The sequence below is a fragment of the Elaeis guineensis genome, chromosome 1 (genome assembly GCF_000442705.2).
Source record: "Elaeis guineensis isolate ETL-2024a chromosome 1, EG11, whole genome shotgun sequence".
Classification (NCBI taxonomy): Eukaryota; Viridiplantae; Streptophyta; class Magnoliopsida; order Arecales; family Arecaceae; genus Elaeis; species Elaeis guineensis.
In genome coordinates, this window is record NC_025993.2 from 38,360,297 (window position 1) to 38,504,475 (window position 144,179).

Sequence of the window (144,179 nt, forward strand, 5' to 3'; positions counted from 1 at the left end):
GTCTCTCAATGGACTCCACCTGGAATGCCATAACTCAACGAGATTTCAGGATGGAGGAATTGAACCCTATTAGATATGGTCCATTCCATGATGAGCTTCATGGACCTTCCTGAGTTTCTTTGGAGACATTGTCTCATGACAGCAATATATGTATTGAATAAGATTTTCTCTAAAATCGTTCCTACCACACCGTATGAGATATGGCATGGTCTAAGTCATCTCAGAATTTGGGGTTGTCCGGCTCATGTCAAGAGACAGCAGGCGAACAAGTTAGAGTTCAGGTCTTTTAGAGCTCGGTTCATAGGATATCCTAAAGAGTCATTAGGATACTATTTCTATATTCTGAAAGATCACAATGTGATTGTGAATCGACATGCTATTTTTCTTGAAAAATAGTTTATTCAAGATGGTGGCATCGGAGAAATAATTAAGCTTAAGGAGAATGTCTCCCAAGAGCAACGAGCTAAAGAACCTTAGGAACCCAATCAATTAGAACCAGTCTTAACACAACCTCTTCCACCTCGTAGATCGACTAGGATTTTCCATCTTCCTGAAAGATACTTAGGTACTATATAGGAGGAAGTAGAGGAAATGTTCCTCACCGGAAATGGGGCTCATGGTGATGACCCCAAGACCTATGATGAAGCGATATCAGATATCAACTTTGAGAAATGGTTAGAGGCAATGAGATCAGAAATTGACTCAATGCGCTCAAACCAAGTCTGGACCTTGGTAGATCTACCTGAAGGTATTATACCTATTAGGTGTAAATGGATCTTCAAGAGAAAGATAGGTGCAGATGGAAATGTGGAGACATTCAAGGCTAGGCTTGTAGTGAAAGGTTATAGTCAGCGCGAAGGCATTGACTATCAAGATACCTTTTCATCCGTAGCCATGCTAAAATTCATCCGCACATTGCTTGCTGTTGCAGCCTATTTCGATTATGAAATATGGCAGATGGATGTGAAAATGATGTTCTTAAATGGATATCTTGAGGAAGATATCTATATGGAACAGCCACTTGGTTTCACATCTAGTGATGATGATCACAAGGTTTGCAAGCTACAAAAGTCTATTTATGGACTTAAGCAAGCATCTCGGAGCTGGAATACTCGTTTCAATGATGTGATCAAAATGTTTGGTTTCATCAAGAATGAGGAAGAACCATGTGTATTCAAGAAGGTCAGTGGGAGCGCAGTTGTCTTCCTCATACTGTACGTAGATGATATCCTCCTGATTGGAAATGATATTTTCATGTTGACCTCAGTCAAAATATGGTTGTCTAAGGAGTTCTCTATGAAAGATCCAGGAGAGGCATCCTTTATACTGGGTATTAAGGTCTATAGAGATAGACCAAATAGGATGCTGGGACTTTCACAGAAGATGTACATAGAGGAGGTGCTAAAAAGATTTAGCATGAAAAATTTCAAAAGAAGTTTAGTACCTTTTAGACATGGCATTCATCTCTCCAAGAAAATGTGCCCTAGCACACCTGAGGAGATTGAATGCATAAGCAAAATCCCTTATGCTTCCACAATAGAGAGCCTCATGTATGCCATGCTATGTACACGACCTGATATAGCCCATGCTGTGAGTGTCACTAGCAGATATCAGTTGAATCCAGGCGAAGAGCACTGGACTTCTGTGAAATGTATCCTTAAGTACTTGAGAAGGACTAAGGATATGTTTCTAGTCTTTGGGAATGGAGAACTCCAGATTTAGGGATTTATAGACTCAGACTTTATATCTAATATAGATGATCGAAAGTCGATATCTGAAAGTCTGTTCATTTGCAATGGTGGTGCAGTTAGCTGGAAGAGTTTCAAGCAGATGGTGATTGCTGATTTCACCATGGAGGCAGAGTATATTGCTGCATCAGAAGCTGCAAAGGAGGTATTCTGGTATAAAAAATTTATCGCATAGCTTGGAGTGATGTCATCGGATGCCATCCCTCTTTACTGCGACAATAATGGCATTATAGCCCTAGCTAAGGAGCCAAGGTCTCACCAGAAGTCCAAGCATATCGAGCGACGATTCCATCTGATTCATGATTACCTTGAAAAAGGTTATATCGAGGTTAAGAGAGTCGACTTCATAGATAATGTGATAAATTTGCTGACAAAACTATTAGGCCAGCAAAAGATCGAAGCCCACCTTGAGAAGATGGGACTTAGATATGTAGCCAATTGGCATTAGGTCAAGTGGGAGTTTGTTAGATGTGTGCCCTAGATGCCAGATTGGCTGACACATTCCTATACAAATGTAAAGGCAAATTTATAATTTTGACTATAAATGAATAAAAAGGTTATTCTACTATCACATTGTGTACATTATGTCCGTGATACATCTTTTGAGTTAGTAGAAATGTTAATTCATATTTTCAAGAGTTGAAAATTTAAGGCATGAATTTACATAACTAACTCTTAAACAGCTTCTGACCATAGGATTATTACGAGGATGGTGATCGATCTGAAAGGTTGGTGTATGATCGCTTCCTTAGAGTAGATGCGTCTTGCATCTACGGTGTGGAGACATCGGAGCGAGAGTATAGGTATTCGTTGAAAATGAGAGTACTGAGCATGACCATCTCGAGCAGTCATAAGGAAGTCTACTTTCTCGTCGATGACTAGCTCGATGCTGCAGCTGTGTGTCTAGTTTTTTGACCTGAGATGCATCAACAGTTCATCTTGAGTATGTTATAGTTTGACTACACCATAACTCGATCTTCTAGCCATTCAAAATCCTGAGGTGTATGTTGGCTGTAGCATATTCATTATAGGAACCAGATTGTACTAAGATGGGATCTATCAACCTCGGTAGATAAGAGGAGTAGTCCTATGATGATCGAAAGATCGAGTCCTTAAGCCCTGACCATGGCAGAGTGAAATAATAAAAAAAAGCTTTTCATTAAGGTTTCACATCGGACTTGGATCGATCGATTGATTCATATGACTGATGTTGGGTTTGACGAGTTCACCTTAACCCTAATTCAGTCGGGACTCATGATAGAAGAACTCAATCACACAGGTAGCTGCATCGAGAGGTTCATCTTTATTTCTGATGGGTTGTCACTATATACTGCTAGGTGTCACTGGTGGATTTTGGAAGCAATTAGAATGATATTGATGATCGATCATTCTAAATTGTCTGAATCAGAAGAGTTCTAGTCCATCGAAAGAAAATTCGATGATGTCGATGATGAGATCACGACATGTCTCATTACCATACAAAAATGAACCTAACTGGATCACACAAATAAGAGATAGAGTCTGGATGTCATCAATCAAGTTAGCCCAGTTCGATTGATTTGGATTAGATCCAATTAGGTTCAAGAAAATCGTGCTAGCACACGATTGAGCCTAACTTTCTCCACGTGTAATCTTTTCTTTCTCGACTGAGCCAAATGTGATTTGACTCACCCAGAGAATCTTGAGAAGATTTCTCTCAGTCTGACTGGAGCCAGTCCAGCTTAGAAAAATCTTGTCTTAATTCATGAGATGAATTTAAGACAACACCTGCTAATTCCTGTCACCTGCCATTTTCGTTTTAGGACATCAGTCAAACGTTGACCCATGGACCTTGGACTGAAGACCACTTGGCAAGAGGTCATTGGAGAGTTTTTATGGAGTGTCCACCTACTAATTTTACCTCAAAGTAGGTGCCATAATCAGATATGGCGTGCGCCCCAACTGGATAAGGATAGAGTCTCATGAGATGAGGACTCTATGCCTTGATCGACTCAAACTGTTCGACGCCAATCTCACTGTGTTTATCAAGTGTTGGCACCAACTGTAGGAGGGTTTGGTGGGGTTCTAATTTGATATGATCAGATGACATCACTCCACCAATCAGAATTTTTTCAGAATTAATTAAAATTTTTTGATTGGTCGAATGATGTGGCACTACATGGTGCAGCAGGATCTATTTAAACCCTGTCTGTGCCTAGAGTTTAGAGACTCTGCTCAATACCCAGCAAAAATATGAAACCCCTCCACTTCTTTATGCTTCCTCTGGTCCTCTCCCTCCTCTCTTCATGTCCAAGAAGTTGGGCATCCATCTGGTGCTTGTCCAAGGCGTGGTAGCTCCCTGATCAGAAGGCTGCAGGGAGTTATCGAGAAGCTGCTGCTCCAGCTTTAGAAGATCTTTTGAAGATCTTCCAGATCAGATCCAGATCTGATTTTTGGAGTAGAGATTCACAAGGAGAAGATGATCCAGATCTTACTCGAGTAGATACCGATAGAGGCCAGATGACTGTGTGGCTATTTTAGAACCTCGGGCGGCGATCATCTACAGGGTAATCTAGTTACCCTAGAGGTATTTCTCTAATCCTCAAGTTTTAGATTTAATTTTAGATTAAATATCAGATAATAAGAATTAGATCTAATAGACCTTAGATCTGAAATAAAGAAGGATAATTTTTTTTTTAAATATTTCATCTCAGATCTCATTAGATCTGAAAGATCCTACAAGAAAAAAGTCGATTTTTCTCTTCAGGAGGTACCTGATCAACCATCGAAGAAAGATCAGCACAGTACTAGTATACTGTGCTGATTTCCTGGAGCAGGACTTCTGATTGAGATTTTTGGGCTCGTGTGGATGACTCCTAGAGATCGAATGCATGTGCGGTTTGCAATATCATCCTCAAGCCCGGATCAGTATGGTTAGAACATCTAACTTGCAAGGTAATAGATCTGATCTATTGTTTAATACATACATTAGATGTAGTATAGAAATATGTTGATATGATCAACATGTAGCTCATGCTCTATATATTTTAATTTTTGATTTAATGCTATATAATAATCATGTAATAAGATCTTAGATCTAAAGATTTTTTGATTTTAAAAAAAAAATTTTAATTTATTTTAGTCTTTCGCTGTCTGATCTTGAAAAAGTTTCAAGATCTAACCATGAAATCCTAGATCTGATTCCTTCAATTGGTATCAGAGCCAGGTTGTTTATTACATGATTATTTATATATACTTAAATTATTTCTTAGATTAGATCTAATTTATAATCTGATTATTAAATTTAAAATTAAAATTTTAAATCAATCATGAACTACAAGGTTGTCCGGATGTAAGGTTTACCCCTTACAGTGCAAAGGTTGTCCTAGTTTGTGTAGATCTATCTTTAATCATAAATTTGTTAGATATGATCTAGATTAAATTTATGATTTATTAAATTTAAAAAATATTTAAATCTAAAATAAAATCTCTTTGTTAATATTTTTTGTGCAAAAAAATTATTTAAAGCTAAAATTATTTCAATTACATGAATCTGTTTAGATTAGATCTAAAGTAGTTTCATGTTTATTTTATTTGCATCTTGATTATGAATCAAACATGCAATATGGTTGCTAGAACCATATTATAAAATTATTTTACAAACATGAAAATTATTTTTGAAAAGCTGAACCCAACCCTCAGCCCAAAACTTAATTGATAATTAAGAAGTTGTTTGATTAGGTTCTAGGATTGTGAAATGAAGAACCTAAGACACAAACCATAACACATTGGGTTAATGGGTTAGTGGGAATTAGGTCCATTAATTGGGTTAGACCTATGGTAAGATTAAAGATGGATTTAATTAGAGAATTGACTAAATCTAATCAATTGTTGTCTTAGATTAGGTCAAGAATTCTCTAGATCAATTACAATAGTTGTAGTTGGTCAAGTCCATGTCTTTAACGAGAACCAAATGGACTTGATTCTTGGCTAAGCGGTCTAGCACGAACTGTTAGGTTGATCTAATCAAAACTAATTAAATCAATTGGTGTCTAAGGTAAACCAGACTGGTGGTTTTTAATTGGGAGCCCGCTTACCTGACCATTTTTGATGGTGTCTAAAGCAAGCTTTGGCCGACCCTCCCACTGATCAAACTTACCTGGCCTCTTGGTGAAATTATATTTTGATCATATCACTTGACTATTCGAGCTGACCCATGTCAGCTAGGTAAATCAGTGTGACTGATTTAGGTGCTCCTAGACCAGCCCTTTTAATGGTCTCCTTTAAGCTGACTTGGTGAAGCCAGTGGGAGGATCATGATAAGCTGGTTCATCTGATCTCATCCTCTAAATCATTTAAATCTTCTAAAATTATTAGATCCTTAAAATGATAAAGTTATGGAGATAACTGAGTCATAGCCTCCCATTAAGGTGTTTGATAATGAGTCCATTAACTCAATAATCATTGCAGACCCAAAGGCCTGGTGCTTGTTGACTAATGGAATTATCACTCATCATATGATGACTTGAAAGTATCTCTCTAATGGTGGTTAGGTGAGCCAACCAAAGTTGGACTTAATCATTCGTTGGTTAGATGCACCAAGTATGGTAATGTTAACGGTTGGACCTAACCTGATCCTTACAGTGGAGGCCAAAGCCTACTGATTAGGTTTCTGGGGCAAAATTAAAATTACTAGAAATTATTTAGAGAAATAATTGGTTATGAACCTACCCTTAGATGTACATGGGTTGGCCAGCCAAAGTTGGGCTTGTATGCAGTCTAAGTCGATTCTAGTACCCACTAAGAAATTAGGGTAATTTCTCAAATTGGAGGTAGAGGCTATCAATTTGAATAAAATAGTGAGAGAAATCTTTTGATTAAAGTTCAAATCTTTAGGTTTAATGAATCAATTACTAATTAGGTTATGATTTTTCTTTTGTGTAGATATGGCCACTTCCCTATCACTCCGATCATTGTTGGACAATGATAAGTTGGTGGGACCCAACTTCGATAGCTGGTACCAAAAGTTGAAGATAGTCCTGGAGCATGAACGGATCCTATATGTGATAATGTGAGGAGCCAGCTACCAATGCACGTGAAACAGTCAGAGACACTTATCACAAGTGGCTCAGTGATCGGACCACAGTGCGCTGTATTATGCTGGCTGCCATGAGCAACGAGTTCAGTCATAGATTCGAGATGGCTCAGCCAAAGGACATACTTCAAGTATTGAAGGATGCCTTTGGCACACCCGATGACGTGGAGAGGCACAAGACTAGTTGTGCCATCTTCAATGTCAAAATGCGAGATGGTGCCTTTGTCACTGCTCATGTATTGTACATGATCGAGCTGATGGAACGATTGAGCAAGCTCGACTTTCCCTTGCATGAGCAGCTTGGGAAGGATGCAATACTAAACTCACTGCCCAAGTCTTATCTCCCATTCCTCACTCATTATAGAATGACAAAGCCTGAAGTGAACTACCATGGGTTACTGGGGTTGCTTCAGAACTTTGAGAAGGATCACCAACTCCACAAGGAGTCGGTAAACTTAGTGGGAGGTTCGTCTTCTGGTTCTCGATCCTTTAAGAAAGGGAAGAAAAACAAGAAGAAGAAAGTAAAAAAGGTGCAAGTTCAAGCTGGAACATCAGTGCAGGACTAGACCAAAAAGATCAAGCCCGATAGGAGTCAAGTTGATTGCTTCTTTTGCAAGAAGCGAGGGCACTGGAAGAGGAACTGTCCCCAGTACATTGCCTCACTGGACCCGAACAGGCAGAGAAAATAGTAAGTTGTTGCTGGGCAAGGTATTTATATGATAACTCCTTGTAATTTCTCTATTTGTGATATAACTGACTGGGTATTGGATACCGGTAGCCCTTACCATATTTGTAATTTGTTGCAGGGGTTGCAGGTCAGTAGGAGATTCAAGCAAGGCGAGAGGTTCCTGAACGTTGGAGATGGAAGACCAATTCCAATTCTAGCATTAAAAATCTTGAAACTTGTATTTGAATCCCATATCATTGTTCTTAATGATTGTCATTTCTGTTTCAGTTTTTTCTTAAATGTCATTTCTGTAGGCCTTCTGGCCAAAAATGATTATGAAATTTCAATAAAGAAATAAATTTATAATATTATTATGAATGGTGTTATTATTTTTTATGAATATTTGAACAATGATGTGTATATGTTATCACAACCTGTTAATATCGTCTATTCAATTGGTAAGCACCTTAGATTAGATAGTGTGTCAGATATCTACTTATGGCACTATAGGCTAGGTCATATAAACAAGAACAGAATAAACAGGTTGACTCAAGAGAGAATCTTCGAAGTCAGTGATTGTGAATCACTTCCAACCTGTGAGTCCTGTCTTCTTGGTAAAATGACCAAGTCATCTTTTACTAAAAAAGGTGAGAGAGCTACTGAGCTCTTGGGCCTAGTACATACTGATGTATGCGGGCCCATGAGCACAAGTGCTAGAGGTGGATATTTCTACTTCATAACTTTCACGGATAATCTATCCAGATATGGATATGTCTATCTGATGAAACATAAGTCGGATTCATTTGAAATATTTAAATGATTCCGAAGTAAAATAGAAAAATAAACTGGGAAGAGCATTAAAACTCTTCGATCTGACCGAGGAGGAGAATATCTTTCTAATGAGTTTCTCACATATCTAGGAGAGAATGGGATTCTTTATCAATGGACTCCTCTAGAAATACCATAGCATAATGGTGTGTCTGAAAGGAGAAATCGGACTCTGTTAGACATGATCCAATCCATGATGGATTTTGCCAGCTTGTCGATATCCTTCTGGGGATATGCACTCAAATCGACCTATTATCTATTAAATAGGATTCCAAGTAAGTCTGTAATTAAGACTCCATATGAGATATTGACAGGACGTAAGCCAGCACTTTCACACCTTAGGATCTGGGGGTGCCCGATCTATGTCAAACGATAAGTCACAGACAAACTTGGACCTAGGTTTGACAAATGCACATTCATAGGGTACCCCAAAGAGACCAAAGGATATTTTTTCTACCATGCTGATGAACAAAAGGTGTTCGTCAGCCTTAAGGTAATCTTTTTAGAAAAAGAGTTCCTTGGTGAAGGAACCGTTGCCTCTAAGGTTGAACTTGATGAAGTTCAATAGGTAGAAGGACCGACACCAATACCTGAACCTGAGTCGAATTTGATTAGATCAGATTCAGAGCCCAATGTACCTACACCATTAATGCGATCCGATAAAGTACTGTATCAGCCGGACAGATACTATAGTTTCTTGGTCTGGGACGGTGATCCTATCGAACTCGATGAGAACGATGAGGATTCGATCACCTATATGGATGCAATGCAGAGATCTGATTCTGAGAAATGGCTTAAAACTATGAAATCCGAAATGGAGTCTATGAAGGTCAATGATGTATGGACATTGGTTGACCCACCTGAAGGGGTTAAACCCATTGGGTGTAAATGGGTGTTCAAAAGGAAAAGGGGCGCAGACAGAAAGGTGGAGACCTATAAAGTCTGTCTGGTTGCCAAGAGGTATCGTCAACGTTATGGTATTGACTATGATGAAATATTTTTCTCTGTGGCAATGCTCAAATCCATTCGGATAATGCTTGCAATAGCTGTCCATCTGGATTATGAGATCTGGCAAATAGATGTAAAGACAGCTTTCTTGAATGGAGAGCTGACTGAAGAGGTGTATATAATACAACCTGAGGAGTTTACATCCACAGATGAGTCCAAGGTGTGCAAGCTTCAGAGATCCATTTATGAATTGAAGCAAGCTTCTTGGAGTTGGAACATGCATTTTGATAAGGTGATCAAAACGTATGGCTTCGTTAAGAATGGAGAAGATCCCTGTATCTATAAATGGATAAATGGTCCAATTGTGGTATTCCTTATTTTGTACGTGGATGACATTCTCTTAATCGAGAATGACATCCCCATACTACATGGAATAAAAGTTTGGTTGTCATCGCAGTTCTCCATGAAGGACTTGGGTGAAGCATCCTACATCCTAGGGATGAAGATCTATAGGAAAGATCTAAAAAGATGCTTGGGTTATCCCAGTCCACGTACATAGATACTGTGCTGAAGAGGTTCAGCATGGAGAATTCCAAGAAGGGCAATCTACCGATAGGCCATAGAATTTCTCTCTCTAAGAAGGATTGTCCGACAACTTCTGAAGAGAGAGAGCATATGAGTAGAGTCCCATATGCTTCGACCGTGAGATCTATCATGTACACCATGACATGTACAAGATCAGATGTGGCATACTCACTAGGAGTAGTGAGTAGATACCAATCTGATCCTGGAGAAAACCACTGGAAAGTGGTTAAAGCCATCCTTAAGTCTTTGAAAAATACTAAGGACCAATGGTTGGTTTATGACGAGTCAGATCTGAAACTTATGGGGTTTACAGACTCCAGCTTTCAATCTGACCATGATAACGGTAGAAGCGTGTCGGGTTATATCTTTACTCTGAATGGTGGAGCTATCTACTGGAAGAGTTCCAAGCAGCATACTGTGGCAGACTCTATTTGTGAAGTGGAGTACATCGCAGCATCAGATGCCGCGAAAGAAGCTGTGTGACTGAGAAAATTCATCATCGAGCTTGGAGTAGCACCCTTCCTCGATGGTTCAGTCTTGCTCTACTATGACAGCACTGGTGCTATAGCTCAGGCGAAGGAACCCAAAGCACACCAGCGAACGAAGCATATTTTGTGCCACTTCTATCTGGTCTGGGAGATCATGGATCGAGATGACGTCGACCTTCAGAAGATCGATGGAAAGGAGAATCTAGCTGACCCCTTCATTAAAGTCCTGGCGATAAAGGAGTTCGACAACCATAAGTCGAAGATGGGTATTAGATACTATGCCGAGTGACTTTAGGATAAGTGGGAGTTGTTAAAAAATGTATCCCAAAAACCAATCGTCAGCCTGTTGACGGTTGAGCAATCTTGTATGGTAATTGATTTGTTAATAAATAAAATATATTTGACATTTTCATCATAAGCTTTCATCTTCTAATGAACTCTATTGTTATGATGAAGTCCTTAGGACTATTTAGATTTGATAAAGAGAGGATTTATTGATTAGTCCTTAAAATTGTTCACGACCAAATGATAAGCTGTTAATAAGGACGACAGCTTTTATCGAGCATAGATCGCTGTAGGCCATATGGGTTGGTTGTCCTCTTAATCAAGGAGTGTGGAAACACTGGTATGACATACATGTGAGATGTAAGGGTACATCATCATTGAACGTGATCAACTTCAGAGCATTCTGCTGTCGAGAATGTCTCTGATGGGATATAGGTATAAGTGTCCCTTAGACCTGAGATCGCCTCAGTGACTTGCAAGCAACTCACTGTACTTTAGTACTGGACTAATTGAATTTCTAATTCAGTGATGGAAGGCTTCTGGGCATAGTCAAGTACTTGCGAAGTCAGAGTGTGATCGAGATGGGATTGACCACTCCAAGAGTTGGAGAAGAATGAGTCACTGTATTTCAATTTAGCAAAATCTTGACCAGGGTAATCCATCAGATGGATTGATATTTTGAAATACAATGTGGACAACCTGATCAGAGTTGATAGTTGAACTCTGAGGTATCCTATAATCATTTTGGTCAAGGAGATGAATTATATGGAAACTATATCCGCATGGATTCTAAGGATGTTGTTCTACACATTTGACCTATCCGATCGTTGGGTACCATTGCTAGATGGTCACTTTGATTGGTACAAAAATTTATTTCTATACTATCGGCTTAGATTCAAATCTATGAGGTCACACACATTAGAGTTCATGATCTGATTGGATGGTTGATCAACGATTAAGAATCATTCTAGGGTTAAATGATCAATACGATTGACATTTAACCTAGTGTAAGTGTTGGAGGAGGATCGATTAGCAATTTGATTACTAATTGACTTAATTTGATTAAGTCAATGGGTTGAGATTAAGTCTAATTGAATATAATTTAATTAGATTTAGTTTGAACTTGATTGGATCAAGTCTAATTGATTTATTGGATAAGCCAAGTGCAAGAAAAAAACTAGTCCTAGTTCAATTAGGACTTGGGTCAACCTAAATTCTAATTTGATTAAAAAATTAAATCAGATTTAAATTTAATTTAATCTGATTAAATTAGATTTTTAATTAGATTAAGACCTATTTTAATTAGATTGATCTAATTTTGATTTGATTTAGTTTGAGAAACTAAATTAAAATAAGTCATAAGATAGAATCCTAGTAAGACTAGGATTCTACCTTGCGCCACATAAGCCCCCCCCCACGCCCTCTCTCTTATTCCACACCAATCTCCTCTTATTTTGTGTGACAAAAGTCCTCTCTCAGGTCTTTTCTATGTTCAAAAAGTTTTCTCTCTTTTTTTATACATGGAAAGTGGTTGTGGATCAAATCAAAGTAAGAATAAGTTTGGATTTCAAATTCTATGAGATAGAGTTTTAGAAATCCAAAACTCTTTCCTTTCTTCATCGAATTTATCCAGATTTTTTTTGAAATTTTTATGACTTTTAAAGCATATATTGTGCACCCTTTACTGGTAGTCCATGCATGAAAATAAGGAGGAGGCACCCAAGAGTTGGGCACCCCTTATCTTGCCATGTTTGGATAAGCCTTGACTAGGTATTTGACCTAGACAAGGACTATATCATATCTCTCTCTATGAAATGGGTTTCTTCATAAATTTTTTATAAAACATAGAGATTTGAGAGACCTTTGGGGCATCCAAAAATCAAAGAAAAAGACCTTTGGGTCATAGAGATATAATAGACACAAGATAGGGTGTCTAGGAGAGAGTAAAGAGAAGAAGAAGAGGGTCTTCTTCTAGGGTTGTTAGTTTCATCTCTTTCCTTCCTCCATCTTGAGTTTTTCTGAGAGCATCTCAGATCTAAAACTACTCCTACTTCTCATCTTTAGAAGAGCTCAAATCAAGAAGAAGGAGGCATCTAATCAACCATCAAAGAAGGATCAGCGCAGTACTAGCATACTGTGCTGATTTTCTGAAGCAGGACTTCTGATCGAGATTCGTGGGCTCGTGTGGATGACTCCTAGAGATCGGATGTGTGTGCAGTTTGCAACATCATCCTCAAGCCCGAATCAGTAAGGTTAGAATATTTAACTTGCAAGGTAACAGATCTGATCTATTGTTTAATACATACATTAAATGTAGTATAGAAACATGTTGATATGATCAACATGTAGCTCATGCTCTATATATTTTAATTTTTGATTTAATGCTATGTAATAATCATGTAATAGAATCTTAGATCTAGAATTTTTCTAGTTTTAAAAAATAAATTTTGATTTATTTTAGTCTTTCGCTGCCTGATCTTGAAAAAGTTTCAAGATCTAATCCTGAAACCCTAGATCTGGTTCCTTCATATTAAACCGCTAAGTGATTCGAGTTGACCCATGCTATTAAGGCTGATCAGTGTGACTGATCTAGGTACCATTTCAACTAGTATGACCCTGATCCAATTCAATGACTTAGTGAAGTCAGTGAAAGGATTATAGTTTACTGGTTGATCTCTTCTCATCTCTTCTCTAAACTGATTCTTAAATTCTCTAAATTATTAGGTCCATAAAATGAGCTAGTAATGGAGATAACTAGATCATAATCTCATATTAAGGTGAATGATAATGGGTCCATTATTTCTGATTGACATTGCAGGCGCCATCCATCTGGTATTCTCTCTGAATGATGAAATTATCATTCATCATATGATGACTCTGTTGTACTATCTAATGATGGTTGGGTTGATCGAGCCATCTTTGAGCCTAATTATTTATTAGTTAGAAATACTGAGTAAGTTCATGTTAATAGTTTGACCTAACCAAAACTTTCAGTGGAGGCCCATCACCTACTGAAATAAAATTTGGGATAAAATTAATTACTAAAAATTATTTGAAGAAATAATTGGTTGAGAACCTACCCATAGATGCATATAGGTTGACTGAGCCATCCTCAGACTTGTATGCAGTCTGGTGGATTCTAGTACCTGCTAAGAAATTAAGATAATTTCTTGAATTGAAGGTTGAGGCTATCAATTCAACTAAAATAGTGGGAGAACCTTTAGACTAAAGTCTAAGTCTTTAGCCTCAATCAATTTATAAATATAGAGGTCTTGTATTTTTCTTTCAGTTATGATTAAATGTACGTTGCTCTATTCACTGTTTGACAGTGACTAATTTATAGGACCGAACTTTGATAATTGATATCAAAAGTTGTGAATAGTTCTAGAGCACGAATGGATTCTACATATGATTATGGATCCAGCACCTAAAGTTCTCACATCCAACACATATGATGCGATCAAAGATACTTATCAGAAGTGGCCAAATGATCATATCACCATGTGGTGTTATTAAGAGCAGCAAAGAATATAAATTTAGTTATAAATTCGATGATGCTCAGTGGGAGAAAATTTTTCAAATGTTGGAGTTCTTTTGCACCTCTACAGATGTGTCTTCAGTGTGGTAATATTTTTTGAGAAAAAAAAGAAAAAGAAGGTGCAAAGAGTCATGCTTGGGCTAATGAGTCCGAACTGACAAAAGAGTCTAAGATTAACCTAGTCTGATAGAGTCCCTTGATCCGAACGAACTAAGGAAGAGAAATCAGCAAAGGATTGCTGGACAAGGTACTTATATGATAACACCTTATGATTTTTCTATTCGTGATACTACTACCTCAATATTGGATATTGAAAGTTCGTACAAATTGTTGCAATGACTTCAAAATAGTAGAAAGATTGGAAACAGCAAGAGCTTCCTGAACATTGGAGTTGGAAGTTATGTTCCAATCCTAGTTTTAGGAATCGTCGAATTTATTTTCAATTTCAATAATATCATTTTAGTGATCGTCACTACTGTCTAATACTTTTATAATTTTATTATAAATGATGTCAAAATCATATGGACAACTAAAAATTAACATTTATAAATAGTCACAGCCTGTTAGTATAATGTACACAATAAACAAACTCTAAAATAGATAATGTCACAAATATCTATCTTTGGCAATTTAGGCTCGATCATTAAACAAGAATAAGATCAACAGGAGATAATTCTTGAAGTCAATGATTGTGAATCATTGTCAACCTATTAATCCTATCTATTTAGTAAGATGACCAAGTCACCTTTTGTTGAAAAAGATAAACGAGCTAATGATGTTTTGAATCTAATATATACTGATATATTAGATTTATGAATATGTTTGTCATAAATTTAGATTATTTAAAATATTTAAATAATTTCATAATAAGGTAGAGAAATAAACTGAGAAGAGCATTGAAACTCTTCAGTCAGACCAAAGAGGAGAATGCCCTTTCGATAAGTTTTGACATATCTAGAAGAGAATAGGATTCTCTCCTATTAAAATCGATTTTGTTAGACATAGTTCGATCCATGATAGAGTTTAAAAGTCTGTCAGTCTCCTTTTAAGGTTATACTCTTGAGACTACTTATTATATTCTGAACTAGATTTTGAATTAATCAGTCGCAAAGACTCCATATGAGATATGGACTAGGTATAAGCCAATACTTTCTTACCTTGAGGTTTGAGAGTGTTTGTTTTATGTCGAGCATTTACAGACTGATTAGCTTGGATCTTGATCCTATATATATTATTTTATAGGATAATCAAAGAATCTAGAGGATATAACTTCTACCATGCTAAAGAACAAGAGTTGTTCGGCATTCTTTTCAGAAAAAGAGTACTTTGATGAAGGTACTGATGCTTTTAATATGAAACTTATGAAGTTCGATAGATAGAAGAACCGACACAATCTAATGAACCCATAGAATCAGATTTTATCAGATCAAACTCAAAATCCATTGTAGAGGCACCATTAAGGAGATCTGATAGAGTACCACATCCATCGGATAGATACTTTGGTATCTAGTTTTGAGATGTGATCCTGTTGAACTCGATGAGAATAAAAAGAATTTGATCACCTACATGGATGCCATGTAGAGATTCGACTCTGAATAATGACTTGGAGTCATAGGTCCGAAATGAAGTCCATGAAGGTTAACGGTGTATGGACACTCATTGATCCACTCAAAGTGGTAATGCCCATAGAGTATAAGTGGATCTCTAATAAGATTAGAGTAGCGCAGATGAGAAGATGGAGATCTACAAAGCTCGTCTGGTTGCCTAAAGATATTGTCAATATCATGGTATTGACCATAATAAGATAAATTTCTCCTATAGCAATGATAAATATTTCAAAGTTGGAATGTGAATTTTAATAAATGATCAAAACGTATGGCTTCATTGAGAACGAAGAAGAACCCTGCAAATATAAATGAGTTAATAGTTCTATGAGTATATTTCTTATTTTGTATATGAATAAAATTCTCTTAATCAAAAATGACATTCCTTACATTATAGGGAATAAAGGTTTCACTATTATTATTATTCTCCATAAAGGACTTTGAGAAAAGCATCTCTCATCCTAGTATTGAAGATCTATAGAGATAGATCTAAAAGGCTGTTTAGGTTTTTCTAGTCCAACATACATAGGGTGTTTATGAGTAGAATTTGTTCTACCATTACACCATGTATGAGATCGGATATGGTATACTTAATAGGATAGTGAGTGGATACTTGCAAGATCTGGGTGAGAATCACTGAAAGGTTATCCTTAAGTATTTGAGAAATACTAAAGATCGATGACTCGGTTATGGAGAATCTGACGTAAAATTTATGGAGTATGACTCCAATTTTTAGTTGTATATAATAATAGCAAAAACATATAGGAATACATTTTTACCCTAAATAATGGAGCAATTTGCTAGAAAGGTTCCAAGCAGAGCAATATAGCCAAATTCAAATTGTGAGATAGAATGCATTACAGCATTCAATGCTTGCAAGAAAGCTATGTGATTGTACAGGTTTACTAGCAAGCTAGGAGTGGCACCCTCCGATGATGGTCCTGCTGTATTGTACAGCACCAAAGCCATAGCTCATGCTAAAGAGTCGAAGTCCCATTAGCTTACTAGGCATTTTGCATCACTATCACCTTATTCAAAAAATCTGTTAAGGTGACGTCAATCTTTAGAAGATCAATGGAAAGGAGAACTTAACCAACCCATTTACTAAAGCTTCAGTATCTAGGAGTTTTGAGATGATAAATCGAAGATGGATATATGATACTATACTGATTGGCTTTAGTCCAAGTGGGAGTTGTTGGAAATTGTATCCTAAAGCCAATCATTTGATGATTGTGCTAATTATAAATATATATGAATTCATAAATAATAAAAGTTATTTGATATTTTTTATTATAAGGTTATATTTTCTAACGAACTCCTATATTATGATGAAGTTTATAGAATTATTTTGATCGATAAATGAGGATTTATTGCATAGTCCTTAAATTGATTCGCGACCAAACAATATGCTATTACTAAAATGATAGCGATATCAAGTATAGGTCATTATGTGCCATATGCATTGGTTGTTTTTGTAACCAAATGGTATGAAGATACTGATATGGCATGCAGATGAGATATAGGGTATATCGTCATCGAACATGATCAACTATGGAGTGCTCTGCTGTCAAAGGTAGCATGCGAAGGGTATGGGTATAAGTATCCCTTCAACCTGAGATCACTATGGTGACTTACAAGCAACTCACTATACTTTGATGCCAAACTAACTGAGATTTTAATTCAATGATGGAAGGTTTTTGGGTACAGTCAAGTACTTGTTAAGTCAGTGCATGAGTCAAGATGGAATTGATTCCTCCGAATTAGTAAGAGATATGCATCAGTATATTTCAATTTAGCAAAATCTGAGCCCGAAAACTCCATGTGATGGATTTAAAAAAGATTGAAATTCAATGTGGATGACTTATCTAAGATTGACAGTTATATCCTAGGTCATCTTCGAGCATTAGGATCAAAGGGATGAATTATACAGTAACCATATATCAATAGGTTCTTGAATATTATTTCTGTTGGGAATAGTGTCCCAAAGCCAATCGTCAGCCTATTGACGGTTGTGCTCATTTTTGTATTTGTACATGAATTATGAATTAATAAAAATTATTTTGATATTTTTTTATCACAAAATATTTCATCTTCTAATGAACTCCTATGTTGTGGTGAACTCCTTAGGACTATTTAGACTCAACAAAGGAAGATTTGTCATTTAGTCATTAAATCTGTTCGCGATCAAATGATACGTTGTTACCAAGGATGACAATGTTTATCAAGCATAGGTCATTGTGTGCCATATAGGTTGGTTGTCCTCTTAACCAATGAGTGTGGAGACACTGGTATGGCATACAGGTGAGATGTAAGGGTACATCTGCACTGAACGTGACCGACTCTGGAGCTATTTCTGCTGTCAAAATTTGCTCCGATGGAATATGGGTATAAATATCCCTCTGATCTGAGACCGCCACAGTGACTTGCAAGCAACTCACTGCACTTAGGCACTGGACTACCTGAATTTTTAATTCAGTGACAGAAGGCTGCTGGGTGTAGTCAAGTACTTAACTTGTCGGTGCATGTATCAAGATGGGATTGACCACTCCAGTTTAGGAGCTGTGTACAGTCATGTTTCAATTTAGCAAAACCTTGGCCAGGGTAGTCTTTGTGAGAAGTCACAGGACTGTTTGAGTTGAGCACGATTCGAATGATCTGATCAGGGTTGATAGTTTAACCCTGAGTCATCCTAAACACAGGGGTCTAAAGGATGAATTATACAGTAACCATATTCATATAGGTTCTGAGTGTTGCGATTGAAACTCTTCGACCTATCCGGATATTGGGTACCATTGCTAGATGGTCACTTTGATTAGTACAGAAATTGGTTCCTGTGCTACCGGCTTAGGTTCGAACCTATGGGGTCACACACATTAGAGGTTTCTATCTGATCTGATGGCTGGTATAGAATCCTACATGTTTGAGACTCAGTGATCGAGAATCAAGATTCTCTGATTATGAGTTTCACACATTATGGGTATCGGGGTCAAGAGTCCCACTGGTTGGGACTTTTCGATCAGGATTACATATCGCTGAATTCTAATGCCTGATTGCCCATCAGATTTGGACTCAATATTTATGAGAGGTTTAATTAGTAATTTGATTGCTAATTAACTCAATTTGATTGAGTAATTATTTTTGGATCAAGTCCAATTGAATTGGATTCAGTTGGGTTTGACCCGATTAGGTTAAGAGTTGACCTAATCGTCGAGATGGTTTGGTCCCTGATTTGATTAGGGGTTGGGCTTAGTCAATTCCTGATTTTATTAGAATTTTGTTGAGCCTAATCAAGCCTAATTAAGTTAGATTTAAATTAGTCTAATTGGACCTAACTTATTTGGTTCAATTAGGTTGGTTTAAATAATGAAACCACCTTGACCCAATCTCCATGCACCACCTCACTTCCATTGCACCCATTTGAATTCATGAGAAGAAACTTCTCATGAATTATTTTCTCATGCCAAGTCTTCTCCATGCCCCACTTTAATGTGCCAAATTCAAATTCAAAATGGATAAGGATGATTGGTTGGCCATTCAAATTCAAAATAAAGTTTGAATTTGAATGGGCAATCAATCTTTGCACCTTATCCCTTTTTTTATGCCCCATTTATTACATGAGAAAAGGTTTCTCATGAAATCACTCCATGCACAATTTAAGCCATGCCTCATGCCTTTAGTGGATGAGTTGGTGTCCATTTGAATTTAAAATTTGATTTGAATTCAAATGTGCAATTACTCATCTTTATCCTTTCTTTTGGATAAGACTTTTGACGTTGTTATAAAAGGAGGAGAAGAGTGGGGCATGCAAGAAGAAGATTTTTGAAAAAAAAAAATTTGAGGTGTGAGAAGTCTTGTGCATGAGAAGGAAGTCCATATCCTTCCAAGAAAAAAAAAAAAAAGAAAGAAAAGTGGTTGCAAGGTTTCTAGTGAGTTCCCTAGAGTTTTAGTCTGAGGTTCGAAAAGTGAGAAAGTGAGCTACGAGTATCGTGAGCCCACAAAATCTCAGAGAGATCTTCAACATCTTCTCAAGCACGTCTGTTGATGATCCAAAGTATTCGAAGAATCAATAGACATCGATCGAAGGAGTTCGATCAGCATCGGCCGTCAAAAGGGCTCTACAACGAGCTAGCACTCGTGAGGAGTCGATCAGACTGGAAGCTTCGTGTGGATGATTCGTAGAGGCCAGACATGCTGTGTGGCTGCATCGCGATGATCAGACTCTCCCGATGGTGATCAGATTGCGGTGATCTACTATCCGCACAAAGGTATTATGTTCTGAACACATTACAATAAAATATTTATTGTTCAAATTCGAATTTCAAATTTAAATGCATGCATGCTATATATCATATTTAGATTCTAGTGTAGGGTAAATTCATGTTAATTAATTAGATTAATTAATATTTTTTCACTATAAAATCATGATTTTGAAAAAAATTTAAAATTACCATTTTACCCTTGCATTGAATTTCTCCAAAAATGATATCAGAGCTGGTTCTTAGATATGATATATATATTTGCATGCGTAGATTAAGTTGTAATCTAAAAGTTTATATTTGAAATTTAAAATTTAAAATTCAAAATTTGAATTTTGAATTTTGAAAGTTGTTCGAAATTCAAAATTTAAAATTTTGAAATTTAAATTTTAAATTTTGAATTTTGAAATTTGAAATTCAAAATTCAAAAATTTGAAATTCAAAATTTGAAATTTGAAATTTGGTTGAAATTTCAAATTTGAAATTCAAAATTTAAAATTTGAAATTCAAATTTGAAATTTGAAATTTGTTTGAAATTTAAAATTCAAAATTTAAAATTTAAAATTTGAAATTTAAATTTTGAAATTGGTATATTTGGATATACTTGATCCAAGTAGCAAGTAATCGAATTGGGTTGGTTGCCATGGTCGTTCGGTCATAGGAGAAAAGCAGGGTTTAAAGGCCCTCTCCTCCCATTCGATGGGGTCTCTTATGGCGGTAGGGGTGCCACTGTAATTATATCCCATACAGATGAAGCAGTGAAAGGAATTAATTGTAAAGATTCAATTGTAAAATTTATCATGAATGTGTTAGATTAGATCTAAAGGAATATTCATGATTTATTTTGATTGGATTATTTTCTGTTATGTAATTAGCAATAGAATTGCTATTTATGAAATGTGCTGATCTATTTGTGTAATGAGTCAACATATTTGGTGAACAGAAAATAAAACCTTTCAAATTTAAAAATTATTTTCGAAATACCAAATCCTGACCCATCAGTCCAAATACTTAATTAAAAGAATTAAGTGTTGTCTAGTAGGTCTAGAATTGTGAATTAAGACCTAAGACAATTGCATAAACTTGTGGGTCAATGGGTTAGATGGATTAGATCCATAATTGTGTTAGACCTAAGGTTAGCTTAAAGAAATGGACTAAATTAGAGTAATTGGTCAAATCTAATCAAAAGTTGAATTAGATTAGGTCAAGGATACTCTAGACTCAACTCCAATAGTTGTAGTTGAATGGGTCCATGTCTTTAACTAGACCAAGATGGACTTAATTCATGGCTACGTGGTGGAACCCTATTTAATAAGTTGATCAAATTAAAACTAATGAACCGGTTGGTGTCTAAGGTAAGTTTGGCATTTTGACCAGTGGTTTTTAAGCGGGAGCTACTCGCAGTGATTCGATCTCTGACGAGTTAATGGCTTATCCCCACCACTGATCTCACTTACCTGGCCAACCTGGTGAATTAGATTTTGATTAGATCACTTGATGATTAGGGCTCACCTATGTCATTAGGTAAATCAGTTTGACTGATTTAGGTGCTCCTAATGCCAGCTTTAATTAAATCCTCTTTTAATCTGACTTGGTGAAGTCAGTGGGAGGATTGAAATTGGCTGGATATTTTCTTCTCATCTATCCTTTAATAAAATCCTCAAAAATTATTAGGTCCCTAAAATGATTAAGTTATATTGATAACTAAGTCATAGCCTCCCATTAAGTGAGTGATAATGAGTCCATTAGTTTAATAATCATTGGAGGCCCAAAGGCTTGGTGCTTATTGACTAATGGAATTATCATTCATAATATGATAATTTGGTTTGAGTCTTTCTGATGGTGGTCAGGTTGGCCGGCCAAAGTCGGGCCTGATCATTTATTGGTCTGATTCACCAAATCAAATCATGTTAATGGTTGGACCTAACCAGATCTTTTCAGTGGAGGCCAAAGCCTACTGATTAGGTTCTGGGGCAAAATCAATTACTAGAAGTTGTTTAGAGAAACAACTGGTTATGAACCTACCCATAGATGCACATGGGTTGACCAACCAAAGTTGGGCTCATGTGTAGTCTGTGTGGATTCTAGTACCCACTAAGGAATTAAAGTAATTCTTCGAATTGGAAGTTGAGGCTACCAGTTCGTAAAAATACTGGAAGAAACTTTAGACTAAAGTCCAAGTCTTTAGTATTTATAATTTATGTACTAATAGAGGTCTGGTTTTCCTTTATGCAGCTATGGCCACTACCCTGTCCCTCCGATCATTATTAGATAATGACAAGCTCATGGGACCTAATTTTGATAGCTGGTATCGAAAATTAAAAATCATCCTTGAGCATGAGCGGATCCTTTATGTAGTAACGGATCCGGCACCTGAAGAGCCAGCCCCGAACGTTAGAGGGACGGTTCGAGATACTTATCAGAAGTGGCTCAATGACCGCACCACTGTTCGGTGCATTATGCTGGCGGTAATGAATGATGAGTTTAGCCGTAGATTCGAGAACGCCCAGCCACAGGAGATGCTTCAAATATTGAATGACTCCTTTGGCACGCCAGGCGATGTTGAAAGGCACAAAACTAGTTGTGCCATTTTCAATGCTCGGATGAGGGATGGAACCTCAGTCACTGATCATGTACTGTACATGATCGAAATGATTGAGCGCCTAAGTAAACTCGGCTTTTCCTTGCACGAGCAGCTCGGTAAGGATGCAATCCTTAATTTATTGCCCAAGTCCTTCCTCCCCTTCCTTACTCATTTTCGGATGACAAAGCCTGCAGTGAACTACCACGGCTTGTTGGGGTTGCTGCAGAACTTTAAGAAGGATCACCAGCTCCATAAGGAGTCGGTGAATATTGTGGGAGGGTCTTCTTCTTGTCATCGACCCTTTAAGAAAGGAAAGAAGAAGAACAAGAAGAAGAAGAATAAGAAGGTGCAGCTGCATGCTGGGACATCTGCACAGGGTCAGACCAAGAAATGCAAGCCCGACTAGAACCAGGCGGAATGCTTCTTTTGTAAGAAGCAGGGGCACTGGAAGAGGAACTGTCCTCTATACATTGCCTCCCTGGACCCGAACAGACCGAAGAAGAAGCAAGGTACTTATATGATAACACCTTGCAACTTTTTTATTTGTGATACTACTGCCTGGATATTGGATATCGGAAGCCCTTATCATATTTGCAATTCGATGCAGGGTCTGCAGGTCAGTAGGAGATTTGATGAAGGTGAGAGGTTCCTGAACATTGGAGATGGAAGCAAAGTTCCAGTTCTAGCATTAGGAATCATGAATCTTGTAATCAATTCTTGAAACGTAATTCTGAGTGAATGTCACTATTGTCCAAACTTTTGGACATGAACGGTTATCAATTTTTAATAAAAGAAAATGTTTGCAATATCATTTTGAATGGTGTTACAATGTTTGTTGGACAACTTAATAATGGAATTTACTTTCTATCATAACCTGTTAATGTGGTTCAAACCTCCGGTAAATGCCCTAGAATAGATAATGTGTCAGAAGTCTACCTTTGGCATTGTAAGCTAGGTCATATCAATAAGAACAGGATAAACAGATTGGCTCAAGAAGGAATTCTTGAAGTAGGTGATTGTGAATCACTTCCAACCTGTGAGTCCTATCTTCTTGGTAAAATGATCAAGTCACCTTTTACTGGAAAAGGTGAGCGAGCCAGTGAACTCTTGGCTCTGGTACATTCTGATGTATGTGGATCCATGAGCTCAAGTGCAAGAGGTGGATATTTCTACTTCATAACCTTCACAGACGACCTATCGAGGTATGGATATGTCTATTTAATGAAGCATAAGTCAGAGTCGTTTGAAATGTTCAAACTATTCCGAAATGAGGTAGAAAAACAAACTGAAAAGTGTATTAAACTTCTTTGATCTGATCGAGGAGGTGAATACCTTTCCAATGATTTTCTGACATATCTTGGGGAGAATGAGATTCTCTTTCAGTGGACACCTCTTGGAACACCACAGCATAATGGTGTGTCTGAAAGGAGGAATCAGACCTTGTTGGACATGGTTCGATCCATGATGGGGTTTGCTGGTCTGCCGATCTTCCTCTGGGGATATGCGCTCGAATCGGCTTGTTACCTTCTAAATAGAGTTCCGAGTAAGTCTGTAACCAAAATGCCATATGAGATATGGATAAGATGTAAGCCAGTACTCTCGCACCTTAGGGTTTGGGGGTGTCCAGCTTATGTTAAACGTTTAATTACGGACAAGCTTGGACCTAGGTCTGACAAGTGTAATTTTATAAGGTACCCAAAAGAGACCAAAGGATATTACTTCTACCTAGCTGATGAGCAAAAAGTGTTTGTCAGCCTTAAGGTAATCTTTTTGGAAAAGGAGTTCCTTGGTGAAGGGACTGTTGCCTCTAAGGTCGAACTTGACGAAGTTCAATAGGTGGAAAAACTGACACATGTTGCTGAACCTGAACTGGATTTGATTAGATCAGATTTGGAGCCCATTGTTCAAGCACCCTTAAGGCGATCTGGTAGAGTACCACGTCAACCAGACAGATACTATGGTTTCTTGGTTTGGGACGATGATCCTATCGAACTTGATGAAAACGATGAGGATCTGATCACCTACATGGATGCAATGCAGAGACCTAACTCTGAGAAATGGTTGGAGGCCATGAAATTCGAAATAGAGTCCATGAAGGTCAACGATGTATGGACATTGGTTGACCCACCCAAAGGAGTAAAACCCATAGGGTGTAAGTGGGTCTTCAAGAGGACGAGGGGCGTAGATGGAAAGGTGGAAACCTATAAAGCCCGTCTGGTTGCCAAGGGATATCGTCAACATTATGGTATAGACTATGACGAGATATTTTCTCCTGTGACAATGCTCAAATCCATTCGGATTATGCTTGCGATAGCTGCCCATCTGGACTATGAAATCTGGCTGATGGATGTGAAGATAGCTTTTCTAAATGGAGAGCTGGATGAAGAGGTGTATATGATATTGTTGGGTGGATGTCTGGTCAGGACACCACCTCCCAAGATCTTTTCAGTACCATGCGATGTAGCAAAAAGAAAGAAGAAACAAAATAAAAGGAAAATAATTAAAATACATGGATCAGCCACAAAAGGGCTCACCTCCACAGGGCATGCAAACTTCACTATGAAAAAAAATTTTTACAAGAGGAGACCTCACCCTCAACCCTTGTACACCCAATTCTCTCTTACCTGAAGTTCCCCTCACAAAAGCTCTCTCTCTCTTGGAAGACCCCCTGAACCCCTGAAGTGCCTGGTGACCACTGTCCAGGAGCCTCCTGCTCCTTCTCTCTCAGTGCTTCCACCTCTCTCTTCTCTTGGGTTCCATACGGGCTTTGTACGGTGCAAATCCGAACAACTCCTTCTGTTCTTTGTGTACAGGGCTTTTTATAGACCTTAATCACGACTTAGATCATGATTAGGACTTCTTAATCAACCCAAATCACGTCCCAGACCATCGGATCAAGATCGGGAGCCACCTGGGCCCTCCGATCGGGCTTCAGTCCATGGAATAGTGTCGTGGACCGCGAGAAACATGTGGGAAATGTCCACGCGGTCCACAGGCCCAGCCGTGGACCGCCCAGTCCATGGTGGATCGGTGCAAAGGGCCAGCAAGCCGCGCCTGGGCCGGCCCGCTCCCATGCGTGGGCCTGCGCACGCCTGGGCCGCACGCTCGGCTGGGCCGCGCGCCCGGTTGGGCCGCCAGCCCGCGTGGGTCGCACGTCCCACGTGCCGCCACCTGCGGCCGCACCGCTGTCGCCCGCCGTCGGTCGTCGGTGGTCCTCCACCACCTCGAATCTCATACCGACTTCAAAAGCTCGTATCTCCTCCATCTGAGCTCTGTTTCATGTGATCTTGATCTCGTTGGACTCCATTTTTCGCCGCGAACCTCATTATGGGCTTAATGTGGGCTAAATCTTGAGGCATCAAATCTTAACAATCTCCACCTCGACTCGATATTCATCCTCCTCCAAACTATGAGAGCTTCTGGATCTTCTCGCCCCCATGCCCTGGGGCAATCGTCTGCTGATCATGGATGGGCAAACATGGGAGTCGAGCCAGGCTGCTCGATCCCATCTCCATCGTATGCTGTGCTCCTCCTGACTTGAGACCTGCTCGGGGCATCGTCCTACGGCAATAAGAATCTCACCTTGCGATGTCGCCTCTCATCCTTTTGAGTCTCCTGTCTCGTGCTCGATCCACCTCCTGAAGCTCCACCTCGCTCTGGGCTCCACCTGGCTCCTGAAGCTCCACCTCGCACTGGGCTTTCTGCCAGGTAATAATGTCCTCTGCTCTCTTTCTTCCCCTCCAGCACAATCCTATCACCGCATAACACCCTCAGGATTCCTCCACCAGCTACCATCCTATAGCCTCTCGAATCCAGTCTGCTAAGTGAGATAAGATTCCGCCTGAAATCGGGTATGTATCGGACCTCTCCCAATCTCCTCACTGCACCGTCATGTGTCCTCCAGCTGACCATCCCAATGCCTCTGATCGCACTGCTTGATCCATCCGGCAGATATACAGTACCCTCATTATTCTCCAAGGAGTCAAATTACTCCTCTCTGCAACACACATGATAGGGGCATGCAGAATCTAATATCCACTACTGGGAAGAAGTAGATACCTTGTCAGATATCTCCAGGATATCTCCATCTAAATCACTGCTGGCCGTTGCTACAGCAGCCACTGTCCGATTTTTAAGTTGAGGGCAATCTCTGGCTAGATGCCCCAACTCCTCACACCGGTAACACCTAATTTTGCTCAAGTCCCTCCTGGACTTAGACCACCCTCGTTGCGATCTCCTGTCGCTCCATCTAACACCTCCTGCTCTTCCAGAAGCCACCAAAGCTGAGCTACCACCACCTGAGCTCGAAGCTGGGTTCTCCCTCCTAAGAACCTCATTTTGGAGTATCACCGCGGTGACCTCATCCATCTTGATAGTACTTTTCCCCACTAGAAGAGCAATCATCGAGGACTCGTATGAAGGGGGAAGCGACGCCAGCAAAACCAGTGCCTTGGTCTTCTCCTCAACGTTCTTGCCAATGCTAAGGAGGTCGGTGAGGATCTTCTGGAAGTGGCTGAGATGCTCCTGCACGCTGTCCCTCAGTCATCCGCAGTTGGTAGAACTGCCTCCAGAGAAAAAGTATGTTGGTGAGAGACTTCTCCATGTACAACTCCTCGAGCTTCGACCACAGCACTGTCGGGGAAGTCTCACTCAGCACATGGATCACCACCTCATCCATCAGGTACATGCGGATGGTACTCACTGCCTGTATCTGTAGCCGTTTCCAATCCTGCACTTCCATGGTGGTCGGCTTCTCATCACACAAGAGAGCATCGATCAACCCTTGTTGGATGAGCACGTCCTTCACCCTTGCCTGCCATAAGGAGAAATTGCTCTTACCATCGAACTTGTTGATCTCCATCTTGATTGTTCCTATCTTCTCCATCTTCGGTCTTACTCACCACCACTGCAATCTGCATCCTTGTACCACCTTGATCTGATACCACTTGTTGGGTGGATGTCTGGCCAGGACACCATCTCTCAAGATCTTTTCAGTACCACGTGATGCAGCAGGAAGAAAGAAGAAACAAAACAAAAGGAAAACAATCAAAATATGTGGATCAGCCACAAAAGGGCTCGCCTCCACGAGGCATGCAAACTTCACTATGAAAAAAAAATATTACAAGAGGAGACCTCACCCTCAACTCTTGTATACCCAATTCTCTCTCACCTGAAGTTTCCCTCATAAAAGCTCTCTCTCTCTTGGAAGACCCCCTGAACCCCTGAAGTGCCTGGCGACCGCTATTCAGGAGCCTTCTGCTCCTTCTCTCTCAGCACTTCCGCCTCTCTCTTCTCTTGGGTTCTGTACGGGCTTCGTACGATGCAAATCCGAACCACTCCCTCTATTCTCTGTGTACAGGGCTTTTTATAGACCTTAATCATGACTTAGATCATGATTAGGACTTCTTAATCAACCCAAATCACGTCCCAGACCATCGGATCAAGACCAGGAGCCACCTGGGCCCTCCGATTGCGCTCCGGTCCATGGAATAGTACTGTGGACCGTGAGAAACATGTGGAAAATGCCCACGCAGTCCACAGGCCCAGCCGTGGACCGCCCGGTCCACGGTTGATCGGTGCAAAGGGCCAGCAGGCCGCGCCTGGGCCGGCCCGCTCTCGCGCGCGGGCCTGCGCGCCTGGGCCGCGCACCCACCTGGGCTGCCCGCCCGCGTGGGTCGCACATCCCGCACGGGCCTGGGTCGCACGTCCCGCGCGCCGCAGCCGCCCGCCGTCGGTCGCCGGTGGTCCTCCACCGCCTCGAATCTCGTGCCGACTTCAAAAGCTCATATCTCCTCCATCCGAGCTCCATTTCAGGTGATCTTGGTCTCGTTGGACTCCATTTTTCACCGCGAACCTCACTATGGGCTCAATGTGGGCTGAATCTCGAGGTGTCAAATCCTAACAGATACAATCTGAAGGATTCACGTCCATAGATGAGTCTAAGGTGTGCAGGCTACAGAGGTCCATTTATGGACTTAAGCAGGCATCACGAAGTTGGAACATACATTTTGATATGACGATCAAGGCGTATGGCTTCATTAAGAATGAAGAAGAGCCCTGCATTTATAAGTGGGCTAATGGTCCAGTAGTAGTATTTCTTGTATTGTATGTGGATGACATTCTCTTAATCATGAATGATGTCCCTGCATTACAGGGAATAAAGATTTGGCTGTCGTCACAGTTTTCCATGAAGGATCTGGGAGAAGCTTCCTATATCCTAGGGATGAGGATCTATAGGGATAGATCTAAAAGGTTGCTTAGTTTATCACGTCCACGTACATTGATACTATGCTGAAGAGATTCAGCATGGAGAATTTTAAGAAAGGCTATCTACCGATAGGCCATGGAATTTTTCTCTCGAAGAGGGTGTTGGGAAATGTGTCCCAAAAAGCCAATCGTCAAGCTGTTGACGGTTGAGCAACCAAGTATTGTAATTGATTTGTTAATAAATAAAATATATTTGGCATTTTCATCATAAGCTTTCATCTTCTAATGAACTCCGTTGTTATGATGAAGTCCTTAGGACTATTTAAGTTCGATAAAGAGAGGATTTATCGATTAGTCCTTAAAACTGTTCACGACCAAATGATAGGCTGTTAATAAGGACGACAGCTTCTATCGAGCATAGGTCGCTGTAGGCCATATGGGTTGGTTGTCCTCTTAACCAAGGAGTGTGGAGACACTGGTATGGCATACAGGTGAGATGTAAGGGTACATCATCATTGAACGTGACCAACTCCAGAGTATTCTGCTGTCGAGAATGTCTCTGATGGGATATAGGTATAAGTGTCCCTTAGACTTGAGATCACCTCAGTGACTTGCAAGCAACTCACTGTGCTTTGGTACTGGACTAACTGAATTTCTAATTCAGGGATGGAAGGCTTCTGGGCACAGTCAAGTACTTGCGAAGTCAGAGTGTGATCGAGATGGGATTGACCACTCCAAGAGTTGGAGAAGAATGAGTCGCTGTATTTCAATTTAGCAAAACCTTGGCCAGGGTAATCCATCAGATGGATTTGATATTTTGAAATACAATGTGGACAACCTGATCAGAGTTGACAGTTGAGCTCTGGGGTGTCCTATGATCATTTTGGTCAAGGGGATGAATTATATGAAAACTATATCCGCATGGGTTCTAAGGATGTTGTTCTACACATTCGACCTATCCGGACGTCGGGTACCATTGCTAGATGGTCACTTCGATTGGTATAAGAATTTGTTTCTATGCTACCGGCTTAGGTTCGGACCTATGAGGTCACACACATTAGAGTTCATGATCCGATCGGATGGTTGATCAACGATTAAGAATCGTTCTAGGGTTAGATGATCAATACGATTGATATTTAACCCAGTGCAAGTGTTGCAGGAGGATCGATTAGCAATTCGATTGCTAATTAGCTTAATTTGATTAAGCCAATGAGCTGAGATTAAGTCTAATTAAATATAATTTAATTAGATTTGGTTTGGGCTTGATTGGATCAAGTCCAATTGGTTTATTGGATAAGCCAAGTGCAAGGAAAGACTAGTCCTAGTTCAACTAGGACTTGGGTCAATCTAATTTCTAATTTGATTAGAAAATTAAATCAGATTTAAATCTAATTTAATCTGATTAAATTAGGTTCTTAATTAGGTTAAGACCTATTTTAATTGGGTTGATCTAATTTTGATTTGATTTGGTTTGGGAAACCAAATTAAAACAAGTTATGAGACAGAATCCTAGTAGGACTAGGATTCCACCTTGCGCCACATAAACCTTCTCCACGCCCTCTCTCTTATTCAACGCCAATCTCCACTTATTTTGTGTGACAAAAGCCCTCTCCCAGATCTCTCCCACGTTCACAAAAGGTCTCCTCTCTTCTTTCTTACATGGAAGGTGATTTGGATCAAATCTAAAAGGAATAAGTTTGGATTTCGAATTCTATGAGATAGAGTTTTAGAAATCCAAAACTCTTTCAATTTTGCACCGAATTTATTCAAATTTTTTTTGGAATTTTCGTGGCTTTTAGGGTTTACATTGTACACCTTTTCTTGTAATCCATGCACGAAAATATGGAGGAGGTGCTCAAGAGTTGGGCGTCCCTTTACTTGCCATGTTTGGATAAGCCTTGACTAGGTGTTTGACCTAGACAAGGACTCTATCATATCTCTCTATATAAGATGAGTTTCTTCGTGAAATTTTAAGAGGAGATAGTTTTTTGAGAGGCCTTTCTGCCATCCAAAAATCAGAGAGAAATACCTTTGGGTCGTGGAGATATAAAAGATGCAAGTTTGGGTGTCTAGAGAGAAAAACGTGAAGAAGAAGAGGGTCTTCTTCTAGGGTTTTTATTTTCATATCTTTCCTCCTTCCATCTTGAGTTTCCTGAGAGCGTCTCAGATCTGAAACTTATCTTTCTACTTTCCATCTTTGGAAGAGTCCAAATCAAGAAGAAGGAGGCACCTGATCAACCATCAAAGAAGGATCAGCGCAGTACTAGCATACTGTGCTGATTTCCTGAAGCAGGACTTCTGATCGAGATTCGTGGGCTCGTGTGGACGACTCCTAGAGGCCGGACACGTGTGCGGCTTGCAACATCATCCTTAAGCCCAGATCAGCGAGGTTAGAGCGTCTAACTTGCAAGGTAATAGATCTGATCTATTATTTAATACATACATTAGATGTAGCTAGCATAGAAACATGTTGATATGATCAACATGTAGTTCATACTATATTTATATATATTTTAATTTTTGATTTAATGCATGTAATAATCATGTAATAGAATATTAGATCTAGGGATTTTTTGATCTTAAAAAATAAATTTTGATTTATTTTAGTCTTCCGCTGTATGATCTTGAAAAAGTTTCAAGATCTAACCCTGAAACCCTAGATCTGGTTCCTTCAATTGGTATCAGAGCCTAGGTTCTTTATTATATGATTATTTATACATGCTTAGATTATTTTTTAGATTAGATCTAATTTATAATCTGATTATTAAATCTAAAATTAAAATTTTAGATCAATCACAAACTGCAAGGTTGTCCTGCTGTAAGGTTTACCCCTTACAGTGCAAAGGTTGTCCTAGTTTGTGTAGATCTATCTTTAATCATAAATTTGTTAGATATGATCTAGATTAAATTTATGATTTATTAGATTTAAAAGATTTTAAATCTGAAATAAAATCTCTTTGTTAATAATTTTTATGCAAAGAAATTATTTAAAGTTGAAATTGTTTCAATTACATGAACCTATTTAGATTAGATCTAAAGTAGTTTCATGTTTATTTCACTTGCATCTTGATTATGAATCAAACATGCAATATGATTGATAGAATCATATTGTAAAATTATTTTACAAATATGAAAATGATTTTTTGAAAAGCCGAACCCAACCCTCAGCCCAAAACTTAATTAAGAATTAAGAAGTTGTTTGATTAGGTTCTAGGATTTGAATTGAAGAACCTAAGACACAAATCATAACACATTGGGTTAATGGGTTAGTGGTAATTAGGTCCATTAATTGGGTTAGACCTATGGTTAGATTAAAGATGGACTTAATTAGAGAATTGACTAAATCTAATCAATTGTTGTCTTAGATTAGGTCAAGGATTCTCTAGATCAATTACAATAGTTGTAGTTGGTCAAGTCCATGTCTTTAACGAGAACCAAATGGACTTGATTCTTGGCTAAGCAGTCTAGCACGAACTGTTAGGTTGATCTAATCGAAACTAATTAAACCAGTTGGTGTCTAAGGTAAATCAGACCGGTGGTTTTTAATTGGGAGCCCGCTTACCTGGCCATTCATGATGGTGTCTAAGGCAAGTTTTGGCAGACCCTCCCACTGATCGAACTTACCTGGCCTCTTGGTGAAATTATGTTTTGATCGGATCACTTGACTATTCGAGCTGACCCATGTCAGCTAGGTAAATCAGTGTGACTGATTTAGGTGCTCCTAGACCACCCTTTTAATGGTCTCCCTTAAGCTGACTTGGTGAAGTCAGTGGGAGAATCATGATAAGCTGGTTCATCTGACCTCATCCTCTATATTATTTAAATCCTCTAAAATTATTAGGTCCTTAAAATGACAAAGTTATGGAGATAACTGAGTCATAGCCTCCCATTAAGGTGTTTGATAATGAGTCCATGAACTCAACAATCATTGCAGACCCAAAGGCCTGGTGCTTGTTGACTAATGGAATTATCACTCATCATATGACGACTTGGAAGTATCTCTCTAATGGTGGTTAGGTGAGCCAACCAAAGTTGGGCTTAATCATTCGTTGGTTAGATACACCAAGTATGATCATGTTAATGGTTGGACCTAACTGGATCCTTACAGTGGAGGCCAAAGCCTACTGATTAGGTTTCTGGGGCAAAATTAAAATTACTAGAAATTGTTTAGAGAAACAATTGGTTATGAACCTACCCTTAGATGTACATGGGTTGGCCAACCAAAGTTGGGCTTGTGTGCAGTCTAAGTGGATTCTAGTACCTGCTAAGGAATTAGGTTAATTCCTCGAATTGGAGGTAGAGGCTACCAATTCGAATAAAATAGTGGGAGAAACCTTTTGATTAAAGTCCAAATCTTTAGGTTTAATGAATCAATTACTAATTAGGTTATGGTTCTCCTTTGTGCAAATATGGCCACTTCCCTATCACTCCGATCATTGTTGGACAATGATAAGTTGGTGGGATCCAACTTCGATAGCTGGTATCGAAAGTTGAAGATAGTCCTGGAGCATGAACGGATCCTATATGTGATATTAGATCCTGCACCTGAGGAGCCAGCTGTCAATGCATGTGGAACAGTCAGAGACACTTACCAGAAGTGGCTCAGTGACCGGACCACGATGTGCTGTATCATGCTAGCTGCTATCATGAGCGACGAGTTCAGTCGCAGATTCGAGACGGCTCAGCCAAAGGACATGCTTCAAGTGTTGGAGGATACCTTTGGCACACCCGATGACGTAGAGAGGCACAAGACTAGTTGTGCCATCTTCAACGCCAAAATACGAGATGGAGTCTCTGTCACTGATCATGTATTGTACATGATCGAGCTGATGGAACGATTGAGCAAGCTCGGCTTTCCCTTGCATGAGCAGCTTGGGAAAGATGCAATACTGAACTCGCTGCCCAAGTCTTGTCTCCCATTCCTCACTCATTATAGAATGACAAAGCCTGAAGTAAACTACCATGGGTTAATGGGGTTGCTTCAGAACTTTGAGAAGGATCACCAACTCCTCAAGGAGTCGGTGAACTCAGTGAACTCAGTGGGAGGTTCATCTTCTGGTTCTCGACCCTTTGAGAAAGGAAAGAAGAACAAGAAGAAGAAAGTCAAGAAGGTGCAAGTTCAGACTGGGACATCTGTGCAGAGCCAGACCAAAAAGATCAAGCCTGATAAGAGTCTATTCTACTGGCAAGCACCCTAGATTAGATAGTGTGTTAAATATCTACTTATGGCATTGGAGGCTAGGTCATATAAATAAGAACAAATAAATAGGTTGACTCAAGAGGGAATCCTCAAAGTCAGTGATTGTGAATCACTTCCAACCTGTGAGTTCTGTCTTCTTGATAAAATGACCAAGTCACCTTTTACTGGAAAAGGTGAGAGAGCTACTGAGCTCTTGGGCCTAGTACATACTGATGTATGTGGGCCCATGAGCACCAGTGCTAGAGGTGGATATTTCTACTTCATAGCTTTCACGGATGACCTATACCTATATGGATATGTCTATCTGATGAAACATAAGTCGGATTCATTTGAAATGTTCAAACGATTCTGAAGTGAAGTAGAAAAATAAACTGGGAAGAGTATTAAAACTCTTCGATCTGATCGAGGAGGAGAATACCTTTCTAGTGAGTTTCTCACATATCTAGGAGAGAATGGGATTCTCTCTCAATGGACTCCTCCAGGAACACCACAGCATAATGGTGTGTTTGAAAGGAGGAATCGGATTTTGTTAGACATGGTCCGATCCATGATGGGTTTTTGCTAGCTTGCTGATATCCTTCTGGGGATATGCACTCGAATCGGCCTGTTATCTGTTAAATAGGATTTCAAGTAAGTCTGTAATTAAGACTCCATATGAGATATGGATAGGGCGTAAGCCAGTACTTTCACACCTTAGGGTCTGGGGGTGCCCGGCCTATGTCAAACGATTAGTCACAGATAAACTTGGACCTAGGTCTGACAAATGCTCATTCATAGGGTACCCCAAAGAGAAAAAGGATATTTTTTCTACCATGCTGATGTTCAAAAGGTGTTCGTCAGCCTTAAGGCAATCTTTTTAGAAAAGAGTTCCTTGGTGAAGGAACCGTTGCCTCTAAGGTTGAACTTGATGAAGTTCAACAGGTAGAAGGACCGACACCAATAGCTGAACCTGAGTCGGATATGATTAGATCAAATCCGGAGCCCAATATACCTGCACCATTAAGGTGATCCGGTAGAGTACCGCGTCAGCCGGACAGATACTACGGTTTCTTGATCCGGGATGGTGATCCCATTGAACTTGATGAGAATAATGAGGATCCGATCACCTATATGGATGCTATGCAGAGACCTGATTCCGAGAAATGGCTTGAAGCCATGAAATCCGAAATAGAGTCCATGAAGGTCAACGATGTATGGACATTGGTTGACCCACCTGAAGGGGTTAAACCCATTGGGTGTAAATGGGTCTTCAAAAGGAAGAGGGGCGCAGACAGAAAGGTGGAGACCTATAAAGCCCGTCTGGTTGCCAAGGGGTATCGTCAACGTTATGGTATTGACTATGACGAGATGTTTTTCCCTGTGGCAATGCTCAAATCCATTCGGATAATACTTGCAATAGCTGCCCATCTGGATTATGAGATCTGGCAAATGGATGTAAAGACAGCCTTCCTGAATGGAGAGCTGACCGAAGAGGTGTATATGATACAACCTGAGGGGTTTACATCCACAGATGAGTCTAAGGTGTGCAAGCTTCAGAGATCCATTTATGGATTGAAGCAAGCTTCTCGGAGTTGGAACATGCATTTTGATAAGGTGATCAAAATGTATGGCTTCATTAAGAATGGAGAAGAGCCCTGCATCTATAAATGGGCAAATGGTCCAGTTGTGGTATTCCTTGTCTTGTACGTAGATGACATTCTCTTAATCGGAAATGACATCCCCGCACTACAGGGAATAAAAGTTTGGTTGTCATCACAGTTCTCCATGAAGGACTTGGGTGAAGCATCCTACATCCTAGGGATGAAGATCTATAGGGATAGATCTAAAAGGATGCTTGGGTTATCCCAGTCCATGTACATAGATACTGTGCTGAAGAGGTTCAGCATGGAAATTCCAAGAAGGGTTATCTACCGATAGGCCATGAAATTTCTCTCTCTAAGAAGGATTGTCCGACAACTCCTGAAGAGAGAGAGCGTATGAGTAGAGTCCCATATGCTTCAGCCGTGGGATCTATCATGTATGCCATGACATGTACAAGACCAGATGTGGCATACTCACTAGGAGTAGTGAGTAGATACCAATCTGATCCTGGAGAAAACCACTGGAAAGTGGTTAAAGCCATCCTTAAGTATTTGAGAAATACTAAGGACCAATGGTTGGTTTATGGCGAGTCAGATCTGAAACTTGTGGGGTTCACAGACTCCAGCTTTCAATCTGACCATGATGATAGCAGGAGTGTGTCGGGTTATATCTTTACTCTGAATGGTGGAGCCATCTGCTGGAAGAGTTCCAAGCAGCATACTGTGGCAGACTCTGTTTGTGAAGCAGAGTATATCGCAGCATCAGATGCCGCGAAGGAAGCTGTGTGGCTGAGGAAATTCATCAATGAACTTGGAGTAGCATCCTCCTTCGATGGTCCAGTCCTGCTCTACTGCGACAGCACTAGTACCATAGCTCAGGTGAAGGAACCCAAAGCACATCAGCGGATGAAGCACATCTTGCACCGCTTCCACCTGGTCCGAGAGATCGTGGATCGAGGTGACGTCGACCTTCAGAAGATCGACTGAAAGGAGAACCTAGCCGACCCCTTCACTAGAGCCCTGGCAATAAAGGAGTTCGACAACCACAAGTCGAAGATGGGTATTAGATACTGTGCCGAGTGGCTTTAGGACAAGTGGGAGTTGTTGGGAAATGTGTCCCAAAAAGCCAATCGTCAAGCTGTTGACAGTTGAGCAACCAAGTACTGTAATTGATTTGTTAATAAATAAAATATATTTGGCATTTTCATCATAAGCTTTCATCTTCTAATGAACTCTGTTGTTATGATGAAGTCCTTAGGACTATTTAAGTTCGATAAACAGAGGATTTATCGATTAGTCCTTAAAACTGTTCACGACCAAATGATAGGCTGTTAATAAGGACGACAGCTTCTATCGAGCATAGGTCGCTGTAGGCCATATGGGTTGGTTGTCCTCTTAACCAAGGAGTGTGGAGACACTGGTATGGCATACAGGTGAGATGTAAGGGTACATCATCATTGAACGTGACCAACTCCAGAGCATTCTGCTGTCGAGAATGTCTCTGATGGGATATAGGTATAAGTGTCCCTTAGACTTGAGATCACCTCAGTGACTTGCAAGCAACTCACTGTGCTTTGGTACTGGACTAACTGAATTTCTAATTCGGGGACGGAAGGCTTCTGGGCACAGTCAAGTACTTGCGAAGTCAGAGTGTGATCGAGATGGGATTGACCACTCCAAGAGTTGGAGAAGAATGAGTCGCTGTATTTCAATTTAGCAAAACCTTGGCCAGGGTAATCCATCAGATGGATTTGATATTTTGAAATACAATGTGGACAACCTGATCAGAGTTGACAGTTGAGCTCTGGGGTGTCCTATGATCATTTTGGTCAAGGAGATGAATTATATGAAAACTATATCCGCATGGGTTCTAAGGATGTTGTTCTACACATTCGACCTATCCGGACGTCGGGTACCATTGCTAGATGGTCACTTCGATTGGTATAGGAATTTGTTTCTATGCTACCGACTTAGGTTCGGACCTATGAGGTCACACACATTAGAGTTCATGATCCGATCGGATGGTTGATCAACGATTAAGAATCGTTCTAGGGTTAGATGATCAATACGATTGATATTTAACCCAGTGCAAGTGTTGCAGGAGGATCGATTAGCAATTCGATTGCTAATTAGCTTAATTTGATTAAGCCAATGGGCTGAGATTAAGTCTAATTAAATATAATTTAATTAGATTTGGTTTGGGCTTGATTGGATCAAGTCCAATTGGTTTATTGGATAAGCCAAGTGCAAGGAAAGACTAGTCCTAGTTCAACTAGGACTTGGGTCAATCTAATTTCTAATTTGATTAGAAAATTAAATTAGATTTAAATATAATTTAATCTGATTAAATTAGGTTCTTAATTAGGTTAAGACCTATTTTAATTGGGTTGATCTAATTTTGATTTGATTTGGTTTGGGAAACCAAATTAAAACAAGTTATGAGACAGAATCCTAGTAGGACTAGGATTCCACCTTGCGCCACATAAACCTTCTCCACGCCCTCTCTCTTATTCAACGCCAATCTCCACTTATTTTGTGTGACAAAAGCCCTCTCCCAGATCTCTCCCACGTTCACAAAAGGTCTCCTCTCTTCTTTCTTACATGGAAGGTGATTTGGATCAAATCTAAAAGGAATAAGTTTGGATTTCGAATTCTATGAGATAGAGTTTTAGAAATCCAAAACTCTTTCAATTTTGCACCGAATTTATTCAAATTTTTTTTGGAATTTTCGTGGCTTTTAGGGTTTACATTGTACACCCTTTTCTTATGATCCATGCACGAAAATATGGAGGAGGTGCTCAAGAGTTGGGCGTCCCTTTACTTGCCATGTTTGGATAAGCCTTGACTAGGTGTTTGACCTAGACAAGGACTCTATCATATCTCTCTATATAAGATGAGTTTCTTTGTGAAATTTTAAGGGAAGATAGTCTTTTGAGAGGCCTTTCTGCCATCCAAAAATCAGAGAGAAATACCTTTGGGTCGTGGAGATATAAAAGATGCAAGTTTGGGTGTCTAGAGAGAAAAACGTGAAGAAGAAGAGGGTCTTCTTCTAGGGTTTTTATTTTCATATCTTTCCTCCTTCCATCTTGAGTTTCCTGAGAGCGTCTCAGATCTGAAACTTCTCCTTCTACTTTCCATCTTTGGAAGAGTCCAAATCAAGAAGAAGGAGGCACCTGATCAACCATCAAAGAAGGATCAGCACAGTACTAGCATACTGTGCTGATTTCCTGAAGCAGGACTTCTGATCGAGATTCGTGGGCTCGTGTGGACGACTCCTAGAGGCCGGACACGTGTGCGGCTTGCAACATCATCCTTAAGCCCAGATCAGCGAGGTTAGAGCGTCTAACTTGCAAGGTAATAGATCTGATCTATTATTTAATACATACATTAGATGTAGCTAGCATAGAAACATGTTGATATGATCAATATGTAGTTCATACTATATTTATATATATTTTAATTTTTGATTTAATGCTATATAATAATCATGTAATAGGATCTTAGATCTAGGGATTTTTTGATCTTAGAAAATAAATTTTGATTTATTTTAGTCTTCCGCTGTATGATCTTGAAAAAGTTTCAAGATCTAACCCTGAAACCCTAGATCTGGTTCCTTCAGAGGGATTGTCCGACAACACCTCAAGAGAGAGAGCGTATGGGTAGGATTCCATATGCTTCGGCAGTGAGATCTATCATGTACGCCATGACATGTATACGACCAGATATGGCATACTCACTAGGGATAGTGAGTAGATACCAATCTGATCCAGAGGAGAATCACTGGAAGGTTGTTAAAACCATCCTAAAGTATTTAAGAAATACTAAGGACCAGTGGCTTGTTTATGGTGAATCAGACTGGAGACTTATAGGGTTTACAGACTCTAGTTTCCAGTCTGATCATGATGACAGCAAAAGTGTGTCGGAATTTATTTTTACCCTTAATGGTGGGGCTATCTGCTGGAAAAGTTCCAAGCAGCACACAGTGGCTGATTCAGTTTGTGAGGTGGAGTATGTTGCTGCATCAGATGCTGCCAAAGAAGCGGTGTGGCTGAGAAAATTCATCACCGAGCTCGGAGTAGCACCCTCCTTTGTTGGTCCAGTTCTGCTCTACTGTGACAGCTTTGGAGCCATTGCTCAGGCGAAGGAACCAAAGACACACCAGCGGATGAAGCATATTCTGCGTCGCTACCATCTCATCCGAAAAATTGTGGATCGAGGTGACGTCGATCTTCAGAAGATCGATGGGAAGGAGAACCTGGCTGATCCATTCACTAAAGCCATTGCGGTGAAGGAGTTCGACAACTACAAGTCAAAGATGGGTATTAGATACTGCACCGATTGGCTTTAGACCAAGTGGGAGATTGTTGGGAATAGTGTCCCAAAGCCAATCGTCAGCTTGTTGACGGTTGTGCTCATTTTTATATTTATACATGAATTATGAATTAATAAAAATTATTTTGGTATTTTTTTATCACAAAATATTTCATCTTCTAATGAACTCCTATGTTGTGGTGAAGTCCTTAGGACTATTTAGACTCGACAAAGGAGGATTTATCGTTTAGTCCTTAAATCTGTTCGCGACCAAATGATACATTGTTACCAAGGATGACAACGTTTATCAAGCATAGGTCGTTGTGTGTCATATAGGTTGGTTGTCCTCTTAACCAATGAGTGTGGAGACACTGGTATGGCATACAGATGAGATGTAAGGGTACATCTACACTGAATGTGACCGACTCAGGAGCTATTTCTGCTGTCAAAATTTGCTCCGATGGAATATGGGTATAAATATCTCTCTGACCTGAGACCGTCATGGTGACTTGCAAGCAAGTCACTGCACTTAGGCACTGGACTACCTGAATTTTTAATTCAGTGACGGAAGGCTGCTGGGTGTAATCAAGTACTTGACTTGTCGGTGCGTGTGTCAAGATGGGATTGACCACTCCAGTTTAGGAGCTGTGTATAGTCGTATTTCAATTTAGCAAAACTTTGGCCAGGGTAGTCCTTGTGAGGAGTCATAGGACTGTTTGAGTTGAGCACGATTCGGATGATCTAATCAGAGTTGACAGTTTAACCCTGAGTCGTCCTAAATACAGGGGTCAGAAAAATGAATTATACAGTAACCATATTCATGTAGGTTTTGAGTGTTGCAATTGCGACTCTTCGACCTATCCGGACGTCGGGTACCAATGCTAGATGGTCACTTCGATTAGTACAGGAATTGGTTCCTGTGCTACCGGCTTAGGTTCGAACCTGCGGGATCACACACATTAGAGATTCCTATCTGATCTGATGGCTGGTGTAGAATCCTACATGTTTGAGACTCAGTGATCGAGAATCAGGATTCTCTGATCATGAGTTCCACACATTATGGGTACCGGGGTCAAGAGTCCCATTGGTTGGGACTTTTCGATCAGGGTTACATATCGATAAATTCTGATGCCCGATTGCCCATCAGATTTGGACTCAGTATTTATGAGAGGTTTAATTAGTGATTTGATCGCTAATTAACTCAATTTGATTGAGTAATTATTTTTGGATCAAGTCCAATTGAATTGGATTCAGTTGGGTTTGACCCGATTAGGTTAAGAGTTGACCTAATCATCGAGATGGTTTGGTCCCTGATTTGATCAGGGGTTGGGCTTAGTCAATTTCTGATTTCATTAGGATTTTGTTGAGCCTAATTAAGCCTAATTAAATTGGGTTTAAATTAGTCTAATTGGACCTAACTTATTTGGTTCAATTAGGTTGGTTTAAATAATGAAACCACCTTGACCCAATCTCCATGCGCCACCTCACTTCCATTGCACCCATTTGAATTCATGAGAAGGAACTTCTTATGAATTATTTTCTCACACCAAGCCCTCTCCACACCCCACTTTAATGTGCTAAATTCAAATTCAAAATGGATAAGGATGATTGGTTGGCCATTCAAATTCAAAATAAAGTTTGAATTTGAATGGGCAATCAATCTTTGCACCTTATCCCTTTTTTACGCCCCATTTATTACATGAGAAAAAGTTTCTCATGAAATCACTCCATGCATAATTTAAGCCACGCCTCATGCCTTTAGTGGATGAGTTGGTGTCCATTTGAATTCAAATGTGCAATTACTCATCTTTATCCTTTCTTTTGGATAAGACTTTTGACATTGTTATAAAAGGAGGAGAAGAGTGGGGCGTGCAAGAAGAAGATTTTTGGAAAAAAATTCTGGGGCGTGAGAAGTCTTGTGTGTGAGAAGGAAGTCCATATCCTTCCAAAAAAAAAAAAGAAAAGAAAGAAAAGTGGGTGCAAGGTTTCCAATGAGTTCCCTAGAGTTTTAGTCTGGGGTTCGGGAAGTGAGAAAGTGAGCTACGAGTGTCGTGAGCCCACAAAATCTTAGAGAGATCTTCAACATCCTCTCAAGCATGTCTGTTGATGATCCAGAGCATCCAAAGAATCGACAGACATCGATCGAAGGAGTTCGATCAGCATCGACCGTCAAAAGGGCTCTACAATGAGCTAGCACTCATGAGGAGTCGATCAGACCGAGAGCTTCGTGTGGACGATCCACAGAGGCCAGACACGCTGTGTGGCTGCATCGCAATGATCAGACTCTTCCGACAGTGATCAGATTGCGGTGATCTACTACCCTCACAAAGGTATTGTGTTCTGAACACATTACAATAAAGTGTTTATTATTCAAATTCGAATTTCAAATTTAAATGCATGCATGCTATATATCATATTTAGATCCTAGTGTAGGATAAATTTATGTTAATTAATTAGATTAATTAATATTTTTTTGCTATAAAATTATGATTTTGAAAAAGTTTTAAAATTACCATTTTATCCTTGCACTGAATTTCCCCAAAAGTTTCACCTTCATTTGACCTATCCGGACGTCGGGTCATCATTGCTAGATGGTAACATTGATTAGTTTAGAAAGATATTTTTATGCTACTGACTTAGGTTCAAACCTATGGGGTCACACTCAAAAGAAGTTTCTGACTGATTACGTGGCTGATCAATGATTGAGAATCATTCAAGGGCTTAATTGTCAATTCTATTGATGGTTAACCAAATATAAAAGTTACAATAAATTAATTCATCAAGTATTGATGAATTAATAAAAGATTAATTAATAATTAGATTACTAATTAATTTAATTTAATTGAGCAAAGAAGATTAAATAAAATCTAATTGAATTGGATTCAATTAGATTTGATCTGATTAGGTTATGAGATGACTTAATCGCTAAGGGAGAATTATCCCTGATTTGATTAGGATTTTGATTCAATCAATTTTTAATTTAATTAAAATTTGATAAAAAAATTATGAACCTAATTAGATTAGATTTTATATATTTTATTTAGGCTAAACCAGATGTGATTTGGTTTGGATTCAAATAAGGAAACTTAGAGTCCTTATTGGAATAGGACTTTTCTCCCTGTGCCAACTTAGTTTGCATGCCATATATCTCGATGCACAAAATTATTTTGTGTGAGATTTCTTTACACCAAAGAGTCTTTTCTCTTCTCTATCTCAAATCCAAATTTAATTTATTTTTAATAAAAGAAAGATTCTAAAATTAGATTTCAAAATATTCCCTATTAGGAGAATCTGTTCTCATCCAGATCAACCTCTCCATGCCAATAAATTTTTTTCTCCTTATATCTATGACATTTTGAGAATATTTTTTATGATAGATCAGTTTAGGGAACTAATTTATCATAAAAAAATATGGAAAGGGGTGTCCCATATTTCTTTGATATGTTTGGAGATATAGAATTGTGAAGGGAGGTGGAATCCTATAAGAGTCCAAGATCACTAGGACTTTTCACTCCACCTCCTTACATACCTATAAAAGAGGCTTTTGTTGGTTTTTTTGTATGTGTAAGATACCAGAAGAAGAGTTCTTCATATGGATGAAGTTTGGGTATGATTCATGATGTGAAAAATAGAGAGAAGGGTCCTCTCTCTTTGGGTGTGCGCAAAAATCTGAATTTCAAATTTTTGGTTCCAATAGTTTGGAAAGAAAAAATAAATTAGAAAAAAATATTTTTTTCTCTATCTTTCTTTTACTTTTTTATCTCCTCTAGAAGTATATCTTCAACCTCTGAAAAAATTTTAGAGATTTGAAGAAAAGATCTAGATCAACCAAGAAGAAGGTCTTCGCACGAGCTAGCACTCCCAAGAAGATCGATCAGATCGGGGCTTCGAATGGATTTTTTATAAAGGCTGGATGCATGTGCGGTTATGAGCAACCAACGAGGATCTCCTTCACCATGTCTCTCAGTAGTGGTGATCATTGATCCATACTCAGGGATCGAGTTATGAACTCAGATGAAAAGTAGATATGATCTACTGCTCACATGCGTGCATGCTGATTTTATCTTTAGTATTTTTTGGATTTTATACGCAACATAATATATCATAGATCCTAGAATAGGTTGATTTGATGATTAGATCATATGCATGTTAGATTAATTTAATTAATCTAGTTATCTTTCACTGTAATTTTTTCAAAAAAGTTTCGAAATACATGCCTGAAATCGCCTATGCATTCCAACAATTAAGTTATTTGTCAGAGTCACTACTCATGACAGCTTCCAAAAAGATCTTGGGATCATCATTCTTAATGACGTAGAATGTGTTGTCATTCTTAATGACAAATCCATACCTAAGTGGTATATTACGCACTCTACTTTACCTTCAGAGAGGAGATGTGTGTAGTGGCTATGCTTCAATAATAGGCACATCTGATTGAGAATCAGCTTGTGAATCCTGGATGAGTTATAGGTTTTGAACTTCTTCAAGTTCAACAGACCTCCGATTGCCCCCTCCTTGGATAAACTTTTTTTTTCAAGAAGATGGCATACCTACCAATAAACATCTTTTGTTGAGTAGGGTGGTAGAAGTAGTATTCTATACTCTCCTTGGAATAACCCATAAACCTATATTTTTTTGATTTAGCACTAAATTTATGTCTATCAATATTTTTTATATAAGCCAGACAACTCCAAATCTTAAGATGTTTTAGACTAGATCTCTTCTCTTTTCATGTCTCATATGGAGTGCTAGAGACAGATTTGAAGGACACTTTGTTCAAAACATATGCTGCGGCCTCGAGAGCATATCCCCAAAAGGAGATCGAAAGATCCATGAAATACATTATGGATCGCACCATATCTAATAAGATACGATTCTTTCTTTCCATAATTTTATTTAATTATGGAGTGTAAGGAGGTGTCCACTTAGAGAGTATTCTATTTTGTTTTAAATATTCGAAGAATCACTAGTCAAGTATTCTCCTCCTCGATCGGATTTAAGAGCTTTAATACTTTTATCAATTTATTTCTCAACCATTCTTTGATACTCTTTAAATTTATCAAAGACTTTAGATTTATATTTCATTAAATATACATATTCAAATCTAGACATATCATCAGTAAATATGATGAAGTAAGAGTATCCACCTCTAGCTTAAGTCGACATTAAACCACAAACATCAGTATGTACAAGGTCCAAAATGTCACTTGCTCTTTCTCCATGTCCAGTAAATAGAGTCTTGGTCATTTTACCCATGAAATAAGATTCACAAGTTTCATATGATTTAAAATCATAAGGATCAAAGAATTTATCTTTGTATAACTTATTAATTCTTGACTCATTTATATAACTAAGTTGGCAGCGCCAGAAGTATGTGACATTCACATCATCTCTCTTTCTTTTCTTCATATTATCAATATGAAGTACATTATCATTAAGTGATAGGAATAGAAGATCATTATCAATATAAGCATTTCCATAAAATTTATTAAAAAAATATATAGAACAACCATTATTCTTTGCTTTTATTTTGAAGCTTTGTTCTAATAACAAGGGTATAGAAGTAATATTTCTAACAACATTAGGAATATAATAACAGATCTTTAATTCTAAAATTTTATCTGAAGGCAACTTCAAAATCTTGATTCTCATGGCTTCGGCTGGAATGAACTCTCCACTAGCATCGAACAGTTCAAAGTCACCTGTATTCAGACTTTTTATTTTCTGCAGACCTTGCAACGATTTGCATAGGTGTGAGCCACAGGTGATATCCAATATCCAAGAATTTAAAATCGAAGTACTTAATGATAAGTTAGTTTGTATCATATGCAAACCTTTAGCAATACTTGCTTATTTTATAGTTGCAAGGTATTCTTTACAATTCCTCTTCTAGTACCTCTCCTTACCATAGTGATAGCAAGTATCTTTGGCAGAGACCTATTTCACCTTTTTCTTAGAGATGCCAGTCTTAGGGTTCAATTTTTTCTTGGAATGCTTCTTGCCTTTCTTCTTGTTGATCTTATCGACAAGAAGAACTAAAGCTTTTTCACCTTTGAAATGTCTCTCTACTATTTTCAGCATATTCAGCAACTCAGGTAGGTTGATATTTAGTTTATTCATATGATAGTTTATGACAAACTAAGAGGAGCCGGGAAGAGACTACAAGATCAAATCCTGGCTAAGTTCACCGTCCATGACGAAACTCAATTATCCCAGATGAGTGATCAAATTAATCATCTTTAGGACATGAGTTTACACAGACGTGCCTTCAGTCATGCAGACATGGAATAATTGCTTAGATATCTCATATCTAGCAGTTCGACTTTATTTTCCATATAACTCCTTAAGATTAAGGAGTATAGAAGGAACATCAATATTCTCATGCTACCTCTGAAGCTCATTGCTCATCGAGGCAAGCATGATGCATTTGACAGTCACACTATCATCCTTCCATATCTTATATATGGCTCTTTTCTCCTTTGATGCATCTTCTCCGATCGTATCGGATGCAGGTGTATCCAATATGTAAGAGACTTTCTCCTGAGTGAGAATAATTCTTAAATTTTTTAACCAGTCCATGTAGTTCAGTTCGATCAATTTATTAGCATATAATATGCTTCTTCGTGATAGTGAAGATGCCATATGTATAGTTAATCTATAATAACAAGAACACAGTATAAGCGGATAACTCATGATGACATGCACAACTAGATTAGAATTTTTATCTAATTGTGTCTCCTACTATTTTAATAAATTTCATAGCCCTCAAGTATGAAAAATGAGAAACATCCTTATGTTTCTTAGTGGTGTTGAGATCTCTATTTCTTACAAATACCTTGTGGATAGCACAGCAAGCATTCATGAGTTCAAGAGTAGGTAATTCTTTACCAATTGTACCTCATATAATTCTTAATATTTTTTTCTCTTACCTCTAGATCACTTATAGTCTTGTGGATAGCACAACAAACTATAGTATTCTAGTTAATTTAACCCTTCAATCCCATATGGTCATACTTAAGTAATACTGTCCTTGTGGATAGCACAACAAAGCAATACTATTCAAATATGCCATAAGCATCAATATGTACTTAGTCAACATCATATCAATTTCTATAGTAAGCCTTGTAGATAGCACAATAAGCTCACTAAGATCTTGACATACTCTATTGATCAAGCTTGAAAGAAGGCTCTTGTAGTGTCTACATTACTAATCAATCTAAGTTTGAAATTCAATTAGACTAAATTGGTCAGATCAGTAAGTGGAAGACTCCTTGTAGCTTTTCTTAGATACCAACAAAATTGGTCAGGCTAGCATACAGACCTAATTAGAAAATCATCTTAAATACTTACCTAGATACTAATTGATCAAATGAATTCGACATTTGATTTGTATGTAAATCCCGACATTATAATTTAATATAATTTTATAGAGAGTCTTTGAACTGGTCTCGGCACATCCTAACTACAACTACATAAAATGTACTATACATATTATGCAATTTGGCATGCTTTTACAAGTCATAATAACAATCATATTGACATGCCAAAAGTCATATGTGGGTGCATAAAAAGACTTAACAAATATAACAAGTTTAGCCAAATTGAAAACAAACTCTAATCAAATTAAGGCATGCATAACACCCTGATACATAAAATCGATTTAAGCATCAAGCAACCATAAAACTATAAATTTCATATTATCAAAATTTTAAAATTTTAATAATTAAAATTTAAATTCATGGTTCATATAAAGTCAAAAATAATTTTTAATTTTTAAGACTGATGATAGAAATCGATGCAATATTTTTGGCAATATATGAACTAGAATAATTCAATATTACAACTTTGTACTTATTTGATCGAATCTAACAAGAATGGCTCTAATACCACTATTGAGTTTCGATCATGCAGTTGAAATTAAATTTTAAATTTTTTTAAAATAAACATATCAATAGCTTTAACAATTAAAACTATTGAACCGAAACCTAAACCTTAGAATCACCTTATCGATGTCGAACTAAACAAAAACAAGCATGCAAAGAGATAGAAGTTTATACTTTTTCAAAAGAGCAATATGGTACGATGGTGATCTCCATAAAACTCTAAAGTAGAAGCCCTCTAATGATGATCCATACAAAAGTTGGCCAAGATCCTTTCTAATCGGTGCGCTGCTGTAGCCTAATCTTCATAAGAATACTATTGGCTTCGAACTCGAAGCATGATCACACCAAAGTCCAATCGCTTTTGATTTTGCCATCAGAATTATGCCAAGAGAACACTCTTCAAAAATTTTACAACTTAAGATTTGATTTTGAGCTCCAACACATGAAAAAAATCAAACCCTAGGATAAACTAGCAACACTTGCTAATTCTCTCACCACCCTTCTTATAACTTTTTCCTCTCAATTTTTCTTTCTCTTTTTATCAAATTTTTTTTAGAATTTTTTCTCTCTATTACATACCAATTAGCTCTGATTTTAATCCAAAATTCAACACTTAGCCTATATGTGATGCCCCATATATATAGGCTAAGAAGGGACATGAGGAAGGACCAAGGGGTGCCAACTCTCGATGCTCCAACTTCTCATGTAGAGAAATAAATCTCCATGATTTATTTTGGTATAGAAGAGCCTTCATAAAGAAGAACTCCTCTTCTTCTAGACCTCATAAATTTTTCATAATAAATTGGCATGTAATAATAAAGGATCTGGATGAGAACCGAAGAGATAAGATAAGAGTCTTCTTTAAGAAGGACTCTTCACATCTCAATGCAAATTAAGAGGGGGTGGCAATAAATTTTTGGCATGAGACCTAGTGGGCATAGAGGACTCCTTCCATACTTGAAATACTTCTAAGTTGGATAAGAACCAAATTAAATTAGATCCAATCCCATTAGGTCAAAGGCAACTGGTTTAGTTTAGCTCAAATGCTTTGAACTGAACCAATTTAGAAATTTGGGTTAATACAATATGTTAGTATATTAAATTAACCCTTAAAATTTATATTAAATTTTAATTAAATTAGATCAAGATTAAATCTCAAAGTTTGTAACTCATTGGATTTCAAATCTAGCCAGCAGTGGATACAAACTCTTGATGTAACTCTAATCCAATCAGACTAGGTTAGCTCAAGAGTCCCAATCAACTATGACTCTTCTTTATTAATTTTTGAATTAATTTTTTTTTTATTTTGATGAATCCATAAGTTAAGATTAACATGTAGCAATGTGTCATGACTATCTAGAAGATTTAAAATTTTTGATGAAAAATTATCAAAATATCCTTCCGTGACAAGTTACCATATAATTTAATCCTTCAGCCAAATATCTCAGACGAGCTGTGGATATGAAAATATATCAAACTTAATTATTTATCTATATATATCTCAATCAAAAGGTGATGATTTAGTTGATGATATATTAGAAATCTTTTTCTAATTATCATCCTACTTTGGTTAAAGACTTTCAAAATCATTGACTTATGAGATCATATAGGATGTTCACCCATCTTACTAGGAGTGACTGATTCCTCATTGATCACTCATAACCTCTATGCATACTTTACCATATCCAAAATATTCTATACAAAGATCAGAGAACCAAGTTAGGAAGTAAACCAAAATATGGATTCATATACACATGGTACCATGGCAATCTCAGGTCAAAAGATCACTTATACAACTCCCACTAGAGAACTGTCAGCTGACATGTAAATAAAACTCCATCAGATGTTTTTTTACAGGTTTATTCAGTAAACTCATTCTCTAATGAGCACCCATATCTTTGTATTAGTGTCACCACATAAGTGGGTCTCACTTGCATGATCTCATCATGATCTTAAAATCATTGTCCAGACCTATGAGATTCATTATAATCTTAAAAACAATGACAAGATGCAGCATATAATGAATTGAAAAGCCTATATTATTAAAAATTAATGTCAATTACATGAGTTTGAAAGATAAATTATAGAAAATACCCAATTGCATTCCATATGCGATTAGCTTGTAGGGTATTTTTTTTTAACTAGATGTAGTCAAGTACTTATCAAGTCGATGTGTGAGTCAAGATAGAATTGACCTCTCTGAATTAGTAAGAGTTATGCATCAGTGTATTTCAATTTAGTAAAACCTTGGCTAGGATAGTCTATGTGATAGATTTAAAAGATTGAAATATAATATGGTCGACTATATTATGATTGACAGTTAAATCCTAGGTCACCTTGAGTATTAAGATCAAAGGGATGAATTATATGGTTACCATATGTCAGTAGGTTCTAGAATGTTGCTTTGTAATTTTTTGGCTTATCTGGATGTCGAATCTTATTGCTAGATGGCTACATTGATTAGTATAAAAAATTAATATTATGCTACTAGCTTAGATTTAAACCTTTGGGATCATACATATTAGAAGATTCAGACAGATCTGATGGCTAAAGAGTCCAATTAGATTGTGATTCTAGTGAGGAGTCCCATTGGGACTGAGATTCTGGAGGAGAGTCCCACTCTTTTGGGACTCTACTATTAATGAAGAATTAATTAGTAATTAGATTACTAATTGACTCAATTTAATTGAATAAATAGCTTTGGATCAAGTCTAATTGAATTAGATTCAGTTCGACTTAGAGTAGATTTGATATGATCCAGCTTGATTGTAAGAAAAATTTGATCCTGATTCGATCAGAACTTGGACTCAGCTAATTCCTAATTGGGTTAGAAAATTATTAAGATAATTGAGCTCCTAATTTGATTAGGTTCATTTCTAACATTGGGTTCAAATCAGATGTGATTTGGTTTAAAATTAATTTGGAAATGAAGAGTCTCAGTCGGTAGGGACTCTATCCTTATCTCCTTGCACCACCCTAGACCTATGCACCAAATCTCAATGCCAAATTGAATTTGGCTTGAGCCTTTTGGTATCAAGAGAGTGGGCCCATAAGGGTGGGCAACAAAGCATGGTGAGTCATGTTCTTATCTCCTACCTAATTCGAATACGACCTGAATTAGAGATAAGAAGATAAGAAGGAAAGGAATTTTTCAAACAAGAAAAGATGGATGGTGCCTAGAGTTTTTCTTTAAATTTCTTTGAGGAGTTTTTGGCATGTGAAATGCCAAATTTCCATCTTCATGCCATCACTCCTTTTTTGAAAATTTTGGGATGCCCAAAAGTTGGTTCTGGCATGGACTCTAAGGTGCCCTCCCCTTGGATCTAAACCCTAGCACTAGTCTATTTAAGGGAGGCTCCTATCTTGGATGTCCCATCATTAGTTCTTTTGCTAGTTTTAATTTTCTCCACTGCTCTCCCTCTTCCTCTCTTCCTCCTCTAAGTCTTCTTCTACTTTGGAGCATCCAAGGCTTGTAAAGAAGAAAGGAGAAATCAGTCTTTATGATCCTTACAAGCTAACACTTTCAAGGAGCCTGATCTACATCGATCTTCGTGTGGATGATCTGATGTTGAAAAATATATCCTAAAGCTAATCATTTGATGATTGTGCTAATTATAAATGTATATGAATAGATCAATAATAAAAATTATTTGATTTTTTTCATCACAAGATTACATCTTCTAACGAACTCTTATATTGTGATGAAGTCTTTAGGACTACTTTGATCGATAAAGAAGGATTTATCGTATAGTCCTTAAATTGATTCGCAACCAAATAATATGCTATTACTAGGATGATAGCAATATCAAGTGTAGATCATTGTGTGCCATATGTGTTGGTTGCCCTCATAACCAAATGGTATGGAGACACTGCTATGGTATGTATAGGTGAGATGTAGGAGTACATCGTCACTGAACATGACCAACTGTGGAGTACTCTACTATCAAGGGTAGCTTGCCAAGGGTATGGGTATAGGTGTCCCTCCGATCTGAGATCACCATGATGACTTGCAAGCAACTTATTATACTTTGATGCCGAACTAATTGAGTTTCTAATTCAGTGATGAAAGATTTTTAGGTGCAATAAAGTACTTATCAAATCGGTGCATGAGTCAAGATGGTATTGATCTCTCTGAATTAGTAGGAGTTAATATATCAATATATTTTAATTTAGCAAAATTTAGACTCAGATAATCCATGTGATGAGTTTGAAAAAGATTGAAATACAATGTGGATGACTTATCTAGAATTGACAGTTAAATTTTAGATCATTCTCGAGCAATAGGATCAAAGGGATGAATTATACGGTAACCATACGTCAATAGGTTCTTGAATATTGCTTCACCTTCATTCGACCTATTCAAACATCGGGTCACCATTGCTAGATAGTTACATTGATTAGTTTAAAAAGATATTTTTGTACTACTAGCTTAGGTTCAAACCTATGGATTCACACTCAAAAAAAATTTCTGACTGATCATGTGACTGATCAATGATTGAGAATCATTCAAGGGCTTAATCGTTAATTCGATTGATGATTAATCTTATGCAAAAGTTATAATAAATTTATTCACTAAGTATTAGTGAATTAATAAAAAATTAATTAGTAATTAAAATACTAATTAGTTCAATTTGATTGAGCAAAGAAGATTAAATAAAATCTAATTGAATTGGATTCAATTAGATTTGACTTGATTAGGTTATGAGATGACCTAATCGCTAAGGGAGAATAGTCCCTGATTTGATCAGGATTTTGGTTCAATCAATTCTTAATTTGATTAGAATTTGATTAAAAATTTATGAACTTAATTATATTAGATTTTATATATTTTATTTGGACTAAACCAGATGTGATTTGGTTTGGATTCAAATAAGAAAATTAAAAGTCTATATTGGAATAGGACTCTTCTCCCCATGTGCCTCCCACTTTGACACCATGTATCTCCATGCACAAATAGTTTTTGCATGAGATTTTTTCACACCAAAGAGTTTCTTTCCTTCTCTATCTTACACCCAAATCTAATTTGGTTTTAATAAAAGAAAGATTTTAAAATTAGATTTTAAAATATTTTTTATCAAGAGAATCTATTCTTATCTAAATCAACCTCTCCATGCAAACTTATTTTTTTCTCCTTATATGTGTGACATTTTGAGGAAATTTTTCATGAGAGATCAGTTGAGAATTTATTTACTATAAAAAAATATGAGAAGGGGCATCTCAAATTTTATTGGCATGTTTTGAGATGTGGAATTGTGAAGGGAGGCGACATCTTGTAAGAGTCCATGATCTCTAGGAGTCTTCACCTTTATTTCTTACATGCTTATAAAGAGAGATTTTTATTTTTGTTTTGAGCATGTAAGAGAGAAGGAAGAGAGGTCTTCATATAAAGAGAAGTTTGGGTATAGTTCATGACGTGAAAAATAGAGAGGAGAGTCCTCTCTCTTGGTGTGTGCGTAAAAACCTGAATTCTAGGTTTTTGATCCTTAAGATTTGGGAAGAGAGAATAAATTAGAAAAAAATTATTTTCTTCTCTATCTTTCTTTTACCTCTTCATCTCCTTCAGAAGTATATCTTTAATTTTTGAAAAGATTTCAAAGATTTGAAGAAAAGATCCAGATCAGCCAAGAAGAAGGTCTTCACATGAGCTAGCACTCCCGAGAAGATCGATCAGATCAAAGCTTCGAGTGAATTTTTCATAGAGACCGGATGCATGTGCAGCTATAAGAAACCAGTAAAAATCCTCTCTACTATGTCTCTCAGCAGCAATGATCATCGATTCATGCTCAGATATGAAGTTCTGAACTCAGATTAGAAGTAGATATGATCTACTACTCATATGCATACATGTTGATTTTATCTTCAGTATTTTTTAGATTTTATATGCAATATATCACGTCATAGATCCTAGAGTAGGTTGATTTGATGATTAGATCATATACATATTAGATTAATTTGATTAATCTAATTATCTTTCACTATAATTTATTCAAAAAAATTTCAAAATATTTGCATGAAATCGCTTATGTTCACCAATAGTGGTATCAGAGCCTAGGTTCGTTATGACATATTATATGTGCATGTTAAATTTAAATTTAAATTTTATTTAGATCTTATTGCTCCTAGATTGATTTTGATGATTACAAAGCAGATTGAAGGGATACAAATATTTTTATTTGAAAAAGTCTTTATGCTCTTCAGGGGCAAAATCATAATTTTACTAAAATCCTGATTTGATAGTATCATTTGGTAGAACAAATGATTTGTAATCTATTGATGAAAATTTTATTATTTTTGGACTTATATTTTTGAAGTTATGAATGTTTGAAGTGCATGAGTCGACTCATGAGTCAACTCATGGCAAAATGAGCTGCTTGGCATGCTAAAATTTCCCTTGGCACGCTGGTTTTTTGGCTTGGCACGACCTGTGAGTCAGCTCATGAGTCGACCCACAAGGCATGAGTCGACTCATGAGTCGACTTCTGCTGTTTTGGGCCAAAATATCCAGAAACTCAAATCTCTGGTCTTTGCAACAGAGGTCGACTCATGAGTCGACCCCTGAAGCATGAGTCGACTCATGAGTCGACCCCTGAGACGGGAATTATCCGCAACGGCTAGTTTTTTGCCCGTTTTAGTTGCCTTTAATGCTCACTTTAAATGCTCTAACGGCTCTTTTTCTGCCTAAAATATTTTCCCTTATTTTTTAAAGCTATAAAAGGTTTCAAAAGGTGGAAAACAAAAAGGGGATCTACAATATACACGAGAGATACAAGGGGATATACAATACACACAAGAGACATACGAGAGATTTTGAAAGAGAAAAGCAAGAGCGTTCAAAAGGGCATTCAAGAGCATTCAAAGAGAGGGTTTTTCAAGCCAACTTTTCAACCTTGATCAAAAGCTCTTTCAAAGCCTTCAAGAAGCCTTCAATCAAAGCTCACCTATTCCTCAAGCATTCATTCAACTCTTCATCCACCTTGAGGAAATCCAAAAGGGGATTCTTCATTTGAGTAAAGTGCATTTAGTGTTATATTCGCTCATTTAAGGAGCTATTCTTGTACTTATTTATGCTCTAAACTATCTTACTCTTTGTGAGTAATTGTTCTTGTTTTTGGAGGGTTTCCAAAATAAGGGAAGGTTGATCCGAACCTGAAATCGGAGTGTATTGGGTTGGCTTGTACCCAGAAAATAAGTGGACTAGCTTGGGATAACTAGTGTCGGAGGTTCCGACGTTTGTATTCGGGTTGAATACAAGTATAGTGGATTGGAATTTCCAGGTAGGAGCTTGGGGAGTGGATGTAGGTGCAAGGTTGGCACCGAACCACTATAAATCCTTGTATTTGTGGTGTGCTTTATTGTTTCTCTTTATTTCTTTATTATATCCTTGCATTCTTGCTTTAGGTAATTAATCTTGAACTAAAGTCTTTCTCCTCATTCATCAAGCTTTTAACAAATACTTTTCATAAGTAATTAGTTAAGCTTAAATTTTTTAAAACCCAATTCACCCCCCCCTCTTGGGTTGCATAGCTAGGCAACAAGTGGTATCAGAGCCCGGTGCTCTAGCCCTTCTTTGATCTAACAATCAAAGAGCCAAAGATCTATGGCAACCCATGTCGGTACTTCTCTAGCCGAGGGGCAATCTACCAACCGACCTCCACTTTTCAATGGGTCTAATTGCACCTATTGGAAAGCTCGGATGAAGATATTCATACAAGCACTAGACTATGATATATGGAGTATCATAGTGAACGGTCCTCACACACTCACCAAGATTATAGATGGTGAGGAGTCAACCAAACCCGAGAAAGAATGGGATGAGGTTGATAAGAAATTGGCACAATTAAATGCTAAAGCTATGAATGTTCTTTATTGTGCACTTGATGCAAATGAATTTAATCGTATTTCTACTTGTGCATCTGCTAAAGAAATATGGGATAGGTTAGAAGTAACCCATGAGGGAACAAATCAAGTAAAAGAGTCTAAAATAAACATGCTTGTGCATAAATATGAATTGTTTAAAATAGAGCACGATCAGTCCATAACTGCTATGTTTACTCATTTTACTGATATAATTAATGGTTTGAAGAGTCTTGGCAAATCTTATACTAACAGTGAGCTTGTAAGGAAGATTCTCAGATCATTGCCAAGAACTTGGGAAGCCAAGGTGACTGCCATCCAAGAAGCAAAGGACTTGAACACTCTACCTCTAGAAGAGCTTCTTGGATCCTTGATGACTCATGAACTTAGCATGAAGCAACATCAAGAGGATGAAGTCAAAAAGAAAAGAACCATTGCCCTCAAATCCACAGCTTCGCCTGATGATGAAACGGATGACACTGAAGATGAAGAACAGGATGAAGAGATGGCACTCATCACCCGGAGATTTAAGAAGTTTCTAAGAAAAAGAAAACAGGGGATGAGAAAGAAGTCATTCACAAAAGGAGAACAAAGCAAAGAGAAAGAGAAAGATCAACCCCTTATATGCTACGAGTGCAAGAAGCCGGGATATTTCAAATCCGAATATCCACAACTGAAGAAAGGTCCCAAAAAGTTCAAAAAGAAAGAAATGATGGCGACTTGGAGTGCGAGTGATGACTCAAGCTTCGATGAGGAAACCTCAATAGAACAAGCCAACCTGTGCCTTATGGCACACGAAAATGAGGTAACTTCTGAATCTCCTAGTGAATTTACTTTTGAAGAATTGCATGAAGCATTCTATGATTTAATTGATGAATCAAAGAAACTAGGGATGAAAAACAAAGAACTGAAATTGAAAAATCAGTCCTTAGTGAAACAAGCTGAAAACCTTTCAATTGAAAAATCCACCTTGATTCAAGAAAATCAAAGCTTAAAGAATAAAATTAACAAGCTGAAACCTATAGTAGATAAGTTCACCTTAAGTTCAAACAAACTAAATATGATTCTTGATAATCAAAAAGCTGTATATGATAAGGCTGGACTTGGCTATAACCCCTTGAAGAAACAAAAATTTCTGAAGAATATTTATGTAAATTATTCAAGTAACAAGTCTACAAATATTACTTGTTTCAAATGTGGTAGAATAGGACATAAATCATACACATGCCTTATTAACAAATCTGCAAACACAACTATAAAGAAAATATGGGTTCCAAAAGGAACCATTTTGACTAACCTAAAAGGACCCAAGAAAGCTTGGGTACCTAAGACACAGAAACTTGACTTTTGCTTGCAGGTGTGTCTAGCATCCCAAGGAGGAAATAGGAAATGGTATCTTGACAGTGGATGCTCGAGACACATGACTAGTGATGAATCACAATTCATCACGCTTGATGCTAAGGATGGAGGGATGGTCACCTTTGGAGATAATGGCAAAGGAAAGATCATCGGGATAGGTAACATTGGTATCACTCCCTCCAAATACATTAAAAATATTTTGTTAGTTAAAGGTTTAAAGCATAACTTACTTAGCATTAGTCAATTTTGTGATAAAGGGTATAAAGTTGTTTTTGAATCATCTGTTTGCATTGTGACTAGTCCTATTAACGATGGTATTAAATTTATAGGACATAGGCATGGCAATGTTTATATGGTAGATTTGAATGATTTAGCCAAATTAGACATGCAATGCCTAGTATCCTTGAATGCTAAAGTTAATGAGACTAGTTGGCTGTGGCATCGTAGACTTGCACATATTAGCATGCATTCTCTTTCAAAATTAATTAAGAAAGAATTAGTTCTTGGTTTGCCAAAACTGAATTTTGAAAAGGATAGAATTTGTGATGCATGCCAATTAGGTAAACAAACTAGAGTTTCATTTAAATCCAAAAATATTGTTTCAACTTCTAGACCTTTAGAGCTCTTGCATATGGACTTATTTGGACCAACTAGAACCACTAGTCTAGGAGGAAAACGATATGGTTTTGTAATTATAGATAATTACTCTCGTTTTACTTGGGTTTTCTTTTTGGCACACAAAGATGAAACTTTTTATATTTTCACTAAATTTCATCGAAAAGTCACTAATGAAAAAGGGTTTTCAATTCAAAATATTAGAAGTGATCATGGAACTGAATTTGAAAATCAAGACTTTGAAAATTTTTGTGATGAAAATGGAATTGGCCATAACTTCTCTGCTCCTAGGACACCCCAACAGAATGGGGTAGTTGAAAGGAAAAACAGAACCTTAGAAGAAATGGCCCGTACCATGCTTTGTGAAAGCAACCTTCCAAGATATTTTTGGGCGGAAGCAATTAACACAGCATGTTACATTTTAAATCGTGCTTTGATTAGATAATTTTTAAAGAAAACCCCCTATGAACTTTGGAAAGGAAGAAAACCAAATATTGCATATTTTTATATTTTTGGTTGCCGATGTTTTGTATTAAATAATGGTAAAAAAAGACTTGGTAAATTTGATGCAAAATCAGATGAAGCAATCTTTTTAGGTTACTCCTCCACTAGTAAAGCATTTAGAGTTTTCAACAAAAGAACTTTAGTAGTTGAGGAGTCCATACATGTTGTTTTTGATGAATCTAACGATCTTTCTTCAAGGAAGAATGAGGGTGTTGATGATGCAGATCCACTAATAGAAAGTATGAAGGAGATCACTCTGAAAAATTCAGCAACTCCAGAAGACAAGGATCAAGAAGACAAACAAGATGAGAGAGGTGAAAAAATTCAAGAACAACCTCAAGGTACAAATGACCTACCCAAGAAATGGAGGTATGTTCACAACCACCCTAAGGAGTTAATTATTGGTGATCCTATGCATGGGGTAAAAACCCGTTCTTCACTTAGAGATGTAGTTAATCATTGTGCTTTTGTATCTCATCTTGAACCTAAAACTTTTGAAGAAGTTGAAAATGATCATAATTGGATTAATGCAATGCAAGAGGAACTTAATCAATTTGAAAGAAATAATGTTTGGACCTTAGTATCAAGACCTAAAAATTATTTAATAATTGACACAAAATGGGTCTTTAGAAACAAATTAGATGAGCATGGTAATGTAATTAGAAATAAAGCAAGACTGGTTGCTAAGGGATATAATCAAGAAGAAGGAATTGATTTTGATGAAACCTTTGCACCTGTTGCTAGATTAGAAGCTATTAGACTTCTACTTGCATATGCTTGCTTTATGAAATTCAAATTATTTCAAATGGATGTTAAAAGTGCATTTTTAAATGGATATATTGCTGAAGAAGTATATGTAGAACAACCCTCTGGATTTGAAAATCATGCTTTTCCTAATCATGTCTTTAGATTAAATAAAGCTTTATATGGATTAAAACAAGCACCTAGAGCATGGTATGATAGGCTAAGCAAATTTTTACTAAATAATGGTTTTTCAAGAGGTAATGTAGATACAACCCTCTTTATTAAAAGAAATCAAAATGATATGCTAGTTATACAAATTTATGTTGATGACATAATTTTTGGGTCTACTGATGAATCCCTTTGTCAAGACTTTGCTAAGCTTATGCAGGGGGAGTTCGAGATGAGCATGATGGGAGAATTCACCTTCTTCCTCGGACTCCAAATCAAACAATCAAAAGAGGGAATCTCCATCACCCAAAGCAAGTACACCAAGGAACTACTCAAAAGATTTGGAATGGAGAACTGCAAACCAATTGGCACACCAATGAGTCCCTCATGTAAGCTTGACAAGGATGATGAAGGTAAATGTGTAGACTTAAAATACTATAGAGGTATGATTGGCTCATTATTATATTTAACTGCAAGTAGGCCTGATATCATGTTTAGTGTTTGTTTATGTGCTAGATATCAATCTAATCCTAAAGAATCTCATTTGAATGCTGTTAAAAGAATCCTTAGATACTTAAATGGTACTCAAACTCTAGGGTTATGGTACTCTAAGGACTCACAAATTGATTTATTAGGATATTCAGATGTTGATTTTGCTGGATGTAAATTAGATAGAAAAAGCACAAGTGAAACTTGCCAATTTCTTGGAGTTAACCTAATCTCATGGTTTAGCAAGAAACAAAATTCGGTGGTACTGTCTACGGTTGAGGCCGAATATATTGCAGCCAGAAGTTGTTGTGCTCAAATCTTGTGGATTAAGCAACAACTCGAAGACTTTGAAATCAAACTTAATGAAACTCCAATAAGATGTGATAACACAAGTACCATAAATCTATCTAAAAATTCAATTCAACACTCAAGATCCAAACATATTGAAATAAGACATCATTTTATAAGAGAACATGTTCAAAACAAAAATATAATTCTTGAATATGTTTGCACTGAAAATCAATTAGCTGATATCTTTACAAAGGCCCTTAGTGAGGATAGATTCTGTGAAATTAGGAGAAATCTAGGAATTCTAGATCCATATGCCTAAATTTTTCTCAATTTCCAAGAATTGATGTCAAAAATTCTTAGAGCTCAATTTCCAACATCTATCCTGGTCCCAAAAGCTCAAATTTATCATTCTAAAAATTTATCTTTGAGCAAAACTCCTTCTTCCAAAATTTCAAATTTTTCTGGAATTTATTCATATTTTTTCTGAATTTCTGAACTTCATGAGTCGACCCCCATGAGTCGACTTAATGGCAAACTTGTTATTTCCTCAAACTTCCCACGGGCTCATTATTTTTATAAGGGATCCTGTTCGTGAGCCGACTCATCCTTTCATCTTCCTCCTTCCAAAAGTCGACTTCCCCATTTCCTTTGCTCCAAATCCAAGGATCTAGCTCGAGGCACTTCTCCCTCCTCCTCTCCACCAAAAATCGCCACCTTGGAAAGGGATTTTTGTGCTTTCTCCCATTGTTTGGCACGGTTGGAGCGTGCCCTAACACTCCACCGTTCTTCCCAAATCCACCTCTTTTCTCCACCAAAATCCCTCTTCACTCTCTTGTGATCCCTCCTCCACTCATTCACTTGTACCTCCAAGTCTCCTTGCCTGCTACTGTAGTGAATATGGCTCCGAAGATGAAGCTTCCCCAAAGAAGAAAGTCAGTCCGTGAGCTAGAAGAAAATGTCCGAAAGAAAAGACAAGCTGCTCAGTCTTCCACAGCTCCCACTCCAGCTTCAGTGTCTGCTCAAGGTCCCCCTCAATCCTCCCTAAGCCCCAGTAAGAATCCTCTATCTGATAGAAAAGTTGAAACCGGGAAGAATATAGATTTTCGGTTCTTTGAAAAAGAGAGTTTTACATTTGCAACTAAGATTAAAAACCAAGGAAGGGGTTTCTACTGCTCCCTTAAGGAAGTCACCTATGTTGACCTAGTCAGAGAATTTTATCAGAATCTACATTATGGAAATGGGTCAGTGACTTCAACAGTCAAGGGTATTGATATTTGCTTGGATTCTAGTATATTGGGAGAAATACTTCATTTGCCTAGTGAGGGTTACTCTTATATGGAACTCCCAGTAAAAGAAGAGGGGATCAGTGTTATACTAGGGGGAACTTACTCAGGGAGTTTAAATAAATTGGAAGCAAAGATTTTGTCCATTGAGATGAGGATCCTGCATCAGATGGTAACGAAGCTCTTCTTTCCTAGGAGTGGTAGGCATGATTTACTTTCCAGCAGAGATGTTTGTATCATATTTCATGTCATCACTCAGACCCCCCTGAACCTCCCTGCACTTATGATAGAGGCCATGAGAGAGACTTTGAACAGATCCAAGGCACACTTGCCTTTTGGTATGGCCCTTACTCGAGTATTTAGGAGGTTTGGAGTTAGCTGTGAGGGGGAGGCTTCTACTAAGCTCTCTCATGTGGACACTTTCAACCAACACACCCTGCACCGAATGAGATTTACAAAGATTGATGGTGGTTGGATCAAGGGCTCTGAAGAGAGAGCTGAGGAGAGAGCTGAGAAGAGAGCTGAAGACAGAACTGAAGACAGAGCTGAAGAAGAAGGTCCATCATCTCCTATCCATGACTTCAGAGCAGCATCACCAAATATTCAGTTCATTCCTGATACAGAGGCTAGCCCTTCAGAGTTTACTAGGATGCCCACACCAGTGTATCAGCCAGAGAGCAGAGCACCTCAATCAGAGTTCAGACTGGCTGACGATCAGATCGAGCAGATATCACAGCGTGTGGCCTCTTTGCTATCTAGTCAGTGGAGCAGTACTACTTTTGCACCAGGAGCCACTTCTTCTGATCAAACCATGACTCCCCACATATCCACTGTGTTTTAGATGATATCAGATCAGTCCATCCGGATTCAGCAGCTTGAGGACACCGTCTGGAGACTGACTGGCAGAGTTCTTGACTTGCAGGGGCAAGTCCTTGCTTTGGCCCATCCTCAGCCATAGGAGTCCACTATTGAGGTCACAGACCTCACTGCAGAGGCTGGCAGGCTCAGAGGAGCACTGGAGGGTGGATATGAGTTACTGAGGAGAGAGATCCGAGGATCGAGTGAGCATGCATCCACTCAGTTCACTGCTCTACTTCAGTCTGTTTCCAGAGCACTGAACGTACTTGATTCCATCAGACTCACCCTTTCTGTTCAGTCCTTAGCCTCTCAGCGTTCTCAGCCACCCAGTTCATCTCGCTCTCCTGCTCATGCCAGAGGCAGACGGGGTAGAGGACGCACTTCTGATCGAGATCCATCAGCTTCTCATCCCATATCTGATGACTCCGATCCATGACTTGTCTTGATCATTACTAAATCCTAGGTGTTAGTGTCTTGTTCTAGGATCTGTATTTTGGGGCCATGTATTGACAATTAGCTGGTTGACTTTTATATTATGAACTATGTATTGAAACAATTATGGTTTTATGGTATCATCTTTTACTTATATTTCTACCTTTTGTAATGATGTCGATCATATTTTGGTTATATATATTCTCCTTGTTGAAATATTGTCTTCTCTTTGTTGTTGTTTGCTGTTAATAATTGCTGTATTAAGGGGGAGCAAATATCTATGATAAACTCTAACGGAGGAGAAATTAAAGAATGTTTCAGAAAAAGAAGGAGTTAACCATGTTTGATGATGTCAAAATGGGGGAGAAATTAAACAAAAAAAAAAAATCCATCAAAAGCAAAACCATAAATTATGAGCAATTAAAAAAAAAGCAATCCATCAAAAGCAAAACCATAAATTATGAGCAATTAAAGAAAAAGTAACCCATCAAAAGCAAAACTACAAATTATGAGAAATTAATGAATGAATTGGAGAATTTAAAGAACAATATCAAAAGTACAATGCTAAGTACAATGCAAATAAGTAACTTTTAAATTACTTCTTTACATATGCTCTGATTTGCTTTAAAAATTTAAATATGCTCTGATATATTTCAAAATTCCAACTTGCTCTGATACATCTTTTAAAATTTTATTTACCTTGATACATCTTAAGAAATTCAACTTGCCTTGATACATCTTAAGAAATTTAACTTACTCTTATACATCTTAAAATTTTTAACTTGCTCTGATACATTATAAAATTTTTTTCTGATAACATTGTAAAATTAATTTTCTTGCTCCGATACATTGCAAAATTTATTTTTCTCTTGCTCTGATACATCTTAAACTCAAAATGATCTAATACACTTTCCAAATCAACTCTTAAACATGCTTTGGCACACATAATTATTTTTTGTATCAAAAGCAATTAAAGCACATAATTATTTTTTGCTCTGATGCTAAAACTAAAATCAAATGAGAACGAGCAAATTTTCAAAATACAGCTTGATCTGATAACAAAAACAAATTTTCTGCTCTAACACCAAAATCACATAATCCAATGAGCATATCTTCAAATCTTTAAGCAAATGGGCAAACTATTCTTGCATATGACTATTTATATCACATGCCAAAAGAATCATACTCTTTTCAAGCATATAAATCTATAATGCATTCACATAAATGCTTTTGTTCAAGTATTTTGTCATCATCAAAAAGGGGGAGATTGTTGCTCCTAGATTGATTTTGATGATTACAAAGCAGATTGAAGGGATACAAATATTTTTATTTGAAAAAGTCTTTATGCTCTTCAGGGGCAAAATCATAATTTTACTAAAATCCTGATTTGATAGTATCATTTGGTAGAACAAATGATTTGTAATCTATTGGTGAAAATTTTATTGTTTTTGGACTTATATTTTTGAAGTTATGAATGTTTGAAGTGCATGAGTCGACTCATGAGTCAACTCATGGCAAAATGAGCTGCTTGGCACGCTAAAATTTTCCTTGGCACGCTGGTTTTTTGGCTTGGCACGACCTGTGAGTCGGCTCATGAGTCGACCCACAAGGCATGAGTCGACTTCTACTGTTTTGGGCCAAAATATCCAGAAACCCAAATCTCTGGTCTTTGCAACAGAGGTCGACTCATGAGTCGACCCCTGAAGCATGAGTCGACTCATGAGTCGACCCCTGAGACGGGAATTGTCCGCAACGGCTAGTTTTTTGCCCATTTTAGTTGCCTTTAATGCTCACTTTAAATGCTCTAACGGCTCTTTTTCTGCCTAAAATATTTTCCCTTATTTCTTAAAGCTATAAAAGGTTTCAAAAGGTGGAAAACAAAAAGGGGATCTACAATATACATGAGAGATACAAGGGGATATACAATACACACAAGAGACATACGAGAGATTTTGAAAGAGAAAAGCAAGAGCGTTCAAAAGGACATTCAAGAGCATTCAAAGAGAGGGTTTTTCAAGCCAACTTTTCAACCTTGATCAAGAGCTCTTTCAAAGCCTTCAAGAAGCCTTCAATCAAAGCTCACCTATTCCTCAAGCATTCATTCAACTCTTCATCCACCTTGAGGAAATCCAAAAGGGGATTCTTCATTTGAGTAAAGTGCATTTAATGTTATATTCGCTCATTTAAGGAGCTATTCTTGTACTTATTTATGCTCTAAACTGTCTTACTCTTTGTGAGTAATTGTTCTTGTTTTTGGAGGGTTTCCAAAATAAGGGAAGGTTGATCCGAACCTGAAATCGGAGTGTATTGGGTTGGCTTGTACCTGGAAAACAAGTGGACTAGCTTGGGATAGCTAGTGTCGGAGGTTCCGATATTTGTATTCGGGTTGAATACAAGTATAGTTGATTGGAATTCCCAAGTAAGAGCTTGGGGAGTGGATGTAGGTGCAAGGTTGGCACCGAACCACTATAAATCCTTGTGTTTGTGGTGTGCTTTATTGTTTCTCTTTATTACTTTATTATATCCTTGCATTCTTGCTTTAGGTAATTAATCTTGAACTAAAATCTTTCTCCTCATTCATCAAGCTTTTAACAAATACTTTTCATAAGTAATTAGTTAAGCTTAAATTTTTTAAAACCCAATTCACCCCCCCCTCTTGGGTTGCATAGCTGGGCAACAGATCTGATATATGATATTTTAGATCTGAATTTAATTAATGATAGATCACACAAACTGATATAAGGTTGTCCTGCTGTAAGGTTTATCCCTTACAGTGAAAAGATTATCCTAGTTTGTATTGATCATTGATAAAATCTAATTTTATGTATTGCATGTGATATTTATGATCTAAATTAGATGTGATCTAAAGTTGTAATCAAATTTGATGTAATTTATATTAGATCTAAATTCATGCATATGTGATATATGATTAAATTAGATGATCTGATTAGCAAGTACTTAGAATGGATTGATCACCAGACCATCCGATCATAGGAGCAAGAAGGATTTAAAGATCTTTTCTTCCTATTCGATAGGGTGCTCTTATAGCGTGTAGAGGTGCCATGTGATTAGATCTCATGAAAAAGAATGTGAAAAGAAGAACTTACTTGTCTGCAAAATTCTAGATCTTGAAACTCTAGATTTGTTGTATGTGATACAAAGCTGTATAAAATGTAAGACATCTAATCTATACGATAAAAATTATTTTAATCATGAAAAAATAAAATCTCAAATTATAACAAGTTTAGATATGATCTAAAAAGTATTTATGATTGATTTTATTTTAGAATTATGCAAGATTTTTTAGTTCTCAAACTCCTTAAATCGTGCTCGCATAATTACTGAGCCGACCCAATTTTAAACTGAGTTGACCCAGTCTCCTTATGTGGCTCAATGTTGATTGAGTCAACCCAGTTTCAGAATAAAAAATCTTCGCATAATAATTTTATAAATTATTTAGAAAATAAAAAGATTGAAATTATTTCAAATCTAAATCTAAACCCACATTAATGTTGAAACTTAATTGAGACTTAAGTATAGAATCGATTAGATCTAGAATTATGAATTAAAGGTGTAATGTCATTCGCATAAAACATGGGGGCATGGGTTAGCTCAAATCAGGTCCTCTTAATTGGGTTATACCTAAGGTTAGAATCAAAGACTTAATAGACTATGTAGAAAAATTAATTAAATCTAACCAAATATTGAACTAGATTAAATCAAGATTTCTCTAGAACCAATACAATAGTTGTAGATGGTCAAGTCTATGTCTTTGATTAGACTAAATGGATCTTGATTGTGGTTTAGTGGTTGAAGTCGAATCATTAGGTTGATCAAATCAAAACTAATTAATCAATTGATGTCTAAGATAAGTTTGGTATTTCGATCGATGGTTTTTAATTGAGAGTGGCTTACTTGACCATTTTGATGGTGTCTAAGGCAAACTTAGCAGACCCTTCCATCGATCTCACTTATCTGACCAATTTAGTGAATTATATCTTGATTAGACCACTGAGTGATTCGAGTTGACCCATGCTATTAAGGTTGATCAGTGTGATTGATCTAGATGCCAGTTCAACCAAAATGATCTTAATCCAATTCAATGACTTGATAAAGTCAGTGGGAGGATTGTAGTTTACTGGTTGATTTCTTCTCTTCTCTTGACTCATAAATTAAGTTCTCTAAATTATTAGGTCTCTAAAATAAGCTAGTTATGGGGATAAATAGATCATAGGCTCCCATTAAGTTGGATGATAATGGGTCCATTAGTATGATGATCATTGGAGACCCAAAGACCTGGTGTTCATCTGCTATTAAAATTATCATTCAATAATATGATGACTTAGTCGAGTCTCTCTGTCAAGTGGTCAGACTAGCCGACCAAAGTCGGGCCTGATTATTTGATAGTTAGATTCATAAGTATGATCATATTAATGGTTGGACCTAATCAGAGCTTACAGAGAAGACCAAAGTCAACTGAAAAGTTACTTGGGGCTAAATCAATTACTAAAAATTATTTGATGAAATAATTGATTAAGAACCTACCCATAGATGTACATGGATGAGCCAGTCAAAGTCAGACTCATGTGCAGTCTGTGTGGATTCTAGTACCTATAAAAAAATTAAAATAATTCTTCAGATTGGAGGTAGACGCTACCAATTCGATCAAAATAATGAGAGAACCTTTAGACTAAAGTCCAAGTCTTTTGGCTTAATCAATTCATAAATATAGAGGTCTTGAGTTTTTTCCTTTCAGTTGTGGCTAAATGTCCATTGCTCCATTCATTGTTTGACAGTAACTTATAGGACCCAACTTCGATAATTGATATTGAAAGTTGCAAATAGTTTGAGAGCACGAATGGATCCTAAATATAATTATGGATCTAGCACTTGATGTTCCCATGTCCAACACACATGATATGATCAAAGATACTTATCAGAAGTAGCCAAATGATCGTATCACCATGTGGTATTTTTGAGATCACAAAGAACACGAATTTAGTTGCAAATTCAAAGATTCTCAGTGGGAGGAAATCCTTCAAATGTTGAAGGAGTTTTTTTATACCTCTGAAGATGTGTCTTCGGTGGGCAATAATTTTTGAGAAAAAAAAAAAAGAAGGTGCAAAAGGGTCATACTTGGGCTAATGAGTCCAAACTGACAAACGAGTCCAAGATTAACCTAGTCTGGCAGAGTATCTTGATCCAAATAAGCAAAGGAAGAGAAATCAGCAAAAGATTGCTGAACAAGATACTTATATGATAACACCTTATAATTTCTCTATCTGTGACATTATTACTTGAATATTGGATATCGAAAGTTTATACAAATTATTGTAATGACTTCAGATTAGTAGAAGGTTTAAAAACAGTAAGAGGTTTCTGAATGTTGGAGTTGGAAGTCATATTTCAATCCTAATTTTAAGAATCGTCGAGCCTATTTTTAATTTTAATAATATCATTTTAAGTGATTGTCACTATTGTCTAATGATTTTATGATATCATTATGAATGATGTCAAAATCATATGGACAACTGAGAAATGATATTTAAAAATAGTCATAGCCTGTTAGTGTATAGTATACAACAATCAAACAAACTTCTTAAAGTAGATAATATCATGAAAGCCTACCTTTGGCAATTTAGACTCGATCATACAAGTAAGAATAGGATCAACAGAATAATTCTCGAAGTCAATGATTGTGAATCATTGTCAATCTGTCAATCCTATCTTTTTAGTAAGATGACCGAATCATCTTATGCTAGAAAAGGTGTACGAGCCAATGATGTTCTGAATCTAATACATATTGATGTATTAGATCTATGAACATGTTTGCCATAAATTTGGATTATTTGAACTATTCAAATAATTTTATAATAAGATAAAAAAATAAACTAGAAAGAGCATTAAAATTTTTCGATCAGATCGAAGAGAATACTTTTTCGATGAGTTTTTGATATATCTAGAAGAGAATAAGATTCTCTCTTATTGGAATCGACTTTGTTAGATACAGTTCGATCCATGATGAGATTTGCAAGTCTGTCAGTCTCCTTTTTAAGGTTATGCTCTTACGACTACTTGTCATATTCTAAACTAGATTCCGAACTAATCAGTCGCAAGGACTCCATATGAGATATGGACTAGGCGTAAGCCGATATTCTATTCCTTAGGGTTTGAGAGTGTTTGATTTATATCAAGCAATTATAGACCAATTAGCTTGGATCCCATCCTATATGTATTATTTTGTAGGGTAATCCCAAAAAATTTAGGTGATATAACTTCTATCATACTAAAGAATAAGAGTTGTTCAGTATTTCTTTCAGAAAAGGAGTACCATGGTGAAGGTACTGATGCTTTTAATGTGAAACTTATAAAGCTCGACAGATAGAAGAACCGACAAAATCTGATAAACCCATAGAACCAGATTTGACTAGATCAAACCTGGAATCCATTGTAGAGGCATCATTAAGGAGATCCGATAGAGTAGCGCATTCATTGGATAGACACTTCGGTATCTAGATTTGGGACGTGATTCTATTAAACTCGATGAAAACAATAAGGATCTGATTGTCTACATGGATGCCATGCAAAGGTCCGACTCTGATTAATGGCTTAGAGCCATAGAGTCCAAAATAGAGTCCATGAAAATCAATGGTGTATGGACACTCGTTAATCCACTCAAAGGGGTAATGCCCATAAAGTATAAGTGGATCTTCAATAGGATCAGAGAACGAAAACAAGAAGGTGGAGACCTACAAAGCTCGTCTGGTTGCCTAAAGATATTGTCAACATTATGATATTGACCATAATGAGATAATTTTCTCCTGTGATAATGCTAAATATTTCGGAGTTAGAATGTGTATTTTAATAAATGATCAAAATGCATGGCTTCGTTAATAACGAAGAAGAACCCTGTAAATATAAATGGGTTAATAGTTCTGTGAGTGTATTTTTTATTTTGTATGTGAATAAAATTTTCGTAATCGGGATGACATTACTTATATTATAGGGAATAAAAGTTTTGCTGTTATTATTATTCTCCATAGAGGACTTTGGAAAAACCATCCAACATCCTAGGGATGAAGATCTATAGAGATAGATCTAAGAGGCTGCTTGGATTTTTTCAGTCCAACAGACAAAGGGTCTTTATAAGTAGAATTTATTTTATCATGTATACCATGTATGAGATCGGATATGGTATATTCACTAGGATAATGAGTAGATACCTACAAGAATCGAGTTAAAATCACTGGTAGGACATCCTTTGGTATTAGAGAAATACTAAAGATTGATGACTCGATTATAGAGAATCTGACTTAAAACTTGTAGAGTATGACTTCAGTTTTTAATTAGATATAATAATAGCAAGAACATATCAAAATAAATCCTTATCCTAAATAATGGAGCAACCTGCTGGAAAGATTTCAAGCAGATATAGCCAAATTCAAATTGTGAGGTAGAATGCATTGCAGCATTCGATGCTTGCAAGGAAGCTACGTGATTGTATAGGTTTACTGGCAACCTAGGAGTGGCACCCTCTAATGATAGTCCTGCTATATTGTACAGCACCGGAGCTATAGCTCATGTCAAGGAGCTGAAGTCCCATTAGCTTACTAGGTATTTTGCATCGCTACCACCTTATTTGGGAAATCAGTTAAGATGACATCAATCTTTAGAAGATTGATGAAAAGGAGAACTTGACCAACCTATTTACTAAAGTCTCAGTATCTAGGAGTTTTGAGATGATAAATCGAAGATGGATATATGATATTATACTGATTGGCTTTAGTCTAAGTGGGAGTTGTTGGAAAATGTGTCCTAAAGCCAATCATTTGATGCTTGTGCTAATTATAAATGAATATGAATTGATCAATAATAAAAATTATTTGATCTTTTTCATCACAAGATTACGTCTTCTAATGAACTCCTATATTGTGATGAAGTCCTTAAGACTACTTTGATCGATAAAAGAGGATTTATCGCGTAGTCCTTAAATTAATTCGCAACCAAACAATACGCTATTATTAGGACGATAGCGATATCAAGTGTAGGTCGTTGTGTGCTATATGCGTTGGTTGTCCTTATAACTAAATAGTGTGAAGATATTGGTATGGCATGCAGGTGAGATGTAGAAGTACATCGTCACTGAACGTGACTAACTGCGAAGCACTCTGCTGTCAAGGATAGCTCGTGAAGGATATGAGTATAAGTATCCCTCTGACCTAAGATCACCACGGTAACTTGCAAGCAACTCACTATACTTTGATGCCAGACTAACTAAATTTTTAATTCAGTGATGAAAGATTTTTGGGTACAGTCAAGTACTTATCAAGTCGGTGTGCGAGTCAAGATGGGATTGACCCCTTCGAATCAGTAAGAGTTAATGTATCAATGTATTTTAATTTAGCAAAATCTGAGCCCGAGTAATCCATATGATGGGTTTGCAAAAGATTGAAATATAATGTGGATGACTTATCTAAAATTGGTAGTTAAATTCTAGATCATTCTCAAGCATTAGGATCAAAAGGATGAATTATATAGTAACCATACGCCAATAAGTTTTTGAATGTTGCTTTGCCTTCATTCGACCTCTCCGGATGTAGGGTCACCATTGCTAGATGGTTATTGTTGGGTATAAAATACCCCCGACCGAAGTTTGTAAAAGATCGATCCTTCCAGGGCTCTTCCGGCTCCCGACCTTAGGTGTGGTGTCTCTCTGAACCCCCTCGACCATCCGAACTTCTTCGACAATGAACTTCTGCACTCATCCACCAGACCACCCCAAAGGCCCTCTGGGCCCCACTGTTAGCTGACCTTCTACAGCAACCAACTATTTTTCAAATTTCTTCCAGACTTCGTCTGCATCCGAGCTTCTCCGACAGCAAGATTTCTATGGTAACCAGACTTCATCTAAGTTTCCACAGTGGTCGACCGCCTTTCGGATCCTAATCGAGCTCCCGGGAGAGTCGAACTTCTACTACGAATGGTCTACTCCGAACTCCTACAGCGGGCTGTCTATCCCAGACATCTACTATAAGCAAATTTCATTCAAGCCTCTACTGTAAACGTATTTCCTCCGAACTTCTATTATAGGTAGACTTCAGTCGAGCTACTTCTCCGACAGATGGATTCCGGATGAGCTCCAACAGCTAGGTCCCCACGATAGCCGATTGCCTCCGAAGTCTGTCGAGCCTCCCCAGCGCTATCCAAAGTCCATCATCGGTCGACCTCCTACCAGGCTTCCCATAAAACTGGACTTCCCCGACGGACGACCTTCGGATGAGCTTCCATATCAGATAAATCTCAGACGGACTTCTCTAGCGATCAGACTTCCCCGGACTTCGCCAACAGAAAATCTCCGTCCGAGCTCCTACAGCATGTGACTCCCGCCTGAGATGTCAGCACTCGAAGCATCCGACAACAGTAGATTCGTTAGCGACCTCGGAACATCCGAGCCTCTCTTAGAACGATGATGTAAAGGGCCATTCTACTCCATCAGGCATCCCAGCCAAGCTTCAGCCGACAGGTCCAAGCTCTCTGGCAAGCCACAACAAGGGCCACTACCTTGCTTCACTCGCTGCAACGGATTCCACGCGGCTCCACCACTTTCTGACAAGCCATGACAAGAACCGCCATCCTGCTCCACTCTCTGTAATGGATTCCATGCAGCTCCACCACTCCCTGGCAAGTCACGACAACGGACACCACTCCACTCTCCGCAACAAGCTCCACGTGGCCCTGAACGACCTCTGACGCCACTACTCTCCGTAACAAACTCCACACGGCTCTGAACGGTCCACTACCAGACGGTTACAAATATCGCTGTCAGTCAGTTACGCTCTCCGTCTATAAATAATGATCCCTAGATACGTTCTTTTCTAAGCTCAAAAACTCTATCTCGAAACTCTGCCAAAATTTTCGCTTGAGCACTCCATTTCTGTTGAAGCAGAGTACTGATTTGAGCATCAGAGGGTCTTGCCGGAGCACCCCCAACTCTGGTTTAGACTTCCCTTGCAGGTCCCGATGGTGGCCATGATCTTCTCGACTCCAGCAACTCCGACTTCAGTGGAATTCTGCACCAACAGAATTGGCGCTAGAAGGAGGGCCTGTGTCTTCGCAGTACCCTTGTTCTTAAAGGAGTGCTCAACAGGATTGATTTCGATCATCTTCTTCGACATCCTCTTCTCCTTCTCCTACTAGATCTTCACCCAATGCCTCCCCGCAAAGCATCCACCAGGCGGTCCATGGCCTCCACAGCCATATTTCAGGCTCCGACCTCGCCTCCAGTTTCTCGGGCTCCTCCTCCTCCAGCAACGACGGCCGACAGGTTCATCCGATATCGATCTGAAGGTAGAGAGAATCGGTCGAGGGTCCTACCATGACCAGAGCTGCCATGGAGGGAAGAACAACCTGGAGATCGGCCTCCAATCGGGATCGTCTACACCATCTCTGGAGGGCCCCGGAAGGGAGCGGCCAGTGGATCGGCCGGACCGCCCAAGCGGCAAAGAACTGAAGGACCCATAACTTTTACTGAAGAAGATGCCCGAGAGATCCAGTTCCCCTATAATGATGCGGTTGTGGTTTCTTTAAATATTGTTGATTATGATGTCCGCCGCATTCTTGTTGATAGTGGAAGCTCGGCCGATATTCTGTTTTACGACACCTTCTCAAAAATGTCCATCCCCGATGGTCGTTTGGGGCCGATTAGCTCTCCGTTAGTAGGGTTTACTGGCGATGCTATCCCGATGGAGGGAGTAATAACTTTGACTATAGTTGTAGGTCGATACCCAAAACAATCCAGGGCTCTAGTGGATTTTCTGGTGGTGAAGGCGCCGTCAACCTACAACGCAATTCTCGGCCGACCTGGCCTCAACACCCTCCGGGCTGTAGTATCAACCTACCATCTGAAATTGAAATTTTCTACTAACCAGGGGGTCGGAGAAGTCAAGGGAGATCAAGCCCTGGCAAGATATTGCTATAATATAGCCCTGCAAAGAAATGATCAGCCTGACCCCTGTCTGATTGATGGATTGGACACCCGCGATGACCTGATGGAAGAATGGGGCAGGCCAATGGAAGATCTTGTTTCAATTCCTTTAAATGATGGGAATGAAGAACACATGGTGAAGATCGGCTCCAACTTGGGGAAAGAGGTGCGGACGCAGCTTATCAATTTCCTACAAAAGAATGCGGATGTTTTTGCTTGGGATCCGACGAACATGCCAGGGATCCATGCGGAAGTTATGGAACACCGTCTGGCCATCGATTCCAAACTCCGACCGACGAAGAAAAAAGTTCGAAGTCATGCATCGAAAAGACAAGTGGCAATAGTCGAGGAGGTTGATAAACTCCTAAAAGTCAGGTTCATCAGAGAGATCAACTATCCGAGCTGGGTTTCCAATGTGGTCCTGGTTAAGAAGGCGAACGGCAAATGGAGGATGTGTATAGACTTCAAAAAACTGAATAAAGCCTGTCCGAAGGATAGTTACCTTCTGCCTAGAATCGACCAACTAGTAGATGCAACCTCGGGCCACGAGCATCTCACCTTCATGGATGCATTCTCTGACTACCATCAGATCAGGATGGTGCCAGAGAACGAAGAAAAAACCACTTTTATTACTAACCATGGCCTTTATTGTTACAAGGTCATGCCTTTTGGCCTCAAAAACACAGGGGTGACGTATCAGCGACTAGTGAACAAGATCTTCAAAGAGCAGATCGACCGCAACATGGAGATCTATGTGGACGACATGCTCGTAAAGAGCAAATCCTCGATGAACCATGTCGCCGACCTTGAGGAGACCTTCAGCACCCTTCGAAAATATAAGATGAAGCTGAACCCAGCCAAATGCACTTTTGGAGTAACCTCAAGAAAATTTTTGGGCTTCATGGTATCGGGGCATGGGATTGAGGCAAATCCGAAAAGGATTCACGCCATCCAGGAGATGACCGCCCCGAGGTCAATAAAGGAGGTTCAGTGCCTTACCGAGAGAGTAGCGGCTCTAAATCGCTTCATCTCGAGATCGGTCGAGCGAAGCCTACCTTTCTTTCGGACCCTCAAGCAGCCAAAGAACTTCTATTGGACCACTGGATGTCAGCAGGTATTCGAGGAGCTGAAGAACTACCTCGGCTCATCACCACTATTGGCAAAGCCCGAGCCTGGAGAGGAATTGTTCCTATACCTGGCGATCTCCCCTGTAGCCCTCGCTGCAGTTCTGATTAAGGAAGAAGCTAAAATTCAACGGCCGATCTACTACATAAGCCAAGTATTGAGAGACGCCGAAACCAGGTATACTAAGTTAGAGAAACTAACTTATGCCTTGTTGATTGCAGCTCGAAGGCTTCGACCTTACTTCCAAGGACACACCATAACATTGCTCACCGACCAACCGATCAAGGTGGTTCTGCATCGAGCAGATACCTCTGGGAGAATCGCAAAATGGGTAGTCGAGCTCACAAAGTTTGACATCAACTATCGACCTCGGCCAACGATCAAAGCCCAGATATTAGCAGACTTCATGGTGGAATGTACTATTTCAGAGGAGGCTGAACTTGGACAAGATGAAATCGATAATCCAGGGCCCCGACCGAACTCCCTCGAAGAAAGAGCTGATCTCCCTGATGGTTCTTGGGCCCTCTACGTGGATGGTTCCTCCAACATGTCCGGTGCAGGCACGGGCCTGATCTTGGTCAATCCAGATGGAGTTATCGCGGAGTATGCACTGTGCTTCAAGTTCTCCACCACAAATAACAGAGCAGAATATGAAGCTCTGATTGCAGGACTAAAAGTCACCAAAGAATTAGAAGTAGATCGGCCTCAAGCCTACAGTGATTCTCAATTAGTAGTGGGACAGGTCAGTGAAAATTATGAAGCTCGGGAGGGCAGTATGGCCAGGTATCTCGAAAGGGTAAGGAAGATCATCCCTACCTTTGGCAGCTTTGACATCAGGCAGATCCCGAGATCAAAAAATACTAGGGCCGACCTTCTCTCCAAGTTGGCTACGCTGGCTCCGGCCGAACTGCCTAAGGAAGTCTTCTTCGAGGTTCTGAAACACCCAAGCACGGAAGAATCATAGTCCGTGATGGAGATCAGCTATGAACCCAGTTGGATCGACCCACTAGTTACATACCTCAGGGATGGGGTTCTTCCTTCTGATGCAAAAGAAGCTCGGAAGCTTAAGAACCAGGCCGCCCGATATATCCTTTACGAAGGCAAGCTATACAAGAGGTCGTATTCCTTGCCCCTCTTGAAATGTCTCCGGCCTTCTGAGGCCGATTTCACCTTGAAGGAGGTACATGAGGGAGTCTGTGGAAGCCACCTAGGGGCTAGGTCTTTATCCCACAAGCTGCTCCGACAAGGTTATTACTGGCCTACCATGTACCATGACTCCATCGAATATGTCCGAAGATGTGATCGGTGTCAGAGATATGCAAATATACAAAGGCAACTTGCCTCTGAACTTACACCATTGAGTGCCCCATAGCCGTTCGCACAATGGGGAATGGATATCCTCGGACCTTTTCCCATGGCATCAGGGCAGCAGAAGTTCCTCCTGGTGGCAATAGACTATTAAACCAAGTGGGTTGAAGCTGAACCTTTGGCAAAAATCACAGAAGCCAAAGTACAAGACTTCATCTGGAAGTCGATTGTCTATAGGTTCGGCTTACCCAGAATCCTCATTACTGATAACGGGCGACAATTTGCTAGAGCAAAGTTTGTCAAATTTTGTGAGGACCTAAATATCTCTCACAACTTCACTTCAGTGGCCCATCCTCAGGCAAATGGCGAGGCCGAGGTGACTAACAGGACTCTGTTGCAAGGCATCAAAGTGAGACTTAAAAAGGCAAAAGGAACTTGGGCAGACGAGCTTTATCATGTGTTATGGGTATACCGAACTACTCAGAGATTGCCCACGGGGGAGACCCCCTATGCCTTAGCTTTCGGGACAGAGGCCGTGTCCTAATAGAACTCAAGCTTCCCGTCAGCATGAGTCGTGGCATTCGACGAACAGCACAACCCACAAGATCTCAAGGCCAACCTCGACTTATTGAAAGAAAAGCGGGAGACAGCTCAAGTTCAGATGGCGGCTTACAAACAGAAAGTAGCCCGCTACTACAACTCCCCGGGTCAAAAGCAAAGCCTTCAGAGCGGGGGACTTGGTGCTGTGGCGAGCCGCTGCCTTACAACTGCAGAATCAAGGAAAACTTGCCCCAAACTGGGAAGGCCCGTATGAGGTCAAGAAGGTGGTCCGACCTGGAACGTACTATCTAAAAGAGCTCGAAGGAGCAGAGCTTCCACGATCATGGAACTCAAAAAATCTATGAATGTATTACCAATAGCTTTGCCTTAAATAAAAGTTTCATATTTGCATATTTTTCTTTTAGCATGAGCTTATAATAACTCTCATGCAATTAAAATTAAGCATGTTAGGAATAGGAGGAAAACCTCGTCCTAACATGAGCAAAGTTGAAGGTCCGATTTCCTAAAGATCGGATGGGGGAGAGGCCCTTACAACGGCCCTTATGTGCCCCCACAGCCTTGTTAGGAATAGGAAGAGAACCTCATCCTAACATGAGCAAAGTCGAAGGCCCGATTTCTTAAAGACTAGATGGGAGGAGAGGTCCTTACAACGGCCCTTATGTGCCCCCACAGCCTTGTTAGGAATAGGAGGAGAACCTCGTCCTAACATGAGCAAAGTCGAAGGCCCGATTTCCTAAAGACCGGATGGGGGGAGAGGCCCTTACAACAGCCCTTATGTGCCCCCATAGCCTTGATAGGAATAGGAGGAGAACCTCGTCCTAACATGAGCAAAGTCGAAAGTCCGGTTTCCTAAAGATCGGATGGGGGGAGAGGCTCTTACAATGGCCCTTATGTGCTCCGACAGTCTTGTTAGGAACAAGAGGAGAACCTCGTCCTAACATGAGCAAAGTCGAAGATCCAATTTCTTAAAGATCGGATGGGGGGAGAGGCCCTCACAATGGCCCTTATGTACCCCCACAGCCTTGTTAGGAACGGGAGGAAAACCTCATCCTAGCACAAGCTAAAACCGATTGTCGGAAACAAGGGGAGGACCTCGTCCCGACGTAAACAAAGACCCGATTGATCAATAAGGAGGAAAGCTGTTATGATCCAGGTGGTGTGCCCAAGGCCCAGGGGACCAAGGCTAAGGCCAAGGTCTATCATTCATGAGGACTTCATGGAGGCTCTAGGGCTAGTTGGGCCCTAGGTTGAAAGGTTGTGGGCCTTTCGGGTTCTTGAGGTCTAGGTTATGTGGGCTTCAAGGGACCAACTCTTTATGGGCCAGGTCTGGGTCCAGGATAGATGAGATTAGGTTGAGTCATGGGTGTACATGGGCTTGGGTTAACCTAATCTCCCATAGAGTTGGTCAAGGGAGTTTTGGGTTTGGGTCACTTGACCCAGTGTTTATATATACATGTACTGTATAGGTTTGATAAAGCCAAGGAAATATGAAAACTCTTTCTCCTAAGTCTCTCTCTCTCTTCTCCTTCTCTCTTCAGCTACTCTCCATGCCCCAGGAGCAAGAAACCCTAGGGTTTCTTGCCGCCAGGTCCATAAAAGGCAGGAAAAGCAGGGGAGGTGCTAGCCCCTCCCCCTTTGTGCTGCCAACCCCTTTTGTCTCTCCCTCTCGTGTAGCCACCCAAACATCAGATCCAGGATCTGGAATCTCTTGCGAAGAGGTTGGTACAAGTTTTTCTCAGATCTGGAGTTGATCTGAGGTCGTTTGAGGTGCGGGTGAGATCTCCATCGACAGATCTACAAGAAAGACTGCAGCAGGACAGATCTGCAAGGTCTGGTTCTATCTACCTTCTTCTCAATCTAGAATATCCCAATTCAAGATCTATAAATTGAAAGACCTCAGCCCAGGCCTGATCTGGTTGGGTACCAGATCTTAGATTTTTTAGAGCTGATCTTAGAGGCGTTCTTCATCTAGAACAAAAAGCTAACGAAGAAGACAGCAACCAGACTGATTTCGTCAAGGGCCTTCGATTGAGTCCAAAAGTCTCCAGATTTATTCGTTGCTAGTTCTGCTGTACCCAAGGTCCGTGGGAGGAGTCAGGATCGTGCTCTAATAGTTAGTCTCAGGGCTACATGGTGAGGAAGCGGTTCAAAGCACGAGAAGTTGAAGATCCCAAGTGCTGAAAATTTTCAGTAAGGTACCATCAAGGTATATTCTATACTTCTTGATTTTATATTGCTTGTTTGGCTTGGATCCAGTCATGGGCAGCAATATGAAGGTCGATGTCGAGAAGTTTGATGGTAAGAAAAATTTTTTCATATGGAAAATCCGGATGGAGGATCTTCTGGTGCAAGCAGATCTGGATCAGGCTTTGGATGAGAAGTCTGAGAGAATGACAGATAGACAGTGGGCATCGTTGGAGAAGAAAGCATGCTCGGTGATCAGAGGATGTTTGGCGGATGTGGCGTTGTATTTGGTGCTTGAAGAAAAGACCCCGAAGGGTCTTTGGTCGAAGTTGCACACCATGTATATGGGGAAGAATATGTGCAACAAGCTAATGCTGAAGAAGAGATTGTACAGTCTTCGGATGCAGGAGGGATCTGATGTGATTGGCCACATTCAGAGGTTCGACCAGTTGTGCACGGAGTTGATGAATATTGAGGTGAAGCTGGATGAGGAGGACAAGTCTCTGTTGCTTTTGTGTTCACTGCCAGGATCATATGACTCTTTGGTGACTACACTGCTCTACGGTAAGGAGACTCTGGAATATGAGGACATGGTCTCGGTGCTGAGGTCTAATGAGCAAAGAAAAAAGTTGATCAGAGATCGGGCTCCCTAGGAGGGTTTGGCAGTAGGGGAGAGGACAGGTAGAGGCAGAGGCAGAAGCAAGTCCAGGGGGCGGTCCAAGTCCAGGAAGGGAAAGAAAGAGATGAAATGCTTCAAGTGCAATGAGTTCGGGCACTTCAAGCGAGAATGTCCACTATGGAAGAGCAAGAAGGGAGAAAGAAGTGGCTCAAAATCAGTGAGTGCAGTTGCTGGGCAGCAGGTGGAGGATGATCTACTTGTGGTATCAGATGGTCACAGGCATTACACAGAGGAGTGGACACTAGACTCTGCGTGCTCACATCACTACACACCACACAGGTTTTGGTTTGCGACATACACCAAGACAGATGAGGGATCAGTGACTCTAGGCGACAATCATCCTTGCAAGGTGGCTGGGATAGGGACAGTCAGGGTGAGGATGTTTGATGGGATTGTGAGGACATTGACAAATGTAAAGCACATCCCGGAGCTGGAAAAGAATCTGGTGTCACTAGGCTACTTGGAGCGTAGTGGATACAGCTTCAGTAGTAGGGCTAGAAGTGGAGTATTAAACATCTCCAATGGAGCTATGGTAGTGATGAGAGGTAGGAGGTTGGATAATAACCTCTATCGCATGGAGGGATCTGTGGTGATCGGAGAGTCTGATGCAGCAGTTGCAGCATAGGACCAGCAGGGGGCTTACAGGATGTGGCAATACCGCCTAGGCCACATGGGTGACAAGGGGCTGAGGGAGTTGAGCAGGAGAGGACTCATCTCTGATCTGGAGGATGGTGCTACAGGAGAGATCTGTGAGCCTTGCCAGATGGGAAAGCAGAGGAGAGTTTAGTTCAACATCAGTACAACCCACAGTGCAGCCCCTCTGGAGTTAGTACACATGGATGTGTGGGGACCAGCCCCAGTTTTAGCTAGGAATGGGGCCAGATACTTCATGACCCTAATTGATGATTTCTCAAAGAAACTCTGGATTTACTTCATGAGAGAGGAGTCTGAGGTCTTCACCAAGTTCAAAATCTAGAGAGCTGAGGTGGAGAAGGAGCAGGGGAGGAGCATGAAGTGTCTGAGGTCAGACAATGACGGGGAGTACACCAGCAGAGAGTTCTAGGACTACTGTGAGGAGTGTGGGATCAGGAGATACTTCTTAGTTAAGGGGACTCCACAGCAGAATGGGGTGGCCGAGAGGATGAACAGAACACTTCTGGAAAAGGCACAATGCATGAGGCTGCGGGTAGGGCTTCCAAAGGCATTCTGGGTTGACACAGTTGACGCAGCGGGTTACTTGGTCAATCAGTCACCTCACACCAGGTTGGATGGCAGGATTCCAGAGGAGGTGTGGTTTGGGAGGACAGTTGGGCTGGGCCATCTATGGATATTTGGGTGCACAGCCTATGTGCACATTGGAGCTGGTGAGCGGAGCAAGCTAGACGCCAGATCACGCAAGATGGTGTTTCTAGGCTATCCGTGAGGAGTTAAGGGATACAGGCTGTGGGATCCCTTGAAAAAGAAGGTCATCATTAGTCAGGATGTGACTTTTGATGAGGAGTCAGTCCTACGAAGGCGAGCAAACATGGAGGAGCAGCAGGAGCAGGAGGAGGTCCAACAAGGCGCTGCTGGACAGCTTACCTCTTTGATTTTATCTCTTGCAGGTACTACAGGAGGACATGACATTTAGGTGGAGAACTTACCTAAGGTATCTCCATAGGTGGAGAGGACTCGAACGGATGATTGAGGCAGAGAGGTCCAGCAGGAGCGAGCTGGATCGAGGACTGATATCGGTGTTGCGCTACATAAGCCCAAGAGGACCATCAGGCAACCGAACCGATATGGCTTCGAGGAGACGCTGTCATATGCCCTGATGATAGCGAATGGAGACCCATATACGTATTAGGAGGCTATTGAGAGCTAGGACAGAGAGCGGTGGGTCCAGACGATGTCCGAAGAGATGCAATCTCTCCACCAGAACCAGACGTGGCGATTGGTGCAGTTGCCATAGAGGAAGAGGCCCATTGGCTGCAAATGGGTCTACAATCTCAAGGAAGGGCCTTCAGAGCAGGGAGGTATTAGATTCAAGGCGAGGTTAGTGGCCAAGGGATACTCCCAGAAGGAAGGCATCGACTTCAGTAAGGTCTTCTCTCCCGTCGTCAAACATACTTCCATCAGAGTGTTGCTAAGCATTGTACCAGCTCAGGATTTAGAGCTGGAGCAGATGGATGTCAAGACGGCATTCCTCCATGGGCATTTGGAGGAGAGGATTTACATGGAGCAGCCACCCGATTTCAGGAATCCAGGATCAGAGGGAAAGGTTTGTTTGTTGCAGAAGTTGCTGTACGGGCTGAAGCAGTCATCGAGGCAATGGTACAAGCGGTTCGACTCCTATGTGCACAGCATTGGACTTTTCAGGTATGAGTTTGATCTCTGTGTTTATGTTCAATCTCTTGAGGATGGTTCTAGAGTGTTCCTACTCTTGTATGTGGATGACATGCTTATAGCATGCAAGAGTAGGAAGGTTGTGCAGGATCTGAAGGCATCCTTATCTCGAGAGTTTGAGATGAAGGATTTGGGCCCTGCAAGGAAGATCCTATTAATGGAGATTTTCAGAGATTGAGCCCGGAGGGTGCTGCATCTATCTCAGGGGGGCTACATACAGAAGGTCTTAGAGAGGTTCGGGATGAAGGGAGCAAAGCCGGAGTAGCTGCCACTTGTTGGTCACTTCAGACTCTCGAAGACCATGGCGCCACAGACTGAGGTGGAGGCTCAGGAGATGGAGACGGTCCCTTATGCTTTAGGAGTTGGGAGCTTGATGTATGCGATGGTCTGTTGTAGGCCAGACATCGCTCATGCAGTGAGTCAGGTTAGCAGGTTCATGGCGCAGCCTGGCAGGGAGCACTAGAGAGCTCTGAAGTGGATATTCAGATACCTGGCGGGTTCAGTTGGAGTTGGCATCTGCTACGGACAGTGAGGAGGTGCAGTGGGATACTCTGACATGTCCAGGGAGGCTCAGGGGCTGATTGATGGTTATGTAGATGCAGACTTCGATGGAGATGTGGATACCCAGAGGTCTACGGCAGGCTTCATCTTTAGCCTGTATGGAGGTCCTATTTCTTAGAGATCGAGTCTGCAGCCTATCACGGTCCTATCCACTACAGAGGCAGAATACATCAGGCTGACAGAAGCAGCTAAGGAGGCAATTTGGTTGAAGGGTTTGTTGACGGAGATGGGCCTTACTCAGGAGGCCATTAGAGTGCACTGTGACAGTCAGAGTGTACTTCTATTAGCACAAAACTCAGTCTATCATGCAAGGATAAAGCACATCGACATTCAGTATCATCGGATCAGGGAGCTTGTGGAGGATGGCGAGGTGAGATGGTAAAGGTACACACCAAGGAGAATCCAGTTGATGTACTTACGAAGGTACTTCCACGGGACAGCTTTCAGAGATGTGTTGAGCTGATTCGGCTGATGGACAGAGTGGAGCTGGTTGAGGCCTTGGGACACCAAAGTGGAGATTGTTATGATCCAGATGGTGTGCCCAAGGCCCAGGGGACTAAGGCTAAGGCCAAGGTCCATCATTCATGAAGGCTTCATGGAGGCTCTAGGGCTAGTTGGGCCCTAGGTTGAAAGGCTGTAGGCCTTTCGGGTTCTTGAGGTCTAGGTTATGTGGGCCTTAAGGGACCAACTCTTTATGGGCCAGGTCTGGGCCCAGGATAGGTGAGATTAGGTCGAGTCATGGATGTACATGGGCTTGGGTTAACCTAATCTCCCATAGAGTTGGTCAAGAGAGTTTTGGGTTTGGGTCACTTGACCCTGTGTTTATATATACATGTACTGTATAGGTTTGATAAAGCCAAGGGAATACGAAAACTCTTTCTCCCAAGTCTCTTTCTCTCTTCTCCCTCTCTCTTCAGCTACTCTCCATGCCCCAGGAGCAAGAAACCCTAGGGTTTCTTGCCGCCAGGTCCATAAAAGGCAGGAAAAGTAGGGGAGGCGCTAGCTCCTCCCCCTTTGTGCCGCCAACCCCTTTTGTCTCTCCCTCTCTTGCAGCCACCCAAATATTAGGTCCAAGACCTGAAATCTCTTGTGAAGAGGTTGGTACAAGTTCTTCTTAGATCTGGAGTTGATCTGAGATCGTTTGAGGTACGGGTAAGATCTCCATCAACAGATCTACAGGAAAGGCTGCAGCAGGACAGATCTGTAAGGTCTGGTTCTATCTACTTTCTTCCCTATCTAGAATACTCTGATTTAAGATCTATAAATTGAAAGACCTCAGTCCAGGCCTGACCTAGTTGGGTACCAGATCTTGAATTTTTTAGAGGTGATCTTAGAGGCGTTCTTCATCTGGAACGAAAGGCTGACGAAGAAGACAGCAACCAGGCTGATTTCGTCAAGGGCCTTCGATTGAGTCCAGAAGTCTCCAGATTTGTTTGTTGCTAGTTCCGCTGCACCCAAGGTCTGTGGGAGGAGCCGGGATCGTGCTCTAACAAAAGCTTCCTCAACGACTCCTCTACACTCTCACGACCCCGTCAAGAACAGAGGGAAGACCCTCACTCAAACACAGAAGAAAAGGAGATACGAGAAGAAAAAGCGACGAACTACACCGGCAATAGGTGAAAAATGAACTACATCAAAGGCACCAGGGACTTCGTCTCAATGAGAGAAAATACCCTTAGCAAAAATCTCCAGTCCCTAAGGGCAAATCGACACGGCAACGATCAGGAACCCTCAAACAGCGTCGACATCAAACACGACAAAAGACAAAAGGAGTCTGGTAAACAACCAGTTAATACCAGAATGGGTGAGGTAATAAACAATTTTATTTTCATCTCATTAGTGGAGTATACATTACAAAGCCTTGAAGGCCAAAAAAAAAAAGAGAAGAAGAGAAAAGAAGGGATGAGGTAACGAAAAATTCCCTTTTCATTTCATTGGTGAAGTGCACGTTACAAAGCCTTTAAAAAAAAAACAACACAAACAGCTCTAAAGAGGCTCAGCTTCGTCAGACTTCGAACTCCCAACTCCAGCCATCGTCAAGAATTACTTTAAGTACCTGGCTTCTTCTTTCAGTCCTCCTTTTCAGATCAGCAATTACTCCAGCATTATCTTCAAAGTACATGTAGATGCTACCTTTTCCGCACCATGGTTTTCATTGCCTCACGATGATGGCGGGCATGACCTTCTTTCTGAGGTCAGGTTCTCCCTCACAGTGACGGTGGGCATGACCTTCTTCTTGAGGTCAGGTTTTTCCTAACGATGACGCACATCGGAAAGCACTCACGATCGAAGATGTGCCATAAGTGCGGGCTCTGGGTGCTCAAGGCGAAACATGGCCGAATCTGTCTCTTCTACCCTCACCTTCTTCGCCAACCCGAAAGTTGCAGTGCCTTCCTGCTCGTGGGCTTTCAGACTCTGGGCTAACATCTGAGCCGCATCCGTGCCCATATCCACAACGAAGGAAGACCAGCACAGTCTATAAACGGGGCCGCAGAAGCAGAGAAAGTTTTGGGGCTAACCCAAGCTGGTCTGAGGGATGCGGGGATACAGAGATGAGGACAACTCAATGGATGCCTAAGGCCAGGAAGGAAAGACCAAAGAAACTCCTGTGCAAAGTGAGATCCCCGAAGGGGGAGGCAGGTTTAAATAGGCGACGGGGTCTGGTGCAATAATGACTGTAGGACTCCTCAGACCAGTCCATAACTGCCGCGTGGCCCACTCACTGTGGCAAGCAGCTTGAGGTGGCCGACAATTAGTAAAACCATTATGGCACCGTACCTAGGACTGGGCTCTGACGAAAATTTCGAAAAGAAGAAATCTTTTTCAAAAAGGCTCCAGTACCAGCATGCCAAACGTCAAAATATCTGGCAACCATCGGGTACGGAAATTGAGGAAAGTAGCTTCGATCGGGAGAATTTCTCTATACTTCCTTAATTCAGAACCCAAACTCGAAAGTAGGGAGACTGGTGTTGGGTATAAAATACCCCCCGGTCGAAGTTTGTAAAAGATCGATCCTTCCAGGGCTCTTCCAGCTCCCGACCTTAGGTGTGGCATCTCTCCAAACCCCCTCGACCGTCCGGACTTCTCCGACAATGAACTTCTGCACTCATCCACCGGGCCACCCCAAAGACCCTCTGGGCCCCACTGTTAGCCGACCTTCTACAGCAACCAACTATTTTTTGAATTTCTTCTAGACTTCGTCTGCATCCGAGCTTCCCCGATAGTAAGATTTCTACGGTAACCAGACTCCATTCAAGTTTCCACGGTGGTCGACCGCCTTCTGGATCCCAATCGAGCTCTCGCGAGAGCCAAACTTCTACCATGAACGGTCTACTCCAAACTCCTACAGCGGGCTGTCTATCCCAGACATCTACTATAAGCAAATTTCATTCAAGCCTCTACTATAAACATATTTCCTCCAAACTTCTATTACAGGTAGACTTCAGTCGAGCTACTTCTCCAGTGGATGAACTCCGAACGAGCTCCAATAGCTGGGTCCCCGCGATAGTCGATTGCATTCGAAGTATGTCGAGCCTCCCCAGCACTATCCGAAGTCCATTGCCGGCCGACCTCCTACCAGGCTTCCCATAAAATTGGACTTTCTCGACGGACGACCTTCGGATGAGCTTCCACATCAGATAAATCCCAAACTGACTTTCCTAGCGGTCGGACTTCCCCAGACTTCGCCAACAAAAAATCTCCATCCGAGCTCTTACAGCAGGTGACTCCCGCCTGAGATGTCAGTGCTCGAAGCATCCGACAACAGTAGATTCATCAGTGACCTCAAAACATCCGAGCCTCTCCTAGAGCGACGATGTAAAGGGCCATTCTGCTCCATCAGGCATCCCAGTCGAGCTTCAGCTGATGGGTCCAAGCTCTCTGGCAAGCCACAACAAGGGCCACTACCTTGCTTCACTCGCTGCAACAGATTCCACACGGCTACACCACTTTCTGACAAGCCACAACAAGAATCGCCACCCTGCTCCACTCTCTGCAACGGATTCCACACAGCTCCACCACTCCCTGGCAAGTCACGACCACGGACACCACTCCACTCTCCACAACAAGCTCCACGTGGCCCTGAACGACCTTTGATGCCACTACTCTCCGTAACAAACTCTGCACGGCTCTGAACGGCTCACTACCAGATGGTTACAGACGTCGCTGTCAGTCAGTTATGCTCTCCGTCTATAAATAAGGATCCCCAGATACGTTCTTTTCTAAGCTCAAAAACTCTATCTCAAAACTCTGCCAAAATTTTTACTCGAGCACTCCATTTCTATTGAAGCAGAGTACTGACTTGAGCATCGAAGGATCTTATCGGAGCACCCCCAACTCCGATTTAGACTTTCCTTACAGGTCCCGACAGCGGTCACGGTCTTCTCGACTCTAGCAACTCCGGCTTCAGCGAAATTCTGCACCAACAGTTATATCGATTTATTTAGAAAGGTATTCCTGTACTACCGACTTAGGTTTGAATCTATGGAATCACACTCAAAAAAAATTTTTGACTGATCATGTGACTGATCAACAATTGAAAATCATTCAAGGGCTTAATCATCAATTCAATTGATGATTAATCTTATGCAAAAGTTATAATAAATTTATTCACTAAGTATTAGTAAATTAATAAAAAATTAATTAGTAATTAGATTATTGATTAGCTTAATTTGATTGAGCAAAGAGGATTAAATAAAATCTAATTGAATTGGATTCAATTAGGTTTGATTTAATTAGGTTGAGATGACCTAATCGCTAAGGGAGAATAGTCCCTGATTTGATCAGGACTTTAGTTCAATCAATTTTTAATTTGATTGAGATTTGATTAAAAATTTATGAATCTAATTAGATTAGATTTTATATTTTTTATTTGGGCTAAATCAAATATGATTTGGTTTGGACTGAAATAAGAAAATTAAGAGTCCATATTAGAATAGGACTCTTTTCCCCATATGCCTCCCACTTTGATGCCATGTTTCTCCATGCACAAATAGCTTTTGTATGAGATTTTTCACACCAAAGAGTCTTTTCCTTCTCTATCTCATATTCAAATTTAATTTGGTTTTGATAAAACAAAGATTTTGAAATTAGATTTCAAAATATTTCTTATAAAGAAAATCTGTTCTTATCCAAATCAACCTCTCTACACCAACTTATTTTTTTCTCCTTATATGTGTGACATTTTGAGGAGATTTTTTGTGAAAGATTAGTTAGAGAACTAATTTACTATAAAAAAATATGATAAGGGATGTCCCATATTTTTCTGGCATGTTTTAGAATGTAGAATTGTGAAGGGAGGCGACATCTTGTAGGAGTCCATGATCTCTAGGACTCTTCACCCTTATTTCTTATATGCCTATAAAAAGGGGTTTTTATTTTTGTTTTGAGCATGTAAGAGAGAAGAAAGAGATATTTTTATGTGAAGAGAAGTTTGGGCATGATTCATGGCATAAAAAATAGAGAGGAGAGTTCTCTCTCTTGGTGTGTGTGTAAAAATCTAAATTCTAGATTTTTTATCCTAAGGGTTTGGAAAGAGAGACTAAATTAGAAAAAAATTATTTTCTTCTCTACCTTTCTTTCATCTCTTCATCTCCTCTAGAAGTACATCTTCAATCTTTGAAAAAATTTTAGAGATTTGAAGAAAGGATACAGATCAGTCAAGAACAAGGTCTTCGTGAGATCTAGCACTCCCGAGAAGACCGATCAGATCAGGGCTTCGAGTGGATTTTTCGTAGAGACCGAATGCGTATGTGACTGCAAGAAACCAGCAAGAATCTTTTCTACCATATCTCTCAATAGTGGTGATTGTCAACCCGCACTCAGGTATCGAGTTCTAAACTCAGATTAGAAGTAGATGTGATCTACTGCTCACACGCATGCATGCTGATTTTATCTTCAGTATTTTTTAAATTTTATATGCAACATATCATGTGATAGATCCTAGAGTAGATTGATTTAATGATTAGATCATATGCATATTAGATTAGTTTGATTAATTTAATTATCTTTCACTGTAATTTATTCAAAAAAAAAATTCAAAATATGTGCATGAAATCACCTATGTTTTCCAACACCATAGAGGTCGGATGACTTCGTATGGCTGTGAGAAATCTGAAGGAGATCCTTTCCAAGTGTTGGACTCTGTGAGAAATCTGAAGGAGATCCTTTCCAAGTGTTGGACTAGAAGAGATCAAGAGACTTTTGTTTGGTAATAGTTTCTAAACTTTCTTGATCATATTTGTTAGATCTAATGGTTAGATCTTCATGGCAGTATCGATTAGACCGATGCAAATTTTTATTTTCAGATCTCATATCATAATAAATCATATTATTTATCTTGACATGGTAGTCTAAATTAGATCTTATACATATAATTTATATTAAGTTATTTAATTTTACTGTTCTGCTACATAAAAATTTTGAAATTACATGCATAGCACTGTTATTGTTTCCTTCATAAAGAACCAAGCTAGAAAATGAGCCAAAACATAAATTCATATACACAAAGCACCATGGTGATCTTAGATCTAAGGATCACTTGCACTACTCCCATTAGAGAACAATCTGCTGACAAGCATATAAAACTTTATCTGATATTCTCTCGTTGGTCAATTCAGTGAACTCATTCTCTAATGAATACCCACATCCTCGTATTAGTGTCATCATACAAGTGATTGTGAGATCAACCACCCTCTCCATCGAGCATATATAGGATGTGCCAGTCTTACTGGTATCATTGATCCTCAACTCAATAATCCTATAATTGAAAATATTATAGATTAAGGCTATCAAAGATTTAGGTCTCACTAGTATGATCTCATCATGATCCTAAACTGTTGTCCTAATTTATGAGATTCATTATAATCTTAAACAAGTATTAAGATGCAGTATATAATGAAACAAAATATCTAATTTTATTCATAATTAATATCAAATATCTTAGTTTGAAAATAAAATATAAAAAAATATTCTATTGTATTACTCATGCGATTGGCTTGTAGGATATTATTCTTTCAATCTTCCACTTGCACTAAAGTCAATCGCCCCTATAATCGATGTTCATACAATCTAAGTAGTGATCGAACTACTGCTGTGATAAGACTTTAGTAAATAGATTCGCTATATTGTTCTTAATGTCAACTCGCTCTACAATCACATCTTGTCTTTCGATAATCTCCTAAATGAGATGGAACCACCTCAGGATGTGCTTGGATTTACGATGAGATCTCGGTTCTTTTGCTTAAGTAATAGTACTAGTGTTGTCACAGTAAAGTGGCACGAGGTGTACAATCTCAAGAACCACTCCCAACTTTAAGATAAACTTCTTCATCTAGATAGTTTTCTTAGCAGCCCCACTAGCAGTAATATACTCTATCTCAGTAACTGAGTCAGTTACAGTCTACTGTTTGAAATTCTTTCAACTCACTGTACCACCATATAGAGCAAATACATACCTTAATATGGATTTGCTCCTATCTGGATCAGATTAAAATTAGAATCTATAAAGTCTTTTAGTTTCAGATCAGATCCACCATAAATGAGAAAAGCATCTTTAGTCCTTCTCAAGTACTTGAGAATATTTTTTACAGCTTTTCAATGATCCTCTCCTGGATCTACCTAAAATTTGCTTATAATGTCTAAGACATAAGCGACATCAGATCGGGTACACAGCATAGCATACATAATCAATCCTATGATCGAAGCATAAAGAACAGAACTCATTCTCTTTCTCTCTTTAGGTGTCTTAGGAGACATCTTCTTGGAGAGATATATACCATGACTCATGGATAAATAACCTCTTTTACTCTCATCCATGTTGAACCTCTTCAATACTAGATTTATGTACCTAGACTGGGACAAGCCTAGCTTCCTCTTAGATCTATCTGTATAGATCTTTATACCAAGTATGTAGGATGCCTCACCCAAGTCTTTCATGAAAAATTTTTGTGATAGCCAGATTTTGAGTGATTGCAACATAGGGATATTATTCTCAATGAGCAGTATATGATCCACATATAAGACTAAGAAGGTAATGACACTCCCACTAGCCTTCTTATACATATATGGTTCATCCATATTTTTGATAAAGCCAAATGATTTGATTATCTCATCAAAATAGATGTTCCAACTCCTCGATGCTTGTTTTAATTCATAAATAAATTTTTTCAACTTGCATACTTGATTTGCCCTTCTACTAGAGATAAATCCCTCTAGTTGAGTCATATAGACTTCTTTCTCAAATTTTTTATTGAGAAAGGTAGTCTTAACATCTATCTGCCAAATCTCATAGTCATAATATGCAATTATAACAAGCATAATCCGAATAGACTTGAGCATAGCTATCGGTGAAAAAATTTCTTCATAGTCAACACCTTATCTTTGTATGAAATTTTTGCCACTAACCTGGCCTTATAGGTCTCTACCTGACCATCTGCTTCAATCTTTCTCTTAAAGATCTATTTACAATCTATTGGGATCACACCCTCAGGTGCATTAACTAAGGTCCAAACTTGGTTGACATACATGGAGTCCATTTTGAATTTCATTACTTCAAGCCATTTATCAGAGTCACTACTTTTGACTGCTTCTAAATAAGTCGTGATCATCATTCTAAGCGATGTATGAAATATTATCATTCTTAATGGCAAAACCATACCTGAGTGGTATATTATGCACTCTATTTGACCTTCAGAGAGGAGGTGTGTATAGTGATTGTGCCTTAATAATGGATACTTCAGGTTGAAGATCTACTTATGGACTATCCATATGTTGCTTCTGGATAGAATGTAGGTCTTGAACTTTCTCAAGTTTAACTATCCTCCCATTATCCCTTTCTTGAATAAACTTCTTTTCTAAGAAGATGGCATGCCTACTAAAAAATATTTTTTGTTGAGTAGGATGGTAGAAGTAGTATCTTATACTCTCTTTAGAATAACCTATAAATCTGTACTTATTTGATCTAGCACTAAGCTTATGTCGCTCAGTATTCTTGAATAAGTAAGGTAGCCTCAAATCTTAAGATGTTTAAGATTTGACCTCTTTTCTTACCGTATCTTATATGGAGTACTAGAAATAGACTTAGTTGGTACTTTATTTAAAATATATGCTGCAGCCTTAAGAGCATATCCATAGAAGAAGATCGAAAGATCTGTGAAGCACATCATAGACTACACCATATCTAATAAGGTGCGATTTCTTTTTTCCTTCTTTCTGTACTACTATTTAATTATGAAGTGTAAGGAGGTGTTCATTCTGAGAGAATTTTATTATCTTTTAAATGATCAAAAAACTCACTAGTTTAGTATTCTCCTCCTCAATCTGATCAAAGAGCTTTAATATTTTTATCAATTTATTTTTCAACTATTCTTTGATACTCCTTAAACTTATCAAAGGCTTAGGATTTGTATTTCATCAGATATACAAATTCAAACCTTGATAAATTATCAGTAAATATGATGATGTAAAAGTATCCACCTCTGGCCTGAGTTATCATTAGGCCACAGATATTTATATGTACAAGGTCCAATAATTCACTCGCCCTTTCTCGATATCCAATAAATAGAGTCTTGGTCATCTTACTCATGAGACAAGATTCACAAGTTTCATATGATTCAAAATCGTAAGGATCAAAAAAAAATTTTTATATAATTTGTTAATCCTTGACTCATTGATATAACCAAATCGACAGTGCCAGAGATATGTGATATTCATATCTTCTCTCTTTTTTTTCTTTATTTGATCAATATGAAGAACATTATCATTAAGTGACAAGAATAAAAAACCATTATCTATAGAAGTATTGCCATAAAATTCATTAGAAAGATAAATAGAGCAACCATTGCCCTTTCTTTTTATTTTAAAACTATGTTCTAACAATATAGGTATGGAAATAATATTTCTAATAATACTCAGTATATAGTAACAGCCCTTTAATTCCAAAATTTTGCTTGAAAGTAGCTTCAACAAGAGGGTTCCTATAGCTTTGGTCTAAATGGACTCTCCACTAGCGCCGAATAGCATGAAGTCACCTTCATTCAGTTTCTTTACTCTATTACAGTTCTGCAATCCCTACAATGATTTACAAAAGTATGAACCACTGGTAGTATATAATATCCAAGAATCTAAACTTGAAGTACTTAATGATAAATTTGCTTGTATCATATACAAACCTTTAGCAACACTTGCTTCTTTTTGCTTTAAACTTACAAGGCAATGCTTGCAGTTCCTCTTCCAATGCCCATCTTTTCCACAATGGAAATATGTACCTTTGGTGGAGATCTTCTTTGCCTTCTTCTTGGAGATGCTGGCCTTAGGGTTCATCTTTTTCTTTGAATCTTTTTTGCTTTTCTTCTTGGAGATCCTATCTACAACTAGAGCAGGTGCCTTTTCATTCTTAAAATAGCTTTTTGTGATCTTTAATATATACAGTAGTTCAGGCAGACTGGTGTTCAGTTTGTTCATATAAAAATTAATGACAAACTATGAGAAGGATTCAGAGAGTGATTCCAAGATCAAATCATGATTAAGCTCACCATCCATAGCAAAACCCAATTGACCTAACCGAGTGATCAGGTCGATCATCTTAAGAACATGGGTCTGTACGAACATGCCTTCACTCATCTTAGTACAAAATAACTACTTAGATATCTCATATCTAACAGTTCAATTTTTTCTCCATATAACTCCTTTAAATTGAGAAGTATAGATTGAACATCTATGCCTTCATGTAGCCTCTGAAGCTCATTGCTCATAGAGGCTAGCATGATGCATTTGACAGTCACACTATCATCTTGCCACATCTTGTATGTGGCCTTATTCTTCTCATATCTTCTTTGATCGAATCGAGTATAGGAGTATCCAAAATATAAAAGACTTTCTCCTATGTGAGAACAATTCTCAAGTTCCTTAACTAGTCTATATAATTTGGTTTGATCAACTTGTTAGCATCAAGAATGCCACACAGTGAAAGTGAGGATGCCATTATGTAGTTTAATCTACAAGTACAAGAATAAAATATAAGTGGGCAACTCATGATGACATGCACAACTAGATTAGTCTTTTGTCTAATTGTATCTCTCACTTTTTTAACAAATTTCATAGCCCTCGAGTATGAAAACAAGAAACATAATCTTGTTTGTAAGTGGGGTTGAGATCCTTATTCCTTATAAACATCTTGTGGATAGCATAACAAGCATTCATAAGTTCAAGGGTAGGTAATTCTTAGTAATTGTATCTCATACAATTTCCAACATTTTTCTTGTCTCTAGAATGCCTATAGTTTTATGGATAGCACAACAAACTAAAATATTCTCATTAAGTTCAACTCTTCATTTCTATATAGTCATATTTGAACAATGCTATCCTTGTGGATAACACAATAAGGCAACACTATTCGAATATGTCATAAACATGAAAATATACTTAGTTAACATCATATCAATTTTCATAGCAAGTCTTGTGGATAGCACAACAAACTCACTACAGATTTTGATATACTCTATTAACTTAGCATGAAGAAAGATCTATGTAGTTTCTTCAACACTAAGCAATCCTAATTCAGAACTCAATTAACCAAATTGGTTAGGTAAGTAAGTGGGAGATTTTTCATGCTTTCTCAATAGTCCTAATTAAATAACTACCTTTGGTACTTGCCTTAGACACCAATTGATCAACAAATCTAAAATTCAGTTAGCAAGTGATTCCCGACAATATAACTTAATATAATTTTTTAATTGAGGGTCTTAGATTGGTCTTATGCACATCCTAATATTAAGATCTCATGGAATATGCATATCAGAAGAAAAAATAATATCATGCAACATATCATGCTATTCAAATTGTAATATTATTCATATGCCTATGCCAAAATCATGATTGCTAGGATCATGTAGGGTATATCTATGATTTTGGTCCAACTCTTGAGCCATTTTCATTTGACTATGATTTTGACTCAACCTTTGGTCCAATCAAATGCCAAATTTGACTTGAGCCAATATTTTGAATCATAATCCAATTTGGATTACCACTTATTCAAATCCTAATCCAATTAGGCTTGACCAAGTCAACAACTGATTTGTGTTCAATATACTCTAATTTAATCGATTAAAAATATCAATCTATCATGAATCATAAAATTTCAGATTATGATAAATTCTAAATTTAGCAATTGAAATTTAAGGTCTAACTACAATCATGGTCAAAATAATTTTAATTTAAAGATCGATGCAAGTAATCAATTAAAATAATATGGCATCATATGAATTAGATCTAATCTATATTATAACAATAATATCTCTTTGATTGAATCTAATAAGGATGGCTCTAATACCACTGTTTGATTCTAATTGCACAGTGGAATAAGATTTTTATTTACGTACTTTTAAAATAAGTTTTAACACTTAAAACATACTAACTGAAACACAAACCTTAGGACTACCTTGTAGATTTCAATCAAATAAATTAAACATGCATATTAGGTAGAAAATATACCTTACTGAAGATGATGATCTGATGCGAGGATGGTCTTCACAAGACACCAAAATATATGTCCTCCAATGGTGATCCACATAGGATTGATCAAGATCCTTTCCAATTTGATATAGTGCTGCAGCCTTCTTTACAAATTCACTTTCAGTTTTCTTCTCAAAAATAGATTATACCACAACCTAATAACCTTCGAGCCTCCACTTAAATCACACCTAAATCTTTTCTCAAAAGATTAGATACACTCAAATCAGATTAAAATATCCAACTATTGGATATTTTAATCACAATGAAAAGTAGACAATCTACTTTCCAAATTCTCCTCTCTTTTCTTTCCTTTCCATTTTTTTCCTCACTTTTCCTTATCTTTTTCTTTCCTTTCTTTTCTAATTTTTTTCCTTCTTTTCATCACAAGACCCCATTCCCAAAACCTCTCTCAGATGGCATGTTAACCCCTCAGGAGCACCCCCTTTAAATAAGAAAGGAAGGGGTGTGACAAACCAACTCTTGGCATTCCACTTTTCCTCATGCAGGGAAATAAATTCCAATGCAAGAAACTAAGGGGTGTGGAGGAATTTTAAGAGCAGAAGGTCTCTCCTTTCTGCATCTAAAATCCAAGGTGCCATCCATATGGCATGTGGAATAAATATGGTGTGAAAATTTTAAGGAAGGAAGTTAAGATAAGTGCTCCAGAAGGACTCCTCCTTCTGGATGCATATTAATATGGGGCGCTAAATATTATTTGGCATGGAATAAGGTGTGGTGGCATAGAGAAGTCTAAGTTCACATGAAACTCTTTCACATGAAGTGGTTAGCTAATCTAGAAAACCATAGATTTGAACCTAATCTAATTAAGTTCAAGGCATCAGGATTAGGTTAGCTCAAACACTTTAGAACTAAACCTAATTGAAAATTTAGGTTAATTCAATATGCTAGCATGTTAATTTAACCCATAAGATTTATAATGAATCCTAATTAGATTAGATTGTGATCAAATCCTAAAGTATATGACCCATTGGGTTTCATATCTAGCTAGCAGTGGACTTAGACTCATGACCTAACCAATCCGATTCGATTAGGTCAGTTCAAATGCATTAATTAATTAGAATATTTTTTAATTAATTTTTGAATTAAATTTTTTAAATTTTTATGAGTTTACAAGTCAAGATTGATGTCTAGCAATATGTCATGACAACCTGAAAGACAAAATTTGATAAAAATATCAAAAATATTTTTTAATGGCAAGTTACCATGTAATTCAATCCTTCGATCATACAACATCCCAGATAAGCTATGGATATGAAATAATGTCAAGCTCAAATACTTATCTATATATATCTCGATCAAAAGATGATGATCTAGTTGATAGTACATTAGAAATTTTCTAATTATTATCCTACTTTAGCCAAAGACTTATTGAATCATCAACCTATGAGATCACATAAAATGTTCACTCTCTTATAATGAGTGATTGATTCCTTGTTGACCACTCACAACCTCCATACACACTGCATCATGTCCAAAATATCCCACACAAGGCTTAAAGAATCAATCTAGAGAATGAACCAAAATATAGATTCATATACATAAGGTACTATGGTGATCTCAGTGAAAAAAAATTGACAGTTCTATGCATGTAATTTTAAAATTTTCAGTAAAAATAGTTTAGATTAAACTATTTAATCTATATCACATGCATAAAATCATATCTAAACTATAAATAAAGGATCTATGACATGAGTTTACATACAATTAAAATCTGAAATAAAAAAAAAATCTGCATCGATCACATTGATGCCCTAGATCAGATCTAACCATTAGACTTGATCAGATGAGTTCAGAACTCATTACTTTCATGCAGATTGCTGATCTCCATAACTAAATCAATGGATCAAGGTCCTTCCTAGTTGCTTGCAGCCACACAAGATGTTCAGCCTCTACGGATGATCCACTCAAAGATTCGATTTGATCCATCCCTTCGGGAGCACTCACGTAGGGATCAATTTGATGGCTGATCTCGATCCTTCTTCAACTCTCTCGGACTCCTCTGAGAATCAGAAAGACACTAAGGAAGATGTAAAGTGGAAGAAGAAAAGCTAAGAGAAGACTCACCACTCTTTATTTTCTCTCTTCCCTTAAAACCTTAGAGTAGAAATTATTGCCCAGATATGGAGCCCAAGAGGGGGGATGAATTGGACTTTTTAAAAATTTTAAAGATTGAACTACTTAAGCAATGTGCCAAGGTAAAGAGTGAAGTGTATCAACTTATAATAAAAATAAAATCAAACATAAATAAAAAGTAAGCAAGTAATGAGCATAAAGAATAAGAAAAGAGAGGCAAGCACAACAAACACAAAGGATTTATAGTGGTTCGATGCTAATCTTGCACCTACATCCACTCTCCAAGTCTCTACTTGAGAATTCAATCCACCAAATGGATAACAATAGATTACACTATGTTGAACACCTTTGACCCTTACATTCTAAGCAAGAATACTTATTTTTTGGATACAAACCAACCCTCAACACTCTAATTCAGGATTTGGATCAACCCAAATGAGTTTTGGAACCTCCTAAAACTCAAACACCCAAAAACTATTTGAGAAAAATAGAGTATACAAATTTTAGCACACAAACCTCTTATATACACATAATAAAAGCAATAGAAATACAATACTTAAGGAGTGGAAGTCTTTGTTGTACACTCTCAATGAATTCCATCCTTGATTGCTGCTGGAGAGTGGTTGGTGAGGTGCTTAAATGCTTCAATCTCTCTCTTAGGGCTGAAAATGGCTTTTCTCAGATTTAATCTTTGAGCTTGCAAAAATCTAATAATTTTTCACTTGAATAGAGTATTTATAGTCACCATTCACCCTTGAGAATGTCTTAGAGTTGGTTTTAAGCTGTTGGAGTGTGTTTAATACATATTAAATATATAAAAAATAGACTGAAAACTAGTCGTTACGCGTACTCGCAGAAATAGGACATCCCATGGGACGTCCCATTGGCATTGGGGCATCCCATGGGGTGTCCCAATTGCCTAGATAAAAAGTTCTGCTTCTGTTTTGGTCTCAGGATCTCAGGGGGGTGTCCCATATGGTATCCCAATTATATGGACCATCCCAGGTGGATCGTCCTATAGTGTGTCATGATCCAAAATGCTGCGTGCCGGCTGCCTAACAGAAGGGGATGACCCAGGTGGGTTATCCCATCAAGTTCTAATCTAGTTTTTTATGCATTTAAGGTTCGAAACTTACCAGAACTCATCCAAATGCTTTCAAATGAATTCAAACCAGTTTGAATACTCTCAAAAGCCTTCAAAACTTCACTAACTTACTAAAACTTCAACTTTTGGTATATTTGATAAAACTTTCAAATCCAATCTCTTGGACTATCTGAAATATCATAAAAATAATCTTCAAACATAGAAAACTTATTAGTAGTTCCCTCAAATAGTTTGTGATCATCAAAATCAATTCTTGGAGCAATAATCTCTCCCTTTTTGATGATGACAAAATATTTGAGTGTTCATAAAAAATATCTTGAAAGCTCAAGTAATTTGGGTTTGTGAAGTACTAGAAGAACTATGTCAAGAGTTCAATCATAGAGGATCATGATATATAAATTTTAATGAATTAACTCATTTAGCTCAAATAATTTATGAATGAATTAAAAAATTTCTAAAGATTGTCCTTATTCAATCAAAATCCTCTTCTTTCTTGTATGGCTTAGATTATTTTGATTATTAAAAAATAAATCTCTCCCTTTCTTATATAAAGAGTGTATATAAAAAAAATTCTTTGATTCTAGTATTAGAGCAATAGATATGAGAAGGTATATCTCTTTTCTTTTTCTTATCTTGATATTAAAGTAAGAGTGAGACAATTAGAGCAAGACTCGAAAATGAATGTATCGAGTCAATTTGGCATCAGTGCAAAAGTAAGATTAGTAGAGCATTTAAGATAAATAGATTGATCAGAGTATTTTTTCAAATAGTATCAAAATGAATGTCAAAATAGATGTATCAGAGTTTTTAAAAAAATTATGAATCAGTATCAGAGCTATTTTTAAAAAAATGGGTGAAAGAGTATCAGAGCTTTTATCATTTAGTATAGAATACTGTATCAGAGTAAAAATTATTAAAAAGCTTAAAAAGAGCAAAAGATTTTCAAAAGATTTTAAGAACTACACTATTTTCACAATTTATCATTATTTCTCCCTCAAATGCATTATTTTCTCTATTTACCTTCATTTCTCCCCCTTTATCATTATTATATATATTTTTTTATGTTCCATTATTTCTCTCCCTTTTTGACATCATCAAAAAGAATAAACTAGAAGAGTAGGATGTTCATGGTGTTAAGTCAAGTATCAAGAAAGTAGAGCATGATACCACATTCATCCATCCAACAAGAAATGATACTAAGCATTCATTCATCCAAAGAGACATAATAATAAACATTCATCCAAAGAGACATGAGTAGAAAAGAAACAACCTCATTCATATACACCAAAATAGAGGTTACAAGAGTCATAAAGAGCATAAAGCTCTCATACATCCAATCTATAAAATATAACTAAATAATCTAATACAAAATAAAGTCAGGGAGACAGGGCATCGAGCACAAGATCCAGATAGGTGAAGATATGATCAACCTCGTCCGCGATCGAAGGGTCTGGTTCGAGAAGAGGATGCAGGAGGATCAAAAGCAATGGGCTAAACAAAAGCTAGATCACTAGATATAGAGGGCCTAGATAGAAGTTAAGTCCTAATAGCATCAAGTTGGGACAAGACCCCCCTCACAGAGACTCGAAGCCCATCCAAATCAGAAGAAATAAAATCTCTGAAATCTCAAATATCTGCTCGTATCAGCTCAAGAGAAGAACGAAGTTGGGAGTGAAATCTCTCTATCTCTCGAGCGAAGTCATCCACCTGAGGAGCAGATAAGGTCGACGTACCCACGCTAAAAGAGAGAGAATCTACTACCTATCTGATCTCTCTTTCCAAGTCAAAGATCCTATTACTGAATCTCCAAAGTGAGCTCTCCACACCCTGCAATCTGATACTCAAGTCTGATAATAGCTCCATCAATGAAGAAATGTGTGGGACAATAGATGAATCCAATGATGGAGCAGAGAAGGTAGTGGAAGAAGCTGGCTGATACTGCTATGGCTGCTGTGTCTGCTACTGCTGTAGCTGCTGAAGGATCTGCTCCTGATACAGCTAAAATTGGTGGAGCTGCTGCATAACCTGATCTTGGAACTACTGCTGCTAGATTGATAAGATATATGCTATCTTCTCAGCAAGCTGTCCCATGTCGACATCCTCCAAACTGAAAGTAGGCATGGTATGACTAGATGGGGGACTCTAACTGAGGGTCCTGCCTCAGGCTTCGAAATATGGTGATCTGCTGGGCTCGACCTAGGCACAGGAGAAGAAGGACCCTCCCCCTCAGCATGCTCCTCATCCTCATCACTATCCTCCTCTGCAGCATGACTCTTGGCCCACCGGCCATCCACTCTCACAAATCCCATCCTCCTAAGAGAGTGGTTGTTGTAGGTGTCAGTGTATGACAGCCTACAAATAGCCTCTCCATCAAAATTGACTCCATCCTCTCTAAAGATAATTGTGAGGGCCATACCATAGGGCAAGGAAAACTTAGACTTGTTCAAGGCATCCCTCATAGCATCAATCATCAAAAATGAAAGGTTTAGGGGAGACTCTGAAACAACATGGTGCATGAAACATATATCTCTCCCCGTCATTAGATCATATCTTCCTCCTTTGGGGAAGAAATTTCTGAAAACCATATGGTGGAGCAGTTTCATCTCCACACTCAGATCCTTAGCTTCAATTTTTAGAAAACCTTCTACATCATCCCTCTCAAGCATGGTCCTAAGTCTAACTTCTTTCTTAGGCAGTTCATCCAAACAACTACCTTCACAGGGCATTTGAGCAATCTACCTAGTCTTGGAGCATTTAAAATGGTCTGAACACCCTTAACAGTAGATTTTAAGACTCTCTCAGAGAAAAATAGATTGGAATAAAATTTCTTCACCAAATCTATATAAACTTGTTCGGACAAGCTCAAAAAGAATTTCCAACCTTGCCTAATCATCTTCTCCCCAATAGAAAATCTATCTTGCCTTAAAAACTTAAAATCTACATTCCTACCTAATGCAACTTTTCTAGCAGACAAGGGGATCTTACTTGGTGTCACAGGAGGTGAAGCATGGGGTGGCTCTTGAGCAATCTTCTTCCTTCTCTCCTCAGCCTCCAAGGATCTCACAGACTTTCTCCTTTGTGGCATCCTCATCTTGGGGGCCATGATGCAAAAAGATGATGAAAAGTAGTCTAGAGAGTGGAGAAGGGTTGGATTGAACCAAAATCAAAGAGGAGAAGAGGGTTTTTGAGTAATTTCCTATGGATTTGATGGCTAGGGCTTGAAGATTTGGGGAAAACTGAGAATGACCCATGAGAAAGATGGATTTGGAAAGAATGAGTTTTGGTTTGGAGGGATTTTGAGATTTTTTTAGGAGAGCAAGGATGTGGATTCTTGATTGGGATGAGAGGGAGAGGAGAAGGCATGGGATCTGAGGTGTCCCAACTCCTTGTTCTATTGAAAAATAATTGGATGGGCTCACTTATAGGTGACCTACCCGCATGAATGGGATGCCCCATTTAGAGCTCTTTCAGGTGATAGAAAAAATGATTTAAATAGAGAAAAAATCAAGAAAAAAAATTAAAAAAATAATCACATCAAGTTGAGAAGGTCATGGAGGGTCTATATAAATTTTGATGTGATTTTTGACAAAAAATTTCAACGGATAAAAATCCAAGAAGGTATTTGAATAGTATTAAAAAAATTTTAAATGACTTGAAAAATTCTAAAAAAATGATAGATGGCTCTCAAAATTAGGATAATAAAATTAAAAATTTTTAAAAAAAATTTAGGAGTAAAATTATGATAAAAATTTAAATAGAAGGATCTAAGATGTCCAATTCTCTCCTAATTTCACAAAATTTATTTTCATTAAGTGCTTTAGTGAAAATATCAGTTAATTAATTTTTGATATTTATGCATTCAAGTATTATATCATTATTTTAAACATGTTCTCTTATAAAATGATGTCTAATTTTAATATATTTTGACCTAGAGTGTTGAATTGAATTTTTGATTAAATTGATGGCACTAGTGTTATCATATTTTATGGGAATGTTTTTAAGTTCAATACCAAAATCCATGAGCTATTGTTTAATCCACAAGATTTGAGCACAGTAACTTTCAGCTGCAATATATTCAGCCTTGGCCATAGACAAGGCCACTGAATTTTACTTCTTGCTAAATCAGGAGATTAAGTTTACTCCTAAAAATTGACAAGTTCCACTAGTACATTTTCTATCAAGTTTACATCCAGCAAAGTCAGCATCTAAAAAACCTATTAAGTCTATAAATGATTGTTTTAAAAATCAAAGACTTAGATTTTGTGTTCCTTTTAAGTATCTAAAAATTTTTTTAACAGCATTTAAGTATGATTTTTTAGGATTTGATTGTTATCTGGCACACATACATACACTAAACATTGTATCAGATCTACTTATAGTCAGATATAATAAAGATTCTATCATGCCTCTATAAAGTTTTGTATCAACACTTTTACCATGCTCATCTTTTTCTAATTTACAGGAAAGGTCATAGGGGTACTTACAATTTTTGAGCTCTCCATTTCAAATTTCTTTAATAGCTCTCTTGTGTACTTACTTTGGGTGATGGAGATTTCTTCCTTCATTTATTTAATTTAGAGTCCGAGGAAGAATGTGAGTTCTCCCATCATGCTCATTTCAAACTCTCTCTATATAAGCTTGATAAATTTTTGACACAAATTTTTATTAGTAGACCCAAATATAATGTCATCAATATATATTTGTATGACTAGAATTTTTTTATCTTTTCTTTTTATAAAAAAAATAGTGTCAATTTTTTCTATTGAAAAATTATTTTTTAATAAAAACTTACTTAATCTTTCATACCAAGCTCTAGGAGCTTGTTTTAATTTATATAATATTTTATTTAATTTAAATACATAATCTAAAAATTTATTATTTTCAAAACTAGGAGATTGTTCAATATAAACCTCTTCAGCAATATAACCATTTAGAAAAGTACTCTTAACATTCATTTGAAATAAATTAAAATTTCTAAAGTAAGCAAAAGCAAGTAGCATTCTTATAGCTTCTAGTCTAGCAACAGGAGCAAATATTTTATCAAAATTAATTTTTTTTTATTGATTATATCCTTTAGCAACTAATCTTGCTTTATTTCTTATAATAATTTCATCTTCATCTAATTTATTTCTATATACCCATTTGATTCCTATTATTGGATGATTTTTAGGTCTTGCAACTAGTGTCCATACATTATTTCTTTCAAATTGATTTAATTCTTCTTGCATGATAATTATCCGATTATTATCTTTTTCAGCTTCATCTATTATTTTAGGTTCTAAGTGAGAAACAAAAGCTACATAATTACAAATATCTCTAAGTGAAGATCTAGTTCTTACATCTTGTACCAGATCATCAATTATTAATTCTTTAGGGTACTTGTGGACATACCTCCATTTTCTTGGAAGATTACCTGTGTCTTGAGGTTGTTCTTGAATGTTCTAATCATTGATATTTTTATCCTCATATTTTTCATCTATTTAATCTTTTTTTTGTTGATCTGAGTCATTTAGGATGAGCTCCTTCATTCTATCTTCTATGATACTTACATCATCAGCACCCTCTCTCTTCCTTGATGGAAGGTCATTAGTTTCATCAAAAACAACATGAATTGACTCTTCCACTACTAGTGATCTTTTATTAAATACTCTAAAAGTTTTACTAGAAGTGGAGTAGCCAAGAAAGATAGCTTCATCAGATTTAGCATCAAATTTACCTAAGCTATCTTTGCCATTATTCAAAATAAAATACCGGCAACCAAAAATATGAAAATAACCTATATTAGGCTTTCTACCCTTTCATAGTTCATAAGGTGTTTTCTTTAAAAATAATCTTATTAAGGCATAATTTAGAATGTAACATGCTGTGTTAATTACTTCTGCCTAAAAATATTTTGGGAGCTTACTTTCATATAGCATGGTACGTGCTATTTCTTCTAGTGTTCTATTTTTTTTTCAACTACTCTATTTTGTTGTGGTGTTCTAGATGCTAAAAAATTATGATCTATACCTTTTTCATCACAAAATTTTTCAAAGTTTTTATTTTCAAATTCAGTTCTATGATCACTTCGAATAGAAATAATTGATAAATCTTTTTCATTTAAAATTTTTCGACAGAACTTAGAAGCTAAAAATAAAACTCAAGTAAAACATAAAAAATTATCAATGATTACAAAATCATATCTTTTTTCCTCCTAGACTAGTTATCCTTATAGGACTAAATAAATCTATATGCAAGAGTTCTAGAGGTTTAGAAGTTGAAACAATATTTTTAGATTTAAAGAAAATCCTTGTTTGTTTACCTAATTGACATGCATCACATATTTTATCTTTATCAAAACTAATTTTTGGCAAACCAAAAATCAAATCCTTTTTAATGATTTTAGAAAGTATGTGCATACTAATATGTGTAAGCCTACGGTGCCAAAGCCAAGTAGTCTCACTAATTTTAGCATTCATGGCCATAAGACATTGCATGCTTTGTAAAGAGAGATTATCCAAATCAATCATATAAACATTGCCATGTCTATGTCCAATGAATCTAGTGCTAGCATCAGTGGGACTAGTTACAATGCACATAGATGATTCAAAAACTACTTTATAACCTTTATCACATAATTGACTAATACTTAACAGGTTATATTTAAGACCATCTGCAAGTAAAATATTTTCAATGCAAGTAAAGAGAGTGATACCAATGTTACTGATACCAATGATTTTTTCTTTGCCATTATCTCCAAAGGTGACCATCCCTCCATTCTTGGCTTCTAATGTGATGAATTGTGATTCATCACCTGTCATGTATCTTCAGCATCTACTATCAAGATACCATTTTCTTTTTGTTGCTTGGGATGCAAGACACACCTGTACACATGAGATCAAATTTTAACCTTAGGTACCCAAGCTAACTTGGGTCCTTTAGGGTTAGTCACAATGGTTCTTTTTGGAACTCATATTTTTTTAACCTTTCTACCATTAAATTTGTTGGATGAACATGTATATGCTTTATGCCCTACCATACTACATCTAAAACAAGTAATATTTGGCAAATTTCTTATGGATTTATCGACAAAAATATTTTTGAAAGACTTTTGTTTTCTTAAAGTGTTGTAACCAAGTTCTGCTTTATCATATACAATCTTTTAACTGTCAATAATCATCTGAAGTTTGTTTGAACTTAAAGTAAATTTGTCAACTATAGGTTTTAACTTTGATATCTTTTCTTTTAGTTTTTGATTTTCTTTTATAAGAATTTTATTTTGACTAGAGAGTTCATCTTTTTCTTTTATTAGTGATTGATTCTTTAGATCTAATTCTTTATTTTTTTATCAATTTCTTCTTTTTCCTTATTTAATTCATGATTTCTTGATTTTAAATTTTTATTTTTAATTCTTAATTCTTTTAGGTCATTTAAGAGTTCATGAAAAGCTTCTAATAATTCATCATAAGTAAATTCAAGTTGAGTTTCAGATGATACCTTATTTTCGTATGCCATAAGGCACGGGTTGGCTTCTTCCTGGATTTCTTCATCAGTGATTGAGTCATCACTGTCACTCCACGTAGCCATCATGGCCTTTATTGGTGCAGAATTTCACCGACACCGGAGAAGCTGGAGTCGAGGGGTCGCATCTGCCGTCGGGATGTGCAAGGGAAATCTAAACCAGAGTTGGAGGTGCTCCGGCAAGACCCTCCGATGCTCAAGTCAGTACTCTGCCTCAACAGAAATGGAGTGCTTGAATGAGAATTTTAGCAGAGTTTTGAGATAGAATTTTGAGCTTAGAGAAGAACGTATCTGGGGGTCCCTTTTTATAGATGGAAAGCGTAACTGATTGACAGCGACGTTTATAACCGCCTGGTAGTGGGCCGTTCAGGGCCACGCGGAGTTTGTTACAGAGAGTAGTGGTGTCAGGGGCCGTTCAGGGCCACATGAAGTTTGTTACGAAGAATGGAGTGGTGTCCATTGTCGTGACTTGCCAGAGAGTGGTGGAGCCACATGGAATCCGTTATAGAGAGTGGAGTAGGGTAGTAGCCATTATCGTGACTTGCCAGAGAGTTCGGATCTGTCGGTTGAAGCTCGGTTGGGATGTCTGATGGAGCGGAATGGCTCTCTGTCTCATCAATCTAGGAGAAGATTAGATATTTTTGAAGTTGCTGATGGATCTACTGTTATCGGATGCCTAGAGCACTAATGCTACAGGCAAAAACCATCTGCTATAGAAGTTCGGACGGGGACTTTCTATTGGGAAAGTCTGGTTTCATGAGGAATCTGATAGAGGGTCGACCGGCAGTGGACTTCGGATGGCGTTGGGGAGGTTCGTCCACTGGAGGAGTCTGGAGGATCCTGTGGAAGTCTGGTTGGCGTTGTTGTAGTCTGACTGACACTATTGAAGGTTGATGGCTGGGGAGGTACGGCAGACACCGGAGGCGATCGGTCGTTATAGAAATTCAGCTGCTGGAGCCTATCTGTTGTAGAAGTTCGTCCGGAATCCATCCGCTACAGAAGTTCAGACGGAGTTCGATTCTTGTAGAAGTTCGGATGGAGATCACTTATTGAAGAAGCTCGGCTGAAGTCCGCCTGTAACAGAAGTTCGAAAAGAATTCGTTTCCAATAGAAGCTCGGATGGAATTCACTTACTGTAGAGATCCAAAGTAGACCGCTCGTAGTAGAAATTTAGAGTAGACCATTTGTAGTAGAAGTTCGAAGTAGACCGCTCGTAGTAGAAGTTCAGAGTAGACTGCTCGCAGTAGGAGTTCGGCAGAAATTCGATTCTTGTAGGAGCTCGGATGGAATCTGAAAGGTGGTCGACAATCGTAGAAGCTTGGATGGAGTCTGGTTACTATAGAAATCCCATTGTCAGAGAAGGTCGGACACTGATGAAGTCCAGAAGAAGTTTAGAGTAGAGTTGTCCGTGGCTAGAAGAAGTCTGGAAGGAATTCGGAGAATAGTCGATCACTGTAAAAAATCGACTGATAGCGGAGTTCAGAGAGTATTTGGAGCAATTCGGTAGATGAATGGAGAAGCTCATGATTGGAGAAGCCCAAATGGCATTATGGAAGCTCGAAAGGTCGAGGAAGTTCAAAAAGATGCCACACAAGGTCGGAAGTTGGAAAAGTCCTGGAAGGGTCAGCCGTTTACAAACTTCGGCTGGGGTTATTTTACACCCAACATCAGTCCCCCTACTTCCAAGTTCGGGCTCTGAATGAAGGAAGTACAAAGAAACTTTTACAGTCAAAGTTGCCTTCCTCGATTTTCGTACTCGGTTGTTTCCAAATATTTTGGCATTTGGTATGCTGGTGCTGGAGCCTTTTCAAATCAAAGCGATCTGAAAAGATTTTTTCAGAATTTCTGCTGGAACGTTGCTCTAGGTACGGTGCAATAATGGCTCTATCAGCTGTCAGCCGCTTACAGCCGCCTGCTATAGTGAGTGGGACATACGGCGAGTGTAGGTCGGCTAGAGAAGATCCACAATCATTACTGCACTAGGCCCTGTTGCCTATTTAAACCTGCTCCCCTCCTCCAGGGATTTCACTTTGCCTGAGTGTCCTGTTGGTGCCCTTCTTCTTCCTGAGAGCTCCATCCTTCCTCAGCATCATTTTCGGCCTTAGGTGTTCTTCGAGTCGTCCCCATCTCTGCATCTCTGCATCCTTTGGACCAGCCTAGGTTAGTTCCAGAACTCCCCTCTTTGCTTTTTCTCTTGCTGTTCTTCTTCTGTTTTTCTTCTGTCACATTCCACCTGTTCAGTTTTTCACGAACTTTTCGTTTCATATTTTTTCTAATTTTTTTAAGATTTTTAGAATTTTTGTTCGATTCAAAATATCCTCTAGCACTTCCTCCTCTAGCAGTTCTAGGAGTTCGTCCGTCCCAGCTCCCTAAAACCTTAGCTCTGTAGAAGAACCTCGTCTGGTCTTTGTACCAGACACCATCTCCAATTCTCTGACTCTGGAGGAACTCTCACTGATTAGGATTCAGTACGGAGTTCCTCTGGAGTACGAGCTGGAGCTCCCCGAGCCAACTGGCCGGGCCAGCGCTCCTCCCCTTGGCTGCTTCTATTTATACCAAGACGCTTTCTGCACTGGGCTTCGACTTCCGCTCCTACCTTTTGTCATCACTCTCTTTCACTTTTTAAACATCTCTTTAGTTTCTGTAGTGCCGAACTCCTTTAGATTTCTGATAGGGTTTCTTTCTCTCTGTTGCCTAGCTGAAGTCCAGCCAACCCTTTCCTTGTTTAGAAATTTCTATACTTTCAAACGTCACCCCTCGACAAAGGACTAGTGGTACTTCTCTCTCCAGTTCGATAAAAAGAGGTTGTTGAAAGGCACCCTCTCTTCTATTCATAACTAGAAGGACAGGTACTTCTATGTTCGATGCCCGACCTTGGAGCTAGGATTACCCCCCTGGGGCTCTCAGAGGGATTCCGTCCGTCTGGCTTCTAGCCTGAAAAGGGATGACCTCGAAGCCTCCAGTAAGCTCGAGGCCTATCCAGCCCCCCTTCTCTCTAACCTTCTGAAGGAACAACTCTTATTCAACGTCGACCTGAGCCCTCTTAACCCCATCGGTACTATCATTATTATTATTATTATATATATATATATATATATATATATATATATATTACTACTTTTTCTTTCTCTTACTCTATTTCTGAGCCGTGTCGATCTCTTTTTATTGTAGATATGGACACAGGCATGGCTCGGAGGTTGGCCCAGGGTCTTAAAACCCACAAGAGGAAAGGCGCCGTGACTTCGGGATCGGCGAAGAGAGTTAGGACAGAAGAGACGAGCTCGATCGTGCCTGCTCAGGTGGCCATTATCATCGACGCCCCCTCTGACGTCGAGCCCGAAGTCCCCCGAGCCTCTTCACGGAGCCCCCCGACCGAGGTTCCCGCTCCAGAGGCTCGTCCTGAGGGGGCACCGGGGGTCGAAAGGAGGAGGAGGAAGAAGACCCTGACCCGCAAGAGCCGCAGCCGCAAGGCTGCCATCGAGGGGGCTGACTGCTCCGAGGAAGATCTGGAGGAAAATCCCTTCAACAATAGAGATTTAATAAAGAGGTTGGTCGAAGGGTGCATTTTGCCCGAGGTCATCCACAGGATCGTTCTTGCTGATCCTGAGCAGCGGGTCTGGGACTCTCTGGGATCCTTTCTCGAGGTAGGTCAATTCACTTTTTCTTCTTCTTGCTTCTTCACTTAGTTTACTCCTTAGCTTTTATATTGACTCCCCGACTGCTCCTGCAGATGGGACACCAGCTCATCACCAATGTCGAGGCGATGAAGAATGCCAAGAGAGAGGCAGCCCAGGTGGAGGAAGGTCGTCTGGCTGAGGCCACTCGCCTCAAGGAGAAGATCGTCGAGGTTACAAGTCTCTAGAAGGCACTGCAGAAGGAGGGACAAACCTCGTTCGATCTGAGGGCCACCTTGGAGGAGGAAAGGAAGAAGGCAGAGGCCGAGGTCTCCGAACTGAAGGCACAGGTCTCCGAGCTGAAGGCGCAGATCCCATCCCTAGTCTCAGAGGCAAGGGACCGAGCGGTGGAGCAGTTCAAGACCTCCTCCGAGATAGAGGATTTGCAGGTCCAGTTCGGCCAGGATTTTCCTTCATCAAGGGCTTCGAGCTCTACCAAGAGAAGGTGGCCGAAAAGTTTTTTGAACTGGACCTCGGCTTCTTGGATGAGGCTTCTGACGATGAAGCCAAACCTTCCGAAGCCGCTGCCGATCCTCCTCCAGTCAGGACCTCCTCGACTGCTGTGGCTGCCGCGACCGACCTTTCGGGGGTACCGAGCTCCTTCACTTCTGTCCCAAAGGTCCGAAATCTCTAATTTTATATTTTTTCTTTATGGTGACTTTTCTTTGTTCTCTTGTACTTAAAAACTATTTAATCAATGAAATCAGATTCTTCTTTACAGAGAGCTTCTTTTTTTTTCTGCATTCTTTTCCTTCTCTTTTATCTTCTTGCACTAATTTGAGTTGTGGCGCTCTTGTCTCCCAATGACAGTGCCCTACCGAAGCTCTTCTCCTACCACAGGGGATTCCTCTGAAGTCGATGATCTGAGACCTCAGAAGAGAAGTTCGTCACTTGACGGAGAAATCCAAGAAGCTGGATGATGAACTTCACCGGCTGAGGAAAAGCCATTCAGAAGTCACTACGGAGGCTACTCGCTTTCGGAACCTCCACAAAAAGGGTTTCATGGAATACACCCGGAGGAAGGCCGACTTCATGGCGGAGCTTGAGGAACTCTGAAAATATGCCGGTGATCGATCTTGGACTCAGACTTCTAAGATTAGCTCTCTTAAAGTTGAGCTGGCGGCTGCACGGGAGAAGATCAGCCAGTTGGAAGGGAGCTCATCCTGGTTCACAACTCAGGCCGAATGTGATCGAGACTGGTCAAAAAAATTCTCCAAACTTCAAAAGCAGCTGCAGGACACTGAGGCGAACTACAACACCTACCGAGTCGGTTGGTGCGGGCAAGTAGAGGACTACCGAAGGAAGCTCAAGACGGCGACTGACGAAGTTGCCCGCCTTCAGAGGCAGTTGTTTAAGAGAGTCCAGCTTGCTTCTGCACAAGGCTTCGACGAGCTCCGCTCCTTGAGGGAGACCATGGAAGAACTGTCTGTGGCCCTTGGGCAGGAGAAGGCCGAACTGCAGCGGCTGAAGATTCAGCTGGCCCATGAGCAGCAGGCGATTAAGGATGCCGAGGCAGAGTCCGAGATCCTGAGGAAGAGGCTTCGAGAGTCGGAGGGCGAAAGCCGACGGTTCCACCAGATATACCAAAAAATGCTGCTAAGAAAGATGAAACTAGAAGAAGAAGATGAAAACTTAAAGCAGTCCCTAATAATGACTGAAACTGAGAGCTCGAAGTCGGAAGAAGCCGAGCTTCCTTAAAGCTCCTTTTAACCTTTCATCCTTCTATGTATTCTTTTTCCTTTCTTGTCATTTTTCTTTTTTGAGCCTTCAGGGCTTTGTAATGTACACTTCACTAATGAAATGAAAAGAAAATTTTCCATTATCTTGTCCATTCTTGTATTAAGTTGTCGTTTACCAAACTTCTTTTGTCTTCCATCTTGTTCGACGTCGGCGTTGTTTGTAATTCCTTGTCTATTCTTGCTTTGAGCCGTCATTTATCGAACTTCTTTTATCTTTTATCTTGTTCGATGTCGATGTTGTTTGGAGGTTTCTGATCACCGCCGTGTTGATTTACCCTTTTTGTTCATGATCGTAGGTCTTTTTGAGGCCATTTGAGTTTGACGTTTCCTCCCAGTGCTCGAGCTTGGGGGCCCGAACTTCTTGTTACCTTGAGGAAGTCGATTTTTCCTCGACCTATGTTGAGTTCCCTCTTAGCGACTGAGGATTTTTGATAAGAGTCTCCTTCCTCATTGAGATTAGGTCCCTTGTGTCTTTGATGTAGTTTGTTTTTCACTTATCACTGGTGTAGTTCGTCGCTTTTTCTTTTTATCTTTCCCTCTCTTTTTTTGTGTTCGAGTGAGGGTTTTCCCTCTGCTCTTAACGGGGTCATGGGAATGTAGAGGAGCCGTTGAGGAGGCTTTCCTCCTCGTCCGATCTTGATCGATCGGATCTTCATTTATGTCAGGATGAGGTTCTCCTCCTATTTCTGACAGTCAATTTCAACTCATGTTAGGATGAGGTTCTCCTCCTGTTCCTAACAGGGCTGTGGGGGCATGTAAGGGCTGTTGCAAGGGCCTCTCCCCTCATCCGGTCTCTAGATAATCGGACCTTCAACTTTGCTCATGTTAGGACAAGGTTCTCTTTCTGTTCCTAACATGGTTGTGGGGGCATATAAAGGCTGTTGTAAGGGTCTCTCCCCCCATCCGATCTTTAAATAATCGGGCCTTCGACTTTGCTCATGTTAGGACGAGATTCTCCTCCTGTTCCTAACATGGCTGTGGGGACACATAAGGATCGTTGTAAGGGCCTCTCCCCCCATCCGATCTTTAAATAATCATGCCTTCAACTTTGCTCATGTTAGGATGAGGTTCTCCTCCTGTTCCTAACATGGCTGTGGGGGCACATAAGGGCTGTTGTAAGGGCCTCTCCCTCCATCCGATCTTTAAATAATCAGGCCTTCGACTTTGCTCATGTTAGGATGAGGTTCTCCTCCTGTTCCTAACATGGCTGTGACGGCACATAAGGGCCATTGTAAGGGCCTCTCTCCCCATCCGATCTTTAAATAATCGGACCTTCGATTTTGCTCATGTTAGGATGAGGTTCTCCTCCTGTTCCTAACATGGCTGTGGGGCACATAAGGGCCGTTGTAAGGGCCTCTCCCTCCATCCAGTCTTTAAATAATCAGGTCTTCGACTTTGTTCATGTTAGGATGAGGTCCTCCTCCTGTTCCTAACACGCTTAGTTTCGATTGTCGGAAGAAGCTACTCCCTGTTGTTATGAGCTCACGCCAAAAGAAAAGATATGTAAATATGAAAGAAACTTTTATTTAAGGCAAAGTTATTGGTAATACATTCGTAGATTTTTCGAATCCCATAGCCGCGGAAGGTCTACTCCCCGTCGGGGTCCTCCAGAGATGGAGTTGATAATCCCAATTGGAGGTTGATCTTCAGGCTACTCCTCCCTCCTTGGCGGCTCCAGTTGCGGCAAGGCCCTCGGTCGATCTTCCCTACCTTCAGGTTAGCATAGAATGAATCTGTCGAGCCGACCTCGTCTGATGAGCTCCTCGATCTCATCTTGAAGCTGAATGTACTCCTCCGTGTCGTGGCCATGGTCACGATGATAGAGGCAGAACTTGTTAGGGTTTAGCTTCCCAAGGTGTGTGCGCATCCTTTCCGACCTTGACAGCTGCTCCCTAATCTCCATCAATACTTGAGTTTTCGATGAATTGAGAGGGGCGTAGCTGTGGAATCTTCTCGGAGGAGAGCCCCGCCAAACTCTGCAGTCCGAGCTTCTCTGCCTACAAGCCTGGGGAAGAGTCTGGACACGCTCGTGTTCGGAGGGAGTTCAAGAATGTGGCCGAGCTTCACTCAGCCCATTTTCAACTGCGGGCTTGCTGGAGTCTCCCGCCTGCCGCTCCTTCACAGCCTCCTCGTCCTTCATCTTGAAGGCTTCTTCTTCTCGGGCATATCCTTCGGCCCGAACCAGCAAATCAGCAAAGTCCCTGGGATCTTCTTTTCCAGAGAAAATAAAAGATCATTCTTTTGAAGACCGCCCTTCAGGGCGGCCATCGCGACTGATTGGTCCAAGTTTCGGACCTCCAATATGGCGATGTTAAAATGGTTGACGTAAGCTCGGATGGATTCTCCCTCATTTTGCTTAATGTTGATGAGGGACTCCAAACCTCTTCAGAGACGTCGGCTACTAACGAAATAAGCAACGAACTAGTGGCTCATCTGATCAAAGGAGAAGACAGTACCCGACTTCAGTGTCGAGTATCAATTTCTTACTGCTCCCTTCAAGGTAGATGGGAAAGCTCGGCACAGGATGGCGTCTGGCACACCATGGAGCAGCATCATTGTCCGGAAGGCCTCCAGGTGGTCAACCGAATCTGAGGTCTCATTGTAGCTCTCGAATTGGGGGAGCTTGAAGTTCGGCGAGATTGGCTCCTACATGATCATTTGAGAGAAAGGAGGGTCAGTGCAGATGCCCTCACTGTAAGCAGTGGGAGCATGGTGGAGCTCTTCAATCCATCGGTTCATCTCCTAGAATCTTTGATCCAGACGGTCCTCTCGACTGCGAGTCTCGAGGGTCTTCTGGTGGAACGGAGGTAGGGACTCTCCAGGGGTGGAATCGTGATCGGATGGTGGGCTCTCCGCCTTCTGCTTCCCCTTTCCGGGGAAGACGGGGTGACTTGCCCAAGTATCCCATTCGGTCATCGAATTCTGAAACTCCGACAATGCTCTTTCCAACCGCACTGATGCCTATGGCTGCTGCGGCTGCTGCTGCATGGCCTGCACTGCTTCGGTGAGGCCCCTGACCTGCTGAACCAGCAAGTTGAACTGCTCCATGCCAACTACCGTTGTCAGAGGAGGAGGAGCTTGAGAAACTAGAGATGAGGCCGAAGCTTGCGGAGCTCACTGAGATCTGGCCGCGGAGGTCATGGATCGCCTGGTGGATGCCTTTCGGAGAGGCATCAGGTGGAGATCTGGCAGGAGAAGGAGAAGTAGATGTCGGAGAAGGTGATCGGAGACAGTCCCGTTGAGCACTCTTTTAAGAACAAGGGTACTGCGAAGACACAGGACCCTTCCTCTAGTGCCAATTCTGTTGGTACAGAATTCTGCCAACGTCGGAGAAGCTGGAGTTGAGGGGTCGCATCCGCCGCCGGGACCTGCAAGGGAAGTCTAAACTGGAGTTGGGGGTGCTCCAGCAACACCCTTCGATGCTCAAGTCAGTACTCTACCTCAACAGAAATGGAGTGCTCGAATAAAAATTTTAGCAGAGTTTCGAGATAGAATTTTAATCTTAGAGAAGAACGTATCTGGGGATCCCTTTTTATAGATAGAAAGTGTAACTGATTGACAGTGACGTCTGTAACCGTCTGGTAGTGGGCCATTCAGGGCCATGCGGAGTTTGTTACGGAGAGTAGTGGCATCAGAGACCGTTCAGGGCCATGTGGAGTTTGTTATGGAGAATGGAGTGGTGTCCGTTGTCGTGACTTGCTAGAGAGTGGTGGAGCCATACGAAATTTGTTACAGAGAGTGGAGTAGGGTAGTGGCCATTGTCGTGACTTGTCAGAGAGTTCAAATCTGTCGACTGAAGCTCGACTGGGATGTCTGATGGAGCGGAATGGCTCTCTGTCTCGTCAATCCAGGAGAAGATCAGATGGTTTCGAAGTTGCTAATGGATCTACTATTGTCGGGTGCCTAGAGCGCTGATGCTGCAGGCGGGAACCATCTGCTGTAGAAGCTCAGATGGAGACTTTCTATTGGGAAAGTTCGATTTCATGAGAAATCCGACAGAGGGTCGACCGGCAGTGGACTTCGGATGGCGTTGGGGAGGTTCGTCCGCCGGAGGAGTCTGGAGGATCCTGTGGAAGTCCAATTGGCGTTGTTGTAGTCCGACTGACACTATTGATGGTTGATGGCTGGGGAGGTACGACAGACACTGGAGGCGATTGGCCATTGTAGAAATCTAGCTGCTAGAGCCCATCTGTTGTAAAAGTTCATCCGGAATCCATCCACTACGAAAGTTCAGGCGGAGTTCGGTTCTTGTAGAAGTCCAAATGGGGACCGCTTATTGAAGAAGCTCGACTGAAGTCCACCTGTAACAAAAGTTTGGAAGGAATTCATTTACAGTAGAAGCTCAGATGGAATTCACTTACAGTAGAGATCCAGAGTAGACCGCTCGTAGTAGAAGTTCGAAGTAGACCATTTGTAGTAGAAGTTCGGAGTAGACCACTCGTAGTAGAAGTTCGGAGTAGACCGCTTGCAGTAGGAGTTCGGTTGAAATCTGGTTCTCGTAGGAGCTTGGATGGAATCCGGAAGGTGGTCGACTGCTGTAGAAACTTGGATGGAGTCTGGTTACTGTAAAAATTTTATTGTCGGAGAAGATCGGACACTGACGAAGTCTGAAAGAAGTTCGGAGTAGAGTCATCCATGGCCGGAAGAAGTCTGGAAGGGATTCAGAGAATAGTCGATCACTGTAGAAAATCGACTGATAGCAGAGTTCAGAGGACGTTTGGAGCAATCCGATAGATGAATGGAGAAGCTCATGATTGGAGAAGCCCGGATGGCATTATGGAAGCTCAGACGGTCAAGGGAGTTCAGAAAGATGTCACACAAGGTCGAAAGCTAGAAAAACCTTGGAAGGGTCGGCCGTTTACAAACTTCGGCTGGGGTTATTTTACACCCAATACCCTTCTTCTTCTTGAACTTGTTTTGGCCTTTCTTGAGCTGAGGGCATTCTGATCTAAAATGGCCAGACTTCTTACACTCATAGTAAATTATGGGCTGCTCCTTTTTTTCTCTTTACTTGGCTCTCCCTTAGCTGGTGGCCTTCTCTTGGTCCCTTATCTTTTCTTTCTCATGAACCGTCTAAATTTTTAGTGATCAGGGTCAAGTCCTCATCTTCTTCGCTGTTGTTTGATTTTTCTGAGTCATCTTCTTCTTGAGCTGTTGATTTGAGAGCTATGGTCCCCTTTCTTCTGGTTTCTTCCTCAGTGTGCTGCATCATGGTCAGTTCATGGGTCATGAGGGATCCAAGCAGTTCCTCCAATGGTAGAACATTCAAGTCCTTGCCCTCTTGGATTGCAGTAACTTTCGCTTCTCATGATCTTGGTAATGACCTGAGTATTTTTCTCACAAGAACACTGTTAGAATAATATTTGCCAAGATTTTTTAAGCCATTTATGATGTCAGTGAATCGAGTGAATATTTGAGTTATTGATTCTTCAAGTTCTATTTTAAACAGTTCATAGTTATGCACAAGCATATTGATTTTAGATTCTTTTACTTGGTTTGTGCCTTCGTGTGTGACTTCTAGCCTATCTCAAATTTTTTTAGCAGACATACATATGGAAATGTAATTAAATTTATTAGCATCCAAAGCACAATATAAAATATTCATGGCTTTAGCATTGAGCTGAGCCATTTTCTTATCAAAATCATCCTATTCACCTTCCAACTTAGGAATAGATATGCCATCAATCAATTTGGTGGGTGTGTGTGGTCCATTTACTATGACACTCTACATGTCATAGTCAAGTGCTAGAATAAAAATTCTCATCCAAGCTTTCTAATAGGTATAGTTTGACTCATTGAAAAGTGAAGGTCGATTTGTGGATTGCCCCTTGGATAAGAATATGCCAAATTAGGCTGCCATGGATCTTTAGCTCTTGATGGTTAAATCAAGCAAAAACTAGAGTACCGAGCTCTGATACCACTTGTTGCCCAGATATGGAGTCCAAGAAGGAGAGGTGAATTAGATCTTTTTGAAATTTTAAAGATTGAACTACTTAAGCAATGTGCCAAGGTGAAGAGTAAAGTGTATCAACTTGCAATAGAAATAAAATCAAACACAAATAAGAAGTAAGCAAGTAATGAGCAAAAGAACAAGAAAAAAGAGGCAAACACAATAAACACAAAAGATTTATAGTGGTTCGATGCCAACCTTGCACCTACATCCACTCCTCAAATTTTTACTTGAAAATTCAATCTACTAAATGGATAACAATGGATTACATCACGTCGGACACCTCCGACCCTTACCTTTCAAGCAAGAACACTTATTTTTTGAGTACAAGCCAACCCTCAATACTCTGATTCAGGATTCGAATCAACCCAAATGAGTTTTGAAACTCTCCAAAACTCAAACACCCAAAAGCTATTTGAGAAAAATAGAGTATACAAATTTCAGCACACAAACCCCTTAAATACACACAATAAAAGCAATAGAAATACAATACTTAAGGGGTGAAAGTTTTTGTTGTACACTCTCAATAAATTCTACACTTAATTGCTGCTGAAGAGTGGTTGGTGAGGTGTTTAAATGCTTCAATCTCTCTCTTAGGACTGAAAATGATTTTTCTCGGATTTAATCTTTGAGCTTGCAAAAACATAATGATTTTTCACTTGAATAGAGCATTTATAGTCACCATTCACCCTTGAGAATGTTTTAGAGTTGGTTTTGAGTCATTGAAGTATAATTAATGTGCATTAAATGCATCAAAAATAGATTGAAAACTAGCTGTTATGCGTGCTCACAGAAATGGGGCGTCCCACTGGCATTGGGGCATTTCATGGGACATCCCAATTGGTCAGACAGAAAGTCCTGCTTTCTATTTTGGTCTCAGGATCTCAAGGGAACGTCCCATGGGGCATCTCAATTATATGAGGCATCCCAGATGGGTCATCTCACAGCATGCCATGACCCAAAATGCTGCGTGCCGGTTGCCTAATAGAAGGGGATGACCCAAGTGGATCATTCCATCATGTTTTAAGTCAGTTTTTCATGCATTTAAGGTTTAAAACTTATTAGAACTCATCCAAATACTCTTAAATGAATTCAAATCAGTTTGGATACTCTCAAAAATCTTCAAAACTTCACCAACTTACTGAAACTTTAACTTTTAGTATATTTGATGAAGCTTTTCAAATCCAATCTCTTAGACTACTTGAAATATCATAAAAATAATCTTCAAACATAGAAAACTCATTAGTATACCCTTCAAATAGTTTGTGATCATCAAAATTAATTCTTGGAGTAATAGAAATCCTAAGGAGCACACACCAAAACCTCATGCCCAAAGAGGAAGTCTACCTCCTCTCTCTATCACATAGATGGACCCGCCCCCTCTCTGTTCATGCCCCCTCTCTTTGAGAAAACAATACTCATGGTAAAACTCAGATGTTTTGTCGCACAAAAAATAGAAGGCTTTTTATGATAGATAGGACTAGGTTTAGTTAGAATCAAATTCAAACTAAACTTTATCCTTATCACTGATTGAATTCACACCAAATTTGTTATCCTCATCCAAGGGACTCAGAGAGTGGGTGACAAAACTCTTCTTAGCATGAGAAACCTTCATGCAAAACCAATTTTTGCATGAAGAAAAGATGGACGCAAAGATAAGGTAGCATTAGGGTTTTGGTTCAAATCCATTTGAATTGCAATTGATCCAATTAGGTTATCAATCAAACCAAATTAGGTTAGATCCACTTAGACCATTGAACCTAATTTAATTGGATATTGAACAAACTCAATTAAATCCCAATCAAATTAAAAATTAATCGAGTCCAAGCCCTGATCAAATCAGAAATCGAACATCCTTAGTGATTAGATCATCTCATAACCTAATCGAGTCAAACGTAATTAAATCTAATTCAATTAGATTTGATCCAAATCTTAATGCTCAATCAAATTGAGCTAATCAATAATTTAATTACTAATTAAATCTTCTATAATTTACTAACGCTTAGCAAATTATTTTATTATAACTTTTACATAAGATCAATCATCAATCAAATTGAGAATTATATCTTTGAATGATTTTCAATCTTTAATCAGCCATATGATCAGTCAGAAACTTCTTTTGAGTGTGACTCCATAGATTTGAACCTAAGCTGGTAGCACAGAAATAAATTTCTATACTAATCAAAGTGACCATCTAATAATGGTACCCGATATCCAGACAGATCGAATGATTACTAAGCAACATTCAAGAACCATGGGCATATGGTTACCATATAATTCATCCCTTTGATCTTGAATGCTTAGGATGATATAGGATTTAACTGTCAACCCTGAATGAGTCATCCATATTGTATTTCAATCTTTTAAATCCATCACATAGATTATCATGGCCGAGGTTTTATTAAATTAAAATAAAGTGATGTATTATCTCCTATAATCTGGAGGGATCAATCTCATCTTGACTCACACACCGACTTCATAAGTACTTAACTGTGCCTCAAAATCTTTCATCACTAAATTAGAAAGTTAAATAGTCCGATACCAAAATATAGTGAGTTGCTTGCAAGTTACCATAGTAATCTCAGATTGAAGGGATATTTATACCCATATCTTTTACGAGATACTCTTGACAATAGAGTGCTCTATAGTTAGTCATGTTCAGTGAGATATACTCCTATATCTCACCTGCATGCCATACCGGTGTCTCCACACTCCTTAGTTAAGAGAACAACCAACCCATATGGCACACAACGATCTACCCTTGATAATCACTATCATCCTAGTAATAGCATATCGTTTAATCGTAAATAGATTTAAGGACTAAACGATATATCTTTCTATATCGATTAAAATAGTTCTAAGGACTTCATCACAATACAGGAGTTCAACAAAAAGATGTACACAAAATGATAAAAAAGTTAAATAATATTTATTAATTATAATTTATATATAATTTATATATAAAAGTACAATCATGAATAGATCGATGATTGATTTTGAGATATAATTTTCAATAACTCTCATTTGAACTAAAGTCAATCAGTAAGTATCGTACATCCATCTTTGATTTATGATCTTCAAACTTCTTAACATCGAGAGCTTTAGTAAATGGGTCGGTCAGGTTCTTCTTTCTGTCGATCTTCTGAAGCTTGATATCATCTCGATCTATAATCTCTCGAACAAGATGGTAGCGGTGCAGAATATGTTTGGTGCATTGATGGGTGGTTCCTTCGCTTATGCAATGGCTCCAGTGTTGTCACAGTATAACAAGATAGGGCTATCAAGGGAGGGTGCCACTTCGAACTCATCAATAAACTTTCACAACCACACAGCTTCCTTCATAGCATCAGATGCGGTGATATATTCCTCGAAGCCTACTTTAATCCATAGATGGATCTCTTTAGTTTGCATACTTGATTTGTCCTCTCACTTGAGACAAATCCCTCTAGCTGAGTCATATAGATTTCTTCCTCTAGATTACCATTGAGGAATGCAGTCTTGACATCCATCTGCCAGATCTCATAATCATAGTATGCTACTATAGCAAGCAAAATCTGGATGGACTTGAGCATAGCCACTAGTGAGAAGGTTTCATCATAGTTAATTTTTTAGCTTTGACTGAAATCCTTCACCACCAACCTAGCTTTGTAGGTTTTTACTTGGCCATCTGCTTTGATCTTCTTTTTGAAGATCCACTTGTACCCTATTAGGATCACACCCTTAGGTGTATCAACCAAGGTCCGCACTTGGTTGATATACATCGAGTCCATCTCAGATTTCATGGCTTTCAGCTATCTGTCTGAGTCTCTACTCATGACAGCTTTGGAATAGATTAGTGGATTATCATCCTGAATGATGTTGATCATACTGTCATTCTCAATGACAAAATCAAATCTCAGAGGTGCATGATGTACTCTATCTGATCTTCGGAGAGGAGGTATGTATTGTGGATATACCTCATCTTTAGGTACTTCTGATTGAGGATCTTCTTGTGGTCCAACCACTGGTATTTCTGGATCGATTTGTAGATCATGAACTTCAGTAAGTTCAATATTCCTCCCACTGCTTCCTTCTTGGATGAATTCATTCTCCAAGAAAATGGCGTGTCTACTAATAAATATTTTTTGATCAGTAGGGTAGTAGAAATAGTATCCATTAATTTTCTTAGGATATCCTACAAACCTATACTTATCTGATCTAGCACTAAGCTTATGTCCAAAAATATTTTTGACATAAGCTGGACAGCCCCAAATCTTAAGATGTTTAAGATTAGGCTTCCTTCTCTTTCATATCTCATATGGTGTGCTTGCAACAGATTTTGAAGGCATCCTATTTAATATGTATGTGGTAGTCTCTAGAGCATTATCTCTAGAAAGATATTGAAAGATCAGTGAAGCACATTATGGACTGCACCATATCCATCAAAGTGTGATTCCTCCTTTCTGCTATATTATTTAACTGGGATGTATAAGGATAGATCCATTCAGAGAGAATATCTTTACTTTTAAGATGACCAAGAAATTTACTGGATAAGTATTCTCTTCTTCGATCAGATCGAAGAACCTCATTACTTTTTTCAGTTTGTTTCTCGATCATACATTGATACTTTTTGAACTTATCAAAGGCTTTGAATTTATGTTTCATAAGATATACATATCCAAACCTTGATAAATCTTTCGTAAAGATGATAAAATAGGAGTATCCTCCTCTGACCTGAGTTGTCATTGGTCCACATACATCTGTATGTACTAGGACTAACAACTCATTCGCCCTCTCTCTATATCTAGAAAATGAAGTCTTGGTCATCTTACCCATGAGATAAGATTTATAAGTTTTTAATGATTCATAATCATATGGGTCAAAGAATTCTTCTTTGTATAACTTGTTAATCCTTGACTCACTAATATGACCAAGGCGACATGCTAGAGATATGTGACATTCAAATCTTCTCTCTTTCTTTTCATATTTCTTTTAATATGAAAAATATTTTCATTGAGTGCACGAATTAAAAGACTGTTATCAACATAACTACTGTCATAATATTCATTAGAAAAAAAAATGTAGCATCATTTTTCCATTAGCCTAATTTCATAACCTTATTTTTACAACAAAGATGTGGAAATAATGTTTCGCATGACCTTTGGCATGTAATAACAATCTTTTAATTCTAAAATTTTGCTCAAAGATAAATCAAGCATACAAGTTTCTACAGCTTCTGTGCTAATGGACTCTCCACTTGCGCCATAGAGCTCGAGGTCACCTCTTTTCAGACCTTTGATATTCTGTAGTCACTATAATGAATTATAAATATACGATCTAATAATGGTATCTAATACCTAGATATCAGAGTCTGAACCACTCAATAAAAAATAGATCTGTATCAAATACACACCTTTTGGTGCTACACATGCATCCTGCTTCAATCTTGCAAGATTATTCTTGCAATTATACTCCCAATGTCCAAACTTGCCACAAAATAAATAGCTAATATCCATATAGAAATCTTTTACCTTATTATTATTACTGACCATTTCAAGATCAAAAATATCCAGAATATTGGAGTTCTTCTCTGATATGAACTTAACTTGCAAGTTCCTCAACCCATCCATATAGTTGGAATCGGTCAACATATTTTTATCTATAGTATTATGCTGTGAAAATAAAGAAGCCATAATGCAGACTTAAATCTGCATAAATAAGGAATAATAGTATAAGCAGATCACTCATGTTTGATATGTATAACTAGGTGAGGACTTTTAAACTAGTTATGTCTCCCACTATTTTATCGGTTACCATAGCCCACTCCTATGGTAAACGAGAAATCCTAATCTGGTTTCTTAATGGGGTTGAGATCCTAATCCCTCAATGAAGCCTTATGGATATCACAACAAATCTCAATGAGTTCAAAGGTAAAAAAATCTATCCTACTATATCTCATGCAACTCTCAACATAACTTACCTCTAAAAGTACTCATAACCTTGTGGATATCACAACAAACTATAGTATTTTTAGTTAAGTTAGATCCTTCATTTCTATACAGTCATATCTGAAAAATGATGTCCTTGTGGATATCACAACAAAGCAACATATCCAAATATACTATAAAGTATATAATATGTACCAAGACAAATCCACATCAATCTCCATAGCAAGCTTTGTGGATATCATAACAAACCTACTATAGTTTTTGATAGAATATTGACTAGGCATGAAGGAAGGCATATGTAGTGTTCAAAATACTGAGCTACCTTCATTCAAGATTTGAACTAATCTAATTGATCAGAAAAGTGTTAAGATTGATGGGAGTCCCCCCATTGCTTTTTTTAGACACTAATAAAATTGACCAGACCAGCAACGAAACTAATTAAATAACCACCGCACTTGAAATACTCCTTAGACACCAATTGATTAATCGATTCAAAAAATAGATCAGCTACTGATTCATAACACTATGACTTAATATAATTTTTATGAGGGCTTTAATAGTCTCAAGCACATCTTAATTCAATTACAATGATGCACTATTATAGTTATATCTTAATAATCATAACAACTAATCATGGCATCTATTCATATCTCTAAGATATGAAATCATAATTATTCAATATGATTATAACTAAGCATCTCAAGCATATCACATATGCATGAAGTTCTAATAACATGCATGAATACAAAATATTTTTTTCGTGATTCTTCTTCTTAGGACATCACAAAGGTACCCCTACGCACCATAAGAGTACCCTATTGAATAGGAAGAGAAAATCTCTGAACCCTACTTGCTCTTATGATCGGACGGTCTGGTGATGAACACAATTCGAGTACTAAGCTACTAAAAAAGATTTTATACATGCATTATGTATTTTATATTTAAAAATATATCTCTAAGACATGCGAGGGTTTGGATGTTCAATCGAGTTCAACCCTTGACCCGACTTGAACCAAACCAAAAACTCATGTTTGATCACAATCAAGATAATATTCTAACCTTTGATTATATAGATCAAGATAGGCTCTGATACCACTATTGGATTTTGATGGCACAGTGAAAGGATTAGGTGTTTAAAATTTTCATTAAAAATATCCGATACATCGAAAACCCTAATGCCCAAAAACTCTTGACTATATCAATCAAAGTACAATAAAATAAATTTGGATCAGAAGAATACCTATAATGTTAATCTAATTTTTATGAGGTGTCTAAGTGTTCGCCCTCTAACGATGATCCACACAAAAATTGAACCAAAGACAATGCTCTTTCTTCACCTTGCTTCAAGAGTTCTAGCCCCTAGAACTCAACCAGCCACCAATCGATCAGATCTTCTTCCAGATCTGAGTCTGAACCTTTCTGAACCATCCACTGAACTTGATCATCTTTTTCTAAACCTCTTAAAATCTTTAGAGCTATTAGGATTAGGCTTGTCTTAAACGAACAAACCTTGTCCTAAAACCTAGAGTTGTAAGAGAGGGAGAGAGGGAGTGGATAGGGGATGTAAGAATTGAATGATCACCCCATCTGTCATTTTCTATTTATAACACCAGATGGGATGCTAACAGAGAAGGCACACCTCATCTAGAAAGGTATATCAAGTCCTCATATCACTTATCTGAGAGTCTTTAAACAGAAGGACTCTTCAGGGGGTGATACGTCGATTCCTACCTTCTCACACGAAGTCTGATCACCACATGCGCAGGCATGAGGAGGAACTTATGGCATCCGTTTGGCATCCAGATAAATTTAAAAAAATTCCAAAAAAATTATCAAAAATATCTTGTCAAATTTGGAATGTTATCACTAAAAATATCTTGATTTTGAAAGTATTTGATGAGAAAAAAGACTCTCCAAATCTTGGAGAGATGCGATGCTTTTGCGCGCACGCATGAGACTTCCTTCATTTTTCTAATTTTTCTCCACCCCAAAAATTTTAGAAAAAATACATCTCATACTTTAAGATGTGCATCATAGGATGGATGGTGATATGGGCTACCACATGCATCTTAATCCCATACCAAAAGGATTCTTTTCTTCTGCCCACGCCAACACTCATACGCAGAACCTGTTTTGCACCAAGAGTCCTTCACAAATTGGACTCTTCATAATTGGCATTAAAATGGGATGTGGCATCCTAATTTGGGCTATTTCTAGGTGACATTACCTAACCCAAATATCCACTAAATTGGGCTAGCTAATTAGTAAGGGATGAGACCAAATTGACCTCCAAAGGAGCAAGGGTTCCACACATGCTAGCATGCTTACTAGAGCCCTAATTGAATCCAAAATTTCAATAAATCTTTTTCAAAAGGATCCTTGACTAATTTTTATATGTATGTGACCCATTGGGCTCTACATCTAGCTGGCAATAGATTTGAGTGTAAGTTGATCAAAGTTGATTAGATTTCAATCTTAATCGATTTATGTCCAATCGAACTAACCTGAGTTCAACAATTATAATCCTTTCTAATTGATGATCGAATTAAACTCTTTAATTTGATCAAAAATCTATAAATCAAGATTGACGTCTAGCAATGTATCATGATAATTCAGAAGATATAAAATTTTGATGAAAATACCAAATATACCCTTCAGTGGTAAGTTACCATACAATTCAATCCTTCGATCATCCCTGCACCCTAAATATATTCATGAGCATGGAATCATGTCAAACTCAAACACATATTCATATCGATTCTTCATTGACCAATGATAACTCCAATGAAGAAGTATTAGAAACTCTTTCTAATCTCTTTTCTACTTTTGGCCAAAAGATTTTTTTCAAGTCATCTAGGATTGAGAATACACAGGATGTGATCTCCTCTTACTAGGAGTGATCAATTCCATGTTGACCTACTCACAACCTCCATATACACTCCACCATATCCAGAACATCCCGTACATATCTTAATGCCATACCTGGATATAAACCAAAATATGGGTTCATGTGCACAAGATTCTATGGTGGTCTCAGGTTTAAAGATCCTTTGCACAACTCCTACTTAGAAAACTATCTTTGACATGTAAGGCTTCCATAAGATGTGCTCTTTCATCGAGTCAATTCAGTGGACTCATTTTCTAAATGAGCACCCACATTCTTATATTAGTATCCCACATAAGTGGCCAGTAAGATCTGCCACCCTCTCCATCGAGCATACATAGGATGTGCCAATCTATCCAAAATATTGATCCCTGACTCAACGCTCCTACGACCAGAAGTATTTAAGATTAAGGTTTTAGGGTTTTAGGTCTCACTAGCATGACCAATTGTTGAAAAAGGTGCAGGGTTTCATGCATGAATTTCAAAACCTTTTTGAAATATAACACAGTAGAACATGTAAATTAAATAATTTAATCTACAAATGCATATAATCAAATTACTAAATCCTACAATTAAGACTTATAATATATCATATTATATTTATAAATCAAAAAATAAAAGATTTGGTATTGATCAAATCAATACCCTAGATCTGAAATAGTTTCAGATCTAAAACCTAGATTATATTTAGATAAAAGAAGAGATCAGATCTCTTACCTTCATGTGGGTCGAGAACTTCATGGTTGATTTTTTTTATTGTCTTTGGAGCTGCACATGCATCCAGTCTCTATAGGTAATCCACACGAGGCTGCAATAAAATTGGAGGTTCGTCGAATGAAGATCCGCTCGAAGTGCTAGCTTCCTGCAGATCCCTCCGGATGGTTAATCTAAAAAATATTCTTCGGATCTCTTGGATATTTCAAGAGATGAAGAATATGAGAAGGAATAAGAAAGAAGTCAAACTTTTTGACCTCCCTAAAATCAAAATTAATATTTAATAGAAAAGGATCCTAAGAGAAGACAGATCTTCTCCTTCAGTACATCAACAATTGATATCCTGAAAATATCTCTATGCTAGGACTTGAGAAGACCTTCTTCTCTTGATATTTTTTTAATTTTTAGATCTTATGATATCTAATTTTTCTAATAAAAAAATCTCATAATTTATAAAGTCAATTCAGTGGACTCATTTTCTAAATGAGCACCCAAATTCTTATATTAGTATCCCACATAAGTGGCCAGTGAGATCTGCCACCCTCTCCATCGAGCATACATAGGATGTGCCAATCTATCCAAAATATTGATCCCTGACTCAATGCTCCTACGACCAGAAATATTTAAGATTAAGGTTTGAGGGTTTTAGGTCTCACTAGCATGACCCATTGTTGAAAAAGGTGCAGGGTTTCATGCATGAATTTCAAAACCTTTTTGAAATATAACACAGTAGAACATGTAAATTAAACAATTTAATCTACAAATGCATATAATCAAATTACTAAATCCTACAATTAAGACTTATAATATATCATATTATATTTATAAATCAAAAAATAAAAGATTTGGTATTGATCAAATCAATACTCTAGATCTGAAATAGTTTCAGATCTAAAAACTAGATTATATTTAGATAAAAGAAGAGATCAGATCTCTTACCTTCATATGGGTCGAGAACTTCATGGTTGATTTTTTTTATTGTCTTTGGAGCTGCACATGCATCCAGCCTCTATAGGTAATCCACACGAGGCTGCAACAAAATTGGAGGTTCGTCGAATGCAGATCCGCTCGAAGTGCTAGCTTCCTGCAGATCCCTCTGGATGGTTAATCTAAAAAATATTCTTCGGATCTCTTGGATATTTCAAGAGATGAAGAATATGAGAAAGAATAAGAAAGAAGTCAAACTTTTTGACCTCCCTAAAATCAAAATTAATATTTAATAGAAAAGGGTCCTAAGAGAAGACAAATCTTCTCCTTCAGTACATCAACAATTGATATCCTGAAAATATCTCTATGCTAGGACTTGAGAAGACCTTCTTCTCTTGATATTTTTTTAATTTTTAGATCTTATGATATCTAATTTTTCTAATAAAAAAATCTCATGATTTATAGAGAAGAAGGATTCTAAAAGAAACCTTAAGAAAAGACCTTTTCTTCTTCTTCTTCCACCAGAATATGATCATATCATATCCGAAATAAGATCACCATGCTCCAACTCTTTGGATCATGAATTCACCATGCCATCCCTTTTTCTCTTTCAGATTTTTTATCATATAAAAAATATAAAATAAAAAGATATTAATATGAAAGGAAAAATAATAAGAGAAGACAATCTTCTCTCTTACCTTTCTCTTTACAAGACATCAACCTTTGATCTCTTGATTGAAGAATTTTCTCCAAGGATTTTGGCACCTCAAACCACCTATATAATCCTTCTTTCTCTCTCATATTTTTATCACATAAAAATACAAAAATAAAGAGAGAAAAAAAATATGAAAGAAAACCAATAAGAGAAGACAATCTTCTCTCTCACCTTTCTTCTCTACAAGATATCAACTTTTGATCTCTTGTTAGAGGACTCTCCTCCATGGATTTTGGTACCTCAAACCTCCCAGGTCTTTTTCATTCTCCTCTAGTAATTTTTTCAATTTTTTATAAATTTTTTGGCTCCTATATCATGGCATATGGGGCGGCCTCCTTTTATATGGCAGACTAGGTCATAAGACCGAGTCTAACAAGGAGTCCTTGGGGCGTCCAACTCTTGGATTTCCCCTATTTCATTTATTTTGTGGATAGCATGAAAATAACCACAAATGGGGCAACAAAAGGAAGGATAAACATGGAGAAAGTTGGCGCAAGAGAGGGAGGGAAGAGTCCTTGTGAAGAGAGACTCTTTCAAAAAGAGAAATAGACTAAACCACTTTTCATAATGAACCAAATTAATTTTTATATTCAACCAAATCAAATATGATTCAAATCTTTAAAAAAAGTGGTGTCAGATTACTTCCCTTAAATATAAAAATTATAAAAAAATTATTTGGAATTAATTAGTGGGCGTGGGCTTTGATTTTCTTAGGTGGCGTAAGAGAAGATGGAATCCTAGTCTAACTAGGATTCTTATTTAGATTAGGTCAAATACTTTGAACCTAATTTAAATTAATTGAAACTTAATTAATGATGATCCTAGTCCAACTAGGAGTTTAATTAAATTAGATTAAATCATATTTAATTTAAATCCTAACTTAATCAAGAATTACGTGCATACAAGTCCTAGTCAAACAGGGATTTGTTCTTCCTTGCAATTGCCTTATCCAATAAATTAATTAAACTTAATCCAATTAAATTCAAACTAATTATAATTGAATCATATTTAATTAGATTTAATCTCAGCCTAATTGCTCAATCAGATTGAGCCAATTAGCAATCCAATTGCTAATGATCCTCCTGCAACACTTGCATTAGGTCAAACATCAATCACATTGATTGTTTAACCTTAGAATGATTCTCAATCGTCAATTAACCATCTGATTAGGTTACAATCTCTTATGTGTGTGACCCTATAGGTTCGAGCCTAAGCTGGTAGCACAGGAATCAATTTCTGCATTAGTTGAAGTAACCATCTAGCAATGGTTTCCGACGTCCAGATAGGTCGAATGTATGCAAAGCAACATTCTAAGAACCCTGACCCATGGTTACCATATAATTCATCCTTTTGATCAATAATGCTCAAGATGACTTCGAGTATGCTGTCAACACTCATGTAAGTCATCTCTATTGTGTCTCAAAATTTTTGCAAATCTCATGACTCCTCACAAGGATTACTCAGGCCTAGGTTTTGCTAAATTAAAACACAACAAGACATTCTCTTCCTGAAGTTAATCAGAAGTGGTCAATCCAATCTTAACTCACACACCGACTCATAAGTACTTGACTGTACCCAGAAACTTTTTGAACCTATATTAAAAATACAAGCAGTCCGACACCAAAGCACAGTGAGTTGCTTGCAAGTCACCGTGGTGATCTCAGGTCGGAGGGACACTTATACCCATTGGTCTTAGTTAACTACTCTTGACAGTAGAGTGTTACATTGGTCACATTCAATGCAGATGTACTCCTACATCTCACCTGGATGCCATACCAGTATCTCCACACCACTTGGTTACGAGGACAACCAACGCATATGGCATACAGCGACCTACACTTGATAAGTTATCGTCCTTGTTAATAACTTATTATTTGATCATGAACAATTTAAGAACCATCCGATAAATCCTCCTTTATCGATTGATTATGGTTCTAAGGACTTCATCATAATTTAGAAGTTCATTTAAGAAAGATAGAACTTTTATGATGAACCTGCCAAATAACTATTATTATTAGATAATTCATATACTAATTTCAATCATCTACCACTTAGATGATAGGCTTTAGGACACATTTTCCAACAACTCCCACTTGTACTAAAGCCAATCAGAATGATATCAAATATCCTATCTTCTACTTGAGTTCATAGAACTTCTTAGTTCTGAGGCCTCAGCAAATGGGTTGGTCAAGTTCTTCTATTTCATTGATCTTCCAAAGATCGATGTCACCCTGATCTAAAATCAAAAGTAATAGTAATATAGAGTATGCTGGTCCTTCGATTCTTTAACCAGATTTATGGCTCCAGTGCTACGATAGGACTGGATCATCGGTGGAGGGTGCCACTCCAAACCTATTAATGAAGCTCAGCAATTATACAGCTTACATGGCAGCATCATATGCTACGATGTACTCTACATCACTAACTGAATAGACTAAAGTATCCTACTTGAAACTTTTCCAACAGATTGCTTCTACAATTAGGGTATGATCTGACACTTTCTTGTTGTCATCTTGATCTGATTAAAATCGAAACATCCACATGTTTAAAGTCAGTATTTTCATATTTGAGTCACTGGATCTTAGTATTTCTCAAATACTTAAGGATTGTCTATACAATCTTCCAGTGGTTCTTACTTAAATCAGACTAGTATCTGCTCACTACCATTGGTGAGCATACTATATCTGGTCTTGAACATGGAGAAATTAGATGACACCCAAACATTTATTCCTTGCAATGCTGGAATGCCATTCCCGATTAAGAGAATTTCATCCACAGACAAACAAGGAATAACACTATAGAATATTTTACCCATTTATAAATGCAGGGTACCTCTTTGTTCATAACAAAGGCATATGTTCAAAACGTATGTTCTAACTCTGGGATAATAGCGAAACAAGCTTTATAGGTCTCCACCTTCCCATTTGTGCTACTCTGATCCTTTTGAAAAATCCATTCACACCCAATGGGTTTTATTCCTTCAGGTGAATCATCTAGTATCCATACACTATTGATTTCCATGGACTTCAATTTGGATTTAATGGCTCCAAGCCACTTCTCAGAGTTAGACCACTACATTGCATTTACTTTAATGGGCTCCGAGTTTGATCTAATCAAATCCAGTTCTGTAAGTTTACTAGATTATGTCGGTTCATTTTCTACCAGTCAAACTTTCAAGTTCAACTTGATAGGCATCAGTTCCTTCTCTAAGGAACTCCTTTCCAAAACGAATGCCCTACTGCTAACGAGCATCTTATGTTCTTCAGCATGATAGAATTAGTAACCCTTAAACAACTATTGGACCATGAATCAAGTTTATCTGTATGCAAACCTTTGACATAGGTCGATCAACTCCCAACCCAAAAGTGAGAGAGTCTAGGTCTATACCCGATCCATATCTCATATGAAATCTACACAACAGACTTACTCAGTATATTTTCAGAGTAAAATAAGTAATCACACAAGAGCACAATCCTGAAACAGGCAGATTAGTGAACTCTATCGTGGATTGAATCATGTCCAACAAAGTTCAACTTCTCCTTTCAGATACAATATGTTCTGAAAAAGAATCCACTGAGAGAGAATCCAATTCTCTCCTAGATATGTCATTTTTTTCATCGTTTGAATCAATTGAACATTTCAAATGATTTGGCCAGATGCACCTATGCTGAGATATGTCGTCTGTAATGAAATATTAATATCTTTCTCTGGCACTTAAGTTCACAGATCTACATACATCACTATGTATGAGACTTAGAACTTTATTAGCTCCTTCACCTTTTCCATTAAAAGGTGACTTTGTCATCTTTTCAAGAAGATAAGACTCACAGGCTATCAATGACTCATAATCATTGATGTCGGAATTTTCCTCTCAAGCTAATCCATTTATCCTGTTCTTGTCAAGATGACTAAGCCTATAATGCCAAAGATAGACATTCATGACATTATCTAATTTGGGTGTGTACATTATACTTAATAGGCTATGTAAATGTCATTTCTTTATTATCCATGTATTATTATAACATTATTCATAATAATACCACAATAATCTTTCTTTATGAATGATGATCATCTTTAGTCAAAAGGCCAACAAAAATTATAAACAATGGATAATAGTAATAATTATTTTAAATGATAATATTTAAAAATAAGCTCTACAATTCTTAAAGTTAGGATTGGAATAAGACTTCCCTCCCTAACATTCAAGAATTTCTCACCATTTTCAAATATTCTACTTACTTGTAGTCCTAGCAATAAATTGCATAAAACCATCGGTATCTAATACCTAGGTAGTGGAATTACATAGAAAAACTTTAAGGTGCTATCATATAACATCCTTGATGAGCAACCATTGCTCCTTTCTCTTGTTCAGTCTATTATGGTCAAGGGAAGCAAGACAATTCTTCTTCCTATGACCCTGTGCTTATGCTTGATTTGGATCAATTTTGGACTAATTATTTTGACTGGACTAAGAAGCCCCAATACGAACTCATTCATACTGTTGAACCAAATTTAACTTTCGATACTAATTAAAGAAGTTGGGTCCCATAAGTCATCACTGTCTAACAGCGATTGGAGCAATTAAGGTTTAGCCTTATTTTGAGAAAAGAGAACAATGACCTAATATATATGAATTATTTTAAGCCTAGAGACTTGGACTTTAGTCTCAAGATTCTCCCACTATTTTATTCAAATGGGTAGCCTCTACCTCCAATTTGAAAAATTATTTTAATTTCCTAGTAGGTACTAGAATCCACATAGACTACACACAAGCCCGACTTTGGTCGGCCAACCCATGTGCATCTACAGGTAGGTTCATTAACCAATTATTTCTCTAAACAACTTCTAGTAATTTAATTTTGCCCTAGAAACCTAATCAGTAGGCTTTGGCCTCCACTGTAAGGATCCGGTTAGGTCCAACCATTAACATGACCATACTTAGTGTATCTAACCAACAAATGATTAAGCCCAACTTTGGTTGGCTAACCTAACCACCATTAGAGAGATACATCCAAGTCGTCATATAATGAGTGATAATTTCATTAGTCAACAAGCACCAGGCCTTTGGGTCTGTAATGATTATTGAGTTAATGGACTCATTATCAAACACCTTAATGGGAGGCTATGACTCAGTTATCTCCATAACTTTATCATTTTAAAGACCTAATAATTTTAGAGGATTTAAAATTATCAGTGATTTAAAGATAGAAAAGACATGGATCAATTCGCTCCCACTGACTTCATCAAGTCAAGTCCTCCCACTGACTTCTCAAGTCATTAACAAGGACTAGGATCAAATTTGGTCCATGGGCACCTAGATCAGTCTCACTGAATGAAATCAGACTCTCTGATTTTCTATGTGACATGGGTTAGCATGAATAAATGAGCAACCTAATCAATACTTGATTAACCACATTGGCCAAGTAAGTATGATCGATGGGAGGGTCTACCAATACTTGCCTTAGACACCATAAAAAATGGCCAGGTAAGCATGCTCCCAATTAAAAACCACCGATCAAGTTTACCTTAGACATCAACTGGTTTATCAGCTTTGATTTGGTCTGCCTAAAGACTCGGGCTCCATCACTGAGCCACGTTCAGTGTCCATTTGTTAGATATATGGACTTTGATCAACTACAACTATTAAAGTGATCCATAGAAATGACCTAATCCTAATTAACTTTTAATTAAGTTTGATCAATTTCTTAACTTAGTCCATATTTAATCTAACCCTAGGTCTAACCCAATTAATGATCTGATCAAAGCTAACCCATTATCTTTTAACTCATGTTTTATGAAATTATCTTAGGATCTTTAAATCACAAACCTAGATCCTAAACAATCACTTAATTCTTTTAATTAAGTTCATGGCTGAGGGTTGGGGTTCGATATTTTAAAAAATATTTTTAATTTTTGAAAGGTTTAATACAATCTAGTGTTGTTTCACTAAATAGGTTGACTCATTTCAAAAATGGGTTGACTTATTTCACTAACAAATACAAACAATTAAAATCAGTCAGAAATATCATTCAGTCAACTTTTTAGTCGAGCTGGCATGCTGGTCTAGCTGGCTTGCTGGTCGAGCCAGCCTGATCAGCAAATAGAACCTTCGTAAGATCCTGTTCTAGGTTGATTTTAATCTATGTACATTACATAAAAATTTATGAAATGAAATAGACTTAATCTAAAATATTCATGATAAGATTTATTTAAACTCTTTTAAATTTTCTAGATCACAACGTACTAGAACAACCTTTGCACTGTAAGGGGTAAACCTTACAATAGGACAACCTACAGTCCGTGCGATCATTATTTTATTTTTTAAATTTATTTTAATATAATTATAAATATATTATAAAAGAATCTAGATGCTCTGATACTACTATTTGAAAAAGTACAAGGTTTCATGCATGAATTTTAAAACTTTTTTGAAATATAACACAGTGGAACATGTAAATTAAATAATTTAATCTACAAATGCATGTAATCAAATTACTAAATTCTATAATTAAGATCTATAATATGTCATACTATATTTATAAATCAAAAAATAAAAGATTTAATATTGATCAAATCAATACCCTAGATCTGAAATAGTTTCAGATCTAAAACCTAGATCATATCTAGATAAAAGAAGAGATTAGATCTCTTACCTTTATGCGGATCGAGAACTCCACGGTTGATTTTCTTTATTATCTTTGGAGCCACACATATGTTCGGCCTCTATAGGTGATCCACACGAAGCTACAACAAAATCGAAGGTTCGTCGAACAAAGATCCGCTCGAAGTGCTAGCTTCTTGCAGATCCCTCCGGATGATTAATCTAAAAAATATTCTTCGGATCTCTTGGATATTTCAAGAGATGAAGAATATAAGAAGAAATAAGAGAGAAGTCAAATCTTTTGACCTCCCTAAAATCAAAATTAATATTTAATAGAAAAGTATCCTAAGAGAAGATAGATCTTCTCCTTCAGTACATCAACAATTGATATCCTGAAAATATCTCTGTGCTAGGACTTGAGTAGACCTTCTTCTCTTGATATTTTTCTAGTTTTTAGATATTATGATATCTAATTTTTTTTATAAAAAAATCTCATGATTTATGGAGAAGAAGGGTTCTAAAAAAAACCTTAAGAAAAGACCTTTTTTTCTTCTTCTTCCATTAGAACATGATCATATCATGTCCAAAATAAGATCACCATGCTCCAACTCCTTAGAGCATGAATTCACCACACCATCCCTCTTTCTCTTTTATATTTTTTATCATATAAAAAATATAAAACAAAGAGATATTAATATGAAAGGAAAAATAATAAGAGAAGATAATCTTCTCTCTTACCTTTCTCTTTACAAGACATCAACCTTTGATCTCTTGATTGAAGAATTTTCTTCAAGGATTTTGGCACCTCAAACCACCCATGTAATCTTTATTTCTCTTTTATATTTTTATCATATAAAAATACAAAAACAAAAAGAGAAAAAAAATATGAAAGAAAACCAATAAGAGAAGACAATCTTCTCTCTTACCTTTCTTCTCTACAAGACATCAACCTGTGATCTCTTGTTAGAGGACTCTCCTCCATGGATTTTGATGCCTCAAACCTCCCAAGTCTTCCTCATTCTCCTCTGGTAATTCTCTCAATTTTTCATGAATTTTTGACTTCTATATCATGGCATATGGGGCGGCCTCCTTTTATATGGCAGACTAGGTCATAAGACCTAGTCTAACAAGGAGTCCTTGGGACGTCCAACTCTTGGATGCCCCCTATCTCATTTATTTTATAGATAATATAAAAATAACCACAAAAGGGGCAACAAAAGGGAGGATAAATATGAGGAAAGTTGGCGCAAGAGAGGGAGGGAAGAGTCCTTGTGAAGAGGGACTCTTTCAAAAAGAGAAATAGGCTAAACCACTTTCTACAATAAACTAAATTAATTTTCATATTGAACCAGATCAAATCTAATTAAAATCTCTAGAATAAGTGATGTGAGATTACTTTACATAGATCTAAAAATCATAAAAAAATTATCTAAAATTAATTAGTGGGCGTGGGCTTTGATTTTCTTAGGTGGCGCAAGAGAAGATGGAATCCTAGTCCAAGTAGGATTCTTATTTAGATTAGATCAAATACTTTGAACCCAATTTAAATTAATTATAACTTAATTAATGATGATTCTAGTCCAACTATAAGTCTAATTAAATCAGATTAAATCATATTTAATTTAAATCCTAACTTAATTAGGAATTAGGTGCATACAAGTCCTAGTCAAACAGAGACTTGTTCTCTCTTGCAACTGGCTTATCTAATAAACTAATTAGACTTAATCTAACTAAATCCAAATCAATTCTAATTGAATTATATTAAATTAGATTTGATCTCAGCCCAATTGCTCAATCAGATTGAGTCAATTAGCAATCCAATTGCTAATGATCCTCTTGCAACACTTGATTAGGTCAAACATCAATCACATTGATTGTTTAACCTTAGAACGATTCTCAATCATCGATTAACCATCTGATTAGGTTACAACCTCTTATATGTATGACCCTATAGGTTCAAACCTAAGCTGGTAGCATAGGAACTAATTTTTGTACCAGTCGAAGTAACCATCTAGCAATGGTCCCTGACGTCCAGATAGATTGAATGTATGCAAAGCAACATTCTAAGAATCCTGACCCATGGTTACCGTATAATTCATCCTTTTGACCAATAATGCTCAAGACAACTTCGAGTATGCTATCAACACTCATGTAAGTCATCTCTATTATGTCTCAAAATTTTTGCAAATCTCGTGACTCCTCATGAGGATTACCCAGGCCTAGATTTTGCTAAATTAAAACACAGCGAGACATTCTCTTTCTGAAGTTAATCAGGAGTGGCCAATCCCATCTTGACTCATACACCGACTTCACAAGTACTTGACTGTACCCAAAAATCTTTTGAATCTATATTAAAAATACAGGCAGTCCGGCACCAAAGCACAGTGAGTTGCTTGCAAGTCACCGTGGTGATCTCAGGTCGGAGGGACACTTATACCTGTTGGTCTTAGTTAACTACTCTTGACAGTAGAGTGTTACATTGGTCACATTCAATGTAAATGTACTCCTACATATCTCATCTGGATGCCATACCAGTGTCTCCACACTATTTGGTTATAAGGACAACCAATGTATATGGGATACAGCGACCTACACTTGATAAGTTATCGTCCTTGTTAATAACTTATCATTTGGTTGTGAACAATTTAAGAACCATCCGATAAATCCTCCTTTATCGATTGATTGTGGTTCTAAGAACTTCATCATAATTTAGGAGTTCATTTAAGAAAGATAAAACTTTTATGATGAACCTGTCAAATAACTATTGTTGGGTATAAAATACCTCCTAGCCGAAGTTCGTGTCAGGAATGACCCTCCAGGGATTCTACCGACGCCCGACCTTCGGCGACATCTTTCCGAACCTCCCCGACGGTCGAGCCTCCGCAATGTTCTCGAGTTCTACCGACGGATAAACTCCCACCAGTGTAAGCCAGATTCTCCACGACGGGCGGACTCCACCCAAGTTTTTGCGGTGGTCGACCACCTTCTAGACTTCATCTAGACTCCTACGGGAGCCAGACTTCGTCTCCGACTCCGACTGCAGGAAGACTTCATCCGGACTCCTACGGGAGCCAGACTTCATCCCCGACTCCGACTACAGGAAGACTTCATTCGAACTCCTACGGGAGCCGGACTTCGTCCCCGACTCCGACTGCAGGAAGACTTCATTCGGACTCCTACGGAAGCCAGACTTCGTCTCCGACTCTGGCTGCAGGAAGACTTCATCCGGACTCCTACGGGAGCTAGACTTCATCCCCGACTCCGACTGCAGGAAGATTTCATCCGGACTCCTACGGGAGCCAGACTTCATCCCCGACTCTGGCTGCAGGAAGACTTCATCCGGACTCCTACGGGAGCCGGACTTCATCCCCGACTCCGACTGCAGGAAGACTTCATCCGGACTCCTATGGGAGCCGGACTTCGTCTCCAACTCTGACTGCAGGAAGACTTCATCCGGACTCCTACGGCAGCCGGACTTCATCCCCGACTCCGACTGTAGGAAGACTTCATCCGGACTCCTACGGGAGTCAGACTTCGTCCCCGACTCTGGCTGCAGGAAGACTTCATCCGGACTCCTACGGGAGCCGGACTTTGTCCCCGACTCTGACTGCGGGAAGACTTCATCCAGACTCCTATGGGAGCCGGACTTCGTCCCCAACTCCGGTTGCAGGAAGACTTCATCCGGACTCCTACGGGAGCCGGACTTCGTCCCCGACTTCGACTGCAGGAAGACTTCATCTGGACTCCTACGGGAGCCGGACTTCGTCCCTGACTCCGACTGCAGGAAGACTTCATCCAGACTCCTACGGGAGCCGGACTTCATCCCGGACTCCGGCTGTAGGAAGACTTCATCCAGACTCCTACGGGAGCCAGACTTCATCCCCGACTCCGACTGCAGGAAGACTTCATCCGGACTCCTACGGGAGCCGGACTTCGTCCCCGACTCCGACTGCAGGAAGACTTCATCCGGACTCCTACGAGAGCCGGACTTCTGCCCAGAACTCCTGTTGTAGGTAGACCTCATCCGAACTCCTACAAAGGTCGGACTCCAAACTTCTACCGCAAGCGATCTACCTCGAGCTTCTGCTACAAGCGGTCTACTTCAAATCTCTACTACGAGCGGTCCGCACCGAATTTTCACTGTAAACCTTCACCCGAGCTTCCATTGTGGACGAATTCCTTCTGGGTTTCTGTTGCAGGCAGGCTTTGATCGAGATTCCTCGACAAATGATCCTCATCTGGGCTTCTATGGAGATCAAACTCCAACCGAACTTCTGTAGTGGACAGATTCTGGGCGAACTCCTATGACACGCGAAATCCAACAGCTGGACCCCTCCAGTGGATGAACCTCTCCAGCACCATCCGACATCCGCTGCCGGTCGACCCTTTGTCGAATTCTGCGTGAAACCGAACTTCATCTACGGAAAGCCTCTGACTGAGCTCCTACGGCGAATGGCCCTCGCCTGTAGTATTAACATCCAACAGCACCCAACGGTAGAAGGCTCGCCAACAACATCCGAGCTCCTCTCAGGTGGATAGCTACCTCTTCCCGCCCGGCACCTCAACCGAGCTTCGGCCAACAGACCTCCACTCCTTGGTAGGCCACATTAATGGCCACGACTCTGCTCCACCTCCTGCGATAGATACAGCACGGCTCCACCACTCCCTGGCATGCCACAGTAATGGCCACGACTCTGCTCCACTTCCTGCGACGGATTTCATGCGGCTCCTCCACTCTCTGGCAAGTCGTGACAACGGACGCCGCTCCACTCCCTACAACAGGCTCCACGTGGCAGGCCACGGTAATGGCCACAATTTCACTCCACTACTCTTCATAACAAACTCCTCCTGGCACCGAGCAGCCCACTGCTAGATGGTTACAAACGTTACTATCAGTCTGTTGCACCCTCCGCCTATAAAAGGAGGATCCCAGATACGTTATTTTCTAAGCTCTGATTTCTATCTCAAAACTCTGCTAAAATTTTCGTTCGAGTACTCCATTCTTGTTGAGGCAGAGAACTGACTTGAGCATCGGAGGGTCTTGCCGGAGCACCCCCAACTCCAGTTTAGACTTTCTTTGCAGGTCCCGGTAGTGACCGCGGCTCCCTCGACTCCACTTCTCTGACGCCGATGGATTTTTGCACCAACAGGATTGGCGCTAGAGGAAGGGGTTTGTGTCTTCGCAATACCCTTGTTCTTAAAGGAGCACTCAATGGGACCACCTCCGATCATCTTTTCCGACATCCTCTCCTCCTTCCCCTACTAGATCTTCGCCCGATGCCTCCCCGCAAAGCATCCACTCGACGATCCATGGCCTCCATGGCCAGATCTCAGGCTCCGACCTCACCTCCAGTTTCCCAGCCTCTTCCTCCTCCTCCGGCAACGGCGGTTGGCGTGGAACAATTCGACCTACTGGTCCAGCAGGTCAGAGGCCTCGCTGAAGCGGTGCAGACCATGCAGCAGCAGCAACAGCCGCAGGCGTCAGTGCGACTGGAGAGAACATCGTCAGAACTCCAAAATTCGATGGTAGGACGGGCCACTTGGGCCAGCCACCCCATCTTTCCCAGAAAGATGAATTCGAGGGTGGAGAGCCCTCAGTCAGATCACGATTCTACTCCTGGAAGGTCTCTACCTCCATTCTGCTAGAAGACCCTCGAGACCCGTAGTCGAGAGGATTTCCTGGAGTGGAGGCTCCAGGAGATGAAACGGCAGATCGAAGAACTCCGCCACGCTCCCCCCGCTTATGGTGAGGACATTTGTACTGACCCTCCTTTTCTCAAATGATCATACAGGAACCAATCCCGCCAAACTTCAAGCTCCCTCAATTTGAAAGCTACGATGGGACTTCGGACCCAGTTGACCACCTGGAGGCCTTTCGGACAATGATGCTGCTTCATGGCACGCCCGACGCCATCCTATGCCGAGCTTTTCCATCCACCTTGAAAGAGAGCGGCGAGAAACTGGTACTCGATGCTGAAGCCAGGTACCATCTTTTCCTTTGATCAGATGAGCCACCAGTTTGTGGCTCATTTTGTTAGCAACTGGCATCCCCGGAAGGGTTCGGAGTCCCTCATCAACATCAAGCAGAGGGAGGGAGAGTCCATTCGGGCTTACGTCAACCGTTTCAATGTCGCTGCGTTGGAGGTCCAGAACTTGGACCAATCGGTCGTGATGGCCGCTCTGAAAGGCGGCCTTCAGAAGAACGACCTTCTATTCTCCCTGGAAAAGAAGTACCCCAGGAATTTTGCTGATTTATTGGCTCGGGCTGAAGGGTACGCCCGAGCAAAAGAAGCCTTCAAGATGAAGGACGAGGAGACCGCGAGAGAGCGGCAGGTGGGAGACTCGAGTAAGCCCGCAGTCGAGAAAGGACCAAGAGAAGCTCGACCACGTTCTCGAACTCCCCCTGGGCACAAGCGCACCCAGACTCCTCCCCGAGTGCGCAGACAGAGAAGCCTAGAGCACCGGGTCCGTCGGGGGTCTCCCCCAGGAAGATTCCGCAGCTATGCCCCCCTCAACGCATCGAAAACCCAGGTGCTGATGGAAGTCAGAGAGCAGCTCCCAAGGCCAGAGAGGATGCGCACACACCCCGGGAAGCGCAATCCTAACAAGTTCTGCCTCTACCATCGTGACCACGGCCACGACACAGAGGAATGCATTCAACTTCAAGACGAGATCGAGGAGCTCATCAGACGAGGTCGGCTCAACAGGTTCATTCGGCACCGACCTGAGGGTAGAGAAGATCGGCCAAGGGTCCTACCGCAACCTGAGCTGCCAACGAGGGAAGAGTAGCCCAAAAATTGGCCTCCAATTGGGATCATCAACACCATCTCTGGAGGACCTTGATGGGGAGCAGACCTTCTACAGCCCTGAGATTTGAAAAACCTGTAATTGTATTGCGAACAACTTCGCTTTAAATCAAGATTCCTTTCAGATTTGCACTTCTTTCCCTTTTGGCATGGACTTGTAATGGCAGGGGATAACCCCTTCGGATAACGAAAACAACACCTAATGTGGGTGAAATCGAAGGCCCGATTATTTTTAGACCGAATGGGGGGAGAGGCCCTACAGCGCCCATACGCGCCCCCACAGCCATGTTAGGGACAGGAGGAGAACCTCACCCTAATATGAGCAAGGTCGAAGGCCCGATTATTTTTAGATCGGATGGGGGGAGAGGCCCTACAGCATCCATACGCGCCTCCATAGCCATGTTAGGGACAGGAGGAGAACCTCGCCCTAACATGAGCAAGGTCGAAGGCCCGATTATTTTTAGACCGGATGGGGAGAAAGGCCCTACAGCACCCATACGCACCCCCACAGTCATGTTAGGGACAGGAGGAGAACCTCGCCCTAACATGAGCAAGGTCGAAGACCCGGTTATTTTTAGATCGGATGGGGGGAGAGGCCCTACAGTGCCCATATGTGCCCCCACAGCCCTGTTAAGGATAGGAGGAGAACCTCACCCTAACATGAGCAAAGTCGAAGGCCCGATTACTCTGAGACCAGATGGGGGGAGAGGCCCTGCAATGCCCATATGTGCCCCCACAGCCCTATTAGGAGCGGGGGAAGAATCTCATCCTAATCTGAGCTGAGATCGATTACATCAGAAGTAAGGGAAGAACATCATCCTGGCGCCGACTAAGTTTCGATCATTCAAGACCAGATCAGAAAAAGAGAACCTTCTCAGCGGCCCCTTCATGCTCCCGCGACCCTACTAAGAGCAGAGGGAAAACCCTCACTCGAAAAAAGAAAAAGAAAAAAGGAAAAGGGGGTTAAAAAGGAAAGCGACGAACTGCATCAGCGACGAATGAAAAACAAACTACATCAAAGATACAGAGAACCTCGTCTCAGCGAGGATTGGGGTTCTTATCAAAATCCTCGGCCTTCAAGAGAGCTCTCAACACAGGCCAAGGATAAGACGGCTACCTCAGGGCGACGAGAAGCTTAGACCTCCGAGCTCGGACTCTGAAAGGGGGCGTCAAACCCGAGTGGCCCCAGACAAATCTGCAGCCATGAACAAAAGGACGGGTCAACGCGACGGCAATCGAGTACCTCTGAACGGCATCGATATCGAGCAAGGCAAAAGCCGAAAGGAGCTCGGCAAATAACAATTCAACATGTGAGTAAAAGAGGTAACGAAAAATTCTCTTCTCATGTCATTAATTAAGTATACATTACAGAGCCTTTGAGCCTGAAGAAGAAAGATGACAAGAAAAGCAAGCCGACGCAACGATGACCAAGAACTTCCAGATGACATCGGCATCAAAAAAAAAAAAAACAAAGAAAACAACAACGACAACAAACAAACAAACAGCAAAAGAAGACATATAGAAGGACGACAGGCAAAAAGAGCCCTAAGGGGGCCCGGCTTCCTCCGACTTCAAACTTTCGGCTTCAACCCTCATCAGGAAGTGCCTTAAGCTCTCGACTTCTTCTTCCAATTCTTTCTCCCTCATTAGCATCTCCACGTACCTCCGATGAAGCCGCTGGCTTTCGTTCTCCGCCTCTCAGCGCCTCTTTCTCAGGACCTCAGATTCTGCCTCCACGTCCTTGACTACCTGCTGCTCGTATACCAGCTAGATCTTCAATTGCTGCAGCTCGGCCTTCCCCTTTTCAAGGGCGACAGATAGCTCTTCTACGGTTCTTCTCAGGAATTGGAGTTCGTCGGGATCCCGAACAGGAGCAAACTGAGCTCCTCAGCTAGCTGCCTTTGAAGGCGGGCAACCTCATCGATCACCATCCTGAGCTTCCCCCTATAGTCGTCCACCTGCTTGCACCAGCCGGCCCGGTATGCATTATAGCTCACCTCGGCATCCTAGAGCTGTTGTTGAAGGTCGGAGAACTTCTTTGACCATTTTCAATCACGATCGGCCCGGGTCGAAAGCCAGGACGAACTTCCTTCCAACTGGCTGATCCTCTCCTGGGCAGCCGACAGCTTTGCTCTGAGAGAGCTGATTTTGGAAGCTTGAGCCCAAGACCGATCACTAGCGCGCTTCTTGTGTTCCTCTAGCTCCTTCTCGAAGTTTGCCTTCCTCCGACTGTACTCCATGATCCCCTTCACGTGGAGGTTCCGAAAGTAGGTGGCCTCCGCAGTGGCCTCAGAGTGGCTCTCCCTTAACCTGCGGAGTTTGTTCTCCATCTCCTTCGACCTTTTGTTAAATGACGAACTTTCTTCCGCAGATGTTGGATCGTGGACTTCAGCGAAACCCTCTGTGGCAAGGGAAGTGCTTCAGCGGGACACTGCCATCGGGAGACAAAAGCGTCAAGGCGCGTCTCATTGCAGAAAGGAAAGAAAAAGAGTGGAGAAGCCCTCCATAAGGAGAAACCCAATTTTATTGATTGAGTATTTCTTAAAGACAAATGGGAAAAGAAAAATTATAATAAAAGAAAGATACAAAGTCAGAGGTCTCAGACCTCTGAAATAGGAGTTGGGGAGCTCGGTGTTCTTGGAAGGGGAGCTGCGGTGGCAGCGGCAGTGGGAGAGGGTCCGGCTTCATCTTCAGATGCCTCATCCAAGAAGCTGAGGTCGAGCTCGGGAAATTTCTTGACCACTTTCTCTTGACAGAGCTCGAACCCTTTGATGAATGCTTCTTTGCCGAACTTGACATTTAGGTCCCTCATCTCTGCAGAGTCCTTGAACTCCTCTACTGCTAGAACCCTGGCCTCCGAGAT